Below are 129,416 nucleotides of genomic sequence, written 5' to 3'. Positions count from 1 at the left end.
ACAGTGAGTGCTTGGGCTTCAGAGTCAGCCTGCTTCATTTGAATCCTGCCTCTTACTAGCTCTGGAACTTTGAGCAGTAACTCCAGCTTTCAAAGCCTTGGTTTCATCATTTATAAAATGGAGAAAATAGTGATAACTATGATATGTGCTAATGCATGTAAAGTGTTTAGTGCACTGCATGGCAGCTACCTAGTGTGCAGTAAATGCCAGTTATTATAATTGTTACTATTACTGCTTGGGGTGGAGGCCGGGGGAGTGTTTAGAGAGGAGAGGGTACTTGAGCTGGGTCATGAAGGATGAATTGAGGTTGGCTTTGCAGAAGTTGGCAAGAATCCAGGGCCACCATGTCACACAGCTCCAAGAGGCATCATTCCCATTTCAGTCTCTGTGAATGGCACCTCCTGGGGTTGTTCACTTCACAGCTACCATGGCAATATGTAGTGGCTTTGGAGTCAGGATGTTCCCCCAGCAGGAGTAAGGTGCTAGAAGAGTTATCTTCTCAGAGTAACTGCTGGTTTCCCCCTGCCCAGCTGTGGCTGTAGGGAACAACATGCTTAAGGTTGCCAGAGAGATGGGATCACAACAGCTACAGAAAATGGACAGACAGCACCTTTGGATAATGCAATTTTGAGAGCTGCAATTCACTGTGGGAATAAGACATACCAGTCTTGTCCTCATGACCCAGCCTTGGGTGACCCAACCATCCAGCCACCTTTAATGTATGCTATTGGAGTGAAGCTTAATTTAAGACAGGGCTTATGTTAAATTCGACATGGAGTTTATATCTCCAGAAAGTTCAAGAGGCTTCTTGGGTCATGTGATAATCTTGGCCTTTGACTCACTGGGGCCAGATGCTTTGATATCCTTTTAGCTACCATGCTATCATGAGGAATAGGTACCTCTCCCTGACCCATCAGGCTGTATAAATTGGGCTTTGGGTTAGAAATCGGGCCCACATCTCTGCCTGCTGATTCTGGGCTTTTGTTGCCCACAATAGACTCTTGTCTGATTGGACCCCAGCTACCACTGTGCTTCTCTCTGAGCTAGTCAGTTTTGTTGAATTCACTCTCCTGTCCTTTTTAGGAATGCTGTCAAGATTGAGTAGGTCACCAGTTACTTGTTTTTAAATCCTGAGGCCAACCAATATTAGCTGTGTGACCTTGGCTACATTGCTTAAACTGTTTGAGCTTCAGTTTCTGTATGTGTAAAATGCAGACAATAGTAGCACTGACCTTGTAAGGATGTTGTAAAGATTGAATGGGATTTAATGACTATGAAGTGCTTAGTGCATGCATTAAAGACATTGTTGTTTTCCTCATGTTGGGATTCTGTAGGGGGCACTAACAGATTCTTCTTGGAAGGCTGCTCTGATCGTGCCTCTGAATCTCTGCCCCCACATTGCCTGGAACATCTGGGCACCTGAGACATACTGGAGGCCTCCCTAACAGCAGGTGCTGAGCCCTCTCTACTCGTCCCAAATACGGTGCACCCAAACACCTCATGTGTCATTAAATTTTGGTTGAAACAAGTTTCTTTTTTCACTTTTGTTGATTTCCTCTAGAAACTTTATTTTTCTTAAAGTGTTTGGATCATTCAAGAATAAAAAATTTGATCTTGAAGCCTGAAAAGTATTTGTGGCTGTTTTGGCCTTGTTCTCTGGACTGTTGACTCAGAAGGTGGGGATTCTAGCATCAGTCACTCCACTTTCACCTCCTCTGAATGGATGTGTGTGCTCATGCCAGTTTCCTGCAATACAGAAACATTAGACATTAACTTTTCCAGGCCCATGTTGGTGTGTGCAAGGGGGAGTTCATGAGTTGAGTTGCTAGGAAATCCATCTCTGGTGCAGATAGAAATAGTTCAGAAGACAATGTTCGGACAGAACATCCTTTAGCCTGACAATCCCTGTTGCTCCCGAGGGCCCCTCTGGCATGTTGGAGAGGGGTCCAGGGAGCTGGAGAGAAGGCATCGGTCACTCTTCTTTGTTAAATTTCACATTCTAATTTTCTTTAATAGTAATATCTTTGTAAAATGGTACATGATAATGATTAAAACAAGTCACACAGCACAGCAAAGTGCAAAGAAGAAAACTAAAGGTGATCCCCAATCTCATCACATAGAAATAACCACCTCCGACCCCTGTAATCATAATTTCATCCTCTCTCCACACATGGATAAAACAATAGAGAGAAAAATATAGGAATCTTCCATGGATGTCTTTATTAAAACAAAATGTATTAAATTAAATAGTCTGTTATTTCATAGAAGGAAAGGAAACAGAGACTTACTAAAATTTCAAATAAATATTTATGATACAACTGGTGATAAGTTCCCAAAAGAGCCTACTGAAGCTAAAACATAAAGATTATTAAACAAATGAACATGTTGGGGTTGCAGATTTTTTTTTAAGTTTTAAATTTAGGCTTATCTATGAATTCCCTAACATGGCACTCTAAGAAATTATAACTTTTTCACTTCACCTACATACTCGATGTCTCAATTTTTATGTTATATGATTATTTTTTACATATTATTTTAAGTGGCAATCATTGTAGCTAAATAGCTTTAGTTTTATATTCTGATATATTAATGTTCACCACCTATTTTAAAACATTTTTAATCTGTTTTTCTGAGTTCTTTATTTTGACTCATCTTTTGGTTGGCTGGATTTAATAAGTCTTTTTTATTTATTTCAAAGGGCTCATTAGTGCTACATCTCTGATTTGTGTGATGTGTGTGCTTGTGTGTGTGTTATAACTTGGCTGTTGCCTTTGAATTTGAAGTACAACTTCCTTGGTCATAAAATTCTTGGGTCATCATTTCTTTCTTCAGAATTTGTCATCTCTACGTTATACTATTAAGATGCTTGATATCAGCCTGAGTGTTACCATTGAAGGGAACTGGATTTTCTACTTTTGTATCCATGGGATTGTGCGGCAGTGAAGGTGGGTGTGAATAATGGTGGAGGTAGTGGTGGGATGGTAGAGGTAAGGCTAAGGTGGTGGAGGTAGTGGTGAGGTGGTAGAGGTAGAGGTGGGGCAATTGAGATGTGTCTTACCCCATTCCTAGTGCTATAACAAAACACCTCAGGCTGGGTAATTTATAAAGAATAGAGGCTTATTTCTCACAGTTCTGGAGGCTGGGAAGTCCAAGATCAAGGCTCTGGCAGATTCTATGCCTGTGAGGGCCTGGTCTCTGCTTTCAAGATGGTGCCTCATGGCCTTCTCCACCAGAGAGGATGCATGCTGTGTCCTCACATGTCTAAGGGACAGAAAGGCAAAAAAGGGCATAACTAGTTCCCTCCAGCCCTTTTGTAAGGTTGCTAATCCCATCCATGAGGGCAAGTCCCCGTGGCCTAATCACCTCCTAAGTGCCCTACCTCTTAATAGTGTTGCACTGGGGATTAAATTTTCAATATATGAATTTTGGGAGGACACAGATATTCAAGCCATAGCAAGGCAGGAGTGAGGCAGTGCAGTAAGGGGAGGGGTGGTGGAAGCAGGAGTGGGACAGTGATGGAAAGATGGGTGAGCACTGAAGAAGGGAGAAATGGAGTGGCAGGAAGGGAAGAAAGAGCGACCCAATGGGAGATGGTGCTGAGTTGCCTTCTTTATAATATTGCAGCCTCATTAAGAAGAAATAGAGTCAGTTCTGTGGCGAATGAGGATTTTAATGAAAACCGAGAACATGATTGCTTTACCTTGTAGAGAAAATGGCCTTCCTTTTTAGACCAACTTTATAAGAACACCTCAGGAGAAACAGTACATTTCTATAAGTGACTTTATTAAGAGGAAACTTTCTGCAGTGTGGCAATGGCAGCCTTGCCATTTTTCATGTTTCAAGTGTCGAGTTTCACTTTTCCTGCTAGCAGAGAGGCCTTCAGCTTAGATACCTCCAATTTATTTCTGTTTGGCTTTGCAGACCATTAAGCAATGGATTTGGCCACAGACTCGCCCTTTCTAATGATGTTTTTCTTGGGCTAATATGAAAAACCAGTTGGCAATTGCCGAATAACCACAGGATGACAGCTTATAGGAAGGACACAAAGGGTCCAGGTATGTAACAAATGGCAAAAAGAAGTCAGCACGTGATTTAGGCAATGCTGAACCCACAGAGTGGGCAAGGTACCCCTAAAAACATGTCTGTAAATCATTCGTTTGGAGGGGCTAACACAGCTGGAGCCACTGTGGCTCTGGAAAGCCACCATCACTGCCCTTGAAAGACAAATGGAAAAAATAAACACTTGAGTGCCAGACTCCTCCATCCTTCAATGCTTAATTGGTTATCCTGGCAGAAAAGACTTTTACAATGTCACAAAGCCAAGTTCTATGATGATAGGACAGTGGAAAAGAAAACACTACCAGCGTCAGTGCCCAAAAAGCCACCATGCGAAATGAGGGAGGGACATATTTGAAGTCTGAGTTGTGTTCTAATTTTTCCACCTTGAACAGAGAATGCTCTGAAGGAACTTACCATTTAAATGAAGCACACTGAAAGCTCTTGAAAGCTGGGCGCGGTGGCTCACGTCTGTAATCCCAACACTTTGGGAGGCTGAGGTGGGTGGATCACCTGAGTCCAGGAGTTCAAGCCCAGTCTGGCCAACATGGTGAAACCCTGTCTCTATACAAATACAAAAATTAGCCAGGCATGATGGCAGGTGTCTGTAATCCCAGCTACTTGGGATGCTGAGACAGGAGAATTGCTGGAGCCTGGGAGGCAGAGGTTACAGTGAGCCGAGATCTCGCCATAGCACTACAGCCTAGGTGACAGAGCGAGACTCTGTCTGTTGAGACTCTGTCTCAAACAAAACAAAGCAAAAGCTCTTGAAATGTTAATGACAGCTACCATTTCTTGAGTATGCACTCTATGCCTTGCATGGTTCAAAGTGCTGTATGCCCACATTATCTTACTGGATCCTAAAATCTATAAGAAGACAATACTATTATGATCCCTATGTCCAGGATACTTGTCACCTTGTCTCGGACACACACAAGTATCTCTAGTTCGAGTGGACAAAAGACTTGTGTTCAGGCCCCTGCTTGTAACTGAGGATCTCGTGCTCTACCCCTGCTGTAGCTGAGTGGATATTCTGGAAACCCAGAATCTAGTTTGGCTCATTCTTTCATCTGGCTCATAGTGGTGAGGAAGGGTTGGTGAAAATTCAAGTTGAAAGTGTCAGCTCAGATCCTGGGCTATCTCCATCCTTATCCATCTGTGAATGTACCTCATGATAGTCCTTTCTTTCTGGCAAATTGCATCCTCCTTAATCCTGCATCCTCACTCTCTTGACAACTTGAGGCTTGGAAGACTTCAGGTCATCAAAGGAGATAAAGTTCTCTCCCCACCGATTTTCATATCCATACAGAAAGAGGGTGAGGTGTTTGGTCACGATGGTAGCCTTGTCTTTGGAAAGCAGCATGCTCAGTTCACCCTAATTGTTGGTTTGCTGGGACTACAGGAAGGACATTGCTCTCCTCTACCAGATGAGACAAGAAGTCCGAGGCTTAGAGAAGAAAAGATTTGCTCAACTGAATACATTTAAAATGTGAAAGAGCTGGAATTTGAACCCAGACTCCCAAACCCCAGCTCTTAACCACCATGACAGACATGGCAGCAAATCTAAGAAGCTGTTCCAGAAATAACCAGTAGTCATTCTCTTCAGATCTGTCCAAACCTGATTTCTCTGCCAGCAAAGATAAGCCTGGACTGCTGAGTTTTCACTGTCACGCCTCCTCACATATGAAGGCCTGAGTCCTCCCAGCCTGGCCTGCCTCCCAGTAACAAGTTAGGCTCAGACAGCAGGCTCTGTGCCCATCTGTCTCACTTCCCTCCCTGTCCAGAGACCCCTCTCCTTCCTCTCTACTTTCTACCTTCTACCCCCACTCCCCATCAATATTATCTCTTTTGGATGCAGACCTGCCTTTGAAGTAAACCAGGCGATTTCTTTGGGCGGAGAGTCGGGGGGTCAGGGGGGTGGGAAATGTGTCTGGAGAGGTTGGTGAGGAGAAAAAGATGGGAAAGGGGCCTTCATCTTTTTCTTTCAACTCTGACCCGCTGATCAAAGCTCTGGCGGAACAGCAGTATTGAAAGGATCTGGTTGTAAAGACAGGATGGGTGTCCATCCCTAGGATGGTATTATATGCTTGGAAAAGGATAAGAAATCAATTCATAAAGTAGATGAAAAATAAATAAATTAATTAATAAACCAGTCACAAGCAGGAGGGGAAAAAGAAAGCCCTACCATTTGCCCAGTTTCCAAGGAGCTCTTTGATAATACAGTGACTCTAGGCCATACACATTGGTCACATTATTTATCACTGGAGCATGAATGTCCTAACCACATCCAAGGGTTTTCACTGGGCTCCTTAAATCATCCAGGACCACATGAAATGCAAATAGCCTTGTGGAGAATTGGGAACAAAGAAAAGGCAGTTCTGGCCTCCAGCCTCCTCCCTCAAATCTGGAGTCAGCTCCAGGGCCCTAGTGAGGGCTTTCTTTTGTTCACTCTGCCAGTCATTTTGTGTTGCTTTGTGTGGCTGGGATGACTGAGTTGGTCTATGGATTGGGTTCCTGGGACCTTTTTGTTGTTGTTGTTGTTGCTTGTTCCTGAATATTGTTGAACCTGATCCTAAGGAATGGAGTGCACCTGCAAGTAAGTTACTTTCCCCTAGAAACACCTTAAAGTATTTCTGTCTTTTCTTCATAAAATGATAGAAGTAGAAAAATACAGGATGATATTTGTACAGTTTTGGTTGGGAGTAAGTTAAACACAGAGAGGAAAGAATAAGACTGTTTTGGGCAGTGGGCTGGAGGTCTAGTTTCTCCTCTTGCTGAACTCACTGTGCCTTTCTGGGTGAGTGATGAAACCTCTCTGGTTTTCTATTGCTTCATATATAAAATGGGGCTACCCATCATGCCCCACTTTCTTTGCCTCCTGTACCCCAACTTCCCCAGTCATGTGATCTGAGTGAGACTGACATTCTTCCTAGCTTCAAGAATAGACTCTGACTTGGGCCAATCAGCATGCAGCCCTCTTTATAAACATCATGATTGGCTCAGATATGGGCACATGATCTAAGCCAATCCAATCCAAGGAAATCTTAAAACCATTGTTGGAAATGCTGAGACACAGTGTCTTATTTCTGTTGGATGTGAATGAAGGATCATGTAGCTGTGGAGCTGTTTTCAGTCATTTTGACACCATGAGGGGAGAGACTACTTGAGAATGGAACCAACATCAAAGAAAATGGACTAACAACAAGCTAAGAAACAAACAAACAAAAAAAGGACAGAGGGAAACCAGGTCCTGATCTCAAAATACAGTCCTGGATTAAGCTTTGCTGGAAGCTTCTACCATCCTTGGGCCATTCAGTTACATGAGCTAATGAATTCCCTTTATTGTTCTAGTTTGATTTTCCAAAGGCTAATCGTCTAGGATTGGTCTGAGTGTCAGGGAACAGACCTTTTGACCATTGGAGTTTCTTCTAGAAGAGAAGGGAAAAAAATCTAAAAACATTTTTTGGCTGCCTAATTTGTTCTAGGAACTGTTTCAGGCATCAGAGAACACTGGTGAAGAAGCCGTGGTTTTGTGTGTAGACAAACTTGGCTTAGATCCTCAAATCCCAAAGGTGAGTCAAATCCAAAACTTGAAGGTGAATAGGCCCACAGCCTTCATACCTCAAAGAAGGCCATTGAGGTGCTTTATCTCCTGAGCTGTGTATAAGACCTCAATTGTTCATTTGGGAGATTTGAGTTTCACAATATCATGAATACTTCAGGTATTTACCTTAATACAAATCTCCTTATAGGGTGAGTATATTCATATGGATTGCAAGTGTTCACTTGTATTGAAGGAATTAATGCTCAAAGTGCAACTAAATACTAATCAGAAGGATAACTGATTGATAAAGCCCATGTAAGTCTCCTTTTTTTTGGCTTGCGGCTTGGTTGGTTCTTTGAAAGCTGATCAGCACATTAGTGTTCACAAGACCTGGTGCTTTGCAAATCAGATGGAATCTGACTGCACTGGCTTTCCTGATATCCTGGGGAAACATTGGCCAACCGTATTTTGCTGGGCAGTGGGAGTTGGAAATATTTCTAAATCCATTTTCTCTGTGGGGAGATTGGAGTATGATCAATTATCAATAATCTTTACAATAATCTTGTAAAGACAAGACATTTACCACCACACAGTTTTGGCTTTATTTCCTCTACTATGTGGCATAGTTGCCAACATTCCCTGTCCCAGCTCTGGTCCTACCCCAAGGATAGAAATTTCTAGTCAGTTGAGCCCTCTTTCAATATACAAGAAAGGTGTCCTTCAATTTCTCAAGGCAGTGCTTAGGAAAGCCATTCTCTATTTCTTTCACTTAGGATTCTCTTGGCTACAAGAGATGGAAAACCCAACCCATTTTAGTTTATGCAGAATGGGGAACTTTATAGTTTCTATAATGGGACAGTACAGAGGAAAGATCTGGCTGCAGGCATGGCAGGAATCAGGGCTCAAATGACTTGCAGGCAGAACTCTGCTTCCCTCTCTCAGTTCTACTTAATTCTGTATTGCCATCATTCCCAGGCTGCTTCTTCATGCTTGCAAGGAGCTGTTAACTGCACCCTGTACATCCATTCAGACTCACAGCCATTGGAGAAAGAGAAGAGTGAGACCCCCAAGAGCTCAAATAAAATCAACTGGATGAGTCTCATTAGCTCTCATTGGTCTAATTTGAGTCACATGCCTATCTCTCAGCCAATCACTGTCACCCACAGCATCATGTGCTTGTTGCTGAACTGATCACTGTCACCAAGGGAAGGGTATGTGCTGACTGGCTTAGCCTGGTCATGTGTTGCCTCCTTAGAGTCTAGAGGGGTAGAAATGATGAAGGCAGCTTCACAGGTAACACATAAAATGGGAAATGCTGTGCAGTGCTTCCTCCCAAACAATATCATAGCATAACAATTTGCAACTTCAAAAATGTGGAACCAGCACAAATGCCCATCAATCAATGAGTGGATAAAGTAACTGTGGTATGTTTATGTGATGGAATACTACTCAGCCATAAAAAGGAATGAATGAATGGCATTCGCAGCAACCTAGGTGGGATTGGAGACTATTACTCTAAGTGAAGTAACTCAGGACTAGAAAAACCAAACATCCTATGTTCTCACTCATAAGTGGGAGCTAAACTATGAGGATGCAAAAGCACAGGAATGACACAATGGACTTTGGGGACTCGGGGGAAAGGGTGGGAAGCAGATGAGGAATAAGACTAGAAATCGGGTTCAGTATATACCACTCGGGTGACAGGTGCACCAAAATCTCACAAATCCCTACTAAAGCACTTATTCATGTAACCAAATATCACCTATTCACAAAAACCTATAGAAATAAAAACTTACAAGGAAGAAAAAGAGGCAATTAGAGGAAAAAAATATATCATAGCATAGCAGAAGGGGGAATGGAAATTGTGCAGGGAAAAAAAATCCTCATATCCTCTCATTAATTAAATGTAGTTGACAAGCAGTATTAATTTGTTTGCCAACCAGATCTTAGTCACAATACTTAAAAAAAAAAAAAAAAGCTTTCTTGAGCTGTAATTCACATACTATACAGCGCACCCATTGAAAGTGTAAAGTTGAATGGTGTTTAGTATACTCATAGACCTGTACAACCACCAGCACAATGCACAATCAATTTTAGAATATATTCATCACTCCTCCAAAAAACTTCATACCAACTAGCAGTCATTTACTGTTTATCCCCTTCGTCCAGCACCTGACAACCACTAATCTATTCTCTGTTTCTATAGATTTGCCTGTTTTGGACAATTCATATAAATGGAATCATACAATATGTGTTCTTTTGTGACTCATTTCTTTTACTTAGCATAATGTTTTCAAGGTTCATCCATGCTGTGGCACGTATCAGTACTTCATTCTTTTTTATGGCCTAATAGTATTTGATTGTATGAATTACTGTGTTTTATTTATTAATCCACTAGTTGATAGACATTTGGATTGTTTCCAATTTTTGGCTATTGTGAATAATGCTGCTCTGAACATTCATGTCCAAGTTTTTGTGTGGACATATGTTTTGATTTCTGTTAGGTTTATACTTAGGAATAAAATTGCAGGCTGATAGGGTAACTCTATGTTTAACATTTAGAGAAACTGCCAGACTGTTTACAAAAGTGGCTACACCGTTTTATATTCCTGCCTGCACTGTATGAAGGTTCCAATCCTCCCCAACACTTATATTATCTGTCTTTTTTTATTATAGCCATCCTCATAAGTATGAAGTTTAGGCACTGTGCTTTTTTCCTTTTTTAATGGCATCATACTTTTAATCGGCTAAAACTGCCATAAGATAGATTGAGGTGTTCATTTATGATTCTATGATAAAAATTGGTTTTCTCATAGGTGTAGAATACTGAGAGGTGACACCATTTTCCAACTGAAAAGAAACCATAAAACCATAGATTTTTTAGAGAAGGAAGGAATTTGGGGCCATCTTGTTTAATTGGAACAACGTTTCTGCATGATGACCAACTTAGAAAAATTGTGAAGGTTTATGGAACATATTCATATACATATTGTTATATATATTATATATATATCAACATATTTGAAAAGGAGAACTGCTTTATTGATTCTAAGATGTAATAAACATCTTTTAACTCAGAGGACAAATTTTTGACTGAAAGATTGTCAGCAAGACTATTGGCATTGCTTCTGAGCTGCTAAAATGTTCATATCTGGGCATAGTTAAGAAGAGCAGCATGGAAATAGGTTTTAATATTTCAGTGCTCAAGTTTGATCATAGTACAATTATGAAGCTTTGGTGAGATCAAGGGCCATGGGTTAAGGCAATGATTTAGACCAATCTGCTCATGAATGAGGATCAGAGGCCCAGGTAGAGAAACTTGTCCAAGGCCAATTTGAATTGGAATCAACAGCTGTCCCTACTTTTTCTCCTGATATTCCAGGTCCCACTCTTCACACAGCGTCCATTGATGTCCTCACTCCCATACTTGCAAATCTTGTTTTACCCCAGTTTCTCAGCAAGCCTAAAGGAGTAAAGAGAGATGTAAGATCTTGGAATGAAGTCTATTTGGGAATATCTTGCTTTTGCTTTCCTGGCATTCTTCTCCCTCTTATTTTAGTGACAGAATCTTTCTTTCCTCTATGGAAACTATTCTATTTAGTTTAGGTGAAACCAACACTCTCCTATAACTATGTGTGTTCCCAGGGGTGGGCAGATGACCTAAAGTTTATCTTCTTCTGGTCACAGTGATTGGTTGAAGGATGAGTATGTTACACAAACTGAGGCAATCAGAGACCTTGCCATGATTATTATTCCAGAACTATTTTCTCCTTTTTCCTGCTATGCATAGCAATAAATTTGGAGCTGACAGTCACACTGACCAATGTTGCCACCATAAGGAGGGAGCTTGTTTGGGAATAAAGCTAGCACAAAGCAGAGCAGAGAGGAGAGAGGGAGGGGACCGAGATTCCTGAATACTGCACTACCCCAAGTTTCTTCAGTGATGTGACCTAAAAACGTCCCTTTTCTGCTTATTCACCTTGACTTGGGTGTCTGTCACTTGCCACCCTAAGAATCCTGGCTAGTTTGGTCATGATTTCCCAATGACTGACATTGTGGCATGTTGACAAATTTGATGGCCACTGCAGGCACTAAGAGCTTGGGAGGATTCAGGGGGCAGAAGTAAAAGACAGCACTGGAGGTGGTAGTGGTAAGCCAATACAGCACCCTCTCTGACATTATTCTATTCAATAAATCTGGTCCTTTAAATTGGTTTAAAGGCAGCAAAAGTCTGGTAACTGGAGGACGGTGAAGCTCGTTTGTGAGCACGGGAGAAGTGGCCCCCTTGGAAGAGGGAACTCTCAGGAGTACCTGAGATCTTGAAAGAGGGGAGGGGTGGCTAAAATCAGAGACATGCAGTTTAATCTTTTTAACTTGCCTCATTTTACTCCCAGGATGGTGGTGTGTCTTAGAGAAACACCAGGGATGTAAGGGATGACCTACATAGAGATAATCTATCTTGTGTTGTTGCGGTGGTGATTAAATGAGATAATGGAAACATTATTCAGATGAGCTTGGAAGGACAGTGGGGTGAGTTATAGGAGGAATCAAGAAAAACTCTGTATTAGAATTCACCCTAGATAAATAGTAGAGGTGCATAGGTTTGTTTCAGGGGCATGAGACAGTCATAAGAGGGTGAGTGATGTTCAATACATCAGATATGTGTCACTTTTCCAACCCAACACTGAGAGGCTCTTGATTGGGTTTTCAGGAAATAAGTGCTGAGAATAGAGTGGAAGGAGGTCTTTCTGGCAAGGCTAGGAGACTAAGGCTAGCAGTGATAATGACAAGGTAGCTAGAGGTGGCTTTGGGGACAGCAGAAGTGGGGACAGCAAATATTCCTGATGGGGCAGAAGTCAAAGAGCAATAGAAGGCTTGTTCTTGTGCACATCTGATATTGTCTAGTGACTCCAAAGGGGTTAAATGACAGTGTAGGGAGAACAAATTCTGGCATTTTTTCTAGGAAGATTGGAACAATTTCTCTAGTAGAATTGGAGCTAGAGAAACACTGAATGTGCAGTTGCTTCTCCTCTTCTGATCCCTATAAACTAACTCTTACATTTTTGATTGACTATGCCTTAGCCTTTGCATAAATACTTTTCCCTCTGGCTGGCTTTCCTGGGTCCTGAAGCCCAGTGAATATTCATCACTGATGTATACACTAGGATTGCTTTAACCTAAGGGAAGGGGGGCCTGGACGTTCATGGTGGGTAGAATTTTTGGTGACTAAGGTAGTAAAATGGAAATGGTGGCAGTGAAGTATCTTTAGATGAGAGAACTTTGGGTGTCCTTAGCTTCCCCACCATTCTGTTCTGGCATACAAACACCCTTTGTCTTGTTCTTAGATCTGCAGCGTGATATGTCAAATGCCTCAACATGCCCATTTTGGAAACTTATGATATTTATTGCCAACTGGGAAACCAAATTCTTTTGGAATACATGCACACATTATGAGTCTCTCCTCAGGCAATGAAGTAGTGATTAAGTAGATACTTGCCTACAAAACACAGATGACACTTCAATCTTTGGAATCTTTGATTTCTGAAACCAACCTGTTAAAGAGAGAAAAGGTTCATGCCAGCCTCTGAGATCCTGAACTGCAACTTGAAAACCGACCCCTCTGAAATAGTCATAAATTCAAGCAATTCCAGGGGCAAGTTCAAGCCCATACTGAAACTATAGGTTTTGGTGACATGAGGTTCACGTTAACTATTTGAGCAGGTCTGTGGGGTTTTTATATGGTAACTGCATGGTTCAACAACCCACTTATGTGGATAACAGGACAGATGGCTGAATCTGGAACTCTCCTAAAATATCTGGTATGCTTGATTGTCATGGGGGGAGGTAATATCTAGGATGCAGTCCACATCCAGTATTCAGACAGGTACTGCGAAAGTGATGTTGCCATTTATTTCTGTGATCTGGCAAGAGCACAGGATGTGATATGCTGGGAGACATCTGAAGAGTTAAAAGGATCATGTTTCTTTCTTTCAAATTCAAGAGGTCAGATTATAAAGATGGCTATTCAATTGGTTGCCTGTGTCTGTGGATCTTATACCATTCAATTGTAAGTTCCAGAGATGGATGATTGTTTTTTGCATGTCTCAACTGAAGGACAGAGAGAGATTGAAAATCCAAAAGGTCCTCCTTTTCCTTGCTGAGGTGTGTTTATTTTTATACTTCTTCCAGGACAGCAGTTTTGCACAGTGCCTAGCACATAGCAAGACCTCCAAGAATGTTAGACCATGTTGTTAATATTACATGTCTTGGAGGCTAAGGCCCAAGTGGAGAAAATATGAGCATTGGAGTCTGAAACCCAGATCTGAATTTGGGCTTCACCCCTTACTTACTGTGTGACCTTGAGTAGATTACTTACCCATTTTGAGCTTCAGATCCTCGTTTTGTTTTACGGCCACAATTCCAGTCTCGTAGAGAGTGTACTTCCCTGAAAACAAATGGTAATTTTTACCCAAATAAGAGAGTCGTCAAAGCGAGAAGGGTGCAGGAAAGGAGCAGGAGAGAGTGCATGCTCGATTGAAACAAATGGTGGGTCCCGTGACCCTACTGAAATTTCACAAAGCCTTTCCTGACAAAAGTCCTGAAGTTGACAAATTGAGGATTACTGTGTCTTAAATTTCCTATAGATGTATATTCTCTTTACCATGTGTTCTGAAAAGTAAAGAGAGTCCTTTTTATTGATTTATCCTGAGTTGGAGATGGTGGGTGGGGTAGAAGGGTTGGATCAGGAAGTAGACTGGGCTAGTACCTACTCTTTGTGGGATGGAAAGTGCTTAACTATTTTGGAATATGTACATACAGGACATATTCCATGTTTTAAGCCTTCTCAGGATTAAAAATACTTTTCTTTCCTTGGCTAGGGTAATGTTGCTAAAAAATGACCAAGAAGCTGGTGAGAAGAGAGGTGGATAGGGTTTGGGAGGGTTGGAGGATGGAAGGAGATCCTTATATGAAAATTCATTTTATAGCCAGTAGAACCTTCCAATAGAGGGAAGGTAAAGTAGTTAACTTACCAAATGGGGTCCCTGGGGAGTTCCTTTAGGAAGCATGCTCCTTATTGCAATCCAAATTTATTTGTGAAAGTCTATTTTATGCCACTTTTTATATCCTACAAAAGTTAAAATTCCTACCTATCAATGTAGTAAATTTGGGGAATTGGGGGGAAAAAAGTATGTCTCTTAAAGATTTTGCTTCAAATGCTCTATTCTGGTCTGGTGCCACCCATGCTGGGAACCACACAGTATGATGGAAACTGGGAGTCAAGAGACCTGGAGTCCCTTCTAACTGTGCCTTTAATTTGCTCTGCAACCTTGGGTGCTTACTTTCCTTCTCTTGTACTCAGTTTTCCTATCTGCAGTACAAAGACCTTGACCAAGGGAATGTGGTTTGAAATTTTTAAAAAATTATTTATACGGGATACAAATGAATTCTTTCACTGATATGAACATTCATGGAGTTCAATACAAAAATGGTGAAAGTGGAGCCTCCAGCAGCTGCCCCATGTCTGTATTAGTGGACCCCAGGGTGTCCCTGATGAGCCCCCAGGGCTCTGCAGATATCAATATGAAAACCACAGAAGAGGATCTTCAACATCATGTTGAGCTTTGTTATTTCATAGACAAATGTCCCTTAATGAATACAGAGCCCTGAGGCAGACCAGAAAATGTTTGTGCATGAGGTGGGAGGGGTGAGGGACTTCCCTGGAGCCTGGTCAAGGCTGGCTGCTAAGCGAAAGCAGAGAGCAGTCATTCTCTTAACGCAGATGTATCTGAATGCAGAGGGGCCACAGAGTCACATGGATTCTTACAGCAGAGCAAAGGAAGTCCCCATCCAGGAAGGCTGTTGTGGAGGGGATCAGGTCCTCATGCTCTAGCTGCCATTTGGCTGGAGGTAGCCGGGGAATGGTCAGCTGGCTTGGGATCAGGGCATTCAAGAAAAATGCCTTTGGGTGCCCTTGCTTGACACTGTTCCTCTGGGTTCATTGAATCTGTACTTGGGCCATTTGGAATAAGCCAAACAGGCTTTGGGGTAAATGTGGACTGTATCCCCTTTCCCCAATGCCAGGACAAGTGCCACCCAGCCTTGGAAGTCCAGCTCCACCCCAAAGCCCTTCCTGACAATGGCTGCTCCTATGTTTGGCAGCTTTAGTCCACTTTTAGCCTGATCACCTGCTGAGTCCACCTGCAGGCCTTGGACTGACTTAGTTCCCAGACCAGTCCTGAGAAGGGTGGAGCAGTGCTTCACAAAGTGTGTGCCAAGGAACCCTGTTTCCATAGGAGATTAATGTGTGTTCAAGGTAAAAATAGATATTGTACCAAGTAAGCTTGGGAAATGGTGAGTTGAAGTTAAGCAGATTTCTTCATTATCGAACATCTCAGAGTTGAAACTTTAAGAGGCAGTCATATGGATTTTCGAAACATTTTTGTCTCAGGGAACCTTCCGCCTTTGCTTTATCCAGCATCTGTTCCATGGAATTCTTTTTGGGGATTGCTGGGACAGAGTGTTTAATCAATAGCCTCCACAATTCTATTCAGTGATGCTTAGAATTAACTTAGGCTTTTGTCTTTAGGAGTTGGTAGCTGAGTCGTGCGTTCATTGCTGAGTTTTTGCATTCATTGCTGAGTTTTTGTGTTCATTGCTGAGTTTTGCGTTCATTGTTGAGCTTTTGCGTTCATTGCTTAACCAACATTATTTGAGCATTGCAATTGTCAGGCCCTAGGTTGGTGTGAGACCACAGAAAAGAGTAAGTCACCCATCTCCTGCCCTGTGGAGTTCACAGAAGGCAGTCAAAAGCAAATACATAGCTGCAAACACAGATGGCAGACTCTGTGCTAGAGGTCCTCAGCCTGGTTGGAACATCTCCAGCACTGAGCACAGTGCCAGTGCCTGGGACACAGCGGGCAGTGGTATCAGCTCTGGTCACCTTCAACTCTGAGTTGGGAGCCGTAGGCAATGCTAAAATAGTAGTTGATACAAGTAAACAGTTTGTTTTTTCCTCCTGTGGTAGGCTGAATAATGGCCCTCAAAGATGTCCTTGTCCTAATTTTTGTAACCTGGGAATATGATTCCTTACATGGCAAAAGGGACTTTTCAGATGTGATTAAATTAAGGCTCTTGAAATGGGAGGATTATCTTGGATTATCCTCATGTCTCTGCTGTATCCTGATTGTCCTGATGTTCTCACAAGGGTCCTTAAAACAAGGATGCAGCAGGAGCCAGAGAGGAGAAGAGGCATGATGACGAAAGCAGAGATTGCAGGGATGTACTTGGAAGATAAAGCGAGAGGCCACAAGCTGAGGCACAAACGTGGCCACTAGAAATCAAAAGAGCCAAGGAAAAGGATTCTTCCTTCAGAGGAAACAGAAGGAACCAGCTCTGCCAACACCTAGGTTTAACCCCAAAAAACTGATTTTGCACTTCTAACCTCTAGAACTGGAAGAGATAAATATATGTTGTTTTAAGCCACTAAGTTTGTGGTAATTTGTTACAGCAGCAGCAGGAAATGAAGACACCCACCTAACACAATATCCAGAAGTAGGTGGCAGGAGGAACGTGCAGCTGCTTGAGCAAGTCGTCCAGGATCCAGCTCTTCCAGATTCCTGCGGCACCATCCTCCACACGTGGCATTCTTCCTCATGATTATAAGGTGGGTGCTACATCTCCAGGCGTCACGTCCATACTCCATGCTGAAAGGAGAAAAGGGCTAAGGCTTTTTCCTTGGAAGCCTCCCCACCCCCTCTTTTTTTTTTACATTCAAGGAAAGATGCCATTTCTAGAGATATCTGCCTAGGTAGCCTCTACTTGCAAAGAAGGCTGTGAAGGTGATTTTTTTTTGTTGGTGCATGTTACTTTCCTGACCAAACTGGGATTCAGTTGGTAAGGAAGAAGGTGATAAAGGACATTGGGAAGGCAGATATCCTAGTATCTGTGACCATCCTAGTGTCCGAATGCTCAATAAATATCTGTTAGAGGACTAAATGAATTATGGAAGGAGGGAAAACTGGAGTCAAGTTGTAGATCTGTTAGCCCAGGTGAGGAAGTGGGGGACCCTGAGCTAAGGCAGGGATATAGGGGTAGGTAGATTGGAAGGGATGTGAGAGATAATTCAGATCCACGGGGCTTGGTGACTGAGTGGAGAATCAGTGATGACACCCACCTTTCTAACTCAGGCAGCTTACTAGATGGGGGTGCAGTTTACCAGGAAATGGAATACAGGGTGGTTTTGGATCTTCTGAGTTCAAGGTGTCTGTGGTTCAGTCCTCTTAACCTCCCTCCCCTGCCTGCTTCTCAAGGCTGTTTGCTCAGGACCAGCAATTTGCCAGGGGCGATCTGTCTGTGTGCAGCTGCAGCCACAGGGTGACACTTCTTTTGTTTTCTCTTTTTATCCCTTTCCTGTCTGGGCTGAATTGAGCCATGTTGTAAACATTTTTACGGTCAAAGCATCTTGGCAGCATCCTTCAAGCTCCAGCCTGGTGCCTCCGCTCTGTGACTCACTGGCAAAGATCTTGCTGCATAGGATAAGTTTGTTTTTTTCAGGGGGATTGGAATGGGGTGGAAGGAAGAGCCTCCGGTTACGGTGCTCCTAATGACTTAGTCACAGCCTGGAGTTCTCTGTTTCAGACTGCTATTTTCCATCTGTACAACTGGCCATTCAGGTACCTACTTCTTCTAAAATTACGACCAAGGCTGCTGTATCTCTGTCAATGTTGGGCCCTACAGCTCTCCATATGGGGTCAGCCTTTAGAGCTAACTGTCTCAATCCGTTTTGTTCTTGGATGAGTGGTTTGAGTCTTGCCTTAGGTGGCACAGACTGTGAGAGCTCATGGATGTCCGTAGTCTTCCTGGATACCTGGCTAGACTGCATTCCTCAGCCTCCCCTGCAGTTAGGAATGGCTGTGTGACTGAATATTGAGTGCTAGTGGAAAGAAGTGTTCCACTTCTGGGCTGGGCCGTGAAAGCCCCCTGTGTGGTCCTGCAGGAGAGATCCAGAAGTCTCTGCAGCCCTAGGGGAATTGTGGAGTAACAGATGGGAAAAGCCTGGGCCTCTGAATCACTGTACAAAAGGCTACCTGCTGGGCACCCGGGAGCCAGCCAGAGCAGAGGCATTCCTTCCACTCCTCCTGGAACTCTGTATTTTTGGAATTATCTCAAGGACTACGGTCACTGCCACCCAGATTAGTGTTTGGTGATAGAACTTATCTTAGGCTCTTTACATTTTTATACAATTTTTATCTTTGCTTGTGTTGTTTCTACCTTTACATTGAACATCCTTTGAAAGCAGGCATTATATCACATAATTTTATTTATTCAGAACAACAAACAGTGCTGAGTAGACAGCAGGCACTGACAAAACTTGTACTTTAAGAATTAGAGGGCCAGATGTGGTGGCTCACACCTGTAATCCCAGCACTTTGTGTGGGTGGAGCACCTGAGGTCAGAAGTTCAAGATCAGCCTGGCCAACATGGTGAAACACCATCACTACTAAAAATACAAAAATTAGCTGGGCATGGTGGTGGGCGCCTGTAATCCCAGCTACTTGGGAGGCTGAGATGGGAGAATTGCTTGAACCTAGAAGGCAGAGGTTGCAGTGAGCCGAGATTGAGTCATTGCACTCCAGCCTGGCCAATGAGCGAACATCCATTTCAAAAAAATAAAAAAAAAAAGAATTAGATATGTTTAAGAATTACAGCACCATTTCTGCTCAGTCCTAACACCATTAGGGGATATGTAAGCAGCAATAAAAATATAAAATACAGTCCAGTATCCCTCCCAGAGCACACAACAGTTTCTCACTGATTGTTCAGAGCTTTTGTAGCTTTCAGCTTACATATATTAGATGCTAATATGATTATCGTATGTATTGAGCACTAACAATTTTCCAAACACTATGCTGAAAGCTTTATTAAATTATCTCTTCACACACCAGGGCCTTTCAGGGGGTGAGGGGCAAGGGGAGGGGAGAGTATTAGGACAAATACCTAAGGCATGCGGGGCTTAAAACCTAGATGATGGGTTGATATGTGCAGCAAACCACCATGACACATGTATACCTATGTAACAAACCTGCATGTTCTCCACATGTATCTCAGAACATAAAGTAAAAAATTTTTTTAAAATCTCCTTTAATACTCATAACAACTGTAAGTACTATTATTTTTCCCACTTTGACATGAGAAAATTGCTTCTAAGAGAGGTTGAGTAATATACTTCAAGCCACTGAAGTATAATAAGCATAAGATCTGCTTTTCAAACAGAGCCCTGATTCCAAAGACCCAGCATTATATAACAATTTCCTGCCTCATTCTTTCCCACACTCAATCTCTTGAGTGGTCCAGGGCCCTGTGGGATTTGCCATGCCTGCTTTGTCAGGGTAGGCATCTGGCCCTACCTATATTCAATGCCCGGGGACCCCACCCCGCCTACTCAGAGCTGTAACTGACTCTTCAGATTTCGCGTGCCTGTGTATGCCAGACAGACGTGAAACCTTCAGTTGGGCAGATTAGCATCTCAGACTCAAATCAGGCCCCACATCTCGCCTCAGACACGTCCAACTCCCAGGCTGCTCCCGGTGCTAAGGTGGGACCGGCAGGGAGCCAGACAGGAGCACAATGTTCTCTGCCCGTCAGACATTGTCTGACACCTGTGTGGGATTATGGGGTGAGCCTCCAGGCTCCAAGGGACACTCCCTCAGCATGGAATGACAATGAATTCAGCGAATTGTTAGAACTTCAAGCAAGGAAGAGAAATCTAACAGGCATTTCTGAGACCTATGATGATCTGTGCTCTAAAGGGGATGCCAGTGGAGAAGTTAGCCCAAAGTCCCCAAAGTTAAAAAACACAAAGGCTTCGACAGCTGCAAGGCCCCAGCTCATCCCAGTGCCTCCTCTGGAGCCTTTTGTTTGGGGCCAGCCCTGTTTCTTTTCATAGATTCTTGCAGGGGTTTTTCAAGATGATGATAAAAGTAATGCTGACGGGCAATATTTCTTGAGCCTTTACTAGTACTCTGCTAAACATTTGATGTAAGCATGTCACATTTAATATAGCAAGCCTAGGAAGAAGAAGGTGCCATTTTTATCTTTCTTACAAATGAGGAAACTGAGAGGCAGGAAAGAATTGTCCGTACTCATATAGCTTGGGGGTTGTGAGGCTGGAGTTCCAGCCAAAATTTCTCTAACTATTTACTAGCATTGGCTCAAGTGCCCAGTGAGCAGTTAATTATGGCAGTAGCTTGGCCTAAGAGAGGGAGCACAGCTTCAAAGTTACCTAGATTGGGATTCAAACCCTAGCCCCACCACATCCCAGCTATGAGTTCCCAGGCAAGTTAGCTCAGCCTCCTCAAGCCTCTCAGTTCCTGAGCTGTGAAATAAAAATGACAACAGTAACCTCCAAGAGTTGTGAAGATTACTGAGAGAATGTAGGGCATATGGTAGGTGCTGAGCACGTAAATGTAGCTGTAAGTATTACATTTTCCTAAGGGCAACTTCTCTGTATGATCTAGTACTTGTATATTCTGTTGCTAATCCATTCATTTACTCTTTGATTTATTCATCATGCGTTTACCGAGCACCTATTAACATTCTAGAGATTGCTGAGGATGCATCCTGTTTGCTGACCAGGACTTTCAGTTAGGATTGTGTAAGTCCACACTTATCAGAAACCCAACTACAGTGGTTTTCCCAAAGAGAGGGTTATTTTTCAACCATGGTCAGAAGTTTGGGGTCAGAGAGTTTGAAGCCGGGTGTAGTGCCTCCATGATTCCATCTGAGCCCCAGCCACCTTTATCCCTCTGCTGCTCCAGCCTTGATGAAGAGCTTTCATCCTCTTGGTCACCTGTGGCTATCAGACGGGCTGTTCTACTTCCAGTTCTTTGGCCACACTCCAGGAAGAAAGAAGAAAGGAATCAGGAAAGAAGACATGCTTATTTATGTCAGAAGAAAGAAACATTCCGAGATATCCCCAACATACTCCTGCTTATGTATCGCTGGCCAGAATTATATCACACGGTCACCTCTAGCTTCAATCAACAACATCGAGGTTCTTTTGGTAAAGAAAAAGGAGAGCATAGTTGTTGCAAGTAGTACAGCACCAGCTCAGATTCTGTTGAATATTAAGTGTCTTTAAAGCAAGCCTTGGCAATTTGCCAAGCATTGTTGGTACTTTCACTTGTTACTGGGTTTAAGCTCCCTAGATTCGCACAACAACCACATGAGGGAGGTAGGTACTCCCCTCCCCATGCTCCATTTCTCACGCTTCTCATTCCCACTGGCGGCAGGTTCTCTGGGAAACCCAGGGCTTTGGCCTTGACCTTGTGCATGTTACAGGGCAGGCAGGTGGGGCTAGCCTAGTCTCCTTCCTTCATTTCCCCTCTCAGCTGTGCAAGTGCAGAGTGCTGGGGGAGGAGACGAGGTAGGGCATGGAGGAACACAGTGGAGTATACGGTTGGCAAAGGCGTGAAGGTCCTTGCAGGCAATGGCTGAGATCATAGGCTTTGGGGCTTGAATCCTGGCTCTGTCATGATTCCTGTGATCTTGGCAAGTTGGCGACCTCAAAAATACAGATAATGGGAGTGACAATTTAAATACATTAACACATGAAAAGATCCCAGCATAAAGTGAGCGTATGAGCAATTATTTTATCAGGGAACATAGATTATATCCTAAATATAATGTTATAAAGTGGGGTTGGTAAACTACAATCAAAGGGCCAGATCTGACTCGCAATCTGTATTTGTAAATAAATATTTATTTGAACACATTCATGCCTATTCTTTTACATATTGTCTGTGGCTGCTTTTGTACTATCATGGCAGAGTTGAATAGTCATGACAGAGACTGTATGCCCTGCAAAACCTACAATATTTATTATCTTATTTACAAAAGAAGTTTTTGAAATCCTGTTACACTAGAACACACATTGTTAGTTTAACTTTAAAAATCAAAGAGCCTGAGAGTCAAAATTTAGTTTTTCTGCTTACCACTTATGTGAGCTTGGGCCAGTGACTTAGCCTTTTCAAAGACCATATTCTTCAACTGCAAAATCGGGAATAATAATGTATTCTTTTAAGGGATGTCATAGGGATTAAGTATAATAGAATTGGATCACCTGGTCCTCAGGAGGTACTCAATAAATAGAGCCTATTCTTTTCATTATTGTGGAGGTATTTTTAAGCAGAGTTTGGAGTGATCAGATGTGCATTTTAGAAAAAAAAAAAAAAAAGAAAGAAAACCTTGGAAGCTGTGTTTGTGTGCTAGGGCTACTGTAACAAAGCACCATGAACTGATGGCTTAAACAACGGAGTCCTGGCCTCAGAGTCCCAGATGCCAGAAGTCTGAGATTGAGGTGTTATCAGAGTTGGTTTCTTCTGAGTGCTGTGAATCTATTCCATGCCTCTCCTGTAACTTTTGGTACTTTTATGGTAATCTTCGGCTTTCTTTGGCTTGTAGGCAAATCACCCAATCTTAGCCTTCATGTTCACACAGATTCTTCCTTTGTGCATGTCTATCTATGTCCAAACAGCCCTTTTGCATAAGGATTCAGTCATAGTGGATTAGGATCCACCCTAATGACCTCATCTTAACTTGATCACCTGCAAAAATCTGATTTCCAAATAAGGTCACATTCAAAGGTACTAGGGGTTAGGACTTCAACATCTTTTGGGAGACACAATTTGACCCCTAATAGAGGCTGTGAGGGGCTATCTCAGCATGCACAAAACTAGTGGTTGGATGACCATAAAGAGGCTTTTTGGATAATTGAGAGGTGGTTAGATGAGAGAATGATAGGAAAAGCCTTGGGAATTAGGGTCATGATAGAACTTAGTGATTATGTGTGGAGAAGGAGAAGAGGAAGAGTTAACAATGACACCGAGACTTCTCACTTAGCCAAAGTGTGGATGGACTAAGACATTATTGAAATTGGAAGGAGGCACTTGTTTGGAAAGAAATGGTGGGTTTATTAAATAAGAGTGTGGTTATGTGGAGGAAATTCCAGTGAAGAGTAGGCAAAAGAAAATAACATTTACGGAACATGTTGTATGCTATGTATCAGCCCCGAGTAATAAATGGTAACTTACTGTCAGCGAGGCATGATTAGAAACTCTTCGTGGAGACAGGAAGTCACCCAGAGCTAGAGTGGACTGGACTTTGGGAGGGCTGGATGTCAGGAGACTGGTAGGATGTCTTTTGACATCATGTTCCTGAACTTGCCTTTAATAACCATATTTAGGCATTAACCCTACTTCTTTCTCAAGAAATGTCATTCTGCACTTGTCAGGAACTGCCCTCATTCCTGACCAAACGCTTCCTGTTCTGCCAGGTGATCACACCTGCTGGTGTCAGGCCAGCTCCACGTGCTGATGGTTCCTGCCCAGGCAGAAAACATATTGGAAGCTTCCTGGTTAAGGAATACTTTTCTTCTTACATAAAAGCCCAGTCTCTCATTTCTCAGCATCCCTGTCTGTGCCATTGGGATAAAAAATTCCCACTTCACAGAGTAATATTCAGGATGAAATGAGACAATGTAGGCCAAGCCTTAGCATAGAGCAGAGCACATCGTAAGTTATTGAACACACATTAGCTTCTCTTACTGCTGTTGGTATTCTTGTTGTTTTACCTGGAGCCTTGTGTTTATTCTCTTTTGCTACTTGGATTCCTCCTCCACAGTGCTACCAGAATGACCTTCCTTAAAAATCAAGTCTAAGGGACTCTTTCCTTCTGATTGCTCCCCAGTGTCTAAAGGTTAAGCTCCAGTGAGTGCAGCCTAGAAGTCCTCCTCTCTCCCTAGTCTCACCCCACCACATACCTCCCAACACCATCTGTTCCATCCCCACGGGATGTTTGGCTCTCCTGTGGACACATCAAGGCCTGTCACCTCTCTGTGTCCTCTTCCACTCTCTTCTCACTGTGTTTTTTACCTGGTAAACTTCAAGTTACCTGGTAATCCTTCAAGACTCAGAACAACCATGGCCCCTCAACCCTCAAGGTCAACTTCAGCTACTGTCAGGCAGAGTGATAGTGTCCACCTTCTAATATCCGTATGTTTTTTACTTCTCATTATTGAAATAGTCCTAGCCATATGACACTGTAATTATCTGGTCGCCTGTCTGAAACTAGCAACTTGAGCACAGGATGGATTTTATTCGTATGTAGTAAGCCCTCAGGATTCTTTGAGATTTGTGCAGCTGTGCCATCTGTGATATGGTTTGGCTGTGTCCCCATTCAAATCTCATCTTGAATTGTAGCTCCCATAATCCCCACATGTCATGGGATGGACCCCATGGGAAGTAGCTGAATCTTGGGGGTGGGTTTTTCCCATGCTGTTCTCATGATAGTGAATAAATCTCAGGAGATCTGATGGTTTTATAAAGGGCAGTTGCCCTGCACATGCTCTCTTGCCTGCCACCATGTGATATGTGCTTTTGCTCCTCCTTTGCCTGTCGGCATGATTTTGAGTCCTCCCCAGCTATGTGGAACTGTGAGTCCATTAAACCTCTTTTTCTTTATAAATTACCCGGTCTTAGGTATTTCTTTATTAGCAGTGTGAGAAGGACCTAATACAGGCTTCCATGTCTGTTGTGAACTCTTCTGTTCAATCTTTTTTTCATTGAGTAGTTCATAAAATACGGGTATAACGGATGGCTCGAACACTCAGCCTGCCCTCATGGAGCCCACAATTTAAATTCTAATTACTTTTCCATCTCTCATATAATTCAATAACTAAAATAATTTTCCATTTTTACTTTTCAGAGTTTGTATTATCAAAATGATAGTTTCTTCTTTCATTTTCCAATGGTAAAGTTACCTTATAATATTGAATTTATTTTTCCAAGCGACAAATGCCACCCTAGAGTTATAGTCTTTTTCTCTTCACCAAAATGTTCTTATTTAAATTTTAACTTTCAGAAATGTAAGTCAAACATATATTCATAATTTAAAAAGCTAAGTAACATTACAAGTCTCTTAATGAATCAAAGGAAACCTTTTCTCCACTCTTCTCTGCTCGAGCCTCTTTCCCTAAGCTTTTCAAAATTTTTAGCTGTTTCACCTTGTTTTTCTAAGTATTATGTTTATACTGCTGTTCTTGACTGATCTCTTTTGGGTACTATCTGGACTTCTATTAAGGAAGATGAAGATTTAGTGCTCTTGTCTAAGCCTATGTCTTCACTTGCTCTGACTCCTTTCTCTCAGCATAGTTATGGGAGAATGCACACTAACTAAGGAAATACTCAATGTTTTACACTTATGCCAGCTATTAAGCTCAGCTCCAAACCCATCTTCTTATACTCTGCTCTGTGATGCTGTGCTGGGACTCTGCAAACTACGTTTTCTTTCTTCTCAGCTGGCTTCGTGGAAGGAGATGGAAAGTAGAAGGAAGGGGAAAAGGACTTCTTTCTCTTTCTTGCTGTTCCTACCAGAATCACACTAGCAGTTGGTTTAAGCCTCCAACTTCCTTTGGCACCAGTGTTTCAGAGGTATCAGCACCAGCCAAGTGTCAATCTCTTTTCCTAGCTCCGTGGAGGTCTTCTTCTGAAGGTCTCTTGCTTCTGTAAGTCCAACTACTTGTTGACTTAGTTGTTCAGCACTATTTACTAAAAAGCCTATTTTTGCACCAGCAATTTGAGAGGCTACATTTATCATATACTCATTTTCCATTGGTACTTGGGTCTAATTTTTGGTTTTCAGTTCTATTCAGTTGGTCTATTTGGCAATTCACGTGTTAGTACTACATTGTTTTACTTATATTTCAGTGTCTGTTAGGGTTAGTTTCCCTTGAAGTATTCCTTCTTTACTATTTCCCCAACTGTTTTTCCATGTGAACTTTTCTAGTCGTACGTGTGTGGACAATTCTGTTAAGGTTGGTAGCAAAGAATTACAATCTTTGGAGTCATTTCTCTGTATCACTGCCACAAGTGGCACACAATAAAAGCTCTTCTTTTTGATGAAAGCTACTCATCAATGGGTTTACATGGCTGGGGAATCCAGGCTGGCCTATCCCACTCTGCTGTGCCTGTGGTAAACAACTCACAACTGCAGCAATAGCTTCAGCAAAATGTGACTTTGAACTACAAATGACAGCTATTAGACAAGGACAGGGCTGAGGATTTTAAATGGCCACTGGAATATGAAAGCAAACAGGGTAAACCCTTAGCTAAAACATCACATTCAGGTTCAGGAAGCAAGTTACTTAGCAGGATAACTTATTGCTCCCCCCAAAATAAGTCACACAGTGAGTGAAAACCTAATGATGCTAGTAAAATTAAAATTAATAAAATGATAGAACAAAATGTAGGAGGAGAAATTGAAAAGTTTCCACTTTGAAGCCGTTTGATTAGTCAACATATTGATGTTGTGGCAGGTGATGATGATGAGGTTTGTGTAATAAGCTGAAAAACAATCGCTTCTCTGTTTTGTCTGATGAATCAACGGATTTCATCAATAAATGCCATGATGTGGCATTTGGTATTTGTACGATTTGTAAATGATGGTGTATTTACAGAAAAGGTATTAAAGAAACCTTTTCTGTTACCAAAAAAAATTTGCCCCAAACAAGTAAAAGCCATCTATAGTGAGTGTCTTATCTTTATATCTAGAGACACAAAGTCTGTCTTTGCGGAACTGTGTATTGCTGGTGGCTCATTGGTGATTGGCTCCATGAAAAGTTTAACCTCTCTTGTAAGGAAAAAAAAACAACCCTGCCACTATCACAACACACTCCTTTTTTCAGAGAGATGCTAATGGCAAAAACTCTTGGAGATGATATGAATCCAAATAATGGTATAAAAATGATTAGCTTAAAAAGCAAAGACCAATTTACTCAAGAATGTTTAAACCATTATGGAAGCCTGAACAAAGATCACGTACAGTCTCCTGCTACATAAAGAAATTTAGTGGCTTAGAAGAGGGAGGGTTATCAACAGGTAGTAAAGCTGACAGGTGAACTGAAGGGGTACTTTCAAGAAGATAGCAAGAATTGCTGAGACTTTTGAAGGTGAAGAATGACTGCAGAGATTAGCCTACCTAGAAGACATTTTTCATCACGTGCACCAGGGAAACAAGTCCGTGCAAAGGATTAGAAAGAATGTTTTGACTTCAAGTGACAAGATTCTTGGAAAAAATGATGTTGCAAAAGGAAATCTTGACATATTTTTATTGCTGCTAGAGGAAGGATATCTACAAGCCTCAAGTCTTATTATAAACCACCTAGAAGATCTGCAGTAGCAAAGTGAAGAGTATTATCCCTCCCTTTTGACACACGTGTATGATGGAGTGAGGGATCCTCTTTCTCCATCTTCTGCTCAGCCTGAGAACTCTCGACTGTGAGAGAAGAGGAAGAATTTGGTGAGGCACAGTCAGATTGTATGCTGGAGATGAGGTTTACTGATCTGCCCCTCCTCAAGTTCTGGGTTCTGTGAAGAAGAGTCTCGTCTTCCAAAGATACTCTTGCAAGAAAAGCAAGGGCATTTTTGCTGCAGTTTTCAGCTTCCTACATGTGTGATTAAGCTTTTCCTTGTTTAGCATGCACCAAGAGCAAGGACAGAACTTCTCTCACTTAAGATGGAAATAAAATCTGTATGTGCTTATTTCAAGTTTAACCAAGAATTGAGTAATTGTGCTAAAAAAAAAAGCACAAATCTCACATTAAAAAGGTAAATGTTAGTTTTTATGTCAGAATAACATTGTTAATACACACACAAGCCTATATGAAAGCAGGAAACTAACGCATGTCTGTAATCATTTTGAGACAGCCAGGCCTACAGTTAAGCCCAATTATGTTAATAAGAAAATTTTTTTTTAAGAATCATATAAATTGTCCTAGGCCATATTTTTATTCACGTTGCTTTAGTTTGTGATTTCAATAGCTTTACTATTCAACAAAGTGTCAATACATTTTCAGGTTGTAAATACACATGTCACAATATAATGTACAACCTTTATTTAAAATATATCAAGCTATCTTAAGAGAAATTAAATTCCATTTTTTCTTAAGCCAATTATTTAACAGAAATGTATTGCATTCTCTTTATGAATTTTAAAGATGTATAGAAAGGAAAGAATGAGTAATTTCAAAACATGTAAGTTAAGTGTAGTTGCTTATTTTGCTCTGTAAAGTTTGGCTTAAAAAAGGTTTTAAATAAGGGGTAAAAACCTACTCTTGCACAGGCTGTGTATTACATAACATTCACCTCTTGTACAGTAGATATTTAAGACTTTAGTCCTAGTTAAAGAAGTTTTCTTAAAAATTAAATAGGAAGGTTAAAAAAAGGAATGTGGGGGATGAAACTTTATTCTACCTGCATACTTGGCCTGCATTAGGGTTCATATTCTTTATAGGGAGCGGGAAACCACAGAAAAAAATTAGGCTAATTGATAAGCAAAAGAGAGTGACAGATGATATTCTCTGCTCAAAAGAGCATTGACAAATTATTACTGGAATATGATATCTACAAGTTACTGGTTATGCTAATATACCAGGAGCTGTATATAATATTTAGGTTCCTTGAGACCTTAAGATTATTTCAAGGGTTGGAAAGGCTAGTCTAGAGATTCTCTGGGTTCAGTTTCACAGGAGACCCACTTATCTTATCCTGGATCCAGGGTATCCAAGTGATGTGGGGGACTATGGTGTTGAGGCTCCTATGATATAGATGCTCCGCCAGCCCCCCGTTTTCAGCCTAGGCTCACCTCCCACCTCCTGTGGTATCTGCTGCTCCACTTCCTGAGATATTCCAAGGCTGTCAGTTATGAATTAGCTTACCTCCCATTGGCTGCTGCCTCTGCCATTGCTTGGTCTTCCATAATTCAGTCTGGGTGGGCAGTCCTGGGAGAGAACCACTAAATTGGGTGATGCACTATGATTCAGTTATTTCTCATGCATTCTCAGACAGTGCTGGTCTTCAGCTCGCCCCACTCTTCCCATTCCCTCTTCTCAGACTTTGCGCTTTCCCAGCTTCCTGAGTCCATACCATCCCCTCATCTCCCCTAGTCCCCAGCCAACCCAGCCAGTGCCCTGTTATTTATTTATGGAGTGGCTCATCTTATTTGAGGGTGACCCAGGTTCCTTCCATCTATGAATCCTTATTTGCCAGTTGTCCTGTTACAAGCCCTGGGTAAGTTATATTAATAGACAGTGACTCATAGCACCGCACAATAATATAACCACCAGAGCCACTTAAGAGGGATGATATGAAAGCACTGATTCCACGTGGTCTGGGTCATATAATCAAGACAGCTACCTTTAGGTGGTGGTGATGATGATAGGGGATCTAGTCTATTATTTTCTGGTCCCTTTGTAGAGTCTATTTATTTAAGCCTCTCTTGCCTCTATGAAGTGGGTATTTTCTATTTTGCATATGAGGAAAAAGATCTCCGAAGTGTTAGCCGACTTGCATCAGGTCATAGCTGACTTGCATCAGCCAAGGCTGGAAGGGAAGTCTCTCTGATGCCCAAGCCCATGTTTTCCCACTGTCTGTTGCCCCAACTTTGACTATTTTCTGAGCAGCTTCAAGCAGGAAGAAGGAGATTTTTTTGCCCACCTGACTTAGAGTTTCTGAATGTTGTTGGCAATTTCTATTTCCAAATGTACTCAATCGAATCCTCCCTTTATAGATGCTCATTGGCTCACGAGGAATTGGCTATAGTTTTGCTCACCTCTGCCAACCTCTTCCGTGTTGCCCCAGTAAGAAAGAACTGCCAGTGTTTGTACCATACATGGACCTAATTAGTAGCTTTAATCAACTAGTACAAAGAGTGCCTTCCCTTTCCTGCTCTCGAGATTTCCAAATGTGCCTGCAGGATGGTTGCCTGTGATGCCTGGTGGTGCTCCCACCAAGATGGGTTCCAGCTTATTATGCTCCTCATCAGCTCACATGCCTGTGTCTCATGGCACTTGGTTCTAGCTGGGATGTTTTTGTTCCTCGAGGAGTCCAGGTGTCCTGTTTTTTACTCTCTGGGCCATGTGATTCCAGTGTGTTTATCTCAAATAATGTGTTCTGTTGCAAAAGGGAAAGAGCTAACATTAATTGGATGGAATTCTCAAGCCTAACATTGTACTAGCCGTTTTACGTGCATTATCTCATTTAATCCTTACAGCAATCCAAGAGAGAGACAGTATTACAGTCATTTACTGATTCGGCAATAAACAGCATTGAAAATGGAGTATGTCCCAGAGTATGTTCCATTCGTGTTAGGTTGTTAAGTGCTGTGGGTGCAGGGTAAATAAGGGACAGTTTCTGTCCTCAGGGAACATGTAGTTATAGGAAATTACAAATATTAAAACAAATAACTGTAAGTACCATGGACGTTGTGATGCTAACAACATGATCGGTGTTATCACTGCAGTGACTACAGGCTCTATTACAATGCCTACAACTGCTCAGGTGTGGTTTCCCAGTTATTCCCCATGACATCCTTTTGAGGTCTACAGTATCAAAATCCTATTTTCTGTTGAGACAACTGAGGCTTAGAGAGTTAAGTAACTTGTCCAAGATCCCATTAACAGAAATTGTTTGAGGATTAAAGAAGAAATTATGTGTAATATGGCAGGCAATGTAGCATAATGGTTATTAACAGGAAGACCCAGACTCCATGGGTTCAAATGTAAGCTGTGCTAGTTACTAGCTGCTTCATGTAGGAACAATTGTTTAACTCTTTGTGTCTCAATGGTCCCAATCTGTGAAATGGGAATAATAGTAGTGCCTGCTCATAGTTATTATTCCCATGTTACAGGTGGGAAAACTGAAGCAGAAATATTAAGTCACAGGTTTATTGTCAGTGGCCAACCTGAGGCTCAGCCCAAGTCTACCTACCTGCAAAGTTAATGCTCTTACTATCATCCTCTAGAAGAAGTTGGATTATTTTCCAGGCCATCAGAACACCAAGTTGATTCCTGGACCCCCTTACAATGGTGTCAAACAGAGTAAAATGCCAAAGTACCTTTTGAAAGATGTCACTGGGCCTCCACCATTTGATATCTGGCCCCGGACACATTTACAAAGCAACATTTATGGGAATCTTCACTCAAGAGAAATGTGCTTAAGTATAAGTGCTGGTGTGTAAATATGAATTGGCAAGTGGATGAGGAAGAAAAAAATGAAGCTGGACAGGCCTTCAAGACAGAGGAGACCTGTGAGACTGACTGTGTGCATCACTGTGTGTGTCTGGTTGGGGTGGGGTCATCTCATTTGTGGAGAGAGCTTCTCTTTGAGATAAAAGGGACCTCTTCCTGCCAGAGATGAAAGAATGAAATGGTTTTATGCAAATGGTCCCCACTGAGAAGTGCCAGATCTCCATTAAAGGTGTCTGTCTTGTGTAACTGGTATTCAGAGCTTGACTCGCCAAGACCATTTGTTCTCTGAGGATGTCTAGAGACAATAAGGCTGGTGTTTCTTCTGGGACACACACACACACACACACACACACACACACACACACACACATTTTGGCTGTGCTAGAGCTTTCAGCTGCCAACATATTCCCTGCCTGGGCTCCAGCGACAGCTGATAACCCCCATTAACATCTTGCTGCAGATGCTGGCAGCCTTACAGATCAGGCCCTACCTCAGGGCAGATTGCTGCAGAGTAGTTCCTCCCCCTTTCTTCCCCCACCACAACCCTATTAGGACCAAACATGTTTTTCCTTTTACCTCAGACATGCTTCTTCTTGTCTGGCCTCTTGTTTTTCTCCTGTACAGATTTATCAGGAGGATTCACGGAAACCCCCTGAGCCTCAGCTAGGCCTAGGGACAAGGCTAGCTTCTAGGAGGCATCTCATGGTTTGCATTCCAGTCCATCCCCTGACCCTTTCAATCATGGAAGCTCACACACACATGTATGAGTGTAAACCCATTGCACATATCTTTTCTAACCAGTCATGAAGTTTGGGTGTGTCTTCCTCTTGGAAATCTCTTCAAACTGTCCATTTCACTTCCATCAGCACTGCCTGCATATAGACCACCACAGTATTTTGTTTGAACTTCTTCAGTAAAATCCCTAAACTTTCTCTCTGGTCTCCCTGCCTTCCGTCTTTCCCCATTGAAATTCACTCCCCCAAGTGAGCTTTCTAAAGTGCAAATCTGATTTTGTGAGTCTCTTGCTTCAAGCCTTTAAATGCTTCCCTGGTATCTCCAAGACCGAGGATAAGTTCTGGCTCATGGTGGGTGTTCAATAGAAGTTTCTGGAGTTAAGTAGAGTTGAATCTTCATTTTAAGCCAACGGAATATTCATTCTGAGAACTCGTTAAGAATGGCTTTGTCTTGAGGACTTCATTCCTTTTCTAGTTTGCACCTTCATACTCATCTGAAGTCCTTTATCTTATATTAGAAGAGTCTTTTACCTACAATTTTGTGTTCAGTGATGTTGGGGGTCTTCTGGAAAAAATTATTTTATACTCCAATAAGAAATGGAATGTTAGAACTGGAAAGGACCTTTGAAGCTATGCTTTTAGCTTGAATAGACTCAATAATGTGTTTGGGTTTCTGATCATTTGATGGAAAGGCACAGATTTAAAAGGTATAAATGTCTACCTCAACTTCCATCAACATGAAGCCAAATCTCAACAAAGGGCACAGTCCCCGACCCACAAATAAACATTCATGAAAACGTAAAGAACAATTTTGATTTTAAGTTCTTGAGATGGCTTCCTCACAAGGCATCTTGAAGATCAACCAGGATGACATTTAAGAGATAGGGAAACTGAGGCATGGAGAAAGGAAGTAAGTGTTCTTAGGTCACAAAGACAGTGAGTGGCAGAACCAGGATTAGTATCCTCATCTCCTGGTTCACAAAGTGTGAGCACACAGTCTCCTAAATTGCCCCTGTGGAAGCTTTACCTAGGATAATCAAATACCACAGATCACATCCATGAAACTAGCAAAGCGGGTGATTTCAGTCAAGAATTTTCCCACTTCCCTGTAGGATAGCATCACTTATCTCGTATCTAAAGGTAGCAATGTAAGAGTCAAGGAAAATTAAGCACTAGCGTGGATGAAGCACCATTTTGTGTTACAATACATACATTATCTCAAGTATTATTATCAAAATTTTTACAGATAAGGGAGTGAAACACCAAAAAGTTAAGTCATTTGCTTAGGTCTAATGTCTGCATTGGATTTGAACCCAGATCTCATTGATTCAAAAGTGGCAACTTCTTTTCTTTTCATAAATATATTTTTTCCAAATACCATAAGGACCACAAAAACTATGACAAATTAGAGCAATTTAAGAGCTTAAATATCCAATTAAGTGCTTAAATATCCATCAACATACTTACAAATTGTTCTGTTAAAGTACCTCATTAACAGTGCTCTTGATATGCAGGGATAAACATAATTTATCTAGTTTTCTACTTGATATAAATTACGCTGTTAGGCTTCAGTGCAGAAAGAGAGTGCAGTAAGCCTTAGCTCAAAAAGTGATTCTTTCAAAAGAAGGAAGCACAGGTAGATAGAATACAATGTAGGTCCCAATTCATGAAAGAAGCATTGATAGCAGGGGATTTGTGGGGGAGTGTATTACTTTCTTTCCTTTGTGGATCTCAGATCAGAAAGGTTATCTTCATTGGCTCATGTGAGGCTTGTCATTCCATTACTGATTCATTCATTTTTGTCTACATTCTTTGCTCTCATCTATTGTGTATCTTTTGTTTGTATGTATTATTATATAATTTTTTGTCTGCATGCATTTTTTTGGCTTTGTTTTTAAATTTGATTTTATTTTAGACTAGTTGTAGGTTTACACAATTTTATGATAGTTTTAGATTTACAGAATAATTGTAAAGGTAGTATAGAGAGTTCCCATATATTCCACACTAATCCTTGTTTCTCTATTATTAACCTTTTACATTATCTTGGAACATTTGTTACAATTAATGAGCCAGTATTGATACATTATTATGAACTAAAACCCATTATTAGGATTTCCTTTATTTTCACCTAGTATTCTTTTTCTGTTCCAGGATCCCATTCGGGATACCATAACTAAGTAGAAACTTACTTTCCTCAGGCTCCGCTTGTCTGTGACAAGTTTCTCAGACTTTCTTTGCTTTCGATGACCTTGACAGCTTTGAAGAGTATAGGTCAGATATTTTATAGAATGTGCCTCAATTGTAACTTGTCTGATGTTTTTTGTCATGATTAGTCTAAAGTAATGTGTTTTGGGGAGGCAAAGTACCCCTCTCATCACATCATATTAAGGATACCTCTGTTGACGTGACCGATTGCTATTGATGTCAATTTTAACCACCTTGTTGAGATAGTGTTTCTCAGCCTTCTCCACTTTTCCCCCTTTCCATGCTGTATTCTTTGGAAGGAAGTCACTATGCACGGCCTCCACTTTTGAAGTGGTGAGGCTCTGAGGGCAGAGCATCTATATAAATTATTTGGAATTCTAGATGAAATTCTACTCTTTATTTATTTATTCAATAGCTTATGAACTCATAAACATTTATTTTTGAATCATTTTATTTGGCTTCTGTGTCCTTTTGACAAATCCTCGTCATTGTGGATTTTGTTGTTTTGAGCACCTCCTTACCTTCTGGCACTAAAATATACTCTGGGCTCATCTTGTATACTTCATCCTTCAGTCCTAGAATAAGCCTTTTCTCTAAAAGTTACTAGTTGCTTTTCTGAGGGGAATAGTATTAGAATTCAAGATCTGGGCACTAGATATGCTCATTGCTATATGGATGTTATTGCTTCTGTGCCTCTTTAGCTGACAGAGTAAGAAAAAATATGTGCATATACCAACCTGTGTATTTACACAACCTATAAATATTTCTACATGTAACACAATCGGTGTCTATGTTAAGCTAAACATGAGTTAATACTGACGTCTTCAACTGTAATCCATTGCCACATTCTAGGCTACTCCCCTTGCTTATCTGTGTTCTCCGACTCCAATAGTAAGAAACCTGGCTCCTGCCATCTGCCATCCATTTGCTTAACTGTTAAGTTCTAGTGTAATGGATAATGGTTTCAAAATTACTAACCTGTAACCCCATGGAAAACTACTTTATTAACTAGAGTACAGTGTCCATGTAGAGTTCATTTTGCCTTTAGCCTTATGGACTCCACTCATTTTCAGACTTACTTTGGCCAGATCTAATTCTTCTCATTCCCCTTCAGTGAGGTTGTTTCATACATTTGTAATACATTTAGATTCCTTTGTCACATTTTGCATTCCATTCCGACTTCCTAAATAATTGAAACAAAATTGTATGTTAAGGTTTACTCTGTGTGCTATAAAGTTCTATGGATTTTGACAAATGCATGGTGCCATGTTTCTACCATTAATTAGAGCATCATATAAGGTAGATTCACCGCCCTAAAGAACTCTGTGCTTCACTTAGTCAACTTTCTCCACACCCGAGCCTCTGGCAACCACTTACTGATTTACTGTTTCTGTGGTTTTGCCTTTTACAGAATGTCAGATAAGAGAATCTTATGGTATGTAGCCATTTCAGACTAACTACTTTCATGTAGAAATATGTGACTCAGATTTATTAATGTCTTTGTGTGACTTGATAACTCATTCCTTTTTATTGTTCAACATTATTCCATTATATGGATGCACCATAGTTTGTTTATCCATTCACCTGTGGGAGTACATTCTTAGTTGCTTCCAGTTTTTGGTGCTTATAATTAATGTCCCTATACACATTCATATACATATCTTTATGTGGATGTAAGTTTTCATATCTGTTGGGTAAATACCTAAAAGTATACCTGGTGGATCTTATGGTAAGATTGTGTTTAGCATTGTGCAATCACTTCAATAAATGGTGTTGGGAAAACTGGATATCTATATGCAGAAGAGTGAACTTAGACCCTTATCTCATACCATATATGAAATCTACTCAAAATAAGATGAAATACTTAAATGCACGACCTGAAACTGTAAAACTACTATAATCAAACATAGGTTAAAAGCTTCTTGATATTGGTTTTGGCAAAGGTATTTTAGCTATGACTCCAAAAGCATAGACAACAAAAGCAAAAATAGAAAAATAGGACAATACCTAACTAAAAAGCTTATGCACAACAAACAATCGAGTGAAGACAACCTACAGAATGAGAGAAAATATTTGCAAATCATACATGTTCAAATCCAAAATATATAAGAACTCAAACAACTTAGTAGCAAGAAAACAAATAACCTGATTAAAAAATGGGCAAAATATCTGAAAAGACACTTCTCAAAAGAGGACATACAAATGGATAACAGGTATATAAAAATGTTCATTATCATTAATCATCAGGGAAATATAAATTAGAACTCACACTTGTTAGGATGACTATTATCAAAAAGGCGAGAATCAACAAGTGTTGATGAGGAATATGGAGAAAAGGGAACTCTTGTACGCTCTTGGTGGGAATGTAAATTAGTGTAGCCATTATGACAAACACTGTGGAAGTTCCTCAAAAAATTAAAAATAGAACCACCATTTAATCCATCAATTCCACTTCTGGGTATATATTCAAAGAAATGAAATCAATATGTTGAAGAGATATCCGCACTCCCAAGTCCATTGCAGCATTCCTTATAATAGCCAAGGTATTGAGTCAACCTAAGTGTCTATCAACAGATGAATGGATAAAGCAAATGTGGTATCTATGCACCATGGAATATTATTGAGCCTAAAAAACAAGGAAATTATCTCATGGATGAACCTAGAGCATGTTAAATAAAATAAGCCAGTCACAGAAATAGAAATACTGCATTGTCTTACTTATGTGTGGAATCAAGAAAAGTCAAACTCAGAGAGTAGAATGGTGGTTACCAAGGTCTTGAAGGTGAAGGGATTAGGGAGATGTTGGTCAAAGGAAACAAAGTTTCAGTTAGACAGGTGGAATAAATTCAGAAGACCTATTCTACAACACAGTGATTATAGTTAATGACAATGTATTGTATATTTGAAAATATGAAAAGAGTAGGTTTAAAATATTCTTGCCACAAAAATAATAAGTACGTGAGATAATGGATAGGTTAATTAGTTTGATTTAGTCATTCCACAGTATATACATATATGAAAACATTATGCTATACACTATGAATATATGCAATTTTATTTTTCCGTTAAAAAAATTCAATCTAAAATAAAAAAATTTATTTTTCAATTTGAAAAAACCTTCCAAACCATCTTTCAATGTACTATTTTGAATTCCCACCAGCAGAATGTGAATTCCTGTTGCTCTCTATTGTCACCAGCAGATAGTATTGTCAATTTTTTGTTTTTTGGATTTAAGTCATTCTAATGGGTGTGTAGTGGTATCTCATTGTTCTTTTGTGCACATATATTTTTATTTTTGTAAAAGACGTGTTCTATGTCTCACTTTGTTTCTTTTCCTCATTCAACACTGTGTTTAGGATAAATTACATTGCTGTATGTATACTGAGTCCATTGCTTCTTACTGCTGCATAATATTTCAACTCCTAAGGGTAGCTAGTGGTGGGAGAATTAAATCTTCAACATCAGCATCATTCCTCTAAATTATGCGAAAAAGTAATAATCTAAGGAAAATCAAGGTAATATTTATGCAAATGTGGCTTCAAAACAAGTTTCCCAAACTCCTATTCTAATTAGATGATGATAGTGGTGATACATCTAGGTGTGTGAGAATGAATGTCTTGATCATATGTGAGACATATTTGCCTTATTTACTACCACTCCCTTCTCCCATGACATGGGCCAGTCAATTACAGCATTTAGAAAAGTACATTGGGATGATTCTGAATTCAGAGTTCTAAGTGGCCACTACCAATTGGTGAAGCTGACTTGTAGAAATAAACCTATCTTTGGACTAGATAAAGTTATTTTCAGCTCCAAACATTCTATATTCTATAGGTAGCCCAATCTGGTGGAAAGTTGGGTTCATGTAGGGGATTGGTAGTAGACAAGATAGGAAAAGGTAAGAGGGAGGAATATTACATATTAAACAGCTGCCAGTTATAGAGTTTCTACACATTATGTGGTTCCAGGCACCCTACATACATTCTCATAGGATGCACACAAAGTCCTATAGGCTTAGTCTCATTTTCAGATGAGATAGTAAAGGCCCATGGAGATCAAGTCACTTTCCCAAGAAGACTCAGCAGGAAATGGCATCCTGAGATTAGAACTGAGGTCTGTCTGACTCCAAAGTTGATAATATTCTCACTACATCATGGGACCTCTCACATGTGTCTTCAGTAACAACCAAAATGCCAGGAGAGGTATAAAGAGGAGTGTTAAGTGACAAATGAGTTAGGTTGGGCGCCTAATTAAGAGTCTATTGCAGAAGTCTGAGCATGAGATGAAAAGTCTGCATTTGGGTAACAGTGGGACTGGAGAGTGAGCAACTGGCATTGCCAAGTGTGAGTCAGGGTGTCCTACAATCAAGGTTTGGAAGCGTATTGAAAGAGATGTCTTCAAGGAAACACAGTAGAGATTGTTTCTGAAGAGTCTGGACAACACAAGCCCGAGGCAGCAAACATATGCTATTGAAAAATAGGTGTCTTTCTTTTGGAACTAATGCTAATGTTGAATTTATTTCCCTTATAATTTGCCTGTTGACTTAAGAGAAATTACCTACTACGACGGCTGGAGCCTTTCTGTTGATGCAACCGTAGAAGCATGTAGGTAGTTGGATGGAAGGAACAAAGCTTATTGTGTGCTGTTGAATTGTACTGTGCCCAGCTTTGAATCACTGAAGCACATAACTCTGACAATAATGTAATGCACTTGAAGCATTTATTTATTGCTCTTTATCTTCTGGAATGCTAAACAAATCATAGAGACTTATTTGCAGTGTTGAATGTAACTTTAAATAAGTTTTTTACCTCGTGGTCTTGGCCCAGGCTGTTTAAATTGGACCAATTTCATTATTGACTTTCTTCCCTTCTTTATACATTGTTCCATTAGTTTCCCCAAAGTCATTTTTCTTGATGTCCTGCCTTTGTAAGCTGTGTTGGAGTGGAGGAAGGGTGAATGAGCTGCTGACATATTAAGTGCTGACTGCTCCTGGGCTGTTTGAGTTTGTGGTTTGGCTGGTCCATTAGCAAATTTGTTCTTTCATTACCAGATCAATATTTTCTTCATTTTCCCCGCAGGTTGTAGGCATCAGAATTAGTCTTTGGGCCACTGGATATGTCCAATGATTATATGAAGTTGTACTAAGGAATCATTCATACATTCATATGTGCATTCACTCCAGAAATCCTTTGGACAACAAACTATGTAGCATTGCTATGCTATCAAATACCATTCCCATGAGGATTTTCCAAATGAGTTTGGGACACCTGTCTTACAGGGTCACAACACACCTGAGCCTATTGTAGGATTTGAGTAATCTCACAGTAAAGAAATACCTTTATATTTCTTTAAAGCATTCCCCAAACTTTGACCATGTGTATTAGTCAGCTTTTTGCTACCGTAACAAATAACCCTCCAAAATCTTAGTTTAGAACACTAAATATATATATATATTTTCTTATTCATAGGTCTGTTTATCAGAGGTGGATTGTGCAAGGTTCTCCTTGGCTCAGCTGTAGTCTGATGTGTTCTGGGGGTCTTCTCATTCTGAGTCCAGGCTGAAGGAAAAGTCCGTAACTGGAACATGCTGTGCTCATGTCAGATGCTAGGAATATGAGAGAGCTTGAGCTAAACCTCACACTCCCATTTAAAGCTTTCACTCAGATGTTGCAAATGACACATTTGTTCAGATCCATTGGCCAAAGCATGTCACCTGGCCAAGCCCAGAGTTAACGAGGTGAGGATAAATACTCCTCCCAAATGTTGCATGGCCGAGTCACATGAATATGAGTAAGAAGGTTTAATACTCTTACTGGAGGGAACGCATAGTTGGGAATAGAACTTTTTTTCCAATAGCTTTAGGTCAGATTTCCTAGAAGCAGAGACTAAAATAGGGATTCCTGATTAGGTGACTTACGAGGGACAGCTCACAAGAGAAACCTATAAAGGAGAAAGGGGAAAACGATAGGACAGGATAAAAGATAAAAGCAAATATGTGGTTTCACCTGAAATCTAGCCTCAGCCTGGTCCCATGGGGAGCTGGAGGATGAATGGCATCAAAATGTTGTCCTTTCTTGAGGCAAGGGATTTGGGCTTCCACATGCCCACACTGATCAGTTTTTGGCTTTAAGCCACCTCTCAGAGGGTGAGAGGTGAGGTGGCTTATTTTATTTATGGAAAATTCTCTGGAGAAGGACACAGGTGTGAGTTCTTAGTAGCCAACACTTACTGCAGCTGGAAGATGGGTGTGCTAGCCTGATAAAAGGGGTCTGGGCAGGGTACTGACGGTGTATACCATAATACATTCCTGCACTGTTCAAATCTTCATGATTTCTACATGACTTTATCCAAGCACAGCTTCTCCAGTATTCTGTTTGGTCACAATTTTGGGAATATTCACAAGAGGGACAATAGAGAGAAAAGAAAGTGATAATTAATACTCATAAACTCCTTCCTCTACCACCCAATATAAACTTCTCTCCTCTTCCATTGTCACTTTGTTAGTTTAGATGGGTTGCTTATTGGGATGACCAAGCCCTCATCTCTGAGCTGTCTCAGTGTATGATTAACTTGCTTTTATCAGGGCAAGATTTCTTTACTATTAACAATTAAAACTGAACATGGGAGTAGCAAAGGACTCGCCCAGTGGATCATCTGAGCACAAAACATATTCCTCCCTACTTCCATTCTGTGGCAGAAACCTTGTCTTCTCATTATGATCAGAATCACTTACTTCTGCTAGTATGGTAACTACTTTCTACGCCTGCTGGTCTACTGACATGAGGATCCTAAAGTTCCTAGGCAGTAGCAATAGATTTAAGTTTAATGAAAGTTTTACTGTGTCCCCCAGGGGAACTAGAACCTCTAGGTCTGTAGAGCCTAGAGTAGAAGGAATGGGAAGCACAAATTCCCAGGTTGGTTACTGCAAGTGATTGTAAAGGGAGCCACTCTTATTCTGCCTCATATTTCTAGGACCTATGTATTTAACTACCAAGGACACTGTACAATATAATGGCTGTTGGTCTAGGTTGCATACCAGCTGAAGGATAGAGCTTCGTATTTTCTTTTTTTCTTTTGAGGCGGAGTTTCACTCTTGTTGCCCAGGCTGGAGTGCAATGGTGCTATCTTGGCTCACCGCAACCTCCACCTCCCGGGTTCAAGTGATTCTCCTGCCTCAGCCTCCCGAGTAGCTGGGACTACAGGCATGCACCACCATGCCCGACTAATTTTGTATTTTTAGGAGAGATGGGGTTTCTCTATGTTGGTCAGGCTGATCTCGAACTCCTGACCTCTGGTGATCCGCCTGCCTCGGCCTCCCAAAGTGCTGGGATTACAGACGTGAGCCACTGCGCCTGGCCATCATATTTTCAACTTTGTCTTTAAGAGTTTGTTTCATGGCTTTACAAGGCCAGCAATTTTTGCAATGTGTGGTACGTGGTAGAATCAGTGGATCCCATGGCTGTATGCCCGCTATCACACCTCTTTTGCTGTGAAAAAGACCTTTGGTCTGAAGCAATGTTAAAATGGGATCCCATGTCAGTTATATTAGATAATCTTTGAGTTCTTGCATAGTAATGTTGTCGAACATCACTGTTGTTTGTTTTTTTAGCTGGCTTTGCTGGCAGGCAAGGCAAACCCATACCTAGAATATGTGTCAATCCCAGTCAGGATGAATGGTTGCCCTTTTGGTAGATGAATTATGATGTAATCATCTTACCACTAAGTAGCTGGTTGATTTCCTCCAAGGATGGTGGTATGTCTAAGTCTTAGTGTTGATCTCTGTGCAAAGGTTCTCTACCACGTGCATGAATGTGATGAGACAGAACACACACACAAGTCAGGCGAAAGCAGATTTATGACTCCAAGATGGGCAGCAAAGATAAACAGAAGCCTAGGAGCCACCATGAGCTGGTCCAGCAAGGAACAGAAGAGCTTCCCAGGGTGATGGAGTCTGAGCTGCATATACCCCATGTTGTATCACAACTGAGGGATCCTGAAAGCATTCTGCTATGGGTTTTATACCCTGGGTGCCCTTGGGACCACTGAGCACAAGTGTTGCAGAACATCCTATTCAAGGAGGAATGAGGATATAGCCTTGGCTGTTCCAGGCAGTTCCTCCATATTCCAGGACATTGCATTCACAGTACATTCTACAGGTTATCTTGAGAATTACAGGTGGGAGAGGGGAGAGCTTATTGGCCATGCCATCAGCGACCTGTCCTCCTATACTCTTTTGCTGGCAACTTGGACATTCAGCATGGTAATAGCTAGATCAACCTTTGTGAGAACCCTATGAACCTTTGTTCAACATATGCTGTTGAACCCTTGCATAGCCTTCATCTCTGCCACTAAGATTACTCTTAACATGTGCCTATCTCTGCAGCGTCTGAGGACAGAGGCTGGCTGACATCTACTAGCTAAGTCTTTCTGTCCACTTGTTTGTTAGAACCTCTTTAATGGTGGAAGTTCTCTGATACACATTGTGATACAAAGACCCTCACAGTTTCTGTCCACTCCCATAGGTACATCCTAATATACCTTCTGTAGACTTCCTTGTCCCCAGCCTTACAATCTTTCTGTTTCCAGGCACCTGACCCCACAGCTAGGACATTTGTTACTGTGCATGAGTGGGTGTATATACTAATTTGGGGCCACTTCTCTCTATACACAAAATGAATGATAAAATAAATGAATTCACCTCACACCATTGTCTTTCAGGGTCATCCCTGATAGGGGCTGTAGGGCAGGAGTAGAAATTTGTTATTGCATCAATATACTAAGCAGATCTTCATAAACCCAGCTTGGGTTTTTTTTTAAACCTCTTGTATTAGATGGTTTATAGAGAACTTCCATGAGGCCAGAAGTGTGAGCTAAGGGGGAAGCACCAGGGCAATGATGGATAGTGCCTGGGTCTCCTTGACCTTATGAATTGGTAGATTTGACAGCACCATGCTCATAACAAGTAATTTTGACCACATGGTCACTTGATATCTGAGGGTCCAAAGCTCAGTCTTTATTGGGGCCCAGTATTGTGCCAGGAACTACTTTTCAGTGGTGTAGAGTGCTCTGCTCCATAACCTTGCTCCAGAACTCGGCAATTTGTGCTGTAGTTTTTTCTATTGGGCCTTGCTGGAGACTCTTTATGACCTCTTTATCTACCAAGATACTTTTAGTGTCAGGAAATTTACTGATCATATGGCCAAATCATCAAGCCTGTTTGTATTAAAGCCTGAATCTGCTGCAGAGACCTTTCTTGAGGCACATCATCCAATAAAATGTCAGAGTAATATTCACAAGAATGGACTATGCTGCCTTTAAAACCCAAAGAAACGAATCAAGTGCTGTGATTTTTCCTTAGTGGTAGATAGTACAAGGTACAAAAAATTGTGTTTTACTTTGAGAGGATATCACAGTATGCTTCAAAACACTGGATTCCTAAAAACAATAATGTTTCATAGGTTTTATTTCTTATTTTCTGAACTGCGTGCATCTTACTAAGGCACTCAGAGCACTTGCCATTTCTTGTCCATTACATACAATTAACATGATGTTATCAATACAATGAACCAAAATGAATTCTGCAGAAATCCAGATGGTTCACAGTATATTGTGACAGTGTTTAGAAGATTAATAATCTCTGGAGGAAGGCCATGGAAATACACTATTAAGGACATGGAAGTATTCCATGTAAATAAGAACCACTTTAGAATCTCCTTGATGAGTGTGGAAAAGCATGCATTTGCTAGCTCAGTAGTCATAAACCATGCCAGAGATTATATTAATTTGATGTAGCAAGGATGCCACATCTGGCACAGCAGCTGTGACTGGGACTATTACTTGGTTAAGTTCATGGTAGTCTAATGTTATGTATCACAATTTATTCAGTTTTTCCAAGAGCCAGACTGATGAATTAAATGGAGACATGCCATTGCCTCCTGTATGCAATAGTTTTTGATGGGTTTGGCTGAAGTTTAGCCTCAACTGAATGCCATGGAGAGTCCTAGGGAGTAAATGATGCTACAGTTTTCCCATCTGGAAGAAGGTGGGGTGAGCTTTATGTCAACATAAGACACTTATTGGCTCTAAGTGGCCCTTTGGGAAGGGGGACAAAATTTCTCTGAAATCCTTGAGAAATCAGACTCCTGTAAGCTAAGGACAAGCCTTTTTGAAAAGAGCATAGCTGTGAGTTGTTAGTAGCCACCAGTATAAGCAGCTCAGGGATAATGCACTGGCCCAGGAAAGGATTTCTGGGTGGGGCATCAAACAGCACCTACAATAAACAATAATCTTTATTGATATCACATGGAACTAGGGTTCCCTGAAACACATTTTACAAAACATGCCATATTGCAGGCACTAGAGTGAAAATAGGGATGTAAACAAATAACTGTAACACAATTAGCTGCACCCTAACATTTATTTAAGGTGACAGGTGCTGTGCTAGGTATAGGGTGACCAACCATCTTGGTTTGCCCAGGACTGAGGGGGTTTATTGGATGTAGAAGTTTTGAAACTCTCAATTTCAAACTATGATAGTCCCAGTCAAATCTGGATGAATTAGTTGCTCTAACAGGGTGCTGTGAATATTAAGGGAAGTAACAGCATTGTCTGTGGCACGAATCATAAAATCTGCTACATTAAACAAATGAAGTGTCAGGGATTTCTAGAAGGGATGGCTGCTAACTTTCTTTTGGAGAAGAAATAAGGAGGAGGAATCATTGTGCTGACGTGTGCTTTCCTAAAAGCAGCAGACTGTACCTTTGGTACTGAGCACAGAGAGTTTCTTCTCCTGAGATCTCTTCCTCCTGCTTCGATCTGGCCCCAGCTTCTGCTCCAGCAAGTATGACCATCCTCCAAAAGAAATGAAGGCTACAAAAATGTTCACATCTTATTAAACCTCCTCTTTGATTTCTCTTGGGTTGGAAGCACTCTTCTAAATTGCATCATGTATATTGCAGATAGTGCCCACCTTCCTTTCTTCATTCATTCAAATAATGAACACCTACTGTTGAGCAAGAGGCATCTGTTGCATATTATGATGAAGCAGAATTTCAAGAATTTCTGTTCACTGCATCTTGGTATCTGAGTTGCCAAGGAAAACAATGCAGATAAGCACTGCAAGGAACAACATTTTACTTGCACAAATAAGAGACAGAACATGATCAGCCTCAATAGTGGGCATGGGTTCTCCATGGCCAGTGAGTCCCTCCTAGCCACTGCTGCAGGGCAGTTGGCCTACAGGCACACAGGCACCTTTTTTTGTGCTGCAGCAGAAGGACTGTCTCTTCTCCCTACAGGGGACAGATGTAGCAGTGGGGTTGAGCAGGTGTCATATGGCACACACGTTTAAGCAGAACAAAGGAGTGTGCATTGAGTTTTAACCAAGGAAAGATATTTCCACACAAGGTGATAAGTTCGGCACAGGCTGTGAGGTCTCTGTAACTCTTGGTAAGAGAGTGTTACAGGTCTCAAGCCAATTCTTGCATGGTTTAGTGGGGGTTGAAATGCTGCATGCACAAGACAGCCTTTCTCAATACCTACTAAGTGCTAGACACTGTTCTAGCTAGTGGGGACACAACAGGGAACATAGCATACAATCATCTTGCAACTTACATTCTAGTTACAGAGATTGTGTGTGTGTGTGTGCTTATGATTATGACACATGGTGATAAGTACTATGGTAAAAAGCAGGAAGAGATTAGGAGGCCAGTGGATCAATCTAGGTGAGATATGATGCTGAGTTGGACAGGGCAATGGTAGTAAATATGGTAAGAAGTACTTGGGTTCCGGATATATTTTGAAAGTGATTTCTGATTAACTGATAGGTTGAATGAGGTATGAAAAAGAAGAGTTAAAGGTTAGAGGATCAGGAGTTCAGCAAATAGATATTTGAATGCCAAAGTTGAGTAGGCAATTGGACATATGAATCTGGAGTTAAGGAGAAGCATGAGTAGGATATATAATTTTGGGAGTCTTCAGTTCATAGATGGTATTGAGAGCTATTGCCCTGGATGAAACCATTAAGGGAGGAGTACATAGAGAAGAGAAAAGGAACAATGATGGAGCCCTGATGCACTTCAACATTAACAGGAATGGGGAATGAACAAGAAGCAATATAAGAGACTAAGTGGTAGCAACCAATGAAGTAAAAGCAAAACCAAGGATGTGTGTTGTTCTGGAAGCCATGTCAAGACACTGTCTCAAGAATGAGATCATGATCAGATACAAGTCAAGTAGGATAAAAACCCAGAATTAACTACTGGGTTCAGCAATATGGAGGTGACTTGATAACCTTGATGAATCTGAGTTTTGACCACTAAAATGGAAATTCATTTCAGATCATTTTATCCTCTGGGATAACTCCCAGCTTTCCTTTGGAAACTGGCCCAAAGTTTCCAAAGGAGTGACAATGTTTAGTGTTGTGATTGTCAGCCAGACTGTGGTAATCTCAAGTGCAGGGACCTTATTTATTTTAATATCTCTGGACTTCTAATACATTGCCTGGTATACAGTAGATATTCAGAAAATATTTGTTTTATAAATGAAGTGAATGTGATATTTAGTATATAAGTTTCTTCCTCTTCTTTATCCTTATTCTTCTGTATATGCTTTTTAAATTCCTTCCTTAAACAATGAAAGATTTGATGTTTCAGTGGATATCAAGTTTTAATGAAATAAACTAATGAAAGATTAAAAACAACAACAATACCAACAATTATTCCTTGCGGGTTTATTGTGTGCCTGGTAAGCATTTTACAAATATAATCCCCACCAAAATTTTGTGAGACAGGCAGTATTGTTTCGATTTTACCATTTTATAGGTTAAAAAATTGAGACCCATGGGAGTAGAGCAATATGGCAGGGTCCTTAGGGTGATGATTTCTGTGTTTACCAGAACGCATTTCCTTTTTGTTCTGGGGACATAGCTCAAGACATTTCTCTGTCTTCTTTGCAGTTAGGAATGGCCATGTGACTGAATTCTGAGTCTACAAGACAACAAGGATATGTGCCACTTTCCGGCTTGGCCCATAGAAACCTTACATGAGCAATCTTTTTTCTCCATATAGAGTTTTGGAGTTTAATAGAGCAATTTCTGAGTCCTGGTGGAGCCACAAGATGGAAGGAAACTAGATCCCTGAATGACCACATGGGAAGCCGTCTGCTAAGTAGGAATATCTACATTAGGCTTTGCAGTAGTGAAAAGTATGTTTTGTTAAGCCATTGGGATTTGTGAACTTGTTTCATTGCAGCTAACATGACTTGCCTTATATGGAAATATAGCTGGCAAGTCCGAAGGCTTATTTTATGGAGGGGAAAAACTGTGGGTCATTGAACAAAGGGATGCCAGGCATAAAGTATAGATATCAAATCAAAAACAAGGGACTTCAGTGACTGTGTGCATAATGCATGCTATACACTAAAACCTCCAGCCCTCTTCCCCTACTTTGACCACAGAATGCTGTCAGGATCTCTGTGTTCCAAGCCTGAAGTGGGAAGAGGCTTCTCTAGGGACTCTAATCTCCAGCCAAGAAGACAGATTCAAAGATTCTGATAATGGGAGTTTTCTAACACATGGTCTGATCAAGTCAATGCTAACGGGCTGCATTGCTTGGTTGAGAGCTTCCAGTGAGTTTCCTCATTCCTCACTTTTATTCATACAAGCAACAAGGATTATCAGACATTAGGAAAGGTTCTAATATGAAGTACAGAGACCACAACAAACAAACAGAAGGAATGCAACTTAGAGGAAGCAGAGGCACAAGGGAGAGAATTGTGGAAACATCTTTCATTAATGCTGTTAAGACAGATAAGATAGTACATGAATGAAATGAGAAAAGGATGCTCTAAAATAAACGGAGAGGAAAACAAGTTTTGGTAATTAAAAACATGAGGACAGAAACAAAAATCTCAATAAGTTTGGAAGATACATTTGAAGAAATGTTACCAAAAGTTGAGCAAAAACACAAATAAAATAGAAAAGAATTATAACAATATTAGAAGACTGGTCCAAAAGGACATCCAGAAAAAAAGGTCAGAGAAGGCCAAGGGGAAGGGTGGGAAACAATCTATGAAATAATTGAAGAAGATTTTCCAGGACTGAAGGACAGGGTTGACTGATCAAAAGGGAGTTGTCTCCTTATGCACAGTGGATGGAAAAAAGGATCCATAATAAAGACTGTCATAAAATTTCTGAGTATTTGTGATAAGAAAAGAGTCTATGAGTTTCTGAAAAGAGAAAAAAGAAACAGGTTACATACAAATGTTCAGCTGTCAGAATGGCTTCAGATTTTTCAACAGCAGCATCTCCAAAAATTCTATAGGTCAGTAATATCCAACTAACAATTATATACCTAGCCAAATTATTAATCATAATTGAGGGTAGAATAATAGCATTTTCAGATATTTGAGTTCTTAAGATTGTCTCAAGAATCCATTGGAGGATGTACTTCAAGAAAATGAAAGAATCAGCCAAGAATGAGGGAGACACAGGCTGCAGCACGTGGCAGAGCTGACAGAGGAGAGGGTGATGGGTGTGTTGGGAGCATAGTGAAGCTGTGTCCACACATGGAAGGCAACCCCAGATCTGAGTAGAGACAGAGGCACCACCATGGGCTGTCCACACTAAGTTCCTAGCTAACCTGAGGACGGGGTGTCCAGGAAAGCCTGATTTGGATTCTGAATGATACCTGGTTTGTCTTGACCAGAGGCTGAGAAAGTTCCTGCTCTCTCCTCCATGCGCTGCTGCCTAGGTAAGCTGAGGACACTTACTTCACCCACAGAAATGTCCTGCTTTGACCTGATCTTGAGAGCAGGACTCAGGCCACATAGATTCAGAAGCAGCCCACTCTCCTGGACAGGATTCTCTTCATACGTCTAGTTCTTGGCCCACACTACAGCCTTGCCAGACAAGCTGTAGGATTTCTGAAGTGAACTCCACATCTCTGAGGTCTCACTTGTGACCTTGCCCTGTGGCTTCCCCAGAAAGGACTCCTGGATACTCTCATGGAAACTAAAGTTAGGTCATGGCCTAGAGGCTCAGCCTGTTCTTCCCCCATGGCCCTCTATCTAGCGGGAAAACATGTCGGTTTCTGCTGCTACCCATTTTCCAAAACTAAACATTATTTGTTTCTTCATGCATAGGAGGGAGACCCCATAAAGAAAAGCTGGACAAGGATGAACACAGCGGGTGGGATGAAAGCTACTTCTGGGTGGGGATGAAGGACTGATGGGAGGGGCATGTGATTGGGAAGGGACACATGTGGTATCTAAGGGACTGGTAATGTTCTTGTTACGAACTTGGTTAATGGTACATGAGTACTTACTCTATGATGATAATTTAAACTGTTTTGCATATACGATCCATTTCAAAATTTTTTAAAAATGAGTGGTTGAGCTAGGTAATTGTTCATGTTCTGTTGAACAATCATGAGCTTGAATTTTATGAGGTTGTGAGTGGAAATGGATGCACAGAATGAATCAGATGGTGCAGTTCATTGCGGTCTATGAGACAGCCCTAGCAGGGAGAGCACAGGTTTGGCATGGGTGTTCACAGGCTCCAGAGACAAGGTGTATGGAAGTGCTGATGGAGAGTGGAGGTCAGGGAAAAGCCCATGAGGTTGGTTGATTATTGTATTCATCTGTTCTCAGGCTGCTAATAAAGACATACCTGAGACGGGATAATTTATAAAGGAAAGAGATTTAATTGACTCACAGTTCAGCATGGCTGGAGAGGCCTCAGGAAATGCGTTCATGGCAGAAGGGGAAGCAAACATGTCCTTCTTCACGTGGCAGCAGGAAGGAGAAGAATGAGTGCCCAGTGAAGAGAGAAGCCCCTTATAAAACCATCAGATCTCATGAGAACTAACCCACTATCACTAGAATAGGATAGGGGAAACCACCCCCATGATTCAGTTATCTCCACCTGGTCCCTCCCACAACACTTGGGAACTATGGGAACTATAATTCAAGATGAAATGTGGGTGGGGACATAGCCAGACTATATTAATCATAGCCTGCCTCCATCATTGCCTTTCCTTCTACTCACCTAGTCTCCTCTCAACAGAGTGTTCAGAGAGATTCTTTAATAACTTCAGTCAGATTGTTACTCCTCTGCTCAAAACCTCCGAAGAGTTCCCATGTCTTACAGAGTAGAATAGTGAAGGAAGCCTTGCAGTATCTGGTCCCATACCACCTCTGTGACCTTATCTCCCTCTATTTTTCTCCTCATTCACTCTGACTCAACTGTTGTCATCTGCTGTTCTTTCTCAAAGAGGCCAGGCTTACCTCTGCCCCAGGGCCTTTGCACTTGCCAAGTTCCTCTGCGTGATGAGCACTCCTTCAGGGCTTGCATCCTCATTTCTTTGGGGTTCCTGCTGAAATGTCACTTTGTGAAGCTTTTCCTGACTGTTCCTTGTGAATCAACTCTCCTCTCCATTTCTAGCATTCCTTTCACATTTCCTATATTTTATTTTTTATCATAAACAATATAAACAATACAAAATAAAATATAGGAAATATGAAAGGAATGTTAGAGATGGAGAGGAGAGTCCCCTGTCCCCTCCTCTGTTTCCCTCCTCACTAGAATATAAGTTCCAAGAGGGCAGAATTTTTTCTGGTTTGTTCATAGTAATAGTCCTGATTTGGAGACGGAGTGACAAGGCAACACCTAAGCTTTCCTCTTGGCCAGCCCAGTCCCAGGACTGCATCTTCTGGTCTGTAGTGTCTCCTTGCATAAAGAGTCATTCATGGCATGGCTCAGCAGTGAATGTTGATAGAGTTGACACTCTTCCTGCTCTTTGCCCTGAAGAGCAGGAAGAGTGTCATGTAAATGCCAAAGCTTGTTATTCCCATTGGAAACACACAAGGGCCTCTGAGAGGCCTGGGAAAGTCTCAGTCTTCCAGTCTCCAGTGTCACCTTCTGGATCTCCTGAGCTGCCCCACTGGCATGCTTTGAGCCCTCTTAGATATAATTCAGCCAATTTCCTGACATGCATCCTCTTATTGCCTTATAATGCTTTCATCGAGTTATGACTTAACAACAGATCAGCACAAGCCTAAGTAAAAACAGAGATTTGCTCCTTTGGTGGAGTGTGTCCAAGCTGACAGCAGAGCAAACACCAAAGACTACTTGGGGCTTAATGGGAACCATTCCTTGTATTTGATTTGGAAGACTTTGTTGACCCCAACTAAGAAAAATTCAAAGACTCTCTCAAGCACAGAGATTTTTTCTCTAATGCCCCATTAGGGATAGAGGAGCCGGGCTGATATTTTAGCAGGAAAAAAAATGCAAAATAATAACGAGAAGCTCCTAAGTAGGCAAAGGGAAAATTCGTGACCTGCAAATGTCTTTTAATGGACCACTGGATTTACTACGTACACAGCAGAGATTTTAGTTGCGAAGAGGGAGTGGGTATCTATAAAACTTCCTCTTAAAGTTGTTTACCCTGAGCAGTAATTAATCAATCCAGAAAGAAAAGGTCTAGATAGACAGATCCCTGTGTTTCTTGGCAACAAAGCAAAGTTGATCATCTTTGGTAAAGGAAACAATTTAAGGCTCTTTTCACAATCCTTACATGTGCACACTATTTTATAATTTTTACAAAGCACCACTTTGGTTCACCTTCCCAATAGTTCTAGGAAAGAAACAAGTCAAGAAATATGGTCCCCATTTAACATTGAAGAAACTAGTATTCAAAGAAATTGTTTAGCCCAAAATAATTTGTGCAGTGCTACCCAATAGAACTTTCTGCAATGACAGGAATATTCTATATTTACCTTGTCCAATATGGTAGTCCCTAGCCACGTGGCTACTGAGCACTTGAGATGTGATTAGTGTGATTGAGGAGTTAGAATTTTAATTTTAAAAACATTGTAATTCAGTTAAGTTTAAATAGCCATTTGTGGCTACCCCAGTGAATAGCACAGGAGTGAGTGGCTGAACCAAGATTCTAATCAAGAATGGCCGGTTCCATGCCGTCGTTTCCAGGCAGGTTCGGACTAATTGTGAAACAGGAAGTGAAATTTGCTAAGAATGCACCAGCTTCAGGAATACATAAAGTAAAATCAGTCCCAGAGACCCTTAAGTCCAGCATATCTGGGCTCAATCCTGTGGGTGCTTTACATGTAAGCAAATGCCTGCTGCTTGGTTTTTACAGTAATGCACAGGATGAAATCTGGTTGCCATTATGCTTGCTATATGATCTTTTTGTGGCTTCCATCTTCTTAAAACAAGAAAAAAGGCCTCAGACTCCCAACATATGTTAGAATGATAAGCACCTATTTAATCTTTGTCACTGCAAAGAGAACAGAGTATTTCCTTTGAAGTGAGGAAAGTTGCTTTGTGAATTTAGACAATTCCTTTGGGAGGGTGGAGGAGAGTTAAACCAGGCCTCATATTTCCCAGCAAAGATCCCAGATCTCAGAACGTGTTGGTATCTTGTACTATAGGGGAGGAAGGGAAAAGGAGACGCAGGCTTAGTGGGAGTGGGTTGTTCTAAGGGTTTTCAAACTTGCCTCCTTTTCTTTTTCTACATCAGCCTTGTGAGTTTGAAATTATTATTATAAGGCACAGTTTCTCAACCTCAGCATTATTGAAATTTTGGGCCAAATAGTTCTGTGCGATGGAGGAGCTGTCCTGTGCAATGTAGGTTGTTTCGCAGCATCTCTGGCCTCTACTCACTAGATCAGAGCCACATCCCCCAGTTGTGACAACAAAAACATGGCTCTAGACATTGTCAAGTATCTCCCACATGCATCCAGATTCAGAACCACTGTTGTGCAGCTATCTGACATAGATCTATTCCATCTCACACAGCTATATTTTGCTTAGAGCATTTTTAAGCTCAGGTTTTTTTCCACCCTCCAAAGCCCATTGTTTTTATGTTACACTGTTTTTAACTTTTGGTGGAACTTGGGGAAGGGCATTAAGGAAAATTATTAATAAAAGAAAAGAGAGTAAGAGGCCTTAGTGTCCCTCCCTTTCTTACCCAATCCAACAATCATGTATACCCAGAATTTCCAACAGAGCCCAGTATAGAGAATGCATACAATATATATCTTCCAGACTGTGCATGAATGAATGAAGTTCAAAGATATCACATATTCTATTTTGGGACATTGGATGGGACAGACAGGGCCATGCATTAGTTTCCAAAGGGTAAGAAGTGTTAGATATAAGTTCTAAATTTCTTTTCAAAGATTCAGTATGTCAGCATGTTCAATTCTTTGCCTTCTACTTTTAAACTTAACTTCCTCATAAAGCAACCTTTTTGGATTACCTGCTCCACCCTGACTCATTCTAATTACCTGCTACCTGCTCTGCCCTGACTCATTCTCTAGCCTGCATAACCATTTTTCCCGCCAAACCACTCACCCTGTCACTGTCTTTAAATTAACTAATCGGAATTAGTTTAGCCTGTGCGGTCTAACCCTAGCCAATAGGGGAACGACACAGCAGCAGGGGCCATGTGCATCAGGGATAAGAACCCCTTCCCCTCCCTTGTCCAAGTGTGCGCTCACCATTGCTCCATCTGTAAGCGCGCACCCTTCTATAGAAGTAACTTGCCTTGCTGAGAATTAGAAAGAAAATTTTATATTCGAATGCTATTTCTTTTGCAGCACCGAAACTTTATTTATAACAGAAGGTAGAAATTAGAAGACTTAATAGAGTTTCAACTGAGGAAGTTCCATGGGGTGAATCTAAGTGAAAGTCTTTGAGAGAGATTCTAGAATCAGGATCCCAGATGTCAGCTACAAAGTCAAGACTTAAGGGGTAGGCATCCTACTGGTTAAGAGTGTGAACTTCTAATCCAAACCTGGTTTAGATTCTGGCTTTTTGATTGGTATGTATGTGATCATCACTCTTTTTCTAATCATGAAGAGATAAGTAATCAGAAGAAAGTAAGAGTGGAGCTGGAGCAAGTCAGGAACAGAAGAGGAGATCAAGAATAATTGTCTGTTTGAGATTAACAGGGGAAGGAGAGGTTGAAACCACCTTTGCAAAAGTTGTATCAGCAAACGAAGCTAACCCAACCCCCATCTTGCCTTTCCCTTAATTGTTCCTGGGCTATTGGGCCAAGCTAACTTTGGGAGACATTTAGGCTACAGTTTAAATGACAATAGGCCTTGCCCTAACTCATTTGCTTTTGTAAAGCTAATGGGAGGCCATCAGGTTGAGGGGAGGAGAAGACCCTGAGTCCTGCCAAGGTGCAGATATTATTCCAGAGGTTATAAAATACGCACTTCCGCAATGACTCCTGCAAATGACACCACTATTGTAGATTGGCCTTTGAGATATCTTTCCAGGTTTTTTGCATGTCTGACACTCATGGCTCCACCTGGACTGACAATCAGGCTCCTGCGGCCCCGCCCAGAAGTGAATCAGCCTGCAGGAGGACCACTTCAACCCCCTATGATTTCATCTGTGCCCCAACCAATCAGCAAGCACTTGTTACTTGGCCACCCCCACCCCTTTCCCCAAACTGCCCTTGAAAACCCCCTAACCTATGAGCTTTGAAGGAGATTTGTGTAGGAACTCCATCTCCCACGTGGCATGGCCAGCCTCTTGTCTATTAAGCTGTTTCTGTACTAGGATGCCGTGAAGTTTATGCAGTAGGTAGGAAGAACCCCTCGGGAGGTCACAAGGGGAGGGTGCTGTGCTGCTAAGAGATGCAGAAGTGCACGAAGTAATCTTTGAGCTGGTGCTGTCTTAGGACAGGTCTCCAAAAGCAGGTCTTGAGATGAAAATCTGTGCACAGTAATTTATTAAGGGTGTGCTCTCAGGAGAAACAGTAGAGGAGAAAGGAAAGGAGATTAGGGAAGGGGAAGAAGTTGAACAAGTCTGCAATTTCAGGCAAAGCTCCAGGCTCAACCTGATCCTACAGGGAACTCTGGAGTGTGAATTATATCTCAAGAGTTTGTTCACCTCGAGGCAAGGGAGCTGGGCTTCCCTGCCCCTACACCAGTCAGCCATTGGCAATCGGCTGCTCTGGGAAAATTTAAACTACTGGAACTTCCAGTTCTCTGCAGATGTGAGTAAATTGGCTCAGTGGCCCAAGAGTATCTCCCTAAAGAAGGTTGTAGATAAAAGCAGTTAGAAGTAAAGCACACAGATGCTGGGTGATAGATGTACACAGCCAATATAATACAGATCTGAACAGGTCTGGGTGTGGTACTGCCAGTGTTTGCTCCAGGTGTTCAGGGCCAAATTGAGTTGCTCCTTAATAAATCTAATTAATAGCCTTATAGGCAGTTGTGGAGCTGTTGAGAACAAAAGAATTGCATGTACCAGGGCTGATATGGAAGGCAGGATTGAGATGTAAATCACGGCTTTGGAGGTGGTGAGACTTGGCTCTTGAGTTCCTTAAGCTATTCCTCCTTTGCTGCAACTTCAGGCTTTCATAGCTATGCACTTGTGGACTTCTGGCTCTTTCTTATGTATCTAGGACAACTGCCTGCCTGGGCCCCGGGCATGGGCACACCATGCTGGCTGAAAGGCCCTGGGCCCACAAAGGTAGATGGTCAGTTTGATGTTAGGAAACAATTTCCACTGGCCCTGGGAGAATGATGAGAATAACAATAACAACTAAAATTTATTGGAACACTTCCTACGTATCAGGTAGCATGCTATGGGCTCAATTTGTATGAACTCCTTCCTTCATCATGAGTCTGCAAGGCAGTTCTTATCACCCTTATCATGTTATAGATTAGAAATCAAAGCTGGGAGAGGCAGCTTACCTTTCCCCAGGTTATATTGCTTGCGAATGATGGAGTCAGACTCAAATTTAGATCTGATTCCAAAGTTCTTTGTCTTAATCCTTAAGAGTTCAACACCTTCCAGTTGTCACTAAGCATTTATGGAGACCTTCTTAATATTCTCATGGTGCTTGCAGGGGCTATGATCCAGTAGAGGGAAGGGGACAAACAAACTCCAATTACTTGAGAGCCAACATGTTTGTACAGTAAATGAGGGCTCAGGCATGTATCATCATACCTGTGTAACAGTGTTGGATGCCTAGAAGCTCTTTTAGTTTTTGCCTGGTACGGTTTGGTTTTGTGTTCCCACCCAAATCTCATCTTGTAGCTCCCATAATTCCCATATGTTGTAGGAGGGACCTGGTGGGAGATGATCGAATCATGGGGATGGGTCATTCCCGTGCTGTTCTCGTGATAATGAATGGGTCTCATGAGATCTGATGGTTTTTAAAATGGAATTTTCTCTGCACAAGCTCTCTCTTTGCCCACTGGCATCCACGTAAGATGTGACTTGCTCCTCCTTGCCTTCCCCCATGATTGTGAGGCCTCCCCAGCCATGTGGAACTGGAAGTCCAATAAACCTCTTTCTTTTGTAAATTGCCCAGTCTTGGGTATGTCTTTATCAGCAGTGTGAAAACGGACTAATACAGTGTCTTATCAGCAACGTGCAGCAGCAAAATCTAAACAAGCCTAATGCCTCAGCAGTCATGTGATGGGGGATGGGCAATGGGGGCGAGAGAGGGCAGGGAGTAGATGAGGACTGGGCTCAGCCACTTGGGCTGGAAGGGAATTTGAGAACTAGCTCCTTTTTCTCTTCTTGTACTGGCTTCTGTGGGTAGGGTTCGGGGGTGGGTAGAGAACAAAGAGCATCTGGCCTGGGGTAAAAGGAACGCTGGGGTTGTTGAACGGGTAGTGTAGCCTCCCAGGGTCCCTGGCTTGCCTCCTTGCCTTGCAGCCAGGGCATGGACAGTCCCCAACCCTCGGGTTTAGTTGACGTGGCTGTAGACTAAACAGAGAGTGCCTGGACTGGTCTAGAAGTCACTGAGATGTCATGGGAAGAGCACTGGGTTTAAAATCTGGTGCCTTGGGGTGGCATGCTGACTTGTCACTTGCCAGCTGAGTGTCCTTGGGCAAGTCACTTAACTTTTCTGGTCCTCAGTGTTCCCATCTGTAATCATAATAAGGTGGCTAACATTTATGCAGTACTTACTAAGGCTCAGGCAATTGCTCCAAGAGCTTCCCATGCTATATTTAACTCAATCCTCATAACAACCCTATAAAGTAGGTACTATTGACTGGGTGCAGTGGCTCACGCCTGTAATCCAGCACTTTGGGAGGCCAAGGTGGGCAGATCACTTGAGGTCAGGAGTTGGAGGCCAGCCTGGCCGCCATAGTGAAACCCATCTCTACTAAACATACAAAATTAGCCACGCATGGTGGCACGCACCTGTAGTCTCAGCTATTCGGGAGGCTCAGGTGGGAGAATCACTTGAACACTGGAGGCAGAGGTTACAGTGAGCCAAGATGGCACCACTGTACTCCAGCCTGGGTGACAGAGTGAGACTCCATCTCAAAAAAACAAATACAGAAAAAAAGTAGGTACTATTAATATCTCCATTTTATAGGTGAAGATATTGAGGCCCAGGGAGGTTACACAGATGGGGACCACTTGTTCTGGGTTGCCTGAGATTGTCCCCACTTACACCTGTCATCCCTGCCTCTCATCTGGCTTAACATTTTTCTATCACCTTTCATGATCAAAAATGCCCTGGTTTGGTTATTACATTATATGTAGTCATTATAGTGTATGTTATACTTAGGTTAAATATTTTGTCAAAATCCCAGAAATGTTAAGTGGTAGAATAGATCTTTAAGCCTGAGAAGTCAGATTCCGGGGACCATGTTCTTAATCATCAAACTGTGTAATATCCAGACACACCTGCTTCAAAAGGATTGTCTCCTTTCCTGCCTTTCTTGCTTCCTTGCTTCCATCCTGCCTGCCTACCTTCCTATTCGTTCCCTCCCTTGCTACCTCCCTTTTTCCTTCCCTCTCTCCCTCTGCTCTTTTCCTTATTTCCTTCCTCCTTCCCTTCTTCTCTCCCTCCCTGTCTTTTTGCCCTCCTTTTTTTTCCTCCCTCCCTTTCTTCCACATTTCTTGGGTGCTGACTACAGTGCCAGGCATTAGGGATATAGGATGACCTGTGCCCTTAGCGAGTTCATAGACTGGTGGGAAGGCAGACACACAAATCAGTATTTGCAATATAATATGAAGGTGCAATAGAACAGACAAAACAGACAGACACTACAGGAGCGTAAGACAGGGAACCCTAATTGTGGGTGAAGCGGTTTTAGGAAAGTTAAAGAATAGACAGACTTTTAAGCTGCATCTTAAGGATGTGTATTGTCTAGAAGCTTGCCAAGAATGTTAAGGGAGGGGTGAGGGCAGGGACTAGGGTCAAAAATAAAAATGAAATATGAACATTTTGGGGAACTTTTAGGAATTAAATTCATAATAATAGTAGCCAGATTCATGAGAAATAATTCATACTTTCTAGGTAAGAATAGCTTACATAATTAGTAGCGCTACAGGCCAAGCCAGGGACATTCCAAGTGGATGGAACTGTTTGCTCCTTTATAGAGGTAGTGTATCAAGGAAGGATGCCTTCAGCTACAAGCAACAGAACACACAATTAAAAATGGTTTCAAAGTAAGGCATTGTTTTTCTTATATAGTACAAAGTGTGAGGGTAGGCAAATGGTTGTACTATTCAATTTTCCACCAAGGACCAAGATTCTCTCCATCTTTCTGCTCTGTCAACCTTAAATAGGTTGGCTCTTTGTTCTTGTGTTTGTTATCTAATCCCAATGTGGCCTTTGGGGAAGACAAGCCTGCACTTCAGCTTGGTTCAGCTACTTATATCTGGAACTTTGGACAAGTCACTTACCCTCTCAGTTTCCTCATCAGTAAAATAAATGAGAAACAGCCTGACAGGGCTGCTGGGGAGAAGACTGAGTTCCTGTATATAGAGCACAAACTAGGCAAGCCAAAAAAAAAAAAAAAGATTTGTTTTCCTCTGTCATCTATATTTTTGTTGTTGTTGTTGTTTTGCATATGTGCTTTGCTTTAAGGGGAGGGCAGGGACTAGGATCAAAAAAAGAAAAAAAATGCACATTTTGGGTTACTTTCAGGAATTAAATTTATAATCATAGTAGCCAGATTCATAAGAAACCACCCGTACTTTCTAGGTAAGTATAGCTTATATAATTAGTAGCACTATAGGCCAAGCTGTCCACAAGTGCTGACCCATCGCAAAGCCTGCCATGTGGTCAAAGCTCAGAAACTAGGGCAGGCAGAAAACACCACAGATGGGCAAGGGGAGTCTGGGCTTCTCTGGGCTTTTACCTTGTGTAATTGACAAAGGCAGCTTCAGCACTCTGGAGATTGATATCTAAGATTTTTTTCCAAAGCCAGAATTTGAGATAAGCCACAGTTAATATTTGAGAGATTAACTGTTCCATTAGGGAAGGGTGGCCATTAATTAAGCCTCAAAGGCAGTCGGAATGAATCATGTTCCAGCAAGAAGTGTGGATGCGTCCTTCTCTTAAAGGAGATGGGAATCGGATTATTCCAATGAGCTCTCTCTAGCTTTATTGGATGGGTCCTATGTGCTTCGATTTAGAAAAGATTTATTTTTAAAAAACAGCTTTTCGGCCAGGCACGGTGGCTTATGCCTGAAATCCCAGCACTTTGGGAGGCTGTGGCAGGTAGATCACTTGAGGTCAGGAGTTTGAAACCAGCCTGGCCAACATGGTGAAAGCCCTGTCTCTACTAAAAATACAAAAATTAGCCAGGTATAGTGACACACACCTGAAATCCCAGCTACTTGAGAGGCTGAGGCAGGAGAATTGCTTGAACCTGGGAGGCAGAGGTTGCAGTGAGACGAGATCACCCCGCTGCACTCCAGCCTGGGCTACAGAGCGAGACTGTTTTTTTTTTTTTAAGTGTTTTATTTGCAAAATCTATAAAAGCAGAATGATTCATTATTGGTTCAGCTAGCATGATAATTCCTGAGCCAATGAATGAATTGGCTTAGTATTTTGAAAAGTCAGATACAAAAGAACCACTATTTTGCATGTGTTTCATTTTGGATAGTTTTACCTGGTTGGTTGCTGGGCATTTTACGTCCTTTCCACATAGGTGATTTGTACATAATATCTTCTTTTTAATGGGAAACTAGAAAGAATTTATTTAAAACCAAAGAAAACCTGGGGCCCTAGTGCAGAAGACACTGGAGCCAGACCAGTCTCTACAGCTGGCAATGCTAAGACCTTAATAAAAATGTGGTCTTCATTAAAAATATTTCAATCAGTCCTAAAGATTCTTCAAGAGGTGGCCGAGATTCCACAGGATGAACTAGCATCTCCTAGGGCATATCCTATCTATCAGGGGTTGGCAAAGTGTTCCGTAAGGAGCCAGGAAGAAAATATTTTTGTTGTGCAGGCCACATGATCTCTGTAGCAACTACTCACCTCTACTGTAGTAGCTCAAAAGCAGCCATACACAATAGCAAATGAATGTGTGGTTGTATTCCAATAAAACTTTAATCTCTAGCTGGGTGTGGTGGCTATAATCCCAGCACTTTGGGAGGCCGAGGCGGGTGGATCATGAGGTTAGAAGTTCAAGAACATCCTGGTCAATGTGGTGAAACCCTGTCTCTATTAAAATTACAAAAATTAGCCAGGCATGGTGGCGCGTACCTGTAGTCCCAGCTACTCGGGAGGCTGAGGCAGGAGAATCGCATGAACCTGGGAGGCAGAGGTTGCAGTGAGCCTCAAGATTGCACCACTGCACTCCAGGCTGGGCGACACAGTGAAGCTCCGTTTAGAAAAAAAAGAAAAAGAAAAACTTTAATCTCCAACAACAGGTGGTGGGCTGATTTGACCCATGGCTGTAGTTTGCCAGCCCCTCCTATAGAGGGTAAAATGGAAAGAAGATGATAAACCAATGACATTTCTTTAAATACCTACATTTTTATTGGGTTAGAAACAATAACTTCAATAACAAGTTATTACAACAATGAACTTTTAAAAATTACTTTTTTTATAAAGAAGAAATACTTTAATTATTTTTATTTATGAATTATTTTAGAGATGGGATTTCACTATGTTGCCCAGGCTTGTCTCTAACTCCTGGGCTCAAGTGATCCTCCTGCCTCGGCCTCCCAAGTAGCTGGGGTTATAGGTGGGAGCCACCATGCTTGATTCTATTTTTATTATTGACAAATAGGAGAACAAAAAATAGAAATAAGAAAATATGTATAACTTACTGTGGTAGACAATTTGAGTCAGCTAACCTCATACCCGTTCACCCCCACTTCCTTTCTGGTCTCTATTATAGTGATTGAAAAGCTAACACACGCACTTGCCCATTTCTTTACTGCTAATGATTGGATAACCATGTGACTCAAAAAATGTCCAATGGAATGAAAAAGGGATTTTGCATGGGTGTGTCAGGGGTGTTGGGAGGCCTCCAGGATAGTTTTTCCTGATAAAAGGAGAAAGCCATTTCAGGAAATTTCTCTCGGCCTCTCTCTTCTTTTCACTTGGAATATGGATATGAGGCCTGGAGCTATAGCAGCTGAATTGTCACCTTGAGGTGGGAAGCCAACAAGCTAAGTCTGGCTGAGAGGAAGGAAGGATCTGGATCTATGGTGACACCACTAAACTGAGGCACATTGCCCTAGACTGCCTGCCACCCTGGAATTCTTGTTACATGAAATAGAAACAAAACTCTGTTTGTTTAAGCTACTGATAGTTGGCTGTTTGTGAAATGCAGCCGAAAACATCACTAACAGATAGTTCATGGAATTATTAAAAACTTGCAAAATAGCTCATGTCGGAAAACCCTGGTCTAAAGTGTCCTTCACGTGCAATGTCCAGATCTAAACTTCATATTCAGTGTGTGGGTAGGAGTTCTTTGCTTTTGCATACTGTAAAGTAGATGTCTGTTTAATGTTGTGCTTTAGCCCAGTATAAAGCTTCCTTTGCATTTGCAAATGTTCTAGTTTTAAATCTGCAAATGAAATGGGACCTTAAAATTTAGAATACACCTTGGGAATAGATACTTACAAAAATTATATCACTTTTCCATACCGTTTACATTAATATAGTGTAAGTTGCTTCTGCTATTAAATGAATGGCATCCAAAGTGAAGTAAAAAATCAGTATCATGATACACTACTTGCTCATCAAAGAACTGTTTATCTGGAAAACTCAGATACCTAAAACACAATCTAGAAGTAGATGTTCAGCATAAAAAGACTTCAAAGTGTTAATAAATGCCAAAAGATCTATTCCCTAAATTGCTAATAATGCAATCAAAGGAAAGGATCATGGGCTCGCACTCAGAGCTTTTGTGTGTGTGTGTGTGTGACGGAGTTTCTCTTTTGTCGCCCAGGCTAGAGTGCAATAGCTTGATTTTGGCTCACTGCAACCTCCGCCTCCTGAGTTCAAGTGATTCTCCTGCCTCAGCCTCCTGAGTAGCTGGAATTACAGGTGCCCGTCCCCACGTCCAGTTAATTTTTGTATTTTTAGTAGAGACGGGGTTTCACCATGTTGGCCGGGCTGGTCTCCAACTGACCTTAGGTGATCTGCCTGTCTCAGCCTTACAAAGTGCTGGGATTACAGGCTTGAGCCCCCGCACCTGGGCTCAGAGCTTTTTTGCTCTTATTTTCACACATAGTCTTTTAGGGTAGTGGCTACTCTACCTTGACTAATAAATTGTGGCAAAAATTGCGAAGGTGACGTGCAAAAAACTAAGGTTTAGGAAACATTGTTAGAAAGGATATTATTTCCCTTTAAAAAGTGGGAAGTTGAAGTTCAGAGAAGCTATTGCCACCCAGCAGAAATTGCACCAGAGCCCAGCTTTCACCTGAGCATCATGGTTTGGGCAGTGAGAAGGTGGTCCACTGTTTCCAGACACAAGAACATTTCAGCCTTTCTGTACAGATGACTCAGGTCAGGTCATGTCATCGAGGCATTGAAGCAGACTTCAGAAATTGCTCTCCTCCCCCCAGCAAAGGCAGCTTAGACACCAGATTGCTATTTCTTGCCTTCTATGTTCATTTCCAGAGCCATTCCACACTCCCTAAAACAATCCCTTTCAAAAGCAATGATGATAAGGCTTATTTGGAATCTATAATTGTGGCTTTCCTGAACTGCATTTGAGGCACGGTATCTAAGAACAAAGACCAGTTGCTTGGATGCTGAATTGCAATCCAAAAGAGGGTCAGGGGTCAGAGAGGCCTTCTGAGGCCAACTTCTGGTTGCATGCATGCCGTTGTTTGATGGTTTGAGTTATCTTGAATATTTTTATGTGTAAAAAGAAACTACTAAAGGCAAATGGTCATCTAAAAATGTGAAATTCTGAAGCACATGTCCATAGTAAAGTGTGACCTAGTTTGAAAATAAAATAATTTTGGAGTTTTATTTTATTTTGGAAAAGTTCATTTTGGAGTTTTGGATTATCGATCCTCCATACTAGACAAATAGAAAAAAGTATTTCCTGATAGTTTAAGACAGGAGTTGGCAAACTACAACCCATGAGTCAAATTTGGCTCACCATTATTTTTTAAACATGAAAGGTGAGCAGAACACAATCACACCCATTTGTTTATGTGTTTTCCGTGGCTGTTTTTGGGCTGCAATGGCAGAGTTGCATAGACAAGCAGAGACTACATGGCTTGCAAAGCCTGAAATATTTACTCTCTGGCCCTTTGCAGAAAAAGTTTGCCTACTCTTGGTTTGGAAGAACTAGAATTAAAACCTCTTGTAAACTCTCATAAAAAGGGCCAAGTGGAGTACAGTTCTCATTCAAAAGAATGAATGAGAAAGAAATAAAGCCAAAAACTTAAGTTTTTACTTCCATATGCACTGTGATACTAGTACCTTTTGGGCAAGGGCCACATGTGTAAGAGAAGGTGATCTACCATTTATGAGAACTTATCTTAGACCACCTGATTCATGATTTTGTTTAGGCCCCACAGCAACCTAACATGTAGGTATTATCATTGCATGGGCTTGGCAATGACGGATTTTCTCCTTTTCAGAGGCTTTTGCATTTCATCTCAGGACTCCAGCTCTGTTCCTGATGGCCGAGGTACTGACCATCTGATTGCTTGATAAATAATGCAGTTTTTAAAACATCTTATAAAAATATTTTTGATTTACACAAAAGTTGCAAAACTAGTTCAGAGTTTCTATATACTCTTCATCTAACTTCTCCTACTGTTAATATCTTATATCCGTACTTTAATGATCAAAACCAAAAAATTAACACTGCAACAAAACTATTAACTAAAATACAGATCAAATTTAAATTTGACCAGTTTTTCCAGAATGCTCTTTTCCTCTTTTAGGATCAGCTTCAGAAACCACATTGCATTTAGTTGTCATCTCTCCTTAATCTCCTCTGGCCTGTGACAGGTCCTCAATTTTTTCTTGTCCGTCATGACCTTCCACTTTTGAACACTACAGGTCCCTTAGTTTTTAGACTGTCTCTCAATCTGGGTTGTCTGATGCTTTCTCACAATTAGTTTGAAGTTACTCATTTTGGTGAGAATACCACAGAGGGAATGTGCTTTTCTCCCTGCATCACATCAGGGGGTCCCTGACGTTAATCTGTCTCATTACTGGGGATGCTTACCTTGATCACCTGGTTAAGGTAATGTCTTCCAAGCTGCCTCACAAACAGCAACACTGAAAGATATGCAAACACCTAGACACAATTAGATGCTTTACCTGCTAAAACGGTTCTAAACAACTACTTACATCAAATTCAAATTTATCTTAGTTTATTCCTAATTCTAAGTCTCCAGGTTAGGTTTTCCCACAAAAATCTTTGCCAGCTGTTGTCATTTCTTCTTTGAACTTAAACCTAGAAAAGAAGATCTGACTATATTCTTTTCTTGCCACCCCACCTTTTCTCTTACCTCGTGATCCAAGAAAAAGAAGAGTAAAAATATTTCCTTTGCAGTCCCCTGGTGTCTGTAAATATCCTTTTTTTTCTGTTCAGTGGAAGAAATGTCTCTCCTCCTAGTAAGGTCAATCCCTCACCTGCGTGTTGAATCCTAGCCCCTCCCACCTCATCAGGTTTAAGTAATGATGGTGGATCCTCAGGATGGAAAATGCTGCAGCTGATAAATATTCATTCGTGGAAGACTATTGACATGGGAAAGTGTTCATAATACATTCCCATGTAGTTGCTACCATTTCCAAGGCTTTCCATTCCTTTGTGTACATAGATATTTCCAACTGATATCATTTTCCTGCCATCTGAAAAGGACTTCCTCTAAGATTTCTTATAGTGTAGCTCTGTCGGTGATAAATTCTTTCATCTTTTGTGCATCTTCAAAAGTGTTGATTTTGCCTTTTTAAAAGAAAGCCTTATTGAGTTATTATTTACATATTATACACTTTACTCATTTAGAGTGTAAAATTCAACGGTTTTTAATATATTCACACAGTTGTGCAGCTACCACCACAATGTAACTTTAGAACATATTTTTATCATCCCAATGAGTCTGTACCCATTAGCAGTCACTCTCAGTTCCTCTCTCCCCTGTGACTTTTCAAGCCCTGGGCAACCATTAAATTTATTTTTTGTTTTAATAGATTTGCCTATTTTGGACATTTCATATAAATGGAATGATTTTCTTTCTTTCTTGTAAAATAATATGAGAAAAACATTTGATTTTTTAAAAAGTGAAATAAATTGTTATTAAAAATGAAATGAAATGATACAATATATTGTCTTTTGCTACTTTCACTTAATATTTTCAAGGTTCATCCATGTTGCAGCATGTGTCAGTACTTTATTACTTCTTATTGCCAAATAATATTCCATTTTACTTATCTTTATTAAAAAAAAAAAAAAAAAACTTATGGTGGGAAAAGAATTCCAGGTTGATCCTTTTTTCCCAAAGCTTTGAATATGTTGCTCTGCTGTCCTCTCACTTGCATTGTTTCTGAAAATAAATCTGCTGTCATCCTTTTCTTTGTTCCTCTATTTACAACGTGTCTTTTTCTCTGGTTAATTTTAATATTTTATCTTTTTAACCTGTTTTTAGCAATTTGATTATGATGTGCCTTGATGTATTTTTTTCACATTCCTTGTGTTCAGAGTACATTAAACTTCTTGGATCTGTGGATTTATAATTTTCATCAAATGTGGAACATTTTTGGCTTTTATTACTTCAAATATCATTTCCTGTCCCCAACCAATTTTATATACACACATGTATGTATGTATATGTATATACATATATATATTTATATACATATGCATATGTATATACATATATATATTTATATACATATGCATATGTATATATGCATAAAAGATCACTGATGCTCTTTTATTTAATTTTTTATCTGTGTGTTTCATTTTGGATAGTTTTACCTGGTTGGTTGCTGGGTATTTTTGTATTCCTATAAATATTCTTGAGCTTTGTTCTGGGACATGGTTAAGTTACTTGTAAATAGTCTGGTCCCTTTAGATTTTACTTTTAAGACTTATTATGTGGGACCAGGGAAACATTTATTCTAGAGTGAACTGTTCTCCAGTCCTGAGGCAAGACCCTTCTAAAAACAACTCTACCCAATGTCCTGTATTTTATGAAATTTTCCAGTCTTGACTGTTAGGAATAGACACTATTTCCTGCCTTGTGTCAGTGCTGTGTTCTCTCTAATCGTCGGTGTGGTTCCTTTTTTGGCCTCAGGTAGTGTTCTTACATGCCCACCCTGACCAGTATACTGATGGATACTTAAGGAGAGCTGTCTGCAGATCCCTAGAGTTCTCTTTCTGTGTAACTCTCTCTTCTCCAATAACCTATCCTGGGAGCTCTAGCATCCATGGTATCCCAGGATTCTCAGCTCTGTCTCTTCAGCTGAGAAAATCTGCTGGGCTCTGGCTGGGCTCCCCATCTCTGCACATGGCTGGACATGTGTATTAGTCCATTTTCATGCTGCTGATAAAGACATACCCAAGACTGGGAAGGAAAAGAGGTTTAATGGACTTACAGTTCCACATGGCTAAGAAGACCTCACAATCATGGTGGGAGGCAAGGCGGAGTAAGTCACATCTTACATGGATGGTGGCAGGCAAAAAGAGAGCTTGTGTAGGGAAACTCCCATTTTTAAAACCATCAGATCTCATGAGACTTATTCACTATTACTAGAACAGTATGAAAAAGATGATTCAATTACCTCCTGCCAGGTTCCTCCCACAACATGTGGGAATTGTGGGAGTTACATTCAAGATGAGATTTGGGTAGGGACACAGCCAAGCCATATCAACATGTAAGCTTGGGAATTCATTGGCTCACCTTCTTGATTTTCCATCTATCCTTCCCTGCTTTCTGCCCCAGTGTCTTGAAAAGCATGGTTCCATATATTTTGTCTGGTGACCTTGGATGTTTCTGAGAGGAGAGTGAATTGGTTCCTGTTCTCCATATTGGCTACAGGTGAAAGTCCCACATCATAGACTTTTAAAGCCAGAAATAACCTCAGGTTATTTAGGGAAATTCTTCTTTTCATGGATGAAAGCTCTGAGGCTAAACAGAGTCCTGTGATCTATATTAGAAAGAGGCCTAAACTAGGTTGGGATACTGTATTGTAGTCTTGGTTTTGTTATTAACTAGTATGCTCGCTTAAGTAATTTGCTCAAGAAGTAAAGGACTTACTACTCCTATTTCTCCTCCTCATCCTCCTTCCTCTTTGCAGGAGTAATTGAAAACAGTTTTTCCAAAGACTTTAATGTATCAGCAGTTAGTTCCTTTGAGGTCATAGCTCAGAATGGGTTAGAAATATGAGGGTGGCTCTACTGAGGCTGTTTCATAAAGAGAAAAGAGTTGACAGAAAAAAGGAAATAACTGAATCATGATTGAATGTGACCATTGAGAGTGGAGTTGATAGACCTCTTTGTCTCACTGAAGTGCTTAATAAAAAAGGAAAGTACACATTATGTATTAATTTCCATCCAATCAGTTAGTATTTTAACAGTAATCTTATTTCTCTAAAGGTGTTCTTAAATGAAAGCTTATTATAATCAGAAATATTGGTTAATAGGACACTGCTGTATCTGTGGCCATGATACTCAATAGCTACTCTTCAGAAACCCCTTAAAATAGCCCCCCAACACCTTCATATAGTAACTTCCTGACATGTCTCCCTGTGTATATTCTCAGAGCATTTATCACAATTGGAAATTATCTTCTTAACCTATTTACCTCTTTCTTCTTGTTATCGTTAACCCTACCATTTGTGTGTAGCTCTTTGAAGGCCCACATCATCCTCATTACTGGCTCTAGAGCTTCGTGAGGGGCCAGGCACCTAGTGGGGCCTCACTATGGATTCAATGAATCAATAGATAAAAGAATGAAACTCCTACAAAAATTCAGTACATCTAGGATGAAGCAGGACAGCCAGAAACTGAGCTTGGATTCAGAAACTTTAAATTAAACATTCATTCTGGGCCAGGCACAGTGGCTCACAGCTATAATCCCAGCACTTAGGGAGGCCGAGGCAGGAGCCTAAGAATTCAAGACCAGGCAACATAGTGAGACCTTGTCGCCACAAAAATAAAAATAAAAAAAAATTAGCTGAGTGTAGTGTCTTGTACGTGTATTCCCAGCAACTTGAGAGGTTGAGGCAGGAGGACTGGCTGAGCCCAGAGTTCGAGGTTACAATGAGCCATGGTTATGCCATTGCACTCCAGTCTGGGCAACAGAGTGAGACCCTGTCTCAGAAAATAATAATAATAAATTCAACATGTGTCTTGACATAAGCTGTGTTCATTCACTTAACAGGTATTAAGGTAAAACTGAATATGTTGGAGGCTCTCTGTTTCATGCCTCAAATCCTAGACAAATCACTTGAACTGTCTGGGCCTTATTTTCTTCCCCTGACAAATGGAGACAGTGGTATCTGCCTCACGATAATGTATGGAAAACCACTCTATAAAGTGCAGCCCTCTACATAAATGTAAGATATTGTTAACTACCTATTTTTACATAACTTTACTCTGAATTTTTAATCTTTCTAAAAGCATATTCATGGCCTTAGTCTGGAAAGACTTAAATGGCTTCCTATATTTATTATATAAATCTCTGCTGATATAAGCAGCTAGTAATTTTTCTTTAGATTTTTTTTTTTTCCTTTCCTTTGGTGGGAGCATCTTAGTGCTTTTGGCTTTTCTTGAGGAATGATAAGATGTCTTCATCCTCTCTTGACACTTTTCCCTGAGATGGATGAGTGTAGGAGTGCTGTTTGGAAGTAGGCCACTGGGGAGGAGGAGAGGAGAAAGGAAAAGTTAGTGTTTGCATGTTGCCTTGGTTACAGGCATCACCTCCCTTCTGATTCGGGCCTGCCTTCCCAGAAAGCCTGGTTTTAATTTTTCCTTCGAGATGGGGACAGGGCCTTGCTGCCAATTTAGATTTCACTGGTCAGCTGTTTGGCAGACTCTGGGCCCCTGAGGCCATTTCTTTTTGCTTAGGCTACTCACCAACCTTTTGTGCAGCCACATCCCCTTGGTCTGATGGTTCTGATCTGGATTAGGTTGAATGACCTTATTATTGCTGCTCTCCTGATCACCCTTAAAAGACCCACTCTGGCCACAATTGTGCACTGGAGTGATGTGTCATCCCAGAAGACAAGAATGTGATGAAATCCTGTTGTACCAAATAAATAACCCACGTTTTTTCCCTCCATGTCTTGATAAATTTATTTCATGGCTGGAATGTCACTAATATATTTACACATGACAATGGTGAAGTGACGTAGGGAAAAGATTGAAGATATCAGTGTAGGAGTGTTCTAAGAGCTGAGCTTTACACTTGAAGCAACACAGTTTGGTTGGTTGTATGATTCTGGTAGGTTCATTCTCTGTCAAATTGAGTTCACTGTCCAATTCTGTCCATGGAGATTGTGGGAGGCTGCTTAGGAGGCCAATGTACCTGAAGGAAGGTTTTGAGGGCCAGTGTAAGTTGGCAGGGAGGTACCTAGAAGAATATGAATGTGCAATCATCACACTAAAGGGGAGAGATGAATGGAGTAGCCAGGAAGTAAACCAGGGTATCAAAAGCTAAGAGAAAAGTGAGCCATAAGTTGAACTGATGGGACCCAGGCAAAATTACCACGGAGGGGAGAAAGCGAGTGGTTGCCCATGAAAAAGGGTGAGAAAAAGGAATTAAGGGCAAGATGTGGCAGAAGAAGCTGGTAGTCTAGTACCTGAATCTAGGCATACTGGACATTCTCTAGGTCATTTCTGGGATGGGATCGCAGGAGACTCTTCCTAGGTGTGCTGAGGGTGGGGACAGGGATTCCTCATGCTGAAAAATCAGATCAAACCATGGTATGGTAAGGATGATACTAATATATGTGACAATGCCAGGTAAGCTGTAAAGCAGTTCAATTGTTAGTGATTATTGCTGTTTATTCTATGATAATAATAAAAATGTGTGTTGTTTCCCCTTCCTGGGTCCCTGGAAAAAATCTTTTCCTATCTACTGACCTCAGTCAAGTCCACCTCCATCCATCGGAGAGGTTCCAGCACTGCAGAACCTACAAGAAGAAGGGGTCCACCCTCCAGTAGTCTCCCAAGGGTTTCCTTTGCCCTTGTGCAAAATTGGAAGAGGCTGGGATTAGTGACCTTTTCTATGTCAAGAAAGTATCCTTTTGAGCTTTTTTTCCAGGTGGATGGGCTCTTCTCATTCTATATCTATATAACCAAAAGGGACCTTTGAAAACTCCTTCCAAAAACAGAACGATTTCCTGGAACATGACTTGCTATCTTCCCTTTTTAAAGACAGAGACTGTTGGCAACCAGATAGCTACTGCCCTTGCTAAAAAGAAAATTGTAAAGTTCTGCACTCTGATACATATGCAAAATGCCAAGCACTATTATTAGTGATAATAAAATGAAGACATTCAGGCCCAGAGTAGTTGAGTAACTTGTCCAAGGTCACCCAGCTAGTACAAGGCAGAACTAGGTTTAGAAACCAGGCTGTGAACTCCAGACCCTATGGCATTTCTTTGCCTCTTAAGTGTCATGTTACCTTTGAGATGTTATCTTAATGACCCCTGAGTCCTCACCCTGTTTCTGGAAGAAAGAGTGTATCCTCTGTGAACCATCCTATTCAGTATTAAAGAAAGCATTTTAAGTCTGAGGCATATTGTGAATAGTGTTTAACATTCCTGAACTTGAGGCTTGGCCATCTTGGCCTGCTCCCTTTGATGGTAAGTTAAACATCAAGGCTGTAATAATAGACTCTGCATGTCTTAATAGAGAATAAAAGCTGGGCATTTTGCACGTGCACAGGAAATTCCTTTAAAATAACCAAATATTAAGAGTTTATTTTTTATTCTTAAAATAAGAAATTGATTTATCTTCAAAAGTTACTCTCCAGAGCTCTTCTTATACAGAGTATTTTTCAGCCGACTGTAATGTTAATGTCTGTTCAAGCGGCATGTGTAAGACACGAAACTCCATAGTCACCCAGGCAACATTCAAGCTACCATCTTCTTTCTGTTGGGTCACCCCAGGAGCCTCTTAACTGGTCTCTCTACCCTTGCTCATTCTTTTCCACCCCCATAATTTACTGATCTTTTCTTCACGCAGGACCCAGAATGAACCTTCTAAAATAAATGTCAAAACAGTTTACTCCTTCTCTACTCTTTTTTTTCCCTGTGTCTTCATTCAACAAATGTTTGCTGAGCCCTTATTATGTCAGGTGCTGTTCTAGGTGCTGAGGATATATCAATGAGTCAAGCAAAGATTCTAGCCCTTGTGGAGTTAGCAGAAGAGGCAGAAAATAATAAAGATCACCAATAAAAAGGAAAGGAACAAAGACTAGGAAGAAAAATAAAGCAAGGGAAGGAATCATGCAAAGCTTGGGGATAGGGTTGAGGGAGAGCCATTCAAATTTTAAGATAGAATGGTCACGTTAGATCACATGGAGAAAGTCATTTGAGCTCAGAACCCTCAAATGGTTTCTCATCTCAGAGAAAAACCTAAAGGGCTTGCAATCGCCTGTAAGACCCTACAAGATCTAGACACCCCCACACCCCGACTTCTCTGACGTCATCCCCTATTACTATCCCTCTGGCTAAGTGTTCTTCAAACTTTGGTAGTATTCAATCATCTGGAGAACTTGTTAAACCACAGATCACTAACACTAGAGAAATCCAAATAAAGTTTGCAGTTTAGTTATTAGTGCCATATAACTGTTAATCTCTTAGTTCTGAAAAATGTGCCATGATGGAGTAAGAGGTTGACATCAAGGAAAGATGAGTGTAAAGAAAATCTTTGTACTGTCTTTACAACTCTTCTGTCAATCTGAAATTATTTCAATATAAAAAAGTTAACACACACACACACACACACACATATACATGCACATACACACTTCTGGGCCCCACTCCAGAGTTCCCATACCTGCAGGTGTGGAATGGGGGCTGAGAATTGGCACTTCTAATTAGTCTACAGATGAAACTGATGCTGTTTGTCCTAGGACCCTGTTTGGAGAACCACAGCCCTGGGTCACTCTGCCCCAGCCAGGACAACCTTGGTCCTCCTGGAACAGCTCAGCAGGCTCCTACCTCAGAGCATCTGCACTTGCCTAAAATGCAATTCCCTTGAGACCAAGGTGTGCAAAACTCATTCCCTTACCACCTGCAGGTCTCTGCTCCACAGGGAAGCATGTTTACCTTGTTCAAAGTGCCTACCCTGTTCCTCATAGTCTCCCATGTCCATCTTTCCTGCATTATTTTTTTCTCCATAGCACTAGGAAGTGACACACTCTGTACAGTCACGCACTGCATAGCTGTGATTTAGTCAGTGAGGGACTGAATATACAACAGTGATCCCATAAGATTATGATGGAACTGAACAATACCTATCACTTAGTGACTTCGTAGTCATCCTAATATAGTAGCAATGCGTTACTCACGTGTTTGTGGAAATGCTGGTGTAAACAAACCTACTGTGCTGCCAGTCGTATAGAAGCCTAGCACATACAATTAATGTGCATGATAATACACTTGATCATGATAATACACGACTATGTTACTGGTGTACATATGCACGATACTATACCTTTTATCGTTATTTTATAGTGTACTTCTACTGATAAAAAAAAAAAGTTAACTGTAAAACAGCCCCAAGCAGGTCCTTCAGGGGGTTTTCTAGAAGAAAGCATTGTTATCATAGGAGATGATAGCTCCATGCGTATTACTGTCCCTGAACACCTTCCAGTGGGACAAGAGGTGGAGGTAGAAGACAGTGATATGGATGATTTTGACCCTTTGTAGACCCTTTGTGTTTGTGTCTTAGTTTTTAACAAAGCAGTTTAAAAAGTAAAAAAAAAAAAAAAAATGAAAAAAATTAAAAATAGAAGCAAGCTTATTTATAGAATAGGGATATAAAGAAAATAGTTTTGTGCAACTGTGCAATGTGTCTGTGTTTTAAGCTCAGTATTATTACAAAACAATAAAAATATTTAAAAAATTAAAAGTATATAAAGTAAAAACATTACGATAGGGTAAGGTTGATTTATTATTGAGTAAAGAAAAAACTTTAAATAAATGTAGTGTATCCTAAGTGTACAGAGTTTATAAAGACTATAGAGTGTACAGTAATGTCCTAGGCCTTCACATTCACTTACCACTTACCCACTGACTCAGAGAAACTTCCAGTCCTGAAAGCTCCATTTATGGGAAGTGTCCTATAGAGGTGTACCATTTTTTATCTTGATACTGTGTATTTTTATTGTTCCTTTTCTATGTTTAGATATACAAATACTTACCATTGTGTTATAATTGACAGTATCCAGTACATTAACATGCATGCAGGTTTGTAGCCTAGGAGCAATAGGCTTTATCATCTAGGTTTGTGTAAGTAAGTACACTGTGTGATGTTCACACAAGGACGAAATCACCTAAGGACACATTTCTCAGAACGTACCCCTGTCGTTAAGTGATGGATGACTGTATTTATTGTTTATATATATTTCTGTCTACTAACTCCCGTCCCAGAAATGTAAATTCCATGAGAGTAGCTTCTCTGTCTCATTCTCTGCCATGTCCCTGGCACTTAGAAAGGCATCTAATCATAGTGTATGCTCAAAGACTATATGTTTACTGAAGGAAAGAATGAATAGAGTAAAACTGTCCATGAGGAGTGGTGGAGCGGAGCGGTTAAGACATAGGTGAAGCTGGAAACCATCATTCTCAGCAAACTAACACAGGAACAGAAAACCAAACACTGCATGTTCTTACTCATAAGTGGGAGTTGAACAATGAGAAGACATGGACACAGGGAGGGGAACATCACACACTGAGGCATATTGGGGATGGGGGGCTAGGGGAGGGATAGCATTACGATAAATACCTAATGTAGATGATAGGTTGATGGGTGCAGCAAACCACCATGGCACGTATATACCTATGTAACAAACCTGCATGTTCTGCACATGTATCCCAGAACTTAAAGTATTAAAAAAAAAATGCTCAGCTTCAAGAGTCAGAATGATTTGGGCTCAAATACTTACTTAGCCACATCCTTCTTGTTTAGCCTTGGAAAAATTACTTTCCTCAACTACAATTGGGGGGTTCCAGTTATACTATCTCATAAAGAAATGTGAAAATTCAATGCAATAATGCAGATAAATTATCACAGGGCTGGGCACAGAGTAATGTCTCAATAAATGTCAGTTCATACTATTTTTGCTCTACAAATTTGATCCCTGTCGTAATTCAAAGAGGACCTTGGTTAAACTTCAACTTTGTGTAGAAAACCATTTCTTTAGGGTTGGTAAAAAGTGAATAATGCTATGGAGAATATTTAAGCTATTAAGAGAAGAAACTATTTTTAAACACTCCCAAGCACTTTCAAAGTGTCTTGTTAGTGTTCCAATTATCTCTACTTTTGTTGAAAATCATTCTATGTAACCATGAAAGTAAAACCTCTAAGGATTGTTCCAAACTATAGTTGGAAACGCTTTAAATAAACTTATTAACCTAGCTTATCTTAAAATTACAAAAATAGGTTTCTTTCCTTATAAATATATATGTTTATAAATACATATTTAATTACAAATATATTGTATCTCTATATTATATTCATAGAAAATGTATTCCTATATTGTATGTTAATACTTAATATGAAGATTGATTTTAATATATTTATATATTTAGCTTTAATTATAAATATTCACACATATATTTCTTTATTTATAAATATTTATATTGATTTATAAATGAACATGTTCCCTGATTTAGAAATCCAGATGAAGCTAATTCACACAGTTCTGATTAACACAGCTTTTAAGTAGCTCCATACCATGTGACTGCAGCTCCTTGGTTAAGAACTCAAATGCTGGCCCACAGTATTTACCAGATGTGGAAGATGATCTATATTTGTTGTGGGGCAGATGTACCAAGCTGAAATCTTTTTTTTTTTTTTTTTTTACTTTTTCCCCATTGTGCTCCTCCCAACACTCACATCCTGGCCACCAACTCTTAATGAAAGCTTCATCCGTGGGTGGCATCTTGGCCAGCACCCTTAGAACTGGGGAAGATGAATATTAAACTGTTTGCAATTGACATCATAACTGTCAATGAAAAGACTCAGAGATAAAAGCACTTAGAAAAGAAAAGTTAACTTGCAACAAGTGCAAAGGAGTCAGACTTCAAAAAGACCGACTTGCCACACAAAAAACAAAAAGTTTTTAAAGAACAAAACCACAAGCTCACCAAGGCTACCAGGGGCATGCTAGTCTGTTCATGGTAAGGAAAAAAACAGCATTTTTACATGATTATTATAAGAGAAAGGTTGTGACATACTTCAGTTATGGGCATTGCAAAAATCAGGAAAAGAATTGTCTTTGCTAGGGGTCCATGCTTATGAGAAATGCAAATTTCATTTATTTTGGGGACCAGAGACAGAGCACCTATTATTTTTATTAATTTCAGGGTTCAAAATTTGCCTGTATGTTTTTTTTTCCCCTTGATTACAGTATGTGTTGTGCATGTTTACTAGTCATGTTGACAGGCCACAGTGTCAGTTTTGCTTTGCAAAATTTCCTTGGTCACCAAGTTCAGCTTTTGCTCAGGGTCCAGGCCTTGTTGCTTCTGTTCTTAATGGGTTTTCTGTTTTCCACAATTGCCCACCCATTTAACTAACAGTAGCTGACATTCACTGAATGCCAGGGACAGAGGTAGGTGCATTATACAATAATAACTAATGTTTATTGAACTTTATTTCAGGCTTTCCTGTTCTAAGCAGTCTTCATATTATCCCATTCATTCTTACAATAACCTAAAAGGTAGATACTATTATAATCCCCATTTACATAGGAAGAAACTGAGGCACAAAAAGGTAAGCAACTTGCTTGATATCACACAGCAGATAAGCCGAGGAGCCAGGTTTTGAACCTGACTCCAGAGTCCCAACCATGCTATGCTGTGCTGTTCCAACTGCAGTTGCATATTTTCTTTCTTTTCTAAAATAATTTTTATTTTGTATTTTTGTGGGTACATAGTAGGTATATATATTTATGGGAAATGCAATGCATAATAATCACATCAGGGTAAAAGGGGTATCTGTCATCTCAAACATTTATCCTTTGTGTTACAAACAATCTAATCATAATCTTTATTATTTTAAAATGTACGATTAAATTATTATTGACTATAGTCACCCTGTTGTGCTATCAAACACTATATCACTATATCTTTTTTCTTTCTAATTATATTTTTGTACCCACTAACCATCCCCACTTCCTCCCTAACCCCCTACTACCCTTCCCAGCCTCTGGTAACCATCCTTCTTCTCACTTATCTCCGTGATTTCAATTGTTTTAATTTTTAACTCCTATAAACAAGTGACAACAGGCAAAGTTTGTCTTTCTGTGGTTGGCTTATTTTACTTAATATAATGACCTCCAGTTCCATCCATGTTGTTGCAAATGACAGAATCTCATTCTTTTTTATAGCTGCATAGTACTCCATTGTGTATATGTGCCACATTTTCTTCATCCATTCGTCTGTTGATGGACCCTTAGGTTGCTTCCAAATCTTGGCTATTGTGAATAGTGCTGTAATATATATGGTAGTCCATATATCTCTTCAATATACTGATTTTCTTTCTTTTGGGTATATACTTAGCAGTGGGATTGTTGGATCATATGGTAGCTCTATTTTTAGTGTTTTAAGGACCCTCCAAACTGTTCTCCATAGTGGCTGTAGTAATTTACATTCCTACCAACAGTGTTTGAGGGTTTCCTTTTCTCAATGTTTTTGCCAGCATTTGTAACTGCCTGTCTTTTGGATACAAGTCATTTTAACTGGGGTGAGATGATATCACATTGTAGTTTTGATTTTAATTTCTCCTATGATCAGTGACGTTGAGTACCTTTTCATATACCTCTTTGCCATTTGTATGTCTTCTTTTGAAAAATGTCTACTCAGATTTACATTTTTTCCTATAGAGTTATTTGAGCTCTTTATATATTCTGGTTGTTAATCCCTTGTCAGATGGATAATTTGGAAATATTTTCTCCTATTCTATGGGTTGTCTCTTCAATTTGTTAATTGTTTCCTTTACTGTGCAGAAGCTTTTTAACTTGATGTGATCCCATTTGTCCATTTTGGCTTTGGTTATCTGTACTTGTGGGCTATGACTCAAGAAATTTTTGCCCAGACCAATGTCCTAGATTGTTTTCCCATTTTTTTTTTTTTTGTAGTAGTTTCGTAGTTTGAGGTATTAGATTTAAGTCTTTAATCCATTTTGATTTGACTTTTGTATATGGGAAGAGACAGGGTCTAATTTCATTCTTCTGCATATGGATATCCAGTTTTACCAGCACAATTTATTGAAAGACTGTCTTTATGGACATTTATTTAAAATATGAGCATTTTAACAATATTGATTTTTCCAGTCCATGAACTTGGAATCTCTTTCCAGTTTTTTGTTTCCTCTTCAGTTTCTTTCACCAGTGTTTTATAGTTTTTATTGTACAGATCTTTCACTTCTTTGGTTAATTCCCAGGTATTTAATTTCATTTGTAGCTATTGTAAATGGGATTACTTTCTTGATTTCTTTTTCAGATTGTTTGCTGTTGGCATATAGAAATGCTACTAATTTTTGCATGTTGATTTTGTATCCTGCAACTTTACTGAATTTGTTTATCAGATCTAATAGTTTTTGGTTGGAGTCTTTAGGTTTTTCCAAATATAAGATCATATCATCTGCAAACAAGGATAATTTGACTTCTTTCTTTCTAATTTGGATACCTTTATTTTTTTCTCTTGTCCAATTGTTCTAGCTAGGACTTCCAGTACTATATTGAATATCAGTGGTGAAAGTGGCATCTTTGTCCTGTTCCAGATTTTAGAAAAAAGGCTTTCCAGTTTTCCCCATGCAATATGGGTCTGTGGGTCTGTCATATGTGGCTTTTATTATGTTGAGGTATGTTCCTTCTATACACAGTTTTTTGAGGGTTTTAATGATGAAGGAATGTTGAATTTTATCAAATGCTTTTTCAGCATCAAATGAAATTATCATATTATCCTTCATTCTGTTGATATGATGTATCACATTGATTTTCATATGTTGAACTATCCTTGCATCCCTAGGATAAATCCCACTTGGTCATGATGAATGATATTTTTAATTTGTTGTTTAATTCGGTTTGCTAAGATTTTCTTGAGGATTTTTGCATTAATGTTCATCAGAGATGTTGGCCTGTAGTTTTCTTTTTGTAATGTCTTTGTCTGATTTTGGTGTCAGGGTAATACTGGCATTGTAGAATGAGTTTGGAAGTATTTCCTCCTCTATTTTTTGGAATACTTTGAGTAGGATTGGTATTAGTTCTTCTTTAAATGTTTGGTAAGATTAAGCAATGTAGCCATCAGGTCCTGGGCTTTTCTTTGCTGGGAGACATTTTATTACAGCTTCCAACTTGTTACTTGTTTTTGGTCTGTTCTTTTGAATTTCTTCATTGTTCAATCTTGGTAGATTGCATGTATCTTGAAATTTGTCCATTTCTTCTAGGTTTTCCAATTTATTGGCATACAGTTGCTCATAGAGGTCTGTAATGATTCTTTGAATTTCTGTGGTATTGGTCATAATGTCTCCTTTTTCAGCTCCTATTTTACATATTTGAGTCTTCTCTCTTTTTTGTAGTTAGTCTGGCTAAAGGTTTGTTGATTTTGTGTATCTTTTCAAAAAACCAACTTTTTGTTTCAGTGATCTTTTGTCCTGTTTTCTTTTATTCCATTTATTTTGGCTCTTATCTTTATTATTAATTTTCTTCTACTAATTTTGGGTTTGGTTTGTGCTTGCTTTTCTAATTCTTTAAGATGCATCATTAGCTTGTTTATTTGAAGTTTTTCTCCTTTTCTGATGTAGGTACTTGCAGCTTAAACTTCCTTGTTAGGACTGCTTTTGCTGTATCCCATAGATTTTTATATATTATGTTTCCATTATCATTTATTTCAAGCCATTTTTAAATTTCTTTCTTAATTTCTTCATTAACCCACTGGTCATTCAGAAGCATACTACTTAATTTCTACATGTTTGTATAGTTGCCAAAATTCTTGTTATTGATTTCTAGTTCTATTCCATTGTGGTCTCAGAAGATATTTGATACTATTTTAATTTTTTGAATGTTTCATGTTTTAAGACTTGTGTTTTGCCCTAAAACATGGTCTATCCTTGAGAATGATCCATGTGCTGAGGAGAAGAATATATATTCTGCAGCTGTTGGGTGAAATGTTCTGTAAATATCTGTCAGATCCATTTGGTCTATAGTAGAGATTAAACCCAATGTTCCTTTGTTGATTTTCTGTCTGGATGCTCTGTTCAATGCTGAAAGTCGCGTGGTGAAGTCTCCAGCTAATATTGTATTGGGGCACTATCTCTCTCTTTAACTCTAATAATATTTGCTTTATATATCTGAGTGCTCCAGTTTGGGATATATATATTTACAATTGTTATATTTTCTTGCTGAATTAGCCCTTTTATCACTAGATAATGACCTTCTCTGTCTCTTTTTATAGTTTTTGTCTTGAAATCTATTTTGTCTGATAACAGTACAGCTATTCCTGCTCTTTCTGGTTTCCATTTGCATGGAATATCTTTTCCATCCCTTTATTTTCAGTCTTTGTGTGTCTTTATAGTTGAAGTGTGTTTCTTGTAGGCAACAGATCATCAGGTCTTTTTTTTTTTAATCTATTCAACCACTCTATGTCTTTTGATTGGAGAGTTTAGTCCATTTACATTCAATGTTATTATTAAGGAAGGATTTCCTCCTGCCATTTTATTACTTTTTTCTGGTTGTTTGTAATTTTCTCTTCCTTCTTTACTTCCTATTTGTCTTTCTTTTATTTAAGGAGACTTTCACTGGTGATATGTCTTAATTCTTGCTTTTTACTCCTTGTGTACCCATTGTATGTTGTTTTTATTTGAGGTTACCATGAGGCTTCTAGTTGCATATTTTCTTAAATCCTCATAACCCTGTGAGATGGGCATTATTACCTCCGTGTTATAAATGAAGTAAGTGTAGAGAGTTTAACTGACTTACCAAAATGACGTAGGAAATGACAGAGTGGGGATTTAAATAGGAAACTTTTTGTCCCTAAGATTTTCCAGTGCACTGTCACAATGTCTGTAAGATATCATGGTTCTTGTTGGCTGCCATGTGGTCTTTGGACAGCCCACATGACTTGGCCCTCTGGTGTATGACTTCCCTGGTTTCTCACTCTCTGGTGCTCAGACTCTTGAGATGTGTGGATTCCTGAGCAAGTTGAGATTAAGGATGAAGGGGTTCTTGTTTGTTAAAAGAAATAATTATTTTCCAATTATAAGTTATATATTCTAATTCAGTTCAGTCTTCACTAAGAGACTTCAGTGTACACAGCCCTGTGTTATGGGTCTGCTTTGGGGCAAGGGAGAGAGAAAAGAGTTTGTCTAAGATACACCTTCCTTCTTTGAATAACTTATAATCTGACTGGGTAAACAAAAATGACACTGAGACACAGAAGTGCACTGAGCTTTCTTTGTGTTATGATGGAATGCTATAAGGGTTCAAAAAGGGACTAGAGCTCCTGGACAGGCCTCCTGACATGTGGAATCCAGAGGTGAGCAGGAATATTTACCAGGCATGGACAAAGAGGTTGAAGAAGGAGCTGGTGAGAAAATGTGTTCAGGGAAGAGGGAGAGGGAGAGGGAAACTGACATTTACTGATACCCTTTGTATGTGCCAGATGCTGAGCAAGGCACTACTTCGATGACTCCTCAAATTAGCCATGAAAGATCAGTGGCATTACTTCCATTTTACAGATGAAAAAAATCTGAGGCTCAGAGAGGTTAAGTAATTTGTCCTTGGTCACACAGTTCTTAAGTGATAGAGTGGGGTTCAAATTCAATCTTGACTGGTAACAAAATTCATGTTATTCTCATGCTGCTAGGATTTTATAGAATTTCCAGCCTCCCAAGAAGAAAAAATCTACATGGGCAGCTTGACTCCTTTCTGAACTCATGGCAAAAGGACCTTTGTCACTTTTGATGAGGCACAAACCTTGTTCCTGGCTTCTTGCTGATTGCTAAAGGGATACTTGCTGTGCTGGGATCTCCAGCATGACAGGTCACAAGTCTGGGCCCTATGGGTTGAACATGGTGGACAGGGCCATGCCATGGTTTGGCCAGCTGGGCTCAATCCAAGGCAAAGGCAAGTTCTGGAAGCTGAAGCCGGAGCCTGAGGATCTAGGTAAGGCGGTCATGTCAAGCTGGTGCTGTCTAGAGAATACAGACAACCCCATAGAAGCCTCTGGTGGACAGGTCAGTTTGATTTCACCAACTGTGTGCCAGATAGGCCTTGTGCTAGGGACCAGAGATACCAAAGTGAATCAAACACAAACCTGGTCCTCACTGGACTCACAGTTTGTCTGCACGGATGGGCAAAGAGATAATTTAAATATAACTTTATAAGTGCCATGATTCATTCAGCTATATTCAGCCTCCATATATTTGACTGTCTTCTGGGAAGGCTTTTGGAAGGACTGATCACCCAGCACCTGCTTTAGTGTGGACTCTGGGACCTGGGTGTGTCTACATGATCTATGATGCCATGACCCTGCAGGTTATAGCATGCCTAATGAGTGGAATGGTCAATCACATGATCAAAGCATGACACTTAGATGCATTGTTCATTTCTGAATATGCATTTACAAATAAAGGACAGAAAGTTATAACAGATATAACTTGGAATGAAGATTCTTCTTATGTGCTGTATATATCAAGGTTCTGTCAGTCTCTGCTGGAGCAAAATGTATATAGGCATACTTTGGAAATATTGCAGGTTCAGTTTCAGACCACCAAAATAAAGCAGGTGGCACAAATTTTTTGGTTTCCCAGTGCATGTAAAAGTTATGTTTGTATCATACCATAGTGTATTAAGTGTGCAATAGCATTATATTGGAAAAACCAATGTACATACCTTAATTTAAAACACTTTATTGCTGAAAATGCTAACAATCATCTGAACCTTCAGTGAGTCACAGTCTTTTTGTTGGTGGAGGATCTTGCCTCAGTGTTGATGGCTGCTGACTGATCAGGTTGATGGCTGCTGAAGGTTGGGGTGGCTGTGGCAATTTCTTAAAATAAGATGACAATGAAATATGCCTCATTGTGACTCTTTCTTTCATGAAAGATTTCTCTGTAGCATATGATGCTATTTGTTAGCATTTTACCCTTAGTAGAACTTCTTTCAAAATTGGAATCACTCCTCTCAAACCCTGCTGATGCTTCATTAACTAAGTTTATGTAATATTCTAAATCTTTTGTTGTCATTTCAACAATGTTTACAGCATCTTCACTAGAAGTAGAGTCCATCTCAAGGAACCACTTTCTTTTCTCAACTACAAAAGGCAATGCCTCATCCATTCAAGTTTTATCATGAGACACAGCAATTCAGTCACTTATTCAGGCTCCACTTTTAATTCTAGTTCTTTTGTTGTTTTAACCACATCTGCAGCTACTTCCTCCACTGAAGTCTTGAACCCCTCAAAGTCATCCATGAAGGTTGGAATCCAGATTCTTGTTAATGTTAATATTTTGACCTCTCCACATGAATCATGAATGTTCTTAATGGCATCTAGCATGGTGAATCTTTTCCAGAAAGTTTTCGATTTGCTTTGCCCAGATCCAACAGAGGAAGCACTGTCTATGGCAGATATAGTCTTACAAAATGTATTTCTTAAATAATAAGACTTGAAAGTCAAAATCACTCCTTGATCTGTGAGCTGCAGAATGGATGCTGTGTTAGCGGGCATGAAAACAACATTAATCTGCTTGTACATCTCCATCAAAGCTCTTGGGTGACAAGGTACATTGTCAAGAAACTAATATTTTGAAAGAAACCTTTTATTGTGAGCAGTAGGTCTCCACAGTGGGCTTAAAATATTCAGTAAAACAGATGTGCTGTCATCCAGGCTTTGTAGTTTCATTTATAGAACACAGATAAAGTAGATTAAGCTGAATTCTTAAGGGCCCTAGGGTTTTCAGAATGATCAGTGAGCATGGGCTTCAACTTAAAATTACCAGCTGCATTAGCCCCTATGTGACAAGAGAGTCAGCCTGTCCTTTGAAGCTTTGAAGCCAGGCATTGAATTCTCTCTAGCTATAAAAGTCCTAGATGGCACCTTCTTCCATTGGAAAGCTGTTTCATCTATGTTGAAAATCTGTTGTCTAGTGTAGTCACCTTCATCAGTTATCCCAGCTAGATTTTCTGGATAACTTGCTGCAGCTTCTATATTTGTATTTGCTGCTTCGCCTTTCACTGGCTTCTTTCCTTAAACCTCATGAACCAACCTCTGCTAGCTTCCAACTCTTCTTCTGCAATTTTCTCACCTCCTTCAGTCTTGATAGAATTGAAGAGAGTTAGGGCCCTTCTCTGGATCAGGCTTTGGCTTAAGAAAATGTTATGGCTGGTTTGATCTATCTAGAACTCTTCACTGAAACTTTCTGCATATCAGCAAGAAGGCTGTTTTGTTGTCTTATTATTCATGTGTTCACTGGAGTAGCACTTTTAATTTCCTTCAAGAACTTTCCCCTTGCAACCACAACCTTGCTAACTATTTAGTGCAAGAGGCATAGCTTTCAGCCTAGCTTGGCTTTTGATGTGCCTTCTTTACTAAGCTTAATCATTTCAATTTAAAGTGAGAGGTGTGTAACCCTTCCTTTCACTTGAACACTTAGAGGCCATTGTAGTGTTATTAATAGTTCTCATTTCAATATTATTGTGTCTCAGGGAATGAAGAGGCCCAAGGAGAGGGAGAAAGACAGGAGAGCAACAGTCGATGGAGCAGTCAGAACACACAACATGTATCGTTTAAGCTTGCCATCTTCTACGGGCACAGTTCATGGCTCCTGAAAACAATTACAATAGTAACATCAATGATCACGGCTCACTGATCACCATAACAGATGTAATAGTGAAAAAGTTTGCAGTATTTCAAGAATTTCCAAAATGCGGCATAGAGACACAAAGGGAGTCCATACTGTTGGAAAAATGATACCATTAGACTTGCTCGATGCAGGGTTGCTACAAACCTTTATTTTGTAAAAAACACAGTATCTGCAAAACAAAATAAAATGAAGCACATTAAAACAAGGCATGTCTGCAATTGTTATGGCAAATGCTATGATGACTAATGATAGCAATAAAAAATTATTAATTTCAAATACAAAATAATTCCCATACCTTTCGAATAGTTAATAAATGCAGAGATAACATGATACTATTATAGATATTTTAAAAGGAGGAGGCTAGCTAGATAACTTTAAAAACTAATAGCCTCTTTGAGCCAACAAATCTTTAAAAAGTTTGAATAATAATACATGACAGGATAATAGAGAATAATTTAGACTAGAATACTCATACTTGTAGAATTATTTGTCACATTTCTTAAATAACCTTTAAGAACTCACGATATTTATTTTCCATTTAGGCCATGAGTCTTTGGAGAAAATGTTTTATTTGGAAGGCACCACCTCTTGTGAGGATGAATTTAAAAAATTAAAATGCCAAGTTTCCCTCCTCAAAGGGGAAAAACCTCCCAAATCATGGGAAGCACTGTCTATGCTAAGTCCTCAGACGTAAAAGAGATACATAATAAGAAGGAAATAACAGCATGTAGGAGAATGGTATGATACTCAAACTGTGTTTTATTCTGGTGGATCAAACTGTAAGAAACAGACTTCACAGAAACCCATTTCAGCCCTGAGGCAGCAGAGGCCTCATTCTGCTTAGTCCCTTTCAGAGAGGAAGAACAACCCTGGAGGTGGTGGCAGCATCTGAGCCAGTGGTCGCTATGGCACCGCTGGCCGGAAAGCGCCCTGCTCCTCCATTCCTCAGTGCAAGTGTCTCGAATAGTCACCATAGTGACTGCTGCAGTGGATGGCACTGGAACATCACTGGACAACACTCTGACATCAAAGATTTGAAATTCAATTATTCATTTTCTTTTCTTTCTTTTCTTTTTTTTTTAAGAGACAGGGTCTCATTCTGTCATCCAAGCTGGAGAGCAGTGGCATGATCCTGGCTCATTGTAACCTCAAACTCCTTGAAGTGGATGGACTAAAGCGATCCTCTTGCCCTATCCTCCTGAGTAGCAGGAACTACGAGCAAGCGCCCCCATGCCTGGCTAATTTTAACATTTTTTTGTAAGGACAGGATCTCATTGTGTTGCCCAGGCTCTGGCTAGTTTTTAAAATTTTTTTTTTTTTTTTGTAGAAATGGGGATCTCACTGTATTGCCCAGGCTGGTCTTGAACTCCTGAGCTCAAACAATTTTCCTGCGTCGACCTTCCAAAATATTGGGATTACAGGTGTAAGCCACCATGCCCAGCCTATTAATATTTTTAATAATACAACAGTAATAATAAGTCAATCATTGATGGAATTTGAGATCCTTCAGGCCTCACCCACCTTATTCCAAAACTGCTGTGGTCACTAGCTCTGCATGGCCCTGACGAGCTTCATGTAGGTGCTGACATCAGCGCCTGGCCTCAGGCCCACGCATGAGCCTCTCATGTCCACCTGGGCTTCCTTGTTGACTCCAAGGGACCTCACCGCATGCCCTGCTTGAGCAGCCTGGAGTCCAGGGGAGTTAGTACCCGCTGTGGGGACAACAACCAACTGATGATGGGAGCTGGTTAATAAGTTCTTCCCCTTTCCACTGACCATACATAGCCCCGAGACACAGTTCATGTATTTCTCAGGGACTAGTCCCACAGGATCCAACAGTCCGCACACATAGCTGTGGCCACTTCGGTAATGCATCCTCCTCTTGGCTCTCCCTCTGTGGTGGATTTAAAAATATGTCCACAAATTCTTTGATATTCATCCACTCAACAGATGGAGTTTCACTTTTCTCCCTTTGAGTGTGGGCTGGATTTATTGCCTCCCTTGTAGAGAATAGATTTTGGCAGAAGGGATGAGATGTCACGTCCAAGGTTAGGTTATGAAACCACTCTGGCTTCTTTCTTGGGGTCTCTCTCTCTCTCTTTTAAGGGGTGAATTGTGTCCCCTCAAAATTCACATGTTGAAGCCCTAGTCCTTGTGCCTCAGAATGGGACTGTATTTGGAGATAAGGTCATGATCGAGGTGATTAAGTTAAAATGAGGCCACAAGGAAGGGCTCTACTCCAATGAGACTGTTGTATTTGTCAGAAGAGGCTATCTGGACACCCAGAGAGATAGCAGGGATACCCAGGCACAGAGGAAAGGCCATGTGAGGACGTGGTGAGAAGGCGGCTGTCTGCAAGCCAAGGAGAGAGGTCTCAGGAGAAAGTGGCTTGGCCGCCACCTTATTCTCGGACTTGTAGCCTCCAGAATGGTGAGAAAACAAACTTCTGTTGTTTAAACCACATAGTCTGTAGTACTTTGTTATGGCAGCCCAAGCACACTAATACACACTCTCTCGAATTCCTCTTTCCCATCACTTGCTCTGGGGGAGGCCAGCTGCTATGTCATGTGAGGCCCATGCAAGCAGGGGACAGAAGCTTCCTGACAGCAGTCCCATTAGGGGCTTGGAAATGTGGTAACTTCAGCCCACAGCCTGACTCTTCACGAGAGATCCTGAAGCAGAGCCCCCCAACCCAGCCGCCTGGGTTCCTGCCCCTCAGAACCTTGTTGTTTTAATCCACTGAGTTTGGTTAAATGCTTGTTGTTTTAAGCCACTGAGTTTGGGGGTAATTTGTTACACAGCAATGGAAAGCTAACGCCTCCTCCTTCCTTACCTCCTTGCCCTTGTCTTCACCCCTGTACCCAGGGATGGTCCCTATGGAGTGATATAATTCTTATCAGTCCTCTGACTCAGGCCCTACTTTCTGGGGAAACAGACTAGGATCATCCCAGATTTCCTCTGTGATGCTCATGGTCTGCTCTGACCTTGGCTTTGGTTGATTCTTGTCTTTTAACATTTACCTATTCAGGATTGGGTCAGAATGTGTATTCAGTGCACTTCTAAGTCATTTCATGGAATCAAAATTTATTAATCTAACCCCTGCTGTGAGCAGGGACTGTGCTAGTCCTGAAAGAGAAGACGGTCAGGAAAAGCAGATGTGCTCCTTTCCCCAGGTTGCACCCAGGAGTTGGGGGCCACCTTTAATCAAATATGTATGACTTCATGTGGAGCCTCCTGAGATTCCAGCCCTCCTCTAAGCCCATGGGGAGTGTACCTGGCAGAGCCTTCCTAGAAGTTCTGGGACCCCCTCCTTTCTAGGCTCTCTTTCTAGCCTCCCTTTCATGAAAAGGCCACTCATTTATGACACTCAAAAGCTCAGCCCCTGAATGTGTAGTTCTAGCTTCCCATGTCTTCCATTTCCTCCTTTCCATAGGTGCTTTTTGAGAGCTGCTATTTGAGACGCCAGGTGGAACAGTGGTTATAGGCAGAGACTCAGGGGTAAGACTGACCAGGCTTCAATCATGGCCCTTCCTCACTCGCTGCAGGACTTAGGAAAGTTAAGATGCCCCAGATCCCTGATTTCCCCATCTGTGGAGGGATAATAGTACCTGCTCATAGTGTTCTTGTAAGCATCAATGCTTATCATAGATTTATGGTGTTCTGGACGGAGCCTGGCATGTAATAAGTATTAGCTATTAGGATGTGCTTGGCACAAAGGAGGGAGTCAAACAAGAAGTAATCTGTACCTCCAAGAAGCTATGAACATGCGGGCACCCACATCATCACATCTAGCTGTTTTGGAGGCCTTGAACAGAGCGCCTAGTGCCCAGCACAGTGCCTGAGTCTGGCTGGAGTGCAGTCAAAGTTTGTTGAAGAACCCAGTTGTGCTAGTCTGAATCATGGCCCTCAAAGATGTCCACATTATAATCCTCAAAACCTGCAAACATGTTCCCTTACATGGTAAAAGAGGCTTTGCAAATGTGATAAAGTTAGGGATCCTGAGATGGGGAGATCATTCTGTATTATCTATGTGGGTCTATTGCAATCACAAGGTCCCTAGAAGAGGAAGGTGGGAGGATCAGAGTCAGAGGAGGTGGGACAGGAAGCAGAAATTGGAGTGATGTGGCCACGAGCCACAGAATGCAGGCAGCCTCTAGAAGCTAAAAGAGGCAAGGAATGGATTCTCCCCTGGAACATCCGGAAGGAACCAGCTCTGCCAACACCTTGACTTTAGCCCTGTATGATTCATTTTTGACTCCTGGCATCCAGAAATGTTAACAGTAATTTTTGTCCTTCTAAGCCAAAAAATACATGGGAATGTGTTATGGCAGCAAGAAGAAAAACAATATACCAGCCTCATACTCTCTGGGGAGTTGGCGATGAGAGACCTGAGTCAGTTTCCCTCACAAAGGAACTTTGTTCCTCTCTGGGGGGCCCAGCCAGCTCAAAAGGCTTAGGAAGGGAGAGAGCCAAGGTTCAGAGGTGAGGAGTCCTGTTTCCCTGCGTCCCTGGCAAAGGGCCTCCAGGGGAGGGGGTGTGGGGTCTTACACTGCAGCCACCCCGGAAGTGGCCTGGAGAACAGGTCCTGGGTTGCACCAGTGCCCAGAGCAGGGCTGCCTGTTTCCAGGGAGCAGGAGAGCTGGGGCAGCTTACGAAGTGCGGCCCAGTCCGTGTGGGAGGTGGATGCGAACAGTACGAGGGCGGCAGTACACCACGACCGAGGTACCCAGGAATAGATCCTGTGCTGGCCCCAGATTCTTTCTGAAGGAAGTGAGGTCCTCACACCCCACCCACAGTTAGAGCAGAGCAGATCTTTTACAGCCTGACAGAGAAGACGTCACTCTCCAGAGCTGGAAGACCTAGCTTTTGATGCTGGCTTCTTGCTCATTGCCCATGTGACCTTCAGCTAATCCCATAACCTCTCCAAGCCTCAGTTTTCTCAGCTGTAAAATGAGACTAATAAACGTAGTGGTAGCAGTAATAATCATCATAACAAAAAGTATCTAACACTTCCTGAGGGCCTAAACATGCTAGGACTATTCTAAGCACATTCTAGATATTATTTTATTGAGATTCCATCTCAGAACACTTTGCTGGGGTGGGTCCTAGTTTTGTCCCCTTTCTAAAGATAACAGGACTTATCCCAGAGAGTTGGATTGAGTTTTAATTCAATGAGTTAAAATTTATCAGTCTTTTCCTGGCATACGGTAAGGTACACGGTAAATGACATATCTGTTAATATTATTTATTTTTCCCCCCATGGAGAGCCAGGATCCCCCAGATTCTTCCATGCATTTTTGAGATGAGTTTGAGCCCCTCTAAAGGCTGCTACAGATGCTCTGTGAATCACACAGATCATTTGGTTTACTTCTTAGTGCCCAGCTTAGCACTGGGCACACAGTAGGAGCTGGGGCAGCAGGTCTGGGCTGCACTTCCAGCAGAGTGTATGTGGGCCCTGAAGCTCCTTCACAGATACGGTTTGTTTTTTGCCCCTTGGATTGGTCCATAAACCTCAAGGGCTCTTCTGAATGACAAAGGCAGTGATCAGATTTGTTTTTCCTCCTGTATCCTGCAAATGGCTTTTCAGTATGTCTGTCCCAGGTGGCTTGGATGTCAAAAGCCCGTTGGAGCCAGGCACTTGTTTCATTGGTGAATATTGTTCTCTTTGTGAGCGAGCCCAGCCACCTCTCAGGAGTGCATGTCTCTGAGCATTGCTTGGTTCCAGCAACATGAATCTCAATTTCTTTTGACTCAGCAGCAGTAGAGCCCTCCCTTGGAAGTTACACTGGGTGAAGTATTGATTGGAGCAGATGTAATGGGCTGATAAGCTTTCTGAGTGCCGAAGAATATTGGCTTCTTATAAGTGTCTTGGCATTTGTGGATCTCCTCTCATTGGGTCCTAGATGAAGCCCCACTGGGGCTGTCCTCTGTAATCAGCAGGGCAGGCTTCACCCTGTGAGATTGGGTTACACTTCAAGCATCTATCTCCCCAGGTTTCTGGGTGAAATCATTTTCAACCTGAATGCTTACTGGTTGACAAGCTACATACTGTCATCCCTGATGGATGGGATGGTGGGAGAAAAGCTACCACCTCATTAAGGGCACAGGTTAACTGAGGGTGATGGATTTTCCCTAGCTCTGAGAAAGTCTACAAATCCTTTGTATAAACACTAGCTTGACAGTGAAAACAATTTTCCCTTCTTTTGTTGAGGGCAGCAGACAGAGTAAATATTGACAGATGGACAGGTGTGCTTTGCTAAGAGGCCCACGGCAGGTAAACGAAGCAGGGGAGGAATGCTTTGGTTGAGTCATTATCAACAAAGGGAAAGCCATTCTCTTTGGGCTCCATGTTTGGTATGATGGAGAGTTTACGAGCCTGAAGAGGCAAGTTGGAACTTTGTAAGACAGTAAAGTCACATCTAGGGCTTGAATTTACCCACCCCCAGCCCCCCAAGATTCTGATGCAGAGGGCCTGAGGCGGAGCCCAGGCATCCATCTGTATGTTTACAAAGCTTCCCAGTGGTTTGGAGGGATGTGGTCCAAGGTGGTGAGCCCTCTTAAGACAAAAATATTTGTGTTTAGTGTGACCCTACTCCCCAGGCATTTCCCAAATATGCTGTCTGGTCCTGAGAGCTTGGTGACAGTGTAGATGATGCAAAGATACTACCTTAACCTGAAACTTTTAGAATGTTCAACTTGGACATTGCTGGGAAGAGAGCCTCATCAGGTACAAAGATGGATGTCCCAGTTAAAATTAAGTTAAATTAAAATTAAAATCCAAACCCTGACAGCCCCCACTTGACCTGCCTACCACTCTATCAATCTCTCTGGCCTCACTGCCCCTTGCTCCCTGTACTTTAGGCTCCTGCCCTGATGAGCTCCTTTCTCCTCTGGCCCCCTCCACACGTGCTGTTCCCTCAGCCTGATGCTCTTTCCCCGCTTTCTATAAGGCCATCTCTGAACCACCCCTGGAGTTCAGAAGGTGTTCCCCATTATTCTCCCTCCTTATACCCTGTTTTCTTATTTATGAAAATGGTTGTCTTTTGCTGATTGATCATCTCCCACATTAGACTGTAAGTTCCTTGAAAGCAGAGGCATTTTTTATTTCTACTACCATTGTGTCCTCAGAGCCTGGTGGACTTCCTGGTACATAGTATGAGTTCAGTACAGGTTTATGTGGTAGCTGAATGAATCCACACAGAGCTGAATGAACTCACCATCTGTATTAGTCTGTTTTCATGCTACTGATAAAGACATACCTGAGACCGGGTAATTTATAAAGAAAAAGAGGTTCCACATGGCTGGGGAGGCCTCACAATCATAGCAGAAGGAGAAAAACAGTTCTTACATGGCAGTGGCAAGAGAACTTACATGGTAGTGGCAAGAGAGAATGAGAAAAACCAAGCAAAAGGGATTTCCCCTTATAAAACCATCAGATCTTTTGAGACTTATTCACTAAGAACAGTATGGAGGAAACTGCCCATGATTCAAGGATCTCCCACCGGGTTCCTCCCACAACATGTGGGAATTATGGGAGCTACAATTCAAGATGAGATTTGGATAGAGACATAGCCAAACCATACCACCATCCATCCTCAAAGGAACCTAGAGACCACAGCCTGATGTTTCAAGAGTCCAAGCTATTTTTTCTAAGAAAGGCACAGGTAGTGAAATAATGAAGTCGCATTCTTGGCTTCCTTAGTCAATGGCTCTCACAGTCTTCTGGCATTGCTTTTTCCCGTTGAGTCAGCTCTCTCCCATCTCATTCTAGGCTCCCGCCCACCTTCCCTCACTCATGCCATGCCCTTGTTTCCTTCTTTAGGGAAAATCACAAGCCACTGAGAAAACTTCTCTCAATGTTCTCACTCCTTTCTCCTTCCCATCTTCATTTATGTCCATATCTTTCCTACCTTATAGTCCCTCAGAGTCTGAGATGTCTTGTACTGAGGGTAGAACTAGGTCTGGGAAGGGGGCTGGAAGACACATGGGTCCTGGAAGAAGCTGGTAAGCAAAGGACAACCTCTAATATTTCCAACTGCCTTTAGCACCCTCTGCCTTCTAAATTAGCCTTGGTGGGAAAGTAGGGGCCCACTCCAGGCGGGGGCTGCCATAAGCCATCTCTTGTCACCAAATCCTTCCTCTGTATATGCCTTTCCACCAAGTCATATGATACAGATGAAATGAAGTTTGCCTTCAAGTGGTTTAGAGTCACATTTAAGTATCAGGTTAAGTATCTCAACCTCGAAACACACACACACACACACACACATACACACACACACGACAAAAAAAAAAAAATAAAGATGGGCGGAAAGGGGATCCATTCTATTGTTAGATCAAAAATTTAAAAATATAAACCTAATTGAATTCATGCTTTATGGAAATGGCTTTTAACTGGTGAATCAGATTAGCACAGTAGCATAAGATGGCAGGAAAGACAAGAAGATAAGGAATTTGGTTTGTATCCTACTTTTACTATTTGCTAGAGTTTGTTAAGTCACTTAACCTTTGATCTGGAAACTAAGAATAATTTTTAATTTTTAAGGATTAAATAACATTCTTAAAGTCAAAGTTTCTGGTACAAAGTAAGTACACAGAATAAAATTACGTCACATTTATTGGGTGCTTACTATGTGCCAGAAACTTCGAGATGCTTTGCCTTTGCTAACTCATTTAATCCTCACAACAGCTCCATAGATGTTTCCCTGCTTTACAGAAATGGAAACTGAGGCACAGAAAGGTGGCAGAACATACCAGCAAATGGGGATTCAGAATTTTTCTACAGAGGCTGGATCGTCACCACCTTTCCACAGTTCCCCTCTGTCCGTAAAAAATTGCTCTCTCTATGCATCAGTTCATCAGGGTTCTTCTGCATTGAAATGAGGGAAGAGATGAAAATAGTATCACTTTAAATTTTTCAGCATGAAACTGGAAGGTAAAAGCAGATGGGTATGTCCTGGGATTGAAAAAATAAGTTGAGTACCTCATGTTTTCCAAATATTTCTTAATAAAAGAAGTAGAGACTGTTTGAATTATAAGGGCTGTCATTTGTCATATTATAAGATATCATTCCCTCTCTGCCAATGCAAAAATCTCCTCTGTTGGAATTTGACCTATTATGGGAGCTTCTTCTTGAGTAGGGCAGCCCAGTGCACTTGAGTTTCCTTATCCTTTTGACATGCGATTGTTGCTGGTCCCTGGTGCCCTCTGTGCCCGTGGGCTGCACCTAGAAGATACCATTCTCATCAGCAAATGGCTAGAAGTTCAAACTTATATGAGTCAACATTTCCAAGGATTTATAGTTGTAGGCATTTCTATTCCTACTGTCTTCACTAGATATTTACTGCAAGTGCCTGTGTCCAGGAATGACATTTCTATGTGGGCAACAGAGCTGACATCAGCTTAGTGTTTCCTGTTTCAGCCTGATGTTTCCATGGCTCAGTATTAATTGTGGCAGTATAGAGGGTTTTAGCATCCAGATGACACCTCCGAGCAAGAATATCTGCCCCCACCCTCCCACCCCCAGGCCCTGAAGTCACTGACACCTTTGACACCATGCTTCATCCTTTGTAACTCTAAACTAAGTTCTTCTAACTCCAAAAGGTCGGTGTTTAATTATTTTGTTCATTTCCCCATTCATCCATGAATCCATCCACCCATCCATCCATCATCCATCATTCATCATTCATTCATCCATCCATTAGTCCATCATCCATCTACTCATCATCCACCATCCATCCAACCCCATCATTCATCTACCAATTCACTCATCCAACCCATCCATCACTCATCTACCCTTCCACTTATTACCCATCATCCATCCATCCATCCATAAATCCAACATCCATTCATCCATTTGTCATAACCACATATTGAGCACTGATTGTGAGCCAATCCAATTCTCAGTGCTGGAGAATTCACAGTGAATCAGGCATTTAGCTCAAGTCTACAAGGGGCCACCGTGTCACTCCTACCATCTTTTAGGTTGTACTTGGTCATACATCATCTCCAAGCTTCCTAAACTTCACTTACTTACCACTTGTACAAATTCACAACTTTCACCTATAACTTGTAATGTCATTTGCTTAATATTTGTCTTTAAGTAAATTATCCTATTTTTAAAATAAGTTTATTTTAAAAGGAAGCTTTATATTGCAGGTAACATTATACATTTGACATAAGTTGTATGTTTTCATAAAGAATTAAAATAGGTGCATACAATGTTCACCTGTGCACCTAAAAATCTCAGGTACCACCAATGGTAATTACACCACAGTTTGAGAAACTGAACTATATCATGTTTGTCGCATAAAGTCACTCTGAAATGATTATGAACCCCATTTCCAAATGTAAATTCTCAAATGAGGTAATTCTTCTAAGGATACATTGTTGACAAGAGTTAGAATTTAAGACTGAAACTCAGATCTTCTGGCTGAAAGTCCAGAAAATCCATTAGAAGATGGTAAAGTTAATTGCATCAGTTGCCACCAACAGTTAAAAAATTGAACAGAATATAATAAGATGTAGTATATCACACTTAGTGTAGGTTAAGTATGTTTTTGTGAAGCTTAATCATGGTTTAAAATGTGTATCTTACTGTAGGGCTTATAGTCAAACACGTTTGAAAATCATTGCTTTACCCACTATGCCATTTGGAAACTGGGTGCCCTGTTGGCACTCTTGGCTGGAAAGCACTGCTGCATTGCAAAACTCCAGGGATTGTCCATTCATATCATCATCAAATCTGCTCTACTGCCTGCTTTTATAAAGAAAATTTTGCTGGAACACAGCCGTGCCCATTTGTTTATGTATAGTATATGGCTGCTGTTGTGTACAAATAGGGTTGCCATATTTAGCAAATAAAAATACATGGTGTCCTGTGTTATTCAACAACCCTTATTACAATGGCAGAATTGAATAGTTGTGACAGAGACTGTATGACTTGCAAAACCAAAAATATTTATTATTTGGTCCTTTGCAGAAAATATCTGCTTATTTCTGCCCTGTATGAATGGTACACTCTGGAATTGTGCAATGCCCAGGCTATGTAGTGCACATGGCAGCACTATAGCTGGCCAGTTGCCTCTTGGAAGCTTCTCTTCCTTCCAACTTCCTGTTCTTCCATTGCATTTCAGTGTTTGCTTCTCTTTAGGGCTCTGAACCCAGGTTGTGTGAACAAAGAGAATTGAGCTTTCCCTCCTAAGAGCTGTCTTCCTAATGTGTCCCAGAACTGCCCTTTTTCCCTGCTCCTGGCTGCCCTCTTCGCCACTGCTACTCTTCCCAAGCCTCTGGCCCCTTAGGACATATGAATAGAGGCATTTGGACCCTTTTTGTAATAAACTCTGAGTGACATCCTTAAACAGAGGAGTGGGGTTTGGGAATAATGTGAAAAACTGTGAAATTCTCCCAGTGTGAGGGGCCCAGCCCAGTTTTGGACAGTGAATCATGGCCTTGGCCAAGATGTTCTCATTAAAATCTCTGCTGACCTCCTTGGAGGAGTAAAAGCTATTGCCTGCAAAATAGGCAGCTTCTCAGCCTCCTCGTCCATAGCCCTGCCTCACTCCCTGGTGGTCTTATTCCACATATCCTTTCCATCTCTGTCCATCTTCTTTCTGCCTTATCTCAACTGGTGATGAGACCTGAACCTGGCCTGAGACCTGCCCATGTACAGTAACTAGAATGATAAGATAGAAGTGATAACTCCTTACTATAATCCTTGTCATTTCTCTTACTATATATTTTTAAATTCAGATCATGCCTGGAATGATGCGTTTGACTCCTGGATCCCACGTCAAGGCAAGCACCAGGAGCTGGAATGGTCTAGAAGAAAGCCGGCAGTATGGCCAAATGCCGGAAGGGTTTTGTTTTGTTTTGTTTTGGCACATTTGAGTGGTTTGGGTTTTATAGAACATTAATGTTGGATGGAATCTCTAAAGAAAGACCATGCAAAATCATAGTGAAAAAGTGGCTGCATGGTTCACAGAAAACTTGGATGTGAACATAGGTTGTCTTTCAATGTATCCATGGGATGAAACTAGTAAACTTTCTTTGCTTTCTGTTTCTAGCTTTTTCACTGTCATTGCTTTTGACATCACCATCAACATGATATGGTCTGCATAACTATTGAGCGCTCACTGTGGACCAGCCACTGGGGTAATCACTTTACATACATTACCTTATTTAAACATCACAACAACCCTATGGGGTAGATATCATCATCCTCATTTCATAGAGTTGGAAACTAAGGCATTGGAAAGTTGAACCACATAGCTAGTGATATCAGACTGGCCCCTGACCACAAATCTTTTGAAATTTATACTGAGAGTGTGTGAGTGTGTGTGTGTGTGTGTGTGTGTGTGTGTGTGTGTCTCTACTGCTGGCTCACCTGTGCCTAGAAAATGTCTGGCACATAGTAAGTGATCGATAAATATGTGTGAAGTGAATGAGTGAATGGCACTAAATTTGGTGCTCTTGGTCATTTTGCTGGTGGGTCTCAGACTTGGCTCATCATGGGAATTGCTTCCACAACTTTTCAGAATACAAATGCTACAGGCCCCTCTGGAGATTCTGAGGTGAGGCCCAGGAATCTGATTTTTAAACAATTTCCCAGCAGATTCTGATGCAACCAGCTCAGCCTCAGGCCTGCAGACCAAAATTTGGAATCCACAGACACCACACTATCCTGCCTCTTGAAAAATTTGCAACTTTTTAATGCTTCTGCAGAACAAATAAAACCACAATTTATGCTTCACAATTCATATAGCACATCTCATGTCCTTCTGACAGACTTTTCACATTTCAGAATGTTACAAATTGCTTTCTTTTCTTGGATACCAGGATATAACATTGGATCTTGGGAGGCAACTGACTCTCTCTGATGAAGCCCCCAAAAGTTACACAGCTATTTCTTGCTCTCAGTCTGATTCTCTTTCTACTAAAGAAATCAGCCTCTCTTGTTTATTCTAGAGGAGAGAAGACTCGGGGGGCAATTTAAGTACCTTTGAATGTCAGTGACTCTGAAGGAGGGGGACAAGCTAGTTCTAGTTATCCCTGGGGTAAACCTCAGGCTGGGATGGTCTGTATGTCTTATTTTGCCAGGAGAGAGTTCCAGGTTACCCCTATTTTCCGGATGCAATTATTAATAGTTCCCCTATTTAGTTTCAAGCATGAGCCTGTATTTGGACAATAAATAATATGGTCATTCCATGTAAGACCAGAAAGAAAAGACCTACAAGGAGATAAGTTTCTGTTCTTTACAAGGAAAGAATTTCTAAGAGACATGGAAAAAAAAAAAAATGAAATCAGGCCGCCAAGTTAGGGAGTGAGTTTCCTGTTTCTGGAGTTGTTAAAACAGCTGGCACATGGCTATTTGTTGAAGACAATGGAAAAGAAGTCAAGCATCTGGTGAACATTGGAGGTCCCTTCTGAATAAGTGTCCAAAATTCTCAGGGGACATCAGATGCTGTGGTGCCTGTGCTGTGCTAGGGGCATGTGTCACACCCACACCCACATGGAAAGATGCTGCAAACAGCAGAGCCTTCCCTTCTCCCTCTTGGCAGGCTATCTCATGGTCAACCAACACAAGATGTTTTCCCACTACTGTAGAATTGGAGAAGGCTCAAGGTATTTAGGATTTGGCTCTTAACATCACACCCAAGGTCCAATGGCCTCTGCTGAGTAGGCTGGGCAAATCTTCAGGATGTGAGTATACTAGAATAGACTTCCTTTCCTGAGAGCCAGAGCCACATCTGCTTCCATCCGTCTTTGTGGAAAGTGCACTAAGTTTAGGCCACCCCTCTGCTCCCCACCCCTGGTATCCCCAGGTCACTGGGCATGTGTCCATTTGACCTTTGGTGGAGTCTGACCCCTGCTCACACTATCTCAGAGCTGTGAAAAGTGTTAGGGAGTTTTCCAACATTCTTCAGGGAAGTTATCACTTGCAGCCCTGCCCTTCTTCCTATTTCCTACATAGTCAGAAACTAAGGCACTGGTTTGTCAATTTCTCTAAGATTACACGACGCATTGGCTTCAGAGTCAGGGATCCAAATTCAAGATATCCCAGGGGAAATTTGGCCACAGTATCACACATATTCCCAAGTGGATCCAGAAGTGGGCAGAAACAAACTGAAAGCCTCTAGGCTGAAACATTATTTTATTCCTGTTGCAGGATTGAAGCTTCTAGTCTCCTTGACTACATCAAGTTAGGAAGGAATGTGAAACAGATAGTATCTGAGTTCAGGTTTCGTTTTCGGATGAGAGTTGCAATGATTATCTGAGTAAGTCTGTTAATCACATATGCTATCTGGAGATTGCTTTGCTGTTCTTACTCCTCGAAAGAGTGAAATTTGAATGGCCAAAAAGATACATCAAATACTTGGAATTTTAGCATTAGATATGGTCTTGAAGTCATTGATGCTGACATTTCTTCTAGTGTAGGAAAGTCTTTTACTATGACCTTATCAAATGGCAAAATTATATTATTTTCTTACACTACAGATGACTTTTTATATTTTTAATATTTTATTACTTTCTATTTATAAAAGTATTGTATACTCATTGTAGAAAATTGGAAAGTGGGCCAGGCACAGTGGCTCACGCCTGTAATCCCAGCACTTTGGGAGGCTGAGGCAAATGGATCACTTGAGGCCAGGAGTTTGAGACCAGCCTGGCCAACATTGCAAAACACTATTCCTACTAAAAATACCAAAACACTAGCTGAGCATATTGGCACACGCCTGTAATCCCAGCTACTTGGGAGGCTGACATACGAGAATCGTTTGAACCCAGAAGGCAGAGGTTGCAGTGAGCCAAGATTGCGCCTCTGCACTCCAGCCTAGGTGACAAAGAGAGACCCTATCTCAAAAAAAAAAAAAAAAAGGTGGGAAAGTATAAAACATTCTCAAGAAGCAGAAAAAAATACCTATAATCCTACAATCTAGAGAAAAGCATGGTTAACAGTTTTACAAATAAACTTTATCTTTTCAATGCAGGTTGTGTTCTCGATAAATAAAGCTAATGATAATATATACGTTACTTTTCTCCTGAACAATGTAATGGACTAAGAACTTTTAAATTCCATTTACCTCTTCTTAATGTATATGCTACTGTCATTTTGAATTTTAATTGTCTCCAAAAATATATTTTAAACCTGACTCCAAGATGTTATTATTTTTCCTTATATTTCTTTAGTCATAAATATGCATATGCTCTTAGATTTACTCATTTTTCTCTTTCTTTTCTTTTTCTTTTTTTTTTTTTTTTTTTACCACTTTTGTGTCTCTTCATTTTTCCTGCATCTTCAGTTTTCCTTATGGAATCATTCCCCTGTTTGAATAACATACTTCAGAATATTTTTAGTAGCACGTCTGTTGGTTCAAACTCCTTCAGTTTCAGTGTGCAAATGGCTGTATGGGTGATTTTTCAGTGCAGAGAATTCTTAGATGCCCATTGTTTTCTTTCATTTCCAGTTGAGGTGAGGCAGTTCCGCTGAGGTTATCATTCTGTTGTGTTCCAGCTTCTGTTGTTGCTACTAAAAAGTTACTTGTCAGTCTAACTGTTGATTCTTTGGACATCATCTTCGTATGTTTGTTTGCCTGACATTTCACTGATATGTCTAGATTTCTTTTTTTTAAGATCATGCTTGGAATCCGGGGAGCCTTCTTGAATGAATATGGGTATTAATATCTTATCATTTCACATCAACCTCAGTCATAAGTGTTTCAAGTATTGCTTCTGTCTTATTCCACTCCTTTCTCCTTATGGGACTTCAATTAAACATATTTGACCTTTTCACTATGTCCCCTGGTTCATATTCTTCAGCCTATAGTTTTCATCTTTTTTTCTTTGTGATTCACTCTGATTGCAGTTCTTACCACTGTTCCCATATCCATCTTGCCTGCTTGATGTGGTGTATACGCCTTCCAGAAGGCAAGTGTCATGCCGCTCCCTCTGGTACTCCTTGCCCAGCACTTTTGTAAGAGTTTCAGTCTATGACTGAATATAGAAAAAAAAAAGTGATTTGAATTTGGTGAGAGGGTATATTAATCCATTTTCAGACTGCTATTAGTAAGAACGCCTGAGACTGGGTAATTTATAAAGGAAATTGACTCACAGTTCAGCATGGCTGGAGAGGCCTCAGGAAACTTAACGATCATGGTGGAAGGTGAAGGGGAAACAAGACACCTTCCTCACAGGGTGGCAGGAAGGAGAAGTGCCAAGCGAAGGGGGAAGAGCCCCTTATAAAACCATCAGATCTCATGAGAACTCACTCACTTACATAAGAACAGCATGAGGGAAACCGCCCCTATGATTCAATTACCTCCACCTGGTCTCTCCCTTGACAAGTGGGAATTATGGGGATTAGAATTCAAGATGAGATTTGTGTGGGGACACAAAGCCTAATCACATCAGAGGGAAAGAAGAGGAGCATAATGACAGTGACAGTGCATCTCTTAACAGCAGGCAGCATGAGGAGGGATCACTGCCCGTGTTCTGGTTAGAATGACTATGGATAACAGGTAAATTTCAGTTTAGAGACCAATCATTTACTTCATGTGGCAACTGCAACACTGCTGGCAAGGACTCAAAATCCATATCTGAGCTCAATAGGAAGGAATGCTGTGATAGATAAGTGATGCCTGCAATGAATTTGGGAGGGAGGTGTAATGGCACTTATACGTATATTTGCCATATCTAACTCAGACCTTGCCTTTCCAGTCATGAATACAAAACTGTGGGACAGAAAAAGTTCTTCATATTCACTTTCAGATAGACAGCATGTTTGGGATGCTACTGATTAGTTGTTTTAATCCAGTTCCATTGATCTTATGGTTAATGTAAATTCTGCTCATTGGTGGTAGTATGAATTTTTATCTTTTTTCTTTTTTTAACTTTGTATACATTTTAGTAGGAAGCTACTTGAAGCTATATCAAGCTCTGCTAGCTAGACCGCATCTTGTATTAGAAACCTCATGAGTTACTGATGAATAAAAGTACTGAGCTGTTAGGAATCATCAGATTTCTCAGGTTCTAAACTTGGCACTGCCACTTGATATCTGTCTGATTTTCCTAGTAGCTGCCCCTACCTAGACAGTCAGCCTCATCTCCTAGTGCTTGCCTTCCTCAAAGAGAGTGTGAAGGAGATCACATAGATTGGAAGAAAGTCTTTGCAATATAAAAAGCTGACAAAAGATGAATATACAGAATATTTAAGAATGTCTTAACAATCAAAAAGAAAAGGTCAGGAACCCTAAGTTTTTAAAAATGGGCAAAAGATACAAAGAAGAATCAGAAAAGGAAACCCAAAAGGTGAATAATTATACAAAGAGGTGCTCAGGTTGACTAGATATTGGATTATGCAAATTGAAGCAACAATGCCTATTTTGTACTAATCAGATGGGCAAGATGATTAGCTAGATGACACTAAGTGTATGAGGTATGAATGATGAACTGAGGAGTATGATTGAATGAATGAATGATCTCAAGGGCAAGAGACAATAAAGAGTAGGGATGGGGGGAAGAGGCTGGTTCTGGTCAGAGTTAACATGGCTAGAATGCAAAAAGCAAAAGGAAGCCTGGTATTACACAGGTACCAGTTGTACAATACAAAGTTGGTGGGATAAAGATGGGTCAAGTTATCTGGGCCTGGTAGTCCATGTTGAGGTATTTTGGTTTTATTCTAAGAGTAATGGCAATATACTGAAATATTTCTTCAGGTGTGATGTTTAGATTTGTATTTTAAAAGTCACTCTGGCTACAAATCATGAATAGAGGCAGAGTACACCTGGGGAATCTCATGGGATACCACTGCAGTCCTGCAGGTGACAGGGACTGGTAGCTTAAAATGTAGTGGTGTTGGTGGTTAACTTAGAGAGAAGTGAATGAAGAGCTAGTTAGCAAGTAAAATGGATGTGGGGTCATGGGAAAGGATGTGGTGCGTAATAAATATTTTGTGAGTGAATGAAGGAGGACTGGGATGTTACTGCCCATTTTCTGAGATAGAGCACAGTGGAATAAAAGACAGATTTGAAGGAGAATTTTGTAAATTGGATTCTTGACATGTTAAGCAACATAATAAAATGTGTAATGAGTAGGTGACACTTAACACACTCCAGAGGTGCTGCAAGAATATGACCTTGAAGGGGATGTCATAGAGAGGATTCCCACATCAGGCAGGAAGCACGGATGAACAACTGGTGGAGTCTCAGGATTCTAAACTGAATGCCTTGAAAATTTCTCTTTGTCTTTGGTATCTTTTTGGTATGCTCAGAAACCAACTAATACCCGTCAAAAGCCAGCATCTAGGGCTTATCACAAAACAACAGGAGAGGTCATCAGGAACACTTAGCACCCAGCAGGCTCACCTCCTTCAACCTCCTCCAAAAATGTATCCCTAAAGCTAGAAAGTGACGCCCTCATTGTGCTTGATATTCCCAGAGAGCTTTCACATCTGTCATCTCATTAGACGCCCACCACAGGCCTGCTGAGATGACTTTCATGCCCCTTTTTCAAACAAAACCAAGTGTCAGACTGTGAGGTGTCTCATTCAAGAACAGCTCTGTCCCTTTGTCAGACTCAGAAACACTTTGGAAATGCTCTTGAGCACTAATGCAGAACGAAGCCATCAGGGATAACATAGGATCAGGGTAGAAAGCAAAGTCAATAAAGGTGGTGTTCTGATTTCTGCTGGTCTTTTAATAGTTTACATAGACCGTATAGTGTTAGACCTAATTTTCATGGTCAGCAGGAGGTCAGGAACAATCCAACAGAAAAACCTTGTTCCATTGAAGGTTAAGAAGGGCTACAATATCTTATTTAAAGCATTGATGCCTCTGAGAAGCAGGCTAGGTAAAACCTATGGTGCAATCATATGAGATAGACTTCCTTGGGCCTGGCAGCTTGAGCAAAAAAGCAAAATTTGCCATGTCACTTCCTGTCTGAAATCCTTCAATAATGCTCTGTCCTCTACAGCAGAGCTTCCTAAAGTGTGGCCCAGGGACCAATAGCTTCAGCACCTCCTGGCGATTGTTAAAAAATGAAAATTCTCAAGCTTCTCCCCAGGCCTTTGGAATCAGAAATCTGTGCTCTTTTAATGACTTTGATACATGCAAAGTTTTGGGAATTATGGATCTAATGAATAATGCACAGGTGCCCAAATGCACCATAAGGTCTTTCAAGACATGACTCTCAGTTGCCTCCTCATCCTTATTTTCTTGACACTTGCTGTATTTTCTGGTAATACTAAACTGCATATAGTTACATACCAGATCATTTTTGCACCTCTGTGCCTTGGCTCAGACAGTCCTCTTTTTCCAGAGTAATGTTCTTAAAATTCTTATGAGCCTGGCTAACTCTTAGCCAGTCTTGAAGACCTAAATGTGGCATCTCCTCCTCCCAAGACTTTCTCAAAACCTCAGATTGCATAGAATGCCCTTCCAGTATCCTGTCTTGGTACCCTATATGAATCTTTTCATCTTATCACTTACTACATCATATAAAATGAGCTGTTTTGGTGTCTGCTTATTTCACTATACTGCAGTCGACTGTGTCTTTTTTATATCTATACGCAGCAGGCTGTCTGACACATTGAATGTACTCAGTGTTGACCTGCTGTTCAAGGATGCAACTCATCCTGATTGGTTAGGGTACAAAGCCAGGGTTCCACTCCCATCCTGACTATCTCCAGGCAGGAGACAAGGTAGCCTATTTGATATATGGCCAGAGGAGTTCTATCTCAAAGCTCAAATCAATCCAATCAGGACTTCTTTGCCCTAAACCATGCAGCATATGTAGCAAATGGAATAAAACATGGTTCAGCTGCTTCATTTGGGAAGCTTTAGATATAGATCTGCCCTAGGCTCTAGCCCTGTGGTCACAGCTTTTAACTGGACATGGAAAATATGGACAATAAGATCACTGTCCTTGCTAGATACCTTAAATGTTATCTGATTAAATTGTCACCACCCAAATAAGGTAAGGCTGTATTGATGTCTTCTGTGACACAAATGATAAAATTGAGCTTTGAAGAGCTGAGATTTGAATTCAGTTCACCTGAGTTTCCTAACTCTTTATTTTCCAAGTAGGAAAATTGAGCCCTTGCGAGGCTAGCCTTACTCATATAAAAATGCAATGGCTGTCTTACATTGCACAGGCATTTTCTATGGTTCCCATGGTATTGGGTAATAATTTTCCAGAATTGATGATAGACATGAAGATTTAGATTCACTAAGCTGAATACATATTAATCAGGATACATTTAATCAGGATGCATACATATAAATAAGCCCACACCTAAATATATGGTGCTAAAATTTTGGGACACCAAAGACTGAGACAAGATCTTGGAGAAACCAGGTCCTTGATGACATTGTTGAACTACTTAAGCTACCAACATTTTAGCCTCCCATCCCTCTGGGCTTCCCGTTATGTGAAGAAAATAAATGTTTTTATTGTTAAGAACATTTGAATTATAGTTTTCTATTACTTGCATCCAAAAGCATCCTAACTGATCTAAAGGCCATGATTAATGTCAAACTACTTCAAAATGTCCACACAGTTGTGTATATTTCCTTGTTGCATATTCATACCTCAGTCCACCTCATTCCAGCTCTTTTCTCTCAGCACTCACCCAAAATGTTTTCTCTAAGTTCTCTAAGATTTCTCTGGTGCACCTTGCATTGCTCACTCTAATGGACATTTTTCAGTTGTCATTTTATTAGACCCCCTAAAAATATTCAACATTTGCTCTATGTACCCTTGAGCAAGTTAAACTTTCTAAGCCTTGATTCTCTAATCCACAAAATGGGGTTAAAAATAATCTGCCTCCTAGGAGCATTGTGAGGATTTAAGAAACTTGCACACATAGAGTGCTTAGCAGAGTGCCTGGCAGCATGCTGAACTGTCACTTATTAGTATACATCCTTCTCTCCTTTTTGAAACATTATCTATCTTCGGTGTAAGTACAGTTGATCTTGAACAATGTGGGGATTAGTGGCGCCGACCTCCCACACAGTTAAAACATCTTTATATAACTTTCGGCTCTCCCAAAACTTAACTACAAATAGCCTACTGTTGACCTTACCTATAATATAAACAGTTGATTAACACATATTTTGTATGTTATGTATTATGTACTGTATTCTTACAAAAAAGTAAGCTAGAGAAAAAAGTTGTTAAAAAAATCATAAGAAAAAATATGTTTACTATTCATTAAGTGGAAGTGGATCATCATAAAGATCTTCATCCTTGACATCTTCATGTTGAGTAGGCTGAGGAAGAGGAGGATGAGGCTGAGGTGAAGGAGGAGAAGGAGGGGTTAGTCTTGCCGTCTCAGGAGTGGCAGAGGCAGAAGAAAATCGTGTATAAGTGGACCCACACAGTTCAAACCCGTGTTGCTCAAGGGTCAACTGGATTAGAAATCTCAAAGTGATTTAAATAATAATGAGAGATTATGAATTCATCTCACTGAAGATGAATTACAGGTGATAGATGGGTTTAGACAATGCTTGCTACAGTGGTTCAGCACAGGCACTAAAACTCCATTACCTTTCATTCCTACTCTCTGCCTTCTGCCGTGTCTTTTCCATTCCAAGAATGGCCCCTCTCATCAAACATAGGATTCAGGAGGCCATAGCCATCCAGCAGGGATGCGGGCTGAGTTTCTCAGTTCTTTTAGAAGAACAAATGAGTTTCTGCTCCAGAAGCCTCCAGCAGCTCCCTCCTGAATTACACTGAATTGGATTATATGCCCTGAACCAATGATTCTGATCAGAGGGACATTGGATATATTGCTTGGCTTCAACCAATCAGGGGATGCTGGGGATGCAGCCAGCGGGGTATGAGTGAAATGAATATTCAAATAAAATTTGAAGTAATGTTACCAAGAGGAAGGGAAATGGATCTTTGACGGCCAAAAGCAGCAAATATCCAGTACTCTAGATTTACAGATCTCTACACTCCCCGGATTTCCTCCCAAATTATTTTGTACATTTCTCTAGTCTCACTGGCTCCACTCTATTGTAAATGTTTGTTTCTCTTTCTTTCTTTCCTCATTAGAGAATGAGTTCCTTGAATGTAAGGTCTGTGACTTATTCCTCAGTCCCTAATGCAGACATTGGCATTCGGTAAATGTGCATCAAATACATAAATAAACACATAGTTGAATAAGGATTGCTTCCTGCTTGCTAAATGGAAAAACCTATTCCCATAGCAGCAGGAATGGAATCCCTGCTAGAGACTCAAAGTCAATCTGTCTCTATAAATTCCGAACCCAATGCCCAGGACTTCCACCCAACAGATGCAAAAAGCATTGTGAAACACCCAGGCATGTGGGCTGCCTGAATTCACGTGTTTGTTCCATCCTTCATCACTCTGTTTCCTGGGAAGGAACGAGAGCTGGTGGGGGCCCTGTGCTCACTGCACATGTTTTCCGTTTCATGTTTCAGCCAATAAATGAGAGGGCTCTCTCACAAGCCACTTAACATGTATTACAGATATTTCCTTGGACAAATGGTCTCTTCTCCTTCCTCTGGGAACACAAAGCCTGAATGATCTGCAGACCCAGGAGAGGAGAGCGGGGCTTAGAACACCCAGCGCCTAAAGACAGAACATCTTTCATTTAACTGTGTGACTTGAAGGTGAGCAGCGTGACCTCAGATATACATCAGTGCCTCCCAGCACAGGTGGGTCTGCCTTGGGACTGACGGGGCTGCACATCTGGAGGAGCTAACATCTGGACGACCACACCCATGGAATGAGATGCTGTCATTGGCTAGCACTGGGGCGTTGGGTCATTTCTTTTCTTCCTACTCCTTTCATTTTACTTGTTAAATTTCAGCTCTTTCTGAAAATAAACAAGCGACAATTTTAGCAGAGATGGAATGGGAGAATTGTTCCTGATTCCTGTTCCATCTTCCAGACTCATCATTACCAGCCAAAGTAATATGAAATTAAAACTGAGGCTTGGCTGTCCACTGCAACAAGCAGAAATCTAAGACTATAATACTTAAAACACAACCTCTTACAGAAATAAAAATCTCTGCAAAGCCACAGAGCTCAGAAATAGCATTTGGTTCTGCAAAACTACTGCTTTTTTTTTCTTCTGCCAGATCAAACCCCACAGAGAACTGCGGCATTCTTGCTACTGTCCTTGCAAATGGAAAAAGAAGGGGGCAGTAAAATTAGGAAAGTGAGAATAATGTTCTAAGAATGGAAAATGCAAAGGTTAAAAATTTGAAGAGGAATGTTGCATTTAGAAGCGAGGAATTCAGGAGGGAGAACACTGTCAAAACAATCATGGCACCAGGCTTGCTTGGCAATATGGCTTATCTCAGGAGACACTTGCCTCCAGGCCTCCAAACTGGCTACATTTTGCCCCAGAAATTCTTCACTTCACTCTAAAATAGAGCTTGTAAAAGAAGTTGGAAGTAACTTTTATGTGGTTGTTTTCTAAAAATCTTTTTTCTCCAACAGATGAATCTCAAACACTTTGCTCTAAGCAGCAAAAGGTTCAAATGTTATCGGATTGTTTATAACATTCAGTAACCTTCTGAGCCCCCAGTGTTTATAGAAGTGAATTGGGAGTATTCAAGAACAGGTTGTCTGTCTAGTGGAATTTCAAATTTTCCATATTTGCTTAATTTTGGAACCAAATGTCAGAGATGCTACAGCACCAATAAGGCAGGATCATGTTGGAGCTCATGCCTCATTGGATAAAAGCTATTTGGAGCAAAAGATTGGGCTTCTTCTGCTTACAAACCTGGGATGGCATTGGGCTTCAGAAAGGATAACTAGAAATGGTTCAATGGTTATTAAACATATTGAACAAACAGAACGTATGTTGAGGATTTGATGAGAAAAAAATGGAGCTCACTTAACATAGCACTTGGCAAATAATAGAAATTCAATAACTATTAGCTATTACTTCTATAATACAATTATTACACCATTGACTGAAAACATATGTGGCACCTTAGCATTCTCATTTAAAAGACACTGACAATGTTGTCTGTTTCGTAGCATGGCTTTAGCCTCTGGCTTGTTTTAAGAGTTCAACCATCCACCTGGTTTCCCACATCTGTAATAATGATAATACTAGTTATAATTTTTATGATAATTATTATAGGTAGGTAGATATCGTAAGAGATAGAGGGTAAAAGAGGACATGGTCATTCATAAAAGAGGAATTAAAATTTGCAAAAAGCATTCTTCTTCACTAGTAATCAGTGAAATGCAAATTAAAACATGAAATACTTCTTGCTTACCAACATTTTGAAGATTCAAAGTGGTAATTGTTAACTTTATCAACAAGTACTAGTCAGAGCATAATTTGGCATCACTGATCTTTGGAAAGTAATGTGGCAAATAGGAATGAAGTGGTTGAAACATATGTTTATCTGTTGATCCACTTTTAAGAATTTGTCTGAAACTTCTAGAGGCAAATTGAGGATAGTCAAAGATTTAAGTACAAAATGTCAACTGCCATGTGCCTCTATCTGTTAGGATCCAGTCAGGAAGCAGCACACTCAAACTGAGTAATTTGAAGAGAGTTTAATTAAAACAAAACAAACAAACAAAAAACCCAGTGACTTACAAAGTATGGACAAGATGTGGAGAGAGCAAGAGATGGTGTAGGATTCTGGGACCAGCAGCAGAAAGGAGCCGGTACCACCTCAAGGCCTGAAAGGGCAGGGAGTGAGTAGTTTCCAAAACTTGGAGAGGGACTCCCAACTCCCTGACTTACCATGTGACCATCCCGTGGGAAGAAATGCTCCATTCTCACCCTCCTCCCTGCTCCTGGTCTCTTGCCAGCAACTCCCGCTCACTGAGCCTAACTACAGCCAGGATCCAGGGAGCCCTTTGACAGAATCCATATGGGCTCAGGGTGGACAATGGCTCTGGAGACACAAATGAAAAATATCCAGCACACTTCGTTATTTTTAAAAGCAAAAATAAAAATGGAAGATAATACAAATGTCAAACAACTGGGAAATAAGCCAATAAAGCATGGTACATTTTGTAGTGGGATGTTATGCAACCATTTAAAATCATGCTTTTGAAGAGACAATAACACAGAAACATGTTTTCAAAAGAATGTCAACTGAAGAAAAGTAGGAGAGACAATTATATATGACTCCAATTATGAAAATAAAATATACACACATGACCCATTGGAAAAAGAGACTGGAGGACACATGTCCAAACTTTAACTATGGCTATCCTGATTTGGGGGATTATGGATTTACTTCTTCTTTTTTCAGTTATTTGTATTTTCCAAATTTTACAGGAGCATAGACTGCTTTTATAATAAGAAAACATTATTTTACAAAACTAGTCTTTTGCTTTCTGTAGCTTATAATCTAGTAGGGGAGAAATGTTAATTTCTAACTGGTTACAGCAAAAGTCCATGGAAGAACAAAGGAATAACTCATTCCTCTGAGAGTTACTCCTTTGATTGCAACTGGCAGGTGGAATTGGGGAACCTTCTTGGAGGAGGTGTCATTTAAACTGGGCCTTCAGAGATGAGAAATACTTTTCTCCAGGTTGAGAAATGGCAGAGGAGAAACCAGATGAGAAAATAATGAAAACCAAAGATTTAGAGCCTTCAAGGTCATGAACTATCCAGGGCACAACAATAGATGGGTGATTGTAGAGCAGTCCATTGGCAACATCAGAGGAACTTTCACAATGTATAAATTTCTGTGGCCCTCCCCACATCTCCTGAATTAGCATCTCTGCTAGGGTACCTAAGACAAATATTTTGAAAATGCTTCCAAGTGATTCTAGGCATGGCCAGGGCTTAGAAGCCATGTGGACAAAGTGTTGAAGAAAGTACAGTGGACCCTTGTGGAGTGGCTGCCCAGAAATCTCCAGCTGTCTCCTTCCCCTGAGAGAGAAAGGGCCCAGCAACCACTTTGTAGGAGATGACCCTGCCCTATGACCACATACGTCTGAGCAGGGATGCTGAGATGTAGATGTCAGCTTCAGAGTGGGTAAATGGAAGACCTGCTCTGTGATCTGGAGTGGTAAAGGGTGATGAAAAAAGCAGAGACAGAGGGAAGGAAGCCAAGGTAAGAAGAGAAGGGATGAGAAACTGAGAGGGTCCTGCCACCTTCTAGTCCCTGGTTTCAGTACTTTCTGAGGTTCCACTGCATCCCTGCACCCCTGAGTGCACTGAGACCTCCATTGTCCTTGTAATAGAATTTTTAATACTTGCCTAGCTGGAAATGGCCTCAGTTGTCTGCAGAGATGAGTAGGACACGCTTTATCTTCAGAGCAACATTGTGTCTTGCAAAGTCCCAGCTGAAGCCCAAAGATAGCAGCTCTGCCCCCAATTCACTAGCTAGTGCAGTCTTTCCAAAGTGGAGCTTCTTGGAAGCATGAGTTTTGTGAAATTAATGGGTGTTGCCACACAGACAAAAAAAAAATAAGAAATACATACATGTTGATCAAATAAGTATGGATCAATGGATTAACAACATCAAACTGGTTTATTTACTAGAAAACTTCTCAGAACCTATATGAGCTCTTGTACATTGTGAATTTCCAGGAATTATAGAATACAGTGTTCCCAAATTTACTTGACTGTGGGACACTCTGGGTTATTTTTTTCCCCAAAAAAAACATGTTTCAGGACTGGCGCTTGGCCCATAAGAGCTAATTCATTCATTTATGTATTTCATTATTAAATAAACACTTATTAGAATAGCAAAAATAAGGACTATTTCTCAAATGACATGCTATCTTTATGAAGATGCCATACTAGTCTCTCCAGAGACTAGTGTTTGTATGTTTGTGTGTGAACACGTGCATACATGAGTGTCCATGTATGCACATATACATGTGTCTGCATGCACACGTGTGTATATACCTATGTGTGTGTGTTAAGAGAGGATAAAGGGAGAGGGAGCAAGACAGGGATGGGGTGAATCTTTGGCTTGGATGCTCATGTACATGGCTTCCAGAGGCTTATTAATGAAGATACCATCTCAATCCCCGAATAGAATTACATTATATCAAGTGGACTCAGGCTAATTGTCTGACTAATTTTAAGTTCAGTAAAAAGAACTGTCCAAATCATTTATCTTCTAGTCCATCGAATGAAATATGCTGCTACAGCAGAATATGTTTATGCCCAAACCAACTTTTAATATGTGAAAGTAACTGGCCTTTCTTTGTAATCATTTTCATTTTTTTCCCTAAAAGTCCTTATCAAAAAAATTTCCCATATTAAAGATTATAATGCTTTTGTTGGGGGAAAAAGTGGGATGAATGTTTATTGAGCATTCCTTTTAGACCATTGCTAGGCCGAGAGTTACAAATACCCAGTCTTATTAATTCTTCTAGCAACGCTGTAAGATAGGTAATCCATTTTTCCCCTTTTAACAGATGAGAAAGTTTTGTGAGGACAAGCATGCATCTTTCTTTAGTACCTGACTCATAGTTGGGTCTCTATAACATATTTATTGAATGAATGAATAAATGGTTGGGGAAACTGAGGCTGAATGAGTTGGCTCATGATTATCTTGTCCATGTTGAAAACTGCATTTAAACCCAGGTCTGTCTGACTCCAAAAACCAAATGGTTTCCTCCTCGTCATTTCAGAAACTAGCAAAATGCTTTTATGTACACCATTTGATTTTAGAATCCTATACATTTTCTAAATGAGGGCAGTGAGACTCAGAAAAATAGTATGTCCAAAGTGACTAAGGTAGTAGAGAGAAGATTCAAAACCCTATCCCAGGCCTTCTGACTCCCGTTCCAATGCTCTTCCAGCTACATCAGAGATCTTTTGAAAAGCCCCTGAAATTGCACCCAAACTGATGTTCATGTGGCAGATACCTCACCACCCTCTCCTCACCTCACTCCTTAAATTCTCGTCTTCCGGCCCCTCTGTCTCAGGTGACACTCATGCTGGTAAAATGTCCTGTGTTTTCTGCCAGAGGTAGCCAGCCCAGACAGGTGCAGGAGAGGCCTGCTCTAGAGGGATATATTGCACAGCCTTGTCCCTGCCTCCCCTATTTCACCCCTGATTTCTTTTTTTTTCTTTTTATTATTATTATTATTATTATTATTATTATACTTTAGGCTCTATGGTACATGTGCGTAATGTGCAGGTAAGTTACATATGTATACATGTGCCATGCTGGTGCGCTGCACCCACCAACTCGTCATCTAGCATTAGGTATATCTCCCAATGCTATCCCTCCCCCCTCCCGCCACCCCACAACAGTCCCCGAAGTGTGATGTTCCCCTTCCTGTGTCCATGTGTTCTCATTGTTCAGTTCCCACCTATGAGTGAGAATATGCGGTGTTTGGTTTTTTGTTCTTGCGATAGTTTACTGAGAATGATGATTTCCAATTTCATCCATGTCCCTACAAAGGACATGAACTCATCATTTTTTATGGCTGCATAGTATTCCATGGTGTATATGTGCCACATTTTCTTAATCCAGTCTATCATTGTTGGACATTTGGGTTGGTTCCAAGTCTTTGCTATTGTGAATAATGCTGCAATAAACATACATGTGCATATGTCTTTATAGCAGCATGATTTATAGTCCTTTGGGTATATACCCAGTAATGGGATGGCTGGGTCAAATGGTATTTCTAGTTCTAGATCCCTGAGGAATCGCCACACTGACTTCCACAAGGGTTGAACTAGTTTACGGTCCCACCAACAGTGTAAAAGTGTTCCTATTTCTCCACATCCTCTCCAGCACCTGTTGTTTCCTGACTTTTTAATGATTGCCATTCTAACTGGTGTGAGATGGTATCTCATTGTGGTTTTGATTTGCATTTCTCTGATGGCCAGTGATGGTGAGCATTTTTTCATGTGTTTTTTGGCTGCATAAATGTCTTCTTTTGAGAAGTGTCTGTTCATGTCCTTCGCCCACTTTTTGATGGGGTTGTTTGTTTTTTTCTTGTAAATTTGTTGGAGTTCATTGCAGATTCTGGATATTAGCCCTTTGTCAGATGAGTAGGTTGTGAAAATTTTTTCCCATTTTGTAGGTTGCCTGTTCACTCTGATGGTAGTTTCCTTTGCTGTGCAGAAGCTCTTGAGTTTAATTAGATCCCATTTGTCAATTTTGGCTTTTGTTGCCATTGCTTTTGGTGTTTTCGACATGAAGTCTTTGCCCATGCCTATGTCCTGAATGGTAATGCCTAGGTTTTCTTGTAGGGTTTTTATGGTTTTAGGTCTATCATTTAAGTCTTTAATCCATCTTCAATTGATTTTTGTATAAGGTGTAAGGAAGGAATCCAGTTTCAGCTTTCTGCATATGGCTAGCCAGTTTTCCCAGCACCATTTATTAAATAGGGAATCCTTTCCCCATTTCTTGTTTTTGTCAGGTTTGTCAAAGATCAGATAGTTGTAGATATGTGGCATTATTTCTGACGGCTCTGTTCTGTTCCATTGATCTATATCTCTGTTTTGGTACCAGTACCATGCTGTTTTGGTTACTGTAGCCTTGTAGTATAGTTTGAAGTCAGGTAGTGTGATGCCTCCAGCTTTGTTCTTTTGGCTTAGGATTGACTTGGCGATGCGGGCTCTTTTTTGGTTCCATATCAACTTTAAAGTAGTTTTTTCCAATTCTGTGAAGAAAGTCATTGGTAACTTGATGGGGATGGCATTGAATCTGTAAATTACCTCGGGAAGGATGGCCATTTTCATGATATTGATTCTTCCTACCCATGAGCATGGAATGTTCTTCCATTTGTTTGTATCCTCTTTTATTTCCTTGAGCAGTGGTTTGTAGTTCTCCTTGAAGAGGTCCTTCACATCCCTTGTAAGTTGGATTCCTAGGTATTTTATTCTCTTTGAAGCAATTGTGAATGGGAGTTCACTCATGATTTGGCTCTCTGTTTGTCTGTTATTGATGTATAAGAATGCTTGTGATTTTTGTACATTGATTTTGTATCCTGAGACTTTGCTGAAGTTGCTTATCAGCTTAAGGAGATTTTGGGCTGAGACAATGGGGTTTTCTAGATATACTATCATGTCATCTGCAAACAGGGACAATTTGACTTCCTCTTTTCCTAATTGAATACCCTTGATTTCCTTCTCTTGCCTAATTGCCCTGGCCAGAACTTCCAGCACTATGTTGAATAGAAGTGGTGAGAGAGGGCATCCCTGTCTTGTGCCAGTTTTCAAAGGGAATGCTTCCAGTTTTTGCCCATTCAGTATGATATTGGCTGTGGGTTTGTCATAAATAGCTCTTATTATTTTGAGATATGTCCCATCAGTACCTAATTTCTTGAGAGTTTTTAGCATGAAGGGTTGTTGAATTTTGTCAAAGGCCTTTTCTGCATCTATTGAGATAATCATGTGGTTTTTGTCTTTGGTTCTGTTTATATGCTGGATTACATTTATTGATTTGCGTATATTGAACCAGCCTTGCATCCCAGGAATGAAGCCCACTTGATCATGGTGCATAAGCTTTTTGATGTGCTGCTGGATTCTGTTTGCCAGTATTTTATTGAGGATTTTTGCATCAATGTTCATCAAGGATATTGGTCTAAAATTCTCTTTTTTTGTTGTGTCTCTGCCAGGCTTTGGTATCAGGATGATGCTGGCCTCATAAAATGAGTTAGGGAGGATTCCCTCTTTTTCTATTGATTGGAATAGTTTCAGAAGGAATGGTACCAGTTCCTCCTTGTACCTCTGGTAGAATTCGGCTGTGAACCCATCTGGTCCTGGACTTTTTTTGGTTGGTAAGCTATTGATTATTGCCACAATTTCAGCTCCTGTTATTGGTCTATTCAGAGATTCAACTTCTTCCTGGTTTAGTCTTGGGAGGGTGTATGTGTTGAGGAATTTATCCATTTCTTCTAGATTTTCTAGTTTATTTGTGTAGAGGTGTTTGTAATATTCTCTGATGGTAGTTTGTATTTCTGTGGGATCGGTGGTGATATCCCCTTTATCATTTTTTATTGCATCTATTTGATTCTTCTCTCTTTTTTTCTTTATTAATCTTGCTAGTGGTCTATCAATTTTGTTGATCCTTTCAAAAAACCAGCTCCTGGAATCATTAATTTTTTGAAGGGTTTTTTGTGTCTCTATTTCCTTCAGTTCTGCTCTGATTTTAGTTATTTCTTGCCTTCTGCTAGCTTTTGAGTGTGTTTGCTCTTGCTTTTCTAGTTCTTTTAATTGTGATGTTAGGGTGTCAATTTTGGATCTTTCCTGCTTTCTCTTGTGGGCATTTAGTGCTATAAATTTCCCTCTACACACTGCTTTGAATGCATCCCAGAGATTCTGGTATGTTGTGTCTTGGTTCTCGTTGGTTTCAAAGAACATCTTTATTTCTGCCTTCATTTCGTTATGTACCCAGTAGTCATTCAGGAGCAGGTTGTTCAGTTTCCACGTAGTTGAGCGGTTTTGAGTGAGATTCTTAATCCTGAGTTCTAGCTTGATTGGACTGTGATCTGAGAGATAGTTTGTTATAATTTCTGTTCTTTTACATTTATTGAGGAGAGCTTTACTTCCAAGTATATGGTCAATTTTGGAATAGGTGTGGTGTGGTGCTGAAAAAAATGTATATTCTGTTGATTTGGGGTGGAGAGTTCTGTAGATGTCTATTAGGTCTGCTTGGTGCAGAGCTGAGTTCAATTCCTTGGTATCCTTGTTGACTTTCTGTCTCGTTGATCTGTCTAATGTTGACAGTGGGGTGTTAAAGTCTCCCATTATTAATGTGTGGGAGTCTAAGTCTCTTTGTAGGTCACTCAGGACTTGCTTTATGAATCTGGGTGCTCCTGTATTGGGTGCATATATATTTAGGATAGTTAGCTCTTCTTGTTGAATTAATCCCTTTACCATTATGTAATGGCCTTCTTTGTCTCTTTTGATCTTTGTTGGTTTAAAGTCCGTTTTATTAGAGACTAGGATTGCAACCCCTGCCTTTTTTTGTTTTCCATTTGCTTGGTAGATCCTCCTCCATCCTTTTATTTTCAGCCGATGTGTGTCTCTGCACATGAGATGGGTTTCCTGAATACAGCACACTGATGGGTCTTGAGTCTTCATCCAATTTGCCAGTCTGTGTCTTTTAATTGGAGCATTTAGTCCATTTACATTTAAAGTTAATATTGTTATGTGTGAATCTGATCCTGTCATTATGATGTTAGCTGGTTATTTTGCTCGTTAGTTGATGCAGTCTCTTCCTAGTCTCGATGGTCTTTACATTTTGGCATGATTTTGCAGTGGCTGGTACCGGTTGTGCCTTTCCATGTTTAGCGCTTCCTTCAGGAGCTCTTTTAGGGCAGGCCTGGTGGTGACAAAATCTCTCAGCATTTGCTTGTCTGTAAAGTATTTTATTTCTCCTTCACTTATGAAGCTTAGTTTGGCTGGATATGAAATTCTGGGTTGAAAATTCTTTTCTTTAAGAATGTTGAATATTGGCCCCCACTCTCTTCTGACTTGTAGGGTTTCTGCCGAGAGATCCGCTGTTAGTCTGATGGGCTTCCCTTTGATGGTAACCCGACCTTTCTCTCTGGCTGCCCTTAACATTTTTTCCTTCATTTCAACTTTGGTGAATCTGACAATTATGTGTCTTGGAGTTGCTCTTCTCGAGGAGTATCTTTGTGGCGTTCTCTGTATTTCCTGAATCTGAATGTTGGCCTGCCTTGCTAGATTGGGGAAGTTCTCCTGGATAATATCCTGCAGAGTGTTTTCCAACTTGGTTCCATTCTCCCCGTCACTTTCAGGTACAGCAATCAGACGTAGATTTGGTCTTTTCACATAGTCCCACATTTCTTGGAGGCTTTGCTCGTTTATTTTTATTCTTTTTTCTCTAAACTTCCCTTCTCGCTTCATTTCATTCATTTCATCTTCCAGGGCTGATACCCTTTCTTCCATTTGATCGCATCGGCTCCTGAGGCTTCTGCATTCTTCACGTAGTTCTCGAGCCTTGGTTTTCAGCTCCATCAGCTCCTTTAAGCACTTCTCTGTATTGATTATTCTAGTTATACATTCTTCTAAATTTTTTTCAAAGTTTTCAACTTCTTTGCCTTTGGTTTGAATATCCTCCCATAGCTCGGCGTAATTTGATCATCTGAAGCCGCCTTCTCTCAGCTCGTCAAAGTCATTCTCCGTCCAGCTTTGTTCCGTTGCTGCTGAGGAACTGCGTTCCTTTGGAGGAGGAGAGGTACTCTGCTTTTTAGAGTTTCCAGTTTTTCTGCTCTGTTTTTTCCCCATCTTTGTGGTTTTATCTACTTTTGGTCTTTAATGATGGTGATGTACAGATGGGTTTTTGGTGTGGATGTCCTTTCTGTTAGTTTTCCTTCTAACAGACAGGACCCTCAGCTGCAGGTCTGTTGGAGTACCTGGCCGGCCATGTGAGGTGTCAGTCTGCCCCTGCTGGGGGGTGCCTCCCAGTTAGGCTGCTCGGGGGTCAGGGGTCAGGGACCCACTTGAGGAGGCAGTCAGCCCGTTCTCAGATCTCCAGTTGCGTGCTGGGAGAACCACTGCTCTCCTCAAAGCTGTCAGACAGGGACATTTAAGTCTGCAGAGGTTACTGCTGTCTTTTTGTTTGTCTGTGCCCTGCCCCCAGAGGTGGAGCCTACAGAGGCAGGCAGGCCTCCTTGAGCTGTGGTGGGCTTCAGGCAGTTCAAGCTTCCAGGCTGCTTTGTTTACCTAAGCGAGCCTGGGCAATGGCGGGCCCCCCTCCCCCCAGCCTCGCTGTCGACTTGCTGTTTGATCTCAGACTGCTGTCCTAGCAATCAGCGAGACTCCGTGGGCGTAGGACCCTCTGAGCCAGGTGCGGGCTACACTCTCCTGGGGCACCGTTTCCTAAGCCCGTCGGAAAAGCACAGTATTCGGGTGGGAGTGGCACCCCTGGAAAGGGAACTCCCTGACCCCTTGCGCTTCCCGAGTGAGGCAATGCCTCGCCCCTGCTTCGGCTGGCGCACGGTGCACTCACCCACTGACCTGCGCCCACTGTCTGGCACTCCCTAGTGAGATGAACACGGTACCTCAGATGGAAATGCAGAAATCACCTGTCTTCTGCGTCGCTCGCGCTGGGAGCTGTAGACCGGAGCTGTTCCTATTCGGCCATCTTGGCTCCTCCCCTCCTTCACCCCTGATTTCTGATGGGACTCCCAGATGAGTATCATCCCCCTCCTGGCCATTTACAACCTGCAAAGCAACTTGAGTTCCTCCTGAGGGACTGGCAGCTCTGTCAACACCATACATGATTTTCCCATGAAAAGTACCTTTGGAAGAGGATTTCTCCATCAGTTTCCACCATGAACACAGATGGACACATTTCTCCAGAATCTTCTCTGCTGTCATTTGCTGTCCTGCCAAGAGCCTGGGATTGTCCTTCACTGGGACAGAGAGTGTCAGGCCCAGGCTGGAAGTTCTCGGTTCCACTGGTGCTCTCAGGGGCAAAAATGTGGCATTGTTCCTTTTGTCTTTTCTGCTTTTGTTTTTCACTTTGCTCCAAGCTGATGATTCTCTCAGCTTCTGTCTTCATGATGCCAATACTACCAAAAGAAAAATAAATAATGCCCCCAGAAAACCCCAGGTTGTTCATTTCTAGACACAGAACCAAAGAACTGACAGCTCTCCGCTTTTTCCCCTCCCCAAATAAAAGTTACTTACATACCTTGTGAAGGCATGTTCTAAGGCTACTAGAAGTGTTTAGGAAAAGATGATGTGTATATTAACACATTTCTCTCCTCTTTTCTCTTACTTCAGGCTCTCATCATTTCTCTGTCTCTCTCTCTCTCTCTCTCTCTCTCTCTCTCTCTGTATTTATTTATTTATTTATTTTGAGACAGAGCTTTGTTCTGTTGCCCAAGCTGGAGTGCAGTGGCGTGATCTCAGCTCACTGCAACCTCCGCCTCCTGGGTTCAACCAATTCTCCTGTCTCAGCCTCCCGAGTAGCTGGGACTACAGGTGTATGTCATCACGGCCAGCTAATTTTCATATTTTTAGTAGAGACGGGGTTTCACCGTGTTGCCCAGGCTGATCTCGAACTCCTGACCTTAGGTGATCCACCCACCTCGGCCTCCCAAAGTGCTGGGATCAGGCATGAGCCACAGCGCCCGGCCTCATCATCTCTCTTTTAGATGATTTTGATCGGAGGTTATTGTGCATTGAATTGGGTCCCTCCCTGTTCCCCCAAATTCACGTATTGAAGTCTTAGCCCCCAGTACCTCAGAATGTGCCTATACTTGAAGATGGGGCCTTCAAAGAGGTAATTAATGTAAAGAGAGGCCACATGGCTTGGCCCTAATCCAATCTGACTAGTGTCCTTATAAGACGAGGAGATTTGAATGCAGACAGTTATAGAGGGAAGACCATGCCAGGATGCAGGGAGAAGACAGCCTTCCATAAGCCAAGGAGACAGGCTTGGGAGAAACCAACCCTGCCAATACCTTGATCTTGGACTTCCAGCCTCCAGAACTGTGAGAAAATAAATTTCTTTAAGCCACTCAGTCTGTGGCACTTTGTTATGGCAGATTTTGGCATTGAGAAGTGGGGATATGCTGTAACAAATGCCTAAAAATGTGGACATGATCTTGGATCTGGGGAAAGGATAGAGGCTGGAAGAGTTTTGAGGTACATGTTAGCAAAAGCTTAGGTTGCCTTGAAGAAGCTGTTGGTAATTTACCAAACTAATGCAGAAGTTAATTTTTAAAAAAATGCTGGATGTGGAGAAGGAGGAGTTTCGATTGGAATTGTTTCAAAGTTCCAGGCATTAGAATGTAAGGTGCTAGGTATCTTGCATATGTTAACTCATTTATGTTTCATTATAATCCTGAAAATTAATTATACGTGTAATATATAAATACATTAAGTAAAAATTATTGTTCATGTGCATACTTAAATAAATGTATAATTCATATAAATAGGTATCTTAATGAATACACCTATTTTACAGCCAATAACAAGAATGGCAAGGAGTAACAATAGCAAACATGTTATTAAACTCTCACTGTATGTCTGACACTGTTCTAAGAGCTTTGCATTTTTTTTTTTGCCTAAATTTTTACAATAACTCTTTGAGGTGGGTACGACTTAATGAAAAATAATAAAATAACATAGTAATTAAGAGCACAAGCCCTGGAGTCAGATACCTGAGTTCAAATCTAAATTCTGCCACTTGGTTTCTGTGTGACCTCGGGCAAATTCCTTAACCCTTCTGAGCACCAGTTTCCTTATCTATAAAATGAGGATGATGATAATGATGACAATAATAATAATAATAGTTCCTACTTTATTAGGAGGGTTAAAATAGTTACTACATATGAGGTCTAGGCACTTAGGCTGGAGCCTGGCCTAATTATTATTATCCCTATTTTAAATATGTTAAAATAGAGGCTCAGAGAAATTGATTTACTCTGCCCAAGCTTATTCTGTAAAAACTATTTTTTAAATAAAAATTCTGTTTAACATGCCACTTTCTTTATTTAAAATCTTTGTTAATTCATCATTTTCTACAAAATAAAGTCCAGTTCCTTAGCATGACTCATCTTTCCAGCTCCAAACCCTGTTGCTCCCTGTACTCCTTGTGCTGTATACAACACTCTACCAGCTTATCACCCTTTTAACATGTCATGTGCTTTGAAACCTGTGGTCTTTTACAAGCTGTTTCTTCTGTCTGGAGTGCTCTTCCCTCTTCCCCCTGGCCAATGCTTTGTCGTTCTTCCAGATCAGACTCAGTCATCATTTATTGATTCATTCTTGTATTCATTCATTCATTTAGTTACACAAATGTCTACTTTGAATAAGGCACTTCTCTAGGCCCTTGGAGATACAACAGCAAATGAGAAACATGCAGTGCCTTCAACAGCAGACAAGCCCATGGGGAGAGATGAGTTAACAGACCTCGTAGTGCAGTGTGATGAACGTGGTGACAAGCTGGGCAGATGAGGGGCACCTCACAGGGCTGGGGTGTGGGTGGGCAGTTTGTGTGACTGGTCTTCTTTCCCCTAGTCCTTCCTCTATCCCCATGGGACACGTGACCATATCACTAGCAAATGTTTACTGGAGACCACATGGACTGCTGATGTTTCTTTCGATGATTGATGGGCTCACAAGAAGAGAAATATTTTACTTTTGCAAATACAGAAGCATTTATTCTTTATTTCACTCTAAAGATCACAACTCTCTCTAGACTAAGAGAGCCTTGGGACATATCCTCACACAGGGTGACTTCATGGAGAGGGGAGGCAGATGCATAATGAGACTGCACCAATCTTGAGCATGACATTTGACTTAAGAGAGAAGGAAGTGGTAAAACTGAACAAGAAGAATGGAGGATGTGACGGATTGATTGCAAGAATGGCCCCAGTTCTCCACCCTTCCTGTAGCCATGCTTTTGCAATGTGGCTTTGCAGCTTCTCCCATCATGAGATGGAGCCTTGAATTGGAGCTAGCCATGGAACTTGTTTTAGCTAACAGAATGAGTGGAAGTGACAGTGATTCAATTCCAAGCCTAGGTCTCAGGGGACCCTGAGCAGCTTTGCTCACTCTCTTGAAACCATACCACTGCCATGTGAACAAGTATGGGCTAGCCTAATGGAGAAAATTGAGAGGTACATGGAGATTCCATTCATCCTAGCCAAAGCCACCCTAGACCAGCCTGTGGCCAGTCAACATCCAAACATTAGAGGGCCCTGCCAAGATCATCAGAAGTGACCCACAGAGGAGTAAAAATGCATAAGTGACTTTAGCCAAGACCAGAACTGTTCAGCTGATGCAGAGACTCATGAATAATAAAGCTGCTGAGTTTCATGGGGAATTGTTACATGGCATTACTTGGTGATAGCTCACTGATACAGGCAGAAGAGGGATACATTTTCAGTGGAAACATTCTACAAACTATTAAAGTATAATAGAGAATGTATGTCTTGTTTGTCAATTTAGGGACAAGATTTGCTCTATAACGAAAGGCCTCTCATTTTTCTGGCATGTCTTTGGATGAAGTTTGAATTTGAACTTCTCCAAAGATTTTCAAACTAGAATTTTTGAAAAACACAATGCAATGAGATTTTCTGACTTTATCTTTGCCCGATGCTACCTGTAACATTAATTTACAGAGTTTAATAACATACACTATTTGCAATGTACTGATGTCCTCTGCAGTCCTGTATCTTCCAAGTTTAACAGCCACAGTCACCCAGACATTCCATGAAAGACTGGATTGAGTGTTCTAGAAACCTAGCACATGTACCTTCAGCCATGGGGTTGTTTTCAATGAGCCTTTTTCTGGACTGGGAACTCCTTGTACTTGAACTGGTAGGACTTAATACTTGCAGGGTTGGGGAGGGATGAAGCTGGCAGCCTGAAATGCCCAGTACCAGCACAAGGAGGACATTATTCTGAGCTGCCAGCTCCCACACTAGGTACATCAGTGCTTACCAGACTTCAGTCTGCAGTAAAATCCAGGCTTCTGTGAGTTGGGAGTGGGAAAGGAAGGCAGTGGAACCCACTGGAACAACTGTTCAACATCTTTGACGTATACCCAAGCCCTACTCCTTGCTCCCACCATCCATGATACCTGCTGTCTCTGACTCTGAGGTCTCTCGTGCATTTCACCTAGAAGATGGCCCACACCATTCCTACTCCATTCATGGCATATTCTGGGCAGTGAATACTTCTTTCTTGGATTCACCCACCAACACATCTCCTTCTTCAAATCAATTGGAAAGTCTTGTTCACAGAGACTCCCTCTATTTACTATAGGCTAATTCAGTGAAATCCCTGGAGGCTAAGAAAGTGAGTTCCTTCTACCGTCTTGACCAAGAAGCTGTTTCTTCAGTATTGAAGGATGTTGGCCTCAGTCCACTCTCCACACTCAGTCCCTTTCTGCTGTTCTGACAAGTCAAACAGCCAGTTTTTCAGGGAGCCGCTGCCAACTCCAAATGACAGGTGTTTATTTTTAAGCACTTTCCATGGTTTACATGTCAGAGAGTGAATATATCTTTGGAAAAATATAAATGAGTACAATAAAAACATGATAGATGCCATCATCTTAGGTTCCTTGGGTGCCCCAATGTCTCAGGTCCTATGGTAAGTCCTCTCATCAATGTGATCTCTGCTAATTTTCCCGGTCTCCTGAGAGGGTGTCCTCATCATTTTCAATTCTTAGGCAAGGGGAGGAGGGAGGCTTAGAGAGGTTGAGAACATGCCAGGGTGGCATAGCCAGTGGGTGATGAGATGAGGACTGGAAACAAGGTTTTCTTACTCTAACTTCAATGTTCTATGCACCATCAGATTATTCTGTTACTTATTTCTCTCCTCAAAGGGTGACTATTTCCAGTACATACTCTTCCTGGCCTACAAAATACAGTCAGCCAACATTTTATTTGTTAAAATTTGATTGTAATACATACATTACTGCATTAAAATATTAAACCCTATGTAATACTAATGCTAACATTTATGGAGATTTTACCATGTACCAGCCACTATTATTAGTGTTTTATGTGTATTAACTACACATGTAATTTAATCCTCACTGTCCTATTATCATCCCCATAAAACAGATGAGAAAATAGAGGCACAGAGAGTAACTTGCCCTAGGTCACACAGCCTGTGCGGAGCTTGGCTCTGAACCAAGACAGTCGGCCTGCAGAGTCCACCCATGTTCTTCACTGCTTTCTCATTGGGTTTTGTTACATACCATAATCAAAAAAAATCACTTATATTTGACCTACTAATAAAGACCTGCTAATAAGTGAACCATTAATAAGTAAGGCACTAACAATATTACTCCATGACTAATAAATAAAATCAGCTAAATGCCTAGTATTTGTTAGGCATCTAGTGAATGTTGATTCCCCACTTCCCCCACCTCTATGCGTTAGGGAGATTATTTTTTCATCTATTTTGGAACATTTATGAGTACTTTATATGAGTCAGACCCTGTGCTGAGGAGGTGCCAGACATGTGAATTGATCAAAGGCAAGTCATTGCACTGACCTGAGGAAGCTCCCAGTTTTGAGGAAGAGGCAGATGAAGCAACACAGCAGGGTATTCCATGGGCACTGTGGGAGGCACAGAGGAAAGAGTAAGGATGCTGCTTGTGAGTTAAGGTGCACCTCAATTGCAAGACTGATTCAGAGAGCCATGGTGGAAAGCAACAGGTCTTGAAGGAGATTCGAGTTTAGGTGGTAATAGTAATTAATAGTTCATAGGGCATACTGAGGACCAAGCACTGTTCTAAGTGATCTGCTTCTATGCCTGTCTATCTATAAATCCATCAGGCATAGAGATCTTAAGTAACTTATCTAAAGTCACAAAGTTAGTAAGTGATAGGGCTGGGATTTGAACCTGGTGCAGTCTAACAAGAGAACTCACACTGTTGTATAACCTCTTGAGAGGTAGAAGTTAGGGGACATGCATCATTTGGAACCAGGTAAGGGTAGGCACAAAATGTGTCAACCATCCAAAAATAGTGCAGAATTTCTGCTGGACTCCTCACTTCCTTAGGAATGAGCAGGAGAAGAGTCCTGCTGAACAAGGCAGAAGGCACATGTTCACAGCCTTGCTGCAAACAGCAAGCCTCCATCCACCTTAGGCCTTTTCTAGGAAAATCACTAGAAAAAGAAAGCAGAGCGGAAAATATCATTGGATTAATGGGCCCTTTGCAATCTGGATTCATGAAAAAGCTTTCACACGATGTTAGGCCCCGGCAATCTCAGCAGTGTCTGCACTTGAGATTCTCAAAGCGATCTCAATAAATTACCAGTAATTCATGCAGGGCTGTGTTGAATGGTTCCCATTAAGCCGAATGTCTAAAACTGTAAGTCTAAAGAGATTTGAGTAAATTGGAGATTAAAAAATGCTGAAAAAAAAATCCATGTGCTTGGCTCTGTTTTTCCCCAATTACCTTTGGTCCACTGATCCCTGGTTTTTATTCGACTCATAAAGTGTGATTGAGGAGCAACTAAGAAGGGAGTCATCAAAGCTGACACTGCTGTCGAAAAAAGAAATTCTCCCTAAGTAGAGAGTTACAGAGGGGCAGATGGAGTTGCTGAAGTGTCTTCTTGCCCCCATTTCATCCAGAGGATTCACTGCTCCTCTTCAGCAGGAAAGAGTTCAAGAGTTCGCTTTCTAGGGGGAGGGTCTGGGAAGAAGTGAGGCCTCATGTCTGTCCCCTATTGTGCATCTGGGCCACATCTGGGGCTCCCCATTCCCCTACCTGCCTCTGAAGTGTCTTCTTGCCCCCATTTCATCCAAGAAAGTCCCTCTGTTCCTTCTTTATCTGGTGGTCATCAGGAAGCATTAAGCTAGTATTTAGTATTTATATACAGAAATGGGCACACCTCATATTTTCTCATGAAAAGTTGAGTGTGTATAGTAAGGAGTTGAATTGGGTTTGGGTTTTGTGGTCACTATAGTTTTTCTCCACATACTGCAGGCTTCTGATTGCCCCTGCAGGGGCTGCTGTTACCTGGGGCTTCCCATGGGGCCAGGACAGATTGAGGGTTTTCCTCGTTTCTGCTCCATCTCAGCTTTCAATAGGCCCTGGGTCAAGAGTAGTTCTGTATTAGTCTGCTTGAGTGACAAAACACCATAGGCTGGGTGGCTTAAACAACAGGCATTTATCTTCTCATAGTACTGAAGGCTGGAAGTCCAAGATCAAGGAGTTGGTGGTGTCTTGTGAGGGCTTTCTTTAGGTTGCAGACAGCCACCTTCTTACTGCATCTTTGCACGGCCTTTCCTTAGTGCATGCACTGAGATAAAGAAAGAAAAAGAAACAGAGAGAGAGAAGCTCTAGTGTCTCTTTCTGTAAGGCCACTAATCCTTTCTGATCAGGACCCCACTCTTATGACTGCATTTAACCTTAATTAGTTCCTGAGAGGCTCCATCTCCAAATACAGACACACCCAGGGTTAGGGCTCCATAATAGGAATCTTGGAGGGATGCAAACATTCAGTTCATAATACGTTCTTTCTCTCTACGCCCTTGCTCTTCCCAAGGTTGCTTGCTCCTGGTGGAGGCAGGGCTTAGTCTGTCGCCATGGCCCAGCCTCAGCCTTTCTCAGGTCCTATGTGCCTGGGCCTTGGGAGATAGGTCTTTTCAGCATTCTTGTCCCTCCTTCTCATGGCAGCCAAATTCTGCCTTGAGTTGCTGGTTGGTCTTGGGCATGAAGAGTTTCCTATCCCTCTTACTGAGTTGGACAGTGTCTCTCCCAAAATTCAGGTCTACCTGGAACCTCAGGATGCGACCTTATTTGGATATAGGGTCCTTGCAGACATTATTAGTTAAGAGGAGGCCATCAGGAGTTAGGATGGGCCCTAAATCTAACGACTGATGTCTTTATAAGAGAACAGAGAGGGAGATAGAGAGACACAAAGACACGCACAGGGAAGAAGGCTAGGTGATGACAAAGGCAGAGATAGGGGGGATGCACCTACAAGCCAAGGTAAGCCAAGGATTGCTGGCCACACCAGAAGCAAGGCAAGAGGCATAAAACAGATCCTCCTTCAGAGTCTCCAGAATGAGCCAACTCTGCTGACACCCTGATTTTGGACTTCTGCCCTCCATGCATTTCTGTTGTAGAAGCCACCCCATTTGTGGTACTTTGTTACAGCGGCTGTAGGAGTCTATTACAACCGCCTGCAGCAACGGCCAGCTCCTGCTTAGTGCCAGTTCACCATGCTGCCTCCAAGGTGGCTTCCTGTTCCCTTCCTATGGGCAGAAGGTTGGGTTTCTACCCCTGAGCCAGAGGCGATGAATTTTTCTGGGCCTTTGGACAGAGGATTCACTTCTCCTCTTCAGCAGGAAAGAGTTCAAGAGTTCGCTTTCTAGGGGGAGGGACTGGGAAGCAGTGAGGCCTCATGTCTGTCCCCTGTTGTGCATCTGGGCCACATCTGAGGCTCCACATTCCCCTACCTGCCTCTGATCTTTCCTGTGGACATACAGTGGAGGTGTCTGGAATGAAGCTTGTGAGCGAGCGCCTTTGCCCCCTGGGTTCCTAGCCATCCCAAGCTGACATGCCAGCCCCACCAGCCTTTCAGAATTGTTAACATCTGAGCTGATTTCTTCCTATCCACTGGGTCAGTGGCCACCTCTTTCTCCCATGTTCTACTATAGGTGAGGCAGCTGTTCCTGAGGGACTTGCTTGTCTCTGGATTGCTGTTTATTGGGTAGCTTGGCAATCTCAGCTGTCTGATGGCCTCAAGAAAAGTGATGATTTTATAAATAATCTGGTTTTTTTTTCTCTCATTAGGGTGGAATCAAGGTTCTCTTGGGGCTTCTAACATTCTAAGCAGAAGTGGAATTCCTTAACTAGTATTTTTACTAAATATAAATGAGGACAGTTTCTCAGGAGTTCCTGAGTTTGACTCTTGGCTCGAAAACTCACTAGCTCTGGTACCAGTTGCCTAACCTCGCTGAGACATATCTTCCCCAGGTCTAAGATGAGAGATATGTGCACTCATATTTTGAATGCAGCACTACTCACAATAGCTAGCATATAGACTCAACCTAAGTGTCCATCAACGGATGAATGAATAAAGAAAAGGTGGTGTATATATAGGTATACTACCATGCCATGCTCTTTGCTATTTTCTACAGCATGTTATGTATATATGTACGTTATTTTTCTTAGAGAGGGTTTAGAACTCATTCTTGCTCTTTGTATCCTATCACATCTTTTGAAAAAAACATGTAGTCTTTGTGTGGAAATCCAGGGACATTCAACCTAGTCTTCTGAATTATTTATTTTCCCATACTTATATCTTAAATAAAAAATGCATACATTGTCTTTTTTTTTTTTTTTTTTTGGGGACAGAGTCTTGTTCTGTCGCCCAGGCTGGAGTGCAGTGGCGCGATCTCGGCTCACTGCAAGCTCCGCCTCCTTGGTTCACGCCATTCTCCTGCCTCAGCCTCCAGAGTAGCTGGGACCACAGGTGCCTGCAACCACGCCCGGCTAATAAGTAGGTTATATAATAATAATAATATTATTATTCAGCCATAAAGGAATATTACTCAACCATAAAAAGAAATGAAATCATGTCATTTTGCAGCAACGTGGATGAAACTGGAGACCATTGCTTAAGTAAAATAATTCAGAAATGGAAAGTCAAACACCGCATGTTCTCACTTGTAAGTGGGAGCTAAATAATATGTACACATGGACATAGAGAGTGGAAATAAGTATTGGAAACTCAGAAAGGTGGGAGGGTGGGAAAGGGGTGAGGAATGAGAAATTACCTAATGGTCACAATGTATACTGTTTGGGCGATGGTTATACTAAAAGCCCAGATTTAACCACTGTGCACTATATCCATGAACAAAACTGCACTTGAACTTCCTCAATCTATTTTTTTAATAAAATGGATAGTGGTACAGTTGATTTTAAAATTGCATGCATATACTTATTGAAAATAATATCCATATGGGAAAAAACTCACATGATTTAAAATCATAATAATAAATTATATAACTTATTAAAAAATAAATAAAATGAAAAACTTGATGCAATTGTCTCAAAAGTCTCATTCAGTTCTAATAGCCCACTATTTTAAAAGAAGTTACTGGAGCAATCTCAAAGAGGGTACATTTGTA

At 41.0% G+C, this 129,416-nt stretch overlaps 1 long non-coding RNA gene across 1 annotated transcript; it reads left to right on the top strand.

The window, feature by feature from the left end:
* Positions 1 to 17,128: 17,128 nt before the first annotated feature.
* On the top strand, positions 17,129 to 108,725 carry LOC134737619 (uncharacterized). The gene is made up of 2 exons (XR_010122694.1): positions 17,129 to 17,264; positions 107,389 to 108,725. It is a non-coding gene; the product is annotated as an uncharacterized LOC134737619 (long non-coding RNA).
* Positions 108,726 to 129,416: the final 20,691 nt, after the last annotated feature.

This window comes from Pongo pygmaeus, chromosome 10 (assembly GCF_028885625.2).
Source record: "Pongo pygmaeus isolate AG05252 chromosome 10, NHGRI_mPonPyg2-v2.0_pri, whole genome shotgun sequence".
Lineage (NCBI taxonomy): Eukaryota > Metazoa > Chordata > Mammalia > Primates > Hominidae > Pongo > Pongo pygmaeus.
The sequence above is the reverse complement of the archived record's forward strand: the minus strand, read 5'-3'. Positions and strand labels throughout refer to the sequence as shown.